This window comes from Monodon monoceros, unplaced genomic scaffold (genome assembly GCF_005190385.1).
Source record: "Monodon monoceros isolate NGI ecotype Baffin Bay Population unplaced genomic scaffold, NGI_Narwhal_1 Super_Scaffold_12, whole genome shotgun sequence".
Classification (NCBI taxonomy): domain Eukaryota; kingdom Metazoa; phylum Chordata; class Mammalia; order Artiodactyla; family Monodontidae; genus Monodon; species Monodon monoceros.
In genome coordinates, this window is record NW_021703768.1 from 43,545,677 (window position 1) to 43,655,230 (window position 109,554).

Consider the following 109,554-nt stretch of genomic DNA (forward strand, 5'->3'; position numbering starts at 1 on the left):
TATATATATATATATATATATATATATATATATATATCTGTTCTTTTTCAGATTCTTTTCCCATATAGGTTATCACAGAATATTGAGTAGAGTTCCTTGTGCTATATAGTAGGTCCTTGTTGATTATCTATTTTATATATAATATAAAATATTATATATTATATCTGTTTTTGTGCCAATACCATACACTTTGATGACTGTAGTTTTGTAGTATAGTCTGAACTCAGGGAACCTGATTCCTCTAGCACTATTTTTCTTTCTCAGGATTGCTTTGGCTATTCGGGGTCTTTTGTATTTCCATACAAATTAAAAAATTTTTTGTTCTAGTTCTGTGAAAAATGCCATTGGTAATTTGATAGGGATTACATTGAATCTGTAGATTGCCTTGGGTAGTATAGTCATTTTGACAATATTGATTCTTCCAATCCAAGAACATGCTATATCTTTCCATCTGTTTGTGTTATCTTCCATTTCTTTCATCAGTGTAGTATAGTTTTCAGAGTACAGGCCTTTTGCCTCCTTAGGTAAGTTTATTCCTAGGTATTTTATACTTTTTGATGTGATGGTGAATGGGATTGTTTCCTTAATTTCTCTTTCTGATCTTTCTTTTTTAGTGTATAGCAATGGAAGAGATTTCTGTGCATTAATTTTGTATCCTGCAACTTTACTAAATTCATTTATGAGCTTTAGTAGTTTTCTGTTTGCATCTTTAGGATTTTCTATGTGTAGTACCATGTCATCTGCAAACAGTGACAGTTTTACTTCTTTCCTTCCAATTTGTATTCCTTTTATTTATTTTTCTTCTCTGATCACCATGGCTAGGACTTCCAAAACTATGTTGAATAGAAGTGGCAAGAGTGGGTATCCTTGTCTTGTTCCTGATCTTAGAGGAGATGCTTTCAGTTTTTCACCATTGAGTATGATGTTAGTTGTGGGTTTGTTGTATATGGCCTTTATTATGTTGAGGTAAGTTCCCACTAAGCCCACTTTCTGGAAAGTTTTTATCATAAATGGGTGTTGAATTTTGTCAAAAGCTTTTTCTGCATCTATTGAGATGATCATATAGTTTTTATTCTTCAATTTGTTGATGTGCTGTATCACACTGATTGATTTGTGTATATTGAAAAACCTTTGCATCCCTGGGATAATTCCCACTTGATCAGGGTGTATGATCCTTTTAATGTGCTGTTGGATTCTGTTTGCTAGTATTTTGTTGAGGATTTTTGCATCTATATTCATCAGTGATATTGGCCTGTAATTTTCTTTTTTGTGATATCTTTGTCTGGCTTTGGTATCAGGTTGATGGTGGCCTCATAGAATGAATTTGGGAGTTTTCCTTCCACTGCAATTTTTTGGAAGACTTTCAGAAACATAGGTGTTTCTTCTCTAAGCGTTTCATAGCGTTCACCTGTGAAGCCATCTGGTCATGGACTTTGTTGGAAGTTTTAAAATCAGTTTTAATTTCAGTATTTGTGATTTGTCTGTTCATATTTTCTATTTCTTCCTGGTTCAGTCTTGGAAGATTGTACCTTTCTAAGAATTTGTCCATTTCTTCTTTTATTTTTATAAATTTCTTTTTTTATTTTTGGCTGTGTTGGGTCTTCATTGCTGTGCACGGGCTTTCTCTAGTTGTGGTGAGCAGGGGCTACTCTTCATTGCGGTGTGCAGGCTTCTCATTGTCATGGCTTCTCTTGTTGCAGAGCACAGGCTCTGGGCATGAGGGCTTCAGTAGTTGTGGCATGTGGACTCAGTAGTTGTGGCTCGCGGGCTCTAGAGCGCAGGCTCAGTAGTTGTGGGGCACAGGTTTAGTTGCTCGGCAGCATGTGGGATCTTCCCAGGCCAGGGCTCGAACCCATGTCCCCTGCATTGACAGGCAGATTCGTAACCACTGTGCCACCAGGGAAGCCCTGTCCATTTCTTTTAGGTTGTCCATTTTATTGGCATATAGTCGCTTGTAGTAGTCTCTTATGATCCTTTGTATTTCTGCAGTGACTGTTGTAACTTCTCCTTTTTCATTCCTAATTTTATTGATTTGAGCTCTCTCCCTTTATTTTCTCGATGAGTCTGGCTAGAGGTTTATCAACTTTGTTTATTTTTTCAAAGAACCAGCTTTTAGTTTCATTGATCTTTGCTATTGTTTTCTTCATTTCTACTTCATTTATTTCTGCTCTGATCTTTCTGATTTCTTTCATTCTACTAACTTTGGGTTTTGTTCATTCTTCTTTCTCTAGTTGCTTGAGGTGTAGGGTTAGGTTGTTTATTTCAGATTTTTCCTGTTTCCTGAGGTAAGATTGTATTGCTATAAACTTCCCTCTTAGAACTGCTTTTGCCACATCCCATAGGTTTTGGGTCCTTGTGTTTTCGTTTTCATTTGTCTCTAGGTAATTTTTTTGGGATTTCCTCTTTGATTTCTACAGTGATCCATTGGTTGTTTTTTTTTTTTTTTTAACATCTTTATTGGGGTATAATTGCTTTACAATGGTGTGTTGGTTTCTGCTTTACAACAAAGTGAATCAGCCATACATATACACATGTTCCCATAACTCCTCCCTCTTGCGTCTCCCTCCCTCCTACCTTCCCCATCCCACCCCTCCAGGCAGTCACAAAGCACCGAGCTGATATCCCTGTGCTATGCGGCTGCTTCCCACTAGCTATCTACCTCACGTTTGGTAGTGTATATATGTCCATGCCTCTCTCTCATTCTGTCACAGCTCACCCTTCCCCCTCCCCATATCCTCAAGTCCATTCTCCAGTAGGTCTGTGTCTTTATTCCTGTCTTTCCCCTAGGTTCTTCATGACATTTTTTTTTCTTAAATTCCATATATATGTGTTAGCATACAGTATTTGTTTTTCTCTTTCAGACTTACTTCACTCTGTATGACAGACTCTAGGTCTATCCACCTCATTACAAATAGCTCAATTTCGTTTCTTTTTATGGCTGAGTAATATTCTGTTGTATATATGTGCCACATCTTCTTTATCCATTCATCCGATGATGGGCACTTAGGTTGTTTTCATCTCCGGGCTATTGTAAATAGAGCTGAAATGAACATTTTGGTACATGACTCTTTTTGAATTTTGGTTTTCTCAGGGTATATGCCCAGTAGTGGGATTGCTGGGTCATATGGTAGTTCTATTTGTAGTTTTTTAAGGAACCTCCATACTGTTCTCCATAGTGGCTGTACCAATTCACATTCCCACCAGCAGTGCAAGAGTGTTCCCTTTTCTCCACATCCTCTCCAGCATTTATTGTTTCTAGATTTTTTTGAGGATGGCTGTTCTGACCAGTGTGAGATGATATCTCATTGTAGTTTTGATTTGCATTTCTCTAATGATTAATGATGTTGAGCATTCTTTCATGTGTTTGTTAGCAGTCTGTATATCTTCTTTGGAGAAATGTCTATTTAGGTCTTCTGCCCAATTTTGGATTGGGTTGTTTGTTTTTTTGTTATTGAGCTGCATGGGCTGCTTGTAAATTTTGGAAATTAATCCTTTGTCAGTTGCTTCATTTGCAAATATTTTCTCCCATTCTGAGGGTTGTCTTTTGGTCTTCTTTATGGTTTCCTTTGCTGTGCAAAAGCTTTGAAGTTTCATTAGGTCCCATTTGTTTATTTTTGTTTTTATTTCCATTTCTCTAGGAGGTGGGTCAAAAAGGATCTTGCTGTGATTTATGTCAGAGAGTGTCCTGCCCATGTTTTCGTCTAAGAGTTTGATAGTTTCTGGCCTTACATTTAGGTCTTTAATCCATTTTGAGCTTATTTTTGTGTATGGTGTTAGGGAGTGATCTAATCTCATACTTTTACATATACCTGTCCAGTTTTCCCAGCACCACTTACTGAAGAGGCTGTCCTTTCTCCACTGTACATTCCTGCCTCCTTTATCAAAGATAAGGTGACCATATGTGCATGAGTTTATCTCTGGGCTTTCTGTCCTGTTCCATTGATCTATCTTTCTGTTTTTGTGCCAGTACCATACTGTCTTGATTACTGTAGCTTTGTAGTATAGTCTGAAGTCAGGGAGCCTGATTCATCCAGCTCCGTTTTTCGTTCTCAAGATTGCTTTGGCTATTCGGGGTCTTTTGTGTTTCCATACAAATTGTGAATTTTTTTTTCTAGTTCTGTGAAAAATGCCAGTCGTAGTTTGATAGGGATTGCACTGAATCTGTAGATTGCTTTGGGTAGTGGAGTCATTTTCACAATGTTGATTCCTCCAATCCAAGAACATATATATGTATATTTCTCCATCTATTTGTATCATCTTTAATTTCTTTCATCAGAGTCATTTTCACAATGTTGATTCTTCCAATCCAAGGACATATATATATGTATATTTCTCCATCTATTTGTATCATTTTTAATTTCTTTCATCAGTGTCTTATAATTTTCTGCATACAGGTCTTTTGTCTCCTTAGGTAGGTTTATTCCTAGATATTTTATTCTTTTTGTTGCAGTGGTAAATGGGAGTGTTTCCTTGATTTCACTTTCAGATTTTTCATCATTAGTGTATAGGAATGCCACAGACTTCTGTGCATTAATTTTGTACCCTGCTACTTTACCAGATTCATTGATTAGCTCTAGTTGTTTTCTGGTAGCATCTTTAGGATTCTCTATGTATAGTATCATGTCATCTGCAAACAGTGACAGCTTTACTTCTTCTTTTCCCATTTAGATTCCTTTTATTTCCTTTTCTTCTCTGATTGCTGTGGCTAAAACCTCCAAAACTATATTGAATAAAAGTGGTGAGAGTGGGCAACCTTGTCTTGTTCCTGATCTTAGTGGAAATGCTTTCAGTTTTTCACCATTGAGGATGATGTTAGCTGTGGGTTTGTCATATATGGCCTTTATTATGTTGAGGAAAGTTCCCTCTATGCCTGCTTTCTGCAGGGTTTTTATCATACATGGGTGTTGAATTTTGTCAGAAGCTTTCTCTGCATCTATTGGGATGATCATATGGTTTTTCTTCTTCAGTTTGTTAATATGGTTTATCACGTTGATAGATTTGCGTATGTTGAAGAATCCTTGCATTTCTGGAATAAACCCCACTTGATCATGGTGTATGATCCTTTTAATGTGCTGTTGGATTCTGTTTGCTAGTATTTTGTTGAGGATTTTTGCATCTATGTTCATCAGTGATATTGGCCTGTAGTTTTCTTTCTTTGTGACATCCTTGTCTGGTTTTGGGATCAAGGTGATGGTGGCCTCATAGAATGAATTTGGGAGTGTTCCTCCCTCTGCTATATTTTGGAAGAGTTTGAGAAGGAAAGGTGTTAGCTCTTCTCTAAATGTTTGATAGAATTCGCCTGTGCAGCCATCTGGTCCTGGGCTTTTGTTTGTTGGAAGATTTTTAATCACAGTTTCAATTTCAGTGCTTGTGATTGGTCTGTTCATATTTTCTATTTCTTCCTGATTCAGTCTTGGCAGGTTGTGCATTTCTAAGAATTTGTCTATTTCTTCCAGGTTGTCCATTTTATTGGCATAGAGTTTCTTATAGTAATCTCTCATGATCTTTTGTATTTCTGTGGTGTCAGTTGTTACTTCTCCTTTTTCATTTCTAATTCTATTGATTTGAGTCTTCTCCCTTTCTTTCTTGATGAGTCTGGCTAATGGTTTATCAATTTTGTTTATCTTCTCAAAGAACCAGCTTTTAGTTTTATTGATCTTTGCTATTGTTTCCTTCATTTCTTTTTCATTTATTTCTGATCTGATTGTTATGATTTCTTTCCTTCTGCTAACTTTGGGGTTTTTTTGTTCTTCTTTCTCTAATTGCTTTAGGTGCAAGGTTAGGTTGTTTATTCGAGATGTTTCCTGTTTCTTAAGGTGGGCTTGTATTGCTGTAAACTTCTCTCTTAGAACTGCTTTTGCTGCATCCCATAGGTTTTGGGTCGTCATGTCTCCATTGTCATTTGTTTCTAGGTATTTTTTGATTTCCTCTTTGATTTCTTCAGTGATCACTTCGTTATTAAGTAGTGTATTGTTTAGCCTCCATGTGTTTGTATTTTTTACAGATCTTTTCCTGTAATTGATATCTAGTCTCATGGCGTTGCGGTCGGAAAAGATACTTGATGCAATTTCAATTTTCTTAAATTTACCAAGGCTTGATTCGTCACCCAAGATATGATCTATCCTGGAGAATGTTCCATGAGCACTTGAGAAAAATGTGTATTCTGTTGTTTTTGGATGGAGTGTCCTATAAATATCAATTAAGTCCATCTTGTTTAATGTATCATTTAAAGCTTGTGTTTCCTTATTTATTTTCATTTTGGATGATGTGTCCATTTGTGAAAGTGGAATGTTAAAGTCCCCTACTATGAATGTGTTACTGTCGATTTCCCCTTTTATGGCTGTTAGTATTTGCCTTATGTATTGAGGTGCTCCTATGTTGGGTGCATAAATATTTACAATTGTTATATCTTCTTCTTGGATCGATCCCTTGATCATTATGTAGTGTCCTTCTTTGTCTCTTCTAATAGTCTTTATTTTAAAGTCTATTTTGTCTGATATGAGAATTGCTACTCCAGCTTTCTTTTGGTTTCCATTTGCATGGAATATCTTTTTCCATCCCCTTACTTTCAGTCTGTATGTGTCTCTAGGTCTGAAGTGGGTCTCTTGTAGACAGCATATATATGGGTCTTGTGTTTGTATCCATTCAGCCAATCTGTGTCTTTTGGTGGGAGCATTTAGTCCATTTACATTTAAGGTAATTATCGATATGTATGTTCCTATTCCCATTTTCTAAATTGTTTTGGGTTCGTTATTATAGGTCTTTTCCTTCTCTTGTGTTTCTTGCCTAGAGAAGTTCCTTTGGCATTTGTTGTAAAGCTTGTTTGGTGGTGCTGAACTCTCTCAGCTTTTGCTTGTCTGTAAAGGTTTTAATTTCTCCATCAAATCTGAATGAGATCCTTGCTGGGTAGAGTAATCTTGGTTGCAGGTTTTTCTCCTTCATCATTTTCAGTATGTCCTGCCACTCCCTTCTGGCTTGCAGAGTTTCTGCTGAGAGATCAGCTGTTAACCTTATGGGGATTCTCTTGTGTGTAATTTGTTGTTTTTCCCTTGCTGCTTTTAATATGCTTTCTTTGTATTTAATTTTTGACAGTTTGGTTAATATGTGTCTTGGTGTATTTCTCGTTGGATTTATCCTGTATGGGACTCTCTGTGCTTCCTGGACCTGATTAACTATTTCCTTTCCCATATTAGGGAAGTTTTCAACTATAATCTCTTTAAATATTTTCTCAGTCCCTTTCTTTTTCTCTTCTTCTTCTGGAACCCCTATAATTCGAATGTTGGTGCGTTTAATGTTGTCCCAGAGGTCTCTGAGACTGTCCTCAGTTCTTTTCATTCTTTTTTCTTTATTCTGCTCTGCAGTAGTTATTTCCACTATTTTATCTCCCAGGTCACTTATCCATTCTTCTGCCTCAGTTATTCTGCTATTGATCCCTTCTAGAGTATTTTTCATTTCATTCATTGTGTTGTTCATCATTGTTTGTTTCATTTTTAGTTCTTCTAGGTCCTTGTTAAATGTTTCTTGCATTTTGTCTATTCTATTTCCAAGATATTGGATCATCTTTACTGTCATTATTCTGAATTCTTTTTCAGGTAGACTGCCTATTTCCTCTTCATCTGTTAGGTCTGGTGGGTTTTTATCTTGCTCCTTTGTGTTTTTCTGTCTTCTCATTTTGCTTATCTTACTGTGTTTGGGGTCTCCTTTTTGCAGGCTGCAGGTTCGTAGTTCCCGTTGTTTTTGATGTCTGTCCCCAGTGGCTAAGGTTGGTTCAGTGGGTTGTGTAGGCTTCCTGGTGGAGGGGACTAGTGCCTGTGTTCTGGTGGATGAGGCTGGATCTTGTCTTTCTGGTGGGCAGGTCCACGTCTGGTGGTGTGTTTTGAGGTGTCTGTGGACTTATGATTTTAGGCAGCCTCTCTGTTAATGGGTGCGATTGTGTTCCTCTTTTGCTAGTTGTTTGGCATAGGTTGTCCAGCACTGTAGCTTGCTGGTCGTTGAGTGAAGCTGGGTGCTGGTGTTGAGATGGAGATCTCTGGGAGATTTTCACCATTTGATATTATGTGGAGCTGGGAGGTCTCTTGTGGACCAGTGTCCTGAAGTTGGCTCTCCCACCTCAGAGGCACAGCACTGACTCCTGGCTGCAGCACCAAGAGCCTTTCATCCACATGGCTCAGAATAAAAGGGAGAAAAAGTAGAGAGAAAGAATTAGTAGAAGTAGGAAGAAAGAAAGGAGGGAAGGAAGGAAGAAAGAAATAAAGAAGGAAAGGAGGGAGAGAGGAAGGAAGGAAGGAAGGAAAGAGGGAAGGAAGGAAAAAGAGAGAAAGAAAGAAGATACAGTAAAATAAAATAAAGTAAAATATAATAAATTTATTAAATTAAAAAATAATTATTAAGAAAACAAAAAACAACAAAAAAAGGACAGATAGAACCTTAGGACAAATGGTGGAAGCAAAGCTATACAGACATAATCTCACACAGAAGCATACACATACACCCTCACAAAAAGAGGAAAAGGGGAAAGAATAATAAATCTTGCTCTCAAAGTCCACCTCCTCAATTTGGGGTGATTCGTTGTCTATTCAGGTATTCCACAGATGCAGGGTACATCAAGTTGATTGTGGAGCTTTAATCCGCTGCTCCTGAGGCTGCTGGGAGAGATTTCCCTTTCTCTTCTTTGTTCTCACAGCTCCCAGGGGCTCAGCTTTGGATTTGGCCCCGCCTCTGCGTGTAGGTCGCTGGAGGGTGTTTGTTTTTTGCTCAGACAGGACAGGGTTAAAGGAGCCGCTGATTCGGGGGCTCTGGCTCACTCAGGCCGGGGGGAGGGAGGGGCGCGGAGTGCGGGGCAAACCTGTGGCGGCAGAGGCCGGCTTGACGTTGTACCAGCTTGAGGCCCGCCGTGCGTTCTCCCGGGGAAGTTGTCCCTGGATCCCGGGACCCTGGCAGTGGCGGGCTGCACAGGTTCCCCGGAAGAGGGGTGTGGATAGTTGACCTGTGCTCGCACATAGCCCCTTGGTGGCGGCAGAAGCAGCCTTAGACTCTCCCGCCCGTCTCTGGGGTCTGCGCTTTTATCCGCGGCTTGCGCCCGTTTCTGGGGTCCGTGCTTTTTGCCGCGGCTCGCGCCTGTCTCTGGAGCTCCTTTAAGCAGCGTTCCTAATCATCTCTCCTCGCGCACCAGGAAACAAAGAGGGAAGAAAAAGTCTCTTGCCTCTTCGGCAGCTCCAGACTTTTCCTGGTCTCCCTCCCAGCTAGCCGTGGTGCACTAACCCCTTCAGGCTGTGTTCACGCCGCCAACCCCAGTCCTCGCCCTGCACTCCGACCAAAGCCCGAACCTCAGCTCGCAGCCCCGCCCGCTCCGGCGGGTGAGCAGACAAGCCTCTCGGGCTGGTGAGTGCCGGTCGGCACCGATCCTCTGTGCGGGAATCTCCCCACTTTGCCCTCCGCACCTCTGTTGCTGTGCTCTCCTCCGCGGCTCTGAAGCTCCCCCCTCCGCCACCCGCAGTCTCCGCCCGTGAAGGGGCTTCCTAGTGTGTGGAAACCTTTCCTCCTTCACAGCTTCCTCCCACTGGTGCAGGTCCCATCCCTATCCTTTTGTCTCTGTTGTTTCTTTTGCCCTACCCAGGTACCTGGGGAGTTTCTTGCCTTTTGGGAGGTCTGAGGTCTTCTGCCAGCATTCAGTAGGTGATCTGTAGGAGTTGCTCCACGTGTAGATGTATTTCTGGTGTATCTGTGGGGAGGAAGGTGATCTCCACATCTTACTCTTCCGCCGTCTTCCCCTCCGTCCCCCCATTGGTTGTTTAGTAACATATTGTTTAGCCTCCACGTGTTTGTGTTTTTTACAGGTTTTTTCTTGTAGTTGATTTTTAATCTTATAGCATTGTGGTCAGAAAATATGCTTGATATGATTTCAATTTTCTTAAATTTACTGAGGCTTGATTTGTGACCCAAGATGTGATCTATCCTGCAGAATGTTCCATGTGCACTTGAGAAGAAAGTGTATTCTGCTTTCGGATGGAATGTCCTATAAATATCAGTAATGTCTATCTTGTCTATTGTGTCATTTAAAGCTTGTGTTTCCTTATTATTGATTTTCTGTCTGGATGATCTGTCCATTGGTGTAAGTGGGCTGTTAAAATCCCCCACTATTATTGTGTTACTGTTGATTTCTCCTTTTATGATTCTTAGCATTTGCCTTATATGTTGAGGAGCTCCTATGTTGGGTGCATATATATTTGCAATTGTTATATTTTCTACTTGGATTGATCCCTTGATCATTATGTAGTGTCCTTCTTTGTCTCTTGTAACAGTCTTTATTTTAAAGTCTATTTTGTCTGATATGAATATTGCTACTCCAGCTTTCTTCTGATTTCCATTTGTATGGAATATCTTTTTCCACCCCCTCACTTTCAGTCTGTATGCATCCCTAGATCTGAAGTGGGTCTCTTGTAGACAGCATATATACGGGTCTTGTTTTTGTATGCATTCAACCAGTCTATGTCTTTTGGTTGCAGCATTTAATCTGTTTACATTTAAGATAATTATTGATATGTATGTTCATATTGCCATTTTGTTAATTATTTTGGATTTGTTTTTGTAGGTCTTTTTTCTTCCTCTTTTGTTCTCTTCTCCTGTGATTTGGTGGCTATCGTTAGCATTGTGTTGGATTGATTTTTCTTTTTTGTGTATGTACATATTGTAGATTTTTGGTTTGTGGTTACCATGAGGTTTTGATATAGCAGTCTATATGTATACAAGATTGTTCTAAAGTTTCTGGTCTCTTAATTTCAAAGGGATTTCCAATATCCTGCATTTGTCCTCTCCTCATTATTGTTGGCTTTGATATTGTACTTGTGTGTGGATGATTTCCTACCTTAACTGTATGTTTGCCTTTACTGGTGAGCTTTCCCATTTGTAATTTTCTTGTTTCTACTTGTGGCCTTTTCTGCCTAGAGGAGTTCCTTTAGCATTTGTTGTAAAGCTGGTTTGGTGGTGCTGAATTCTTTTACATTTTGCTTGTATGTAAAGTTTTCGATTTCTCTGTCAAGTCTGAATGAGAGCCTTGGTAGGTAGAGTATTCTTGGTTGTAGGGTTTTCCCTTTCATCACTTTAAATATGTTGTGCCACTCCCTTCTGGCCTGTAGAGTTTCTGCTGAAAAATCAGCTGATAACCTTATGGGGGTTTCCTTGTATGTTATTTGTTGCTTTTTCCTTGTTGCTTTTAATATTTATCTTTGTCTTTAATTTTTGTCAGTTTGATTAATATGTGTCTAGACGTGTTTCTCCTTGGGTTTATCCTGTATGGGACTCTCTGTGTTTCCTGGACTTGAGTGATTCCTTTCCCATGTTAGGGAAGTTTTCTGCTATTATCTCTTCAAATATTTTTTTCGTCTCTTTCTCTCTCTCTTCTCCTTCTGGCACCCCTATAATGTGAATGTTGATGCATTTAATAGTGCCCCGGAGGTCTCTGAGATTGTCCTCATTTCTATTCATTCTTTTCTCTTTTCTCTGTTCCATGGCAATGATTTCCACCAGTCTGTCTTCCAGCTCACTTATTCATTCTTCTGCCTCATTAATTCTGTTACTGATACCTTCTAGTGTATTTTTCATTTCAGTTATTTTATTATTCATCCCTCTTTGTTCTTTAAATCTTGTAGCTTTTTCTTAAACATTTCTTGTATCTTCATGATCTGTGCCTCCATTCTTTTTCTGAGATCTTGGATCATCTTTACTATCATTACTCTGAATTTTCTTTCTGGTAGATTGCCTATCACCCCTTCATTTATTTGTTCTCCTGGGGTTTTACCTTGTTTCTTCATCTGGATCATATTTCTCTGCTGTCTCATTTTGTCTATCTTTCTGTGTTTGTGGTCTCTATTCTGCAGGCTGCAGGATCATAGTTCCTCTTGCTTCTGGTGTCTGCCCCCCTGGTGGGTGAAGTTGGTCCTGGAGCTTGTTCAGCTTCTTGGTGGGAGGGACTGGTGCCCATCCACTGGTGGATGGAGCTGGGTCTTGTCCCTCTGGTGTGTTTGGAGGTGTCTGTGCGCTCAGGATGACTTTAGGCAGCCTGTCTTTTGATGGGCGTGGCTGTGTTCCCACCCTGTTGGTTGTTTGGCCTGAAGTGTCCCTGCACTGGAGCCTGCGGGCTGTTGGGTGGGGCCAGGTCTCTGTTCCAAAGTGGCGACCTCTGGTAGAGCTCACGTCAATGACTATTCCCTGGGGCCTCCTCCACCACTGTCCTTGTTCCCACAGTGAACCACAGCTGACCCCCACCTCCCCAGGAGACCCTCCAAGATCCGTGGGTAGGTCTGGCCCAGGCTTCTATGGAGTCATTGCTTTGCTCTGGGTCCCAGTGCAAAGAAGAACTTGTGTGTCCTCCAAGAGCGGAGCCTCTGTTTCCCCCAGTCCTGCACTCAAGCCCCATTGGCCTTCAAAACCAAATGCTCTGGGGGCTCCTCCTTCTGATGCCAGGCCTTCAGGCTGGGGAGTCGGATGTGGGGCTCAGAACTCTCACTCCCATGAGAGAACCTCTGCAATGTAATTATTTTCCAGTTTGTGGCTTGCCCATCTGGTGGGTATGAGATTCGATTATATTGCAAAAGCTCCTCTCCTTCCATCTCATCATGACTTCTTCTTTGTCTTTGGATGTAGAATATCTTTTTTGGTAGGTTCCAGTCTTTTTGTCGATGGTTGTTCAGCAGTTAGTGGTGATTTTGGTGTTTTTGTGAGAGGAGGGCAAATGTTAACTGTTTTGATTTTTAGACATTATACTAATATACTACTGCTAAGGCTGCCTAGGAGGTTCCAGGTCTGGGTTCTTGTCCTTGCTCCTCTCTTTACCTTGAACTTTTATTCAAATTTAACTCCCTTCTATTTTATTTCATTAATATATGTTTTAAAAAATTGGGGGGAGATCTGGGTTGGAAATTTTCTCTTTCTGATTAGTTGTGTGTGACCTTGGGCAGGCTGCTCACTCTCTTCTGGTATTCTTTTTTCTCATCTTTTTCTTCTTTTCCTTCATGCTTCATCTAGTTTCAGTTGCTCACAGGGGACTGCATGCAGAGGCCTTGCACTAGCCCTTCAGACCAGAGTTCCTAGTGCCAAAAGGCTGCCCTGACACTGCAGCTCGGGAACCATGTTCTAGGTTTTTTATTCTTTTTGATGTAATTCTAAATGAAATTGTGTTCTTAATTTCTCTTTCTGATAGTGTTATTACTGCATAGAAACACATCTGATTTTTTGTATATTGATTTTGCATCCTGCAACGTTACAGAATTTGTTGATTAGTTCTAACAGTTTTTCTGTGTGTGGAGTCTTTAGGGCTTTCTCCATATAATATCATGTCATCTACAAATAGTGACAGTTTTACTTCTTTTCCAACTTGGATGCCTTTTTTTTCTTTTTCTTGCCTAATTGCTCTGGCTAATACTTCCAATATTATGTTGAATAAAAGCTTCAAGAGTGGGCATCCTTGTCTTTTCCCTGATCTTGTAGAAAAAGTTTCAGCTTTCCACTGTTGGATATAATGTTAGCAGTGGACTTGCGATGTATGGCATTTATTATGTTGCGGTACCTTCCCTCTATACCTACTTTGTTGAGAGTTTTTAATCATAAATGGATGTTGAATTTTGTCAAATGCTTTTTCTGCATCTATTGAAATAATCATATGATTTTTTTATCCTTCATTTCATTAATGTGGTGTATCACATTGATTTATGTATGTTGAACTATCCTTGCATCCTGGAATGAATCCAACTTGATCATGGTGTATAATCCTTTTTAAGTGTTATTGGATTTGGTTTGCTAATATTTTGTTGAGGATTTTTGCATCTATGTTTATCAGGGATATTGGCCTGTAATATTATTTTCTTGTGTCCTTGTCTTATTTTGATATCAGGCCTTGTAAAATGAGTTTGGAAATATTCCCTTCTCTTCTATTTTTTTGGAAGAGTTTCAGAAGAATTGGTATTAATTCTTCTTTGAATGTTTAATAAAATTCACCAGTGCAGGGCTTCCCTGGTGGTGCAGTGGTTAAGAGTCCGCCTGCCGATGCAGGGGACATGGGTTTGTGCCCTGGTCCAGGAAGATCCCACATGCCGCGGAGCGGCTGGGCTGGTGAGCCATGGCCGCTGAGCCTGCGCGTCCGGAGCCTGTGCTCCACAACGGGAGAGGCCACAACAGTGAGAGGCCCATGTACGGCAAAAAAAAAATAAAATAAAATAATTCACCAGTGCAGCCATCTTGTCCTGGGCTTTTGTTTGTTGGGTGACTTTTGTTTACTGAGTCAATAACCTTAATAGTATTCAGTTCAGATTCTCTGTTTCTTCATGATTTAGTCTCGGTAGGTTGTGTGTTTCCAGAAATTTATCAGTTTCTTGAAGGTTGTCCAATTTGTTGGTGTTGTGCTTATTGCTGTTATTGTTACAGATGAGGTAAATAACGGTCACAGAAATTATGCCAGTTTTGTCTTCCCTCAAAGGCCACGCTTTTTCTAATGGGTAACCTTGCATTGTTTGTTCATTTCTCTGTGGGTCTATCTGTGTAATTGGGAAGAGTTGAACTTGGATGGGGTATAAACCTGGCTTTACTGAGAACCTGCAGAGGGTCTGGGGCAGAAGTCCCACATTTTCCTACCCCCTATCAGTGCCATTGTGCTCGATGCTCTTCACAGACAGAACCTCAGATGAGGCCTGAAGTCACAGGGCAGTGTCCTGGGGAGTTTAGGTAGTTGGCACTGGAATATAGGAAGGAGGGATAAAGGCTTCCTTTATTGATTGGGCAGTGGTATTGACTACAATTGTCTTGAAAGCAGAAATGAGGTATTTCTCAGCTCTTTGCCATTAGCAGTTGCCTGGAGACACCCCTGTGACATTCCCTGTCTAGTCATACCCTGGAAGTCCTCCCTTGCTGTTGGACCCACCCTCCCCAGCTCATAGGTACAGCCAGAGACATGGCATGAACATGGGGCCCTGAAACCAACAAATTGGCCTCCCCAGGACAGAAATCTACCAGTCCTAAAGAGGGAGGATGGAACCTGGTGTCTTACGACAAGCACCTAGGACCTCAGGCTTCCCTAAGTGTCTGCAGGATGTCTCTCTTTGGAGACAGTGTCAAAAGTAGGGTAGCTTTTCCTTTGCCTCCCTGGCTCATTTATCCAGATATAGCTCCTTTCTCTCTTTCCTGACCGGCTATGTGGCATCTTAAATGTCTTGTGAGCTGCTTTTGCCTTCCTGTTTTCCTCCTAGTCTAAGCCCCCTTCAGTTTTCACCAGCATCAGAGAAACTCTCCTTAACAGTTTCTCATTCCAGGCTTTACCCTCTCTTGTCCATTCCTCACTCAAGTGCTAGAATAATCTTCTCAGTCATCCCACTTGCCCAGTTGGAGAACCTGGACAACTTGCAACCTCATATGATGACAGGAAACCTGGCTCCCAGCTGGGTACATGGTCACCAAGCAGGGTGGGGTTCACCCCCAGGGTTGAGCATGTGCACTGAATGTCTCCTTTGGCTCTGTGCACTGGGCACCTCGCTGGCCTCATCTGAGCATCAGCCCTGTCACCAAGCTCCTGTCTGTCCCACTCACTTTATTTCTTACTATTCCCTCTGTGCTATGGGAGGCCCTGGGGAGGTCTCTGACATCATGGAGTCATGACATTTCATTTTTCATGGGATCAGGAGAGAATCTGACACCTGCTGGACTGTTTGCACAAGCCCTCCTTGTTTGGAAATGGGAATGGCTTGCTTTCCATGATTCTATTGGAGAAGAGAGAAACCTGCTCCATGCTGCCTCAAATTCAGTAAAAATGTGGTGATTGGATGTTTCTATTGAACTTTCCTTAATTTAGGTCAGATTTTTTTTAATTAATTATTTTATTTACTTTTGTCTATGTTGGGTCTTCGTTGCTGGGCGCAGGCTTTCTCTGGTTGTGGAGAGCGGGGGCTACTCTTCGTTGCAGTGAGCGGGCTTCTCATTGCAGTGGCTTCTCTTGTTGCAGAGCACGGGCTCTAGGCACATGGGCTTCAGTAGTTGTGGCTCGCGGGCTCTAGAGCACAGGCTCAGTAGTTGTGGCACATGGGCTTAGTTGTTCCACGGCATGTGGGAATCTTCCTGGACCATGGCTCGAACCCATGTCCCCTGCATTGGCAGGTGGATTCTTAACCACTGCGCCACCAGGGAAGCCCCGAGGTCAGAGATTTTTGATTAGATGTCATCTTGGGCATTTCTATTTCTGTCTTGGGATTCCCTCCCCCTAGTACTTGACTGCGGGTTGTAGATCAACCTGACTGTGGCCAGGCTGAGAAAAATGGAGATGTGACAACTGGGATCCTTGATTACTTTTGGCCAAGGGCTGGAAGCAGGGCAGGTAATATCTGGATGTTGCTCAGAGAGGTTAACAAAAATTCTTTTGCCCAATTCTGCAATTTAAATCATACATCACGAAAAGAATTATAGTTCAATCTGACCCCAAAAACCAAGGCAACATTAATATGAGAACAGTTTGCACATACTACTCCCTCTCCTTTTCACCAGTTCATGCCCATTACTTGTTCAAAATTCCACAGAAAATTATTTTCTTCCAGGAAGGCATGCCTGATGAATACAGCTTTTTGCCTGAATAGAAAATGAGTGTTTCCCTTAAAATCGTTTCCTAGAAAAGGAAGAATCCCCCAGTAGTAAATTTCTTATAAGATTTCTCATTTTACAGGTTCTCTCTCAATTACTTTGAAAATAAGTTATGTTTAGGAAAAACCCATTCATCAAAATTCACACTAGTTTGGAAAGCATGTGGAGATCACCAGGAGAATTTCCATAAAAGGAACCAAAGGCAAACCCCAAAGATTTAGCAATAAGTAACTCCTGCAGTAAGATCTCAATTTTTAATGTGTTAGATTTCATTGTAAACATATTTTTAAAAGACTCCTTTAAAAAACAAAATGATAAGAGGTTACATTAGAGGTGATACATAGGCATTTCTAAGATAATTGGGGGAAACTGTGTTAATATTACACAAGTGGTACTTAGGGCTTGGAATGCTGTTTCCATTGGCAGCTTCATCATGCTGTGTCTCAAACAACTAGATGGGCTGAGCTCTGGAAAAATATGCTGATGATTCAAAAAGGGGAGCTTGTGATGACAAGGAAAGGTCTTGCTGTCCAAGAGCATACAAAGATTTGGATAGAATTATTTCGTAAGGTATGAGTGAAAAAAATCAATAGTCTATATTCCTATATTCTATATAGTCTGACTTAAAATATGGACTGTAGTTAGACATCTGACTATTTAATCAACATCTCTGAAATTTAAACATTCAAGGTGTCCACATTTTTTTCTTTAGGATCTTCTCATTAGAAATTGGGGTATTACTTTACATTTGGGGCTGTCTCATCGTTTAGCCAGGAGATAACTCAGAGCCTGGTGCATGGCTTGGATTTATTTGACTTTTCTGATGTGTTCTTTTTTTTTTTTTTTTTTATGGTACGCGGGCCTCTCACTGTTGTGGCCTCTCCCGTTGTGGAGCACAGGCTCCGGACGCGCAGGCTCAGTGGCCATGGCTCACAAGCCTAGCCGCTCTGTGGCATGTGGGATCTCCCCGGACCGGGACACGAACCCGTGTCCGCTGCATCGGCAGGCGGGCTCTCAACCACTGCGCCACCAGGGAAGCCCTGATGTGTTCTTTTTTAAGGATAAGCCTGATCCTAAGCCTGTTTATTTCATCTTTCTTTCCAGACAGTGACTTCTGAGGGCAGGGCTGTCCTCTTTTTCTATTAGAACCCTCCTGATCGAGTTTTTTCCTCTTGAGGTGTTGGAAAGTTCACTCATTCATCTTCTCATTTTCCTTGTCTGCAGGATGATAAGATTGAATAAGCTAGTTTGTAAGGATCCATACTGGCTTTAATTCTTTTCTTGAAATTAAAAAAAAAAAATTATTTATTTTTGGCTGCGTTGGGTCTTCGTTGCTGCACACAGGCTTTCTCTAGCTGCTGTGAGCAGGAGGGCTACTCTTCGTTGCGGTGCACGCGCTTCTCACTGCAGTGGCTTCTCTTGTTGTGGAGCACGGGCTCTAGGCATGTGGGATTAAGTAGTTGCATCACACGGGCCCAGTAGTTGTGGCTTGTGGGCTCTAGAGCACAGGCTCAGTAGTTGCGGCACACGGGATAAGTTGCTCTGCGGCATGTGGGATCTTCCCGAACCAGGGCTCAAACCCGTGTCCCCTGCACTGGCAGGAGGATTCTTAACCACTGCGCCACCAGGGAAGTCCTTGAATTTTTGTTTTTTGACTCACCAAGTATATGTGTTGCTTTAAAAAAGCTTTTGCCCTTGCTGGGGGTGGAAGTGTGCTGGGGATGGGAATCAGGAGATGCTTTCATGTTGGAGGTGAAGAGAGGGCGATTCCTAACTTGCCATGGCACTATGCAACTCTGGGTAAAATGAAATCTGAGACACATGCTAAAAATTAAAAAAAGAAAAGTTTCAATAACAAATTAAAAAGTCTGTTCTGTCTCTTCATCCATCCAGCTCTTTCTATAAACAAGATTTATGAAGCACCTGTAAATACCAAACACTGTGCTAGGTGCCAGGGACTCAGAGATGAATAAGACAGGGACCCTGCCTCCAGGGGGTTCAGCTCCTAAGTCAGAGAGAGACAAACACTGGCCATTAGCCTGGTCTCAGGACACAGAAGGCCCTTAACTCTGCAGGGAAGGAAAGAGGAGGAGAATGGAAGGTCTCACCCAGGAGGATCTGTTTGAGGCTATTACTGGTGAGTAGGTAAGAATTTTCCAGCTGAGCTACAGACTGGGGGCAGGAGAACATTTTAGGAGAGGAAATCATATGCATGGGCTGGGAGGTAAGAAGAAACACAGTATATTCCGGAAACGAGGGAGTGTGTACCTGGAGAGGGGGCTATATGAGAGTGGAAAGAGAGGCCCAGCAGGACCAGGAAAGAAGATGGAGCCTGAAAAGCAAATGTTGGCAGTTTGGTCAGAGTAGCAGGACCTCAGCAGGCCCTTCATGCTGCCAATGCTGCCCCCTAGTGGAGCAGCAGGAGATGGGCAGGAGCCGCTGGGAACCATGTTAAAGGGAAGGCCCCAGAGGTGGACAGGCTGGAAGTGGGTCCCTGCGGTCGGCAGCAGACCCGGGAAGTCTGTGGCAGAACCACCTGGGACAGGTGATCTGAGCACTCAGGAAAGATGCCCTGCCCCCAGATCCTTTCATCACCGGCTGCAGTCGCCAGATCCCACCGTTAGAGGTTCCCCCCCATCCCTGCCCCCAAATAATGAGACTGTAGGAGTTGTGTCAACATGCATTCTGCTCAGGAAAGTGTGACATCTTTACCTCTCTTTTAGGTGTTCCTATAAATGCATGTGCTGTGGGGAGGGAAGGCAGGCTTCAGAGCTAACTCAGATGAGGGCATAAGGGGAGAGATCCTGATTAAGGAACTGTACTCTGGGCTCAAGGCCCAGTTAGGATGCTTTGAAGTGGTCCGTCAGGGAGGGGGTGACCGTGAGGTGCTGGGGTAGGGAGGAAAGGACGAGGAGGGGGACAGAAACTCAGAAGGAAGTTAGCAAGGTCTGGGAAACAGAAGTGCATTCCTGTATGAGCTGGCCTTCCAGCATGCCCACCATCCAGGGTTTTGCTAAGAGTGGTTGGGTACAGTTGGTATACATGGCAGAGAATATAGGCTTTGCAGTCAGGCTGGAGTTGGAGCCCCTTCTCCTCTCTGTCAACCATAAGACCCTGAGTGAGTTGTTCAACTTTTCTGAGCCTACGAGTCTAAATGGTTCTGGTATCTACCTCTTAAGAGTTTTTCAAGGATTTAATGACCCCAAGTGAACATTCCATAGATGGTGTGCATTTGTTAACCTGTATACACCCTGCACCAGCATGGCCCCCAGTAGGTGATCAGGAATGTCTTGGGCAAGGGCCCCTCGCCGCAGCAACATGAGCAGCCAACAATTTCTAGTCACAGTTCTAAACGTGGAACTTAGATGTTCTCAGAGGTCCTTTCCTGGGCTCTGATGCCTGCTGGTAACTCAGGTGTTTCTAAGTCTAGATTGAACATTGGGCAAAATCCACACTGACTTTGACCTATAGTGAAGAGTGGCTGCCTTTTCATTCCTTTTTTGGGGGGGTTTCTTTCATTTTAATTATTTGGTTGCACCAGGTCTTAGTTGCGGCAAGCGGGCTCCTTAGTTGCAGCACGTGGGCCCCTTTGTTGTGGCAGGCGGGATCCTTAGTTGCGGGTCCCAGGCTCCTTAGTTGCAGCACTTGGGCTCCTTAGTTGTGGCACACAAACTCTTAGTTGCGGCATGCATGTGGGATCTGCTTCCCTGACCAGGGAGCGTGGAGTCTTATCCACTGAGCCACCAGAGGAGTCCCTGCCTTTTCATTCTTTAAATGTTCCTGCAGAGTTCTTTCTGTGGTCAGAATCTCAGTGCCTTAGAGTACCTTTTTACTTAAATATTCACTTTCAGGCCATTCATTTAAAACCATGATCCCCTTTCTGGAAGCGTACAGAACCAATTCCAGAGAAGTTGATATTAATTCATTTAAAAGCTATCACTAGTCAACAGGCTTTTTCTGACTTCAGCCAAAACTGTAGGGAAAACAATTTCCTATAAGGACAGGATCCAGGTGTGTACTTATGAGTTTTATCTTTAACCGTTAAGATTCTTCTAGCAGAGAGAGTGGCACCGACATACATACACTACCAAATGTAAAATAGCTAGTGGGAAGCAGCCGCATAGCACAGGGAGATCAGCTCGGTGCTTTGTGACCACCTAGAGGGGTGGGATAGGGAGGGTGGGAGGGAGACGCAAGGGGGAGGGGATATGGGGATATCTGTATACGTATAGCTGATTTCACTTTGTTATGAAGCAGAAACTAACACAACAATGTAAAGCAATTATACTCCAATAAAGATGCTAAAAAAAAAAAAAGATTCTTCTAGCAAAGGAAGCCTGGACTGAGTCAAGGGGTGGGATCTCATTCAGTGTTTGAAGCAGTGCTCTGGGGAATAAATCACTTTTGACCGCTTGGTTAATCTGGCCACTCTATCAAAAGGACCATCCACAGCCCTAGCTGATGAGGTAGCCAGAGTGAGAAATGCTTGATCTGAGTTGTCTTTTTCCCCTTTTATTTTTGTGTGTGAGGATTCCCACTATGTATCTCACCACATTATCCTGGAAGGATTCTAATTTCAACAAATGCATAAATGTATAAATAAAAACCATTTAATGTTTTTTAAAAAATGTTCAAGAATGAGAAAAGACAATTCTAGTTATACTTTTCTGACATGTAAAATGACAAAACCAGAGTCACAAGGGATAAATGTAAAAGAACTGGGTTTTGAATGTCCAGAGATTTCTAAAACTAAGCTATGCCTTCCCATGTTTGAAACCTTTAGCAATTGCGAAAAAATAACTATAATCTAAAAAATTTTGAACTTTGAATTTAAAGGTAGGTTTTTCTCCCTCAGAGTAGATAGAACTGTTTTAAGCTGTTGAGGAACCAAGTAGCCTTTCGAAGGTCTTTCTAGGTTGGCCAGCAGCCAACCTAAAGGAGCAGCAATGGGGGCATGGGCTGTTGACCTGGGGTCACTCACTACCTGCTTCCCTCTGCTTCTCCACACTTCCTTCTCTTTCCACCTCAGGTCTCTTTTTCTCCTTCTCTTCTCTATTAAGTAACCAGAGCATGTTTAACTAGACTTAAACATCTATGTGAGAGCACAGTTTGTTGTCCTCTTGTTTATATTTTGAAAGCATGGAAGGAATGTTTTATATTAATTTAAAAAGAAAAAAGTTTAAACCAGAAGTTAAAATTGTTTCTCTGTCTCTGGGCTAGGGAAACTGAATGCCGAGGGAACTCTGTAATCTTTTTGCAGTAGGATGGATTGGATCCATAATATAAATTAGCGTAAGACAAGAGGTACCACAAAGAAGTCAGGCTGAGCCTGTAAGAGCCACAGCCAAAGATTTTAAACAAACACATAGCCCAAAGCCAAGACGCTATTTCTACAAACTTTAGTATATATGTGAAGGGATGAAGTTAACTTGTGTGTTTGTGGATTTTTCATTTACTGCATATTTAAGATAAAATCACAATGTGAAGACACAAATCTAGTAGTTCAGATTTCCTTCCAGGTGGAACTGTTACTTTCCTACACTACCACTCAGCAACCTCAGGGGGCAGCAGTGGGATGCTATGGATCAATCCGCTTCGTGCCTCACTGTGACAAGACTCTAGTAGAGTGTGGGCACAGACAGGCCACAGGATGGCACAGCACCTCTGTACTTGGTTGGTCCCCTGGCAACCCAGTTAAAAAATATCCATTGGGAGGTAAGATGCTGGGATTCCAGAAATCATCTTAGTAAATCCAGAAAAATGGTAAATGAATTTGCCACCTCCAAGTCTGTATTTATTAAGGCCGAGATAGGGTATTGATTTTCTTCTAAACCCTATCCATTATGCTAAATGAGCATTTAAAAAGCCACAGAACCCTCAAAAAGCACCTAGTTTACACAAAGGCCCAACACCAGTAATGATAAATACTGTTACCTTAAACATTATGTTTAATGACATCTGGTAGTGACCACACCCAGGAAAAAACTGAGTTAAGAATTTATTAAATTTACTTAAAGGATGCGAGCTGATATATAAGAGAACATTTAGAGTTATGTCAACATAAAAACAATAGCTGTGGTTACAAGTTGCACATGCAATTCACTGTGCAAAAGTGAAAATACATACAATAGTCTTTCTAGACAAGCCTTCTATATGAAGTTAGATTAGGTCGGGGTAGAAGAGCAAGTGAACTTAAAAGGATTGCACTTACAATTAAATGGGACATAGGGTATAAATAGGAGACATACCTAATGCTACTCACTGTACTGTAGTACTAGCAAATTGCACACTTATTTTTAGAGTATACTATTCAATATATATATATACTAAGACTAAAGAATTTTCAAATATCCACCTTTAAACTATCCCTTTATTTCTGACACATCACATTTTGATATTCATGTAACAGCATCTGAAGCATGTAGTTATCATTCTCAAAGCTTATGTTTAAGGGATAAAAGGTCTGTAACATCTATCACCATTGGCCTTAAATTCATTTTCATCATGATCTATCAACTTTAAAGAACTGTGTAATGAAGTTTAACCCGTTTTAAGGAACTGACTACAAAAAGCCTTATTAAAAAATTTAGAAATAGGTAACAAAAGAGCTCATCCAGAGCTGCCTTTTTATTTTTAATGCAATGTATATTAGAATATCGTGGGGATACACATACAAGTAGTATATACAATGAAAAAAAATAGATTAACCCAAAAGATATTACATTTAGCTTTGGAAAGTTTTGTTTTGACATACATCTAAATTCTGTTTATAAATAGCCTGAAAAGGAATGGCTACCAAGGACCAGTTTATAGAATTAGGCTGTAAGTTTGCTAGTTTAAAATTTCTTAAACCTAAATATCTTGCCATTTTATGGCTTCATATTCTTTTAATTTACAAAAGTGCAAAGAAATTTTTAAAGTAATCTTACCTGGGCAATAGAATCTAACACGACCTCCAACAGAAAGCTATCCCAATATTTTTAAACAATTGAACTTTAAGTTTTATGTAGCTTATTATTTTGACATTTTACCCATTTCAACAAAAAAACTACTGGAACAGAAATGTATGGTATAGAAATTTGTTCCTAACACCAAAGAGAGGAGGAGGTTGGTGTGGAATATAACGGAATAGACTAGGAAGAGTTCTCCTACTTAATTTATAGTTGGTCAGTACATGCCAGTTAACAGAAATATTTTAGGGAATTCTACTATATAGTTATTCTACTTCTAAATTTATGTCATGATTTTAACTAAACTACGTGAGTAGAAAAAAGACATCTTTTAAATTTGATTTCTATTTATAGTGCTATTTTAGATGTTCCACTTTAAATGTGACTTTTCATAAATATATGTTTTAAAAGTATATTTCAACTTCATTAACCCTAAACTTCACAATAAACTAGGGTCTTGGATGACTTTGTGTGTAAAAAAAAAAAAATCTCTTATCAAAGAAAAAGGTTGAAATTAAACAAACAACTAGGCACAGAACAGATGTGAACACAAAACATGTGAATGATTCTGCTTTTTCCCTTGCTTCTGCTCACATGTTGGGTATGTTCCCTAGTGCTGAATGATCCATGTTAAAAAAGAATTAAACTTTTAGATTTTAGTGGGTTTGAAGTCTGATAGTTTTCCAACAGTTATTTAGCCTCATGCCTTTATGAAGGATGAGGGTAGGATACCAAAGACACCAGTAACAATCAAATTACAATAACAACACATGTAACATGTGCTTATTATTTTTTTAATCTTACAAGAGGGCAACTGCATCAAATTTTTGGATACTATATATTTAATGAGTAGTTTATCCACTATCTTAAACATAGTCTAATTTTCACATAAATTAACTGGATTTGTTTCTGGGCCTACCTAAAATATAATTTACATATATCAAGACAGATTATTCTAAGACATGCCTTATGAAAGTAATTTTGTACTTAAGTTTCATGACTGCTTTTCTTTTTTGGGGCAAAGATGAATATTACATAAATATATTTATTTCCTGAATGAATTTTTACACAGTAACTATATCCATTTAATATGCCTAAAGTGCTTTTGTGGCTGGGGGGCATTCACTCACTGCACCATGTTCTATACAAGTTTCAACATACAGATTTGCTTATATGATGTCCTTTCTTAAATAACTATTTGTTCTGATTCCCAGAGATCATGAGTTCACATTTTATAACTGCCCACCTCCCATGTACAATCTCCACACTAAAATGTTCTCCACAACACTGCTATTTGTTAGGAGGAAGGTTAGAGCTAAACATGGTTATAACAACATGACTACTTATTTTGAGGAAATGAAAAATGTAATAGATATAAATTTGTTGACATTTAGCAAGATAAATCTTGTCCTGATTTGGACCAGCCTTTGATGACCAACTTAAACGGTGGTAATGCTTATTACCTTGTAGTGTGTAGTGTGTGTGAGTTTGGGGTCTCTCTGTTCCAACTTGACCTGTCTGTGCCTAATTTTCCTCATCTACTACTAATTCTGACATTCTACCAATCTCATGTTGGTTTTGCCTAAAGTAGAACAGGATATATCAGAATAAAGCATCTGCTCTGTCTCGCAAAGACCATATATGAGAAAGAACTCTGAAAAGTATCAGGCAAGAATACAAGGGATAAAGCATAACAGCAAGTCTAATGTGAACAATATTGAGAGAGTAATGAGTCGAATTACATCTCAACTGTAAATGTGTACTAATTTTTCTCAGCCTTTTATTCTTCAATAACCTCTACAAACTATTTTAAGTTGGCTTGGTTTCTGTAAATTAAGTATGACAGAAAAACAACACAAACTTACTTGACAGCAGTAGTCAACCACATGACAATTTCTTCTTACTTACTCAGCTCCTAGTTTTTAGCCCCTGCCTCCTTGTCAAACGTGGTGGGTAGGGAATAACATAAATGCGAAAGTGAGTTTAGTGCTAAACTCTGGAAGCCCAACTCACTTTTCCCCTGAAGAACAGAACATGTGGGAAGAGGTTTAAAATATTCCTAAATCATCATGTAGAACTAAGTTCCACCTACCTCAGAACTGGCAGACATTAAAATACTATCTCTTCATTAAGTGCCTCTACAATAAGGATATTTGCTAACTGTGATATTTCCTAAGATCAATATGTACATTTTTGGGGTGGTGCTTTGTTTGTTTTGGTGAGTATTGCCCAAGCCTTCTAACTTATTAGTCTGCTTCAAACACCTACTAGAAAGAAAGGAAAAACTCAGTCTTGGCCTACTTAAAAAACAAAGCATATTAAATCAAAACACATTTTAAGGTGAAGACATACTGTATAAAGTGCTTCATCAACCAAATTCTCTGACGTCTTAACAAGAAGGGTCAATAATGTTTATATACATGTATAGAAAAGTGTTAACAATTTAAGCCTTTATAAATGACAAAGGATTTTTTAAATGTTTAAGATAGTTCGTCACATTCATTCCTAGCTCTTATCTGGACCCTCTGCTGAGTTTGTGCAATGGATCTTCGGAGGTTGTCAATAGTGATAGAAAGCAAATGTTTGAAAATTTACTTAACTGTCTAATATTAAAAAATTAATATTTTTAGTTTGCCAAGTTAAAACTCCAGAATTCCTTTTCTCCAGTAACTGGCAGCATCATTACCAATGGATGAGAACTAATATTTTACATGTTGGTATGATTATAAATGAGCCCAATTTTTTTCTTTTTTTTTTTGTCAGACAACATAGGCTGGGCTCATATTAGTTGTACCATCTGGACTCTTTTTAAATTATGTTGTCACTTGAAGTAGAGGGTCTAGATCTTGCTCTCCTAATTTTTATGCTAATTCTCCCCAAGATTTGATATTTGATGACTATTCTCGTTAAAATCAGTATAGCTGTGCTAAGTTTACCACTGCTTTTAATTTAAATACCCTCTGTTTTCTAGATAGCAAAACAAAAAGTTTCACTTTATAAATTTCAGACAAGCTTTGTTTTTCTTCAGTGCAAACATCCTGAAACAGCACAAAGTCATTCAGCTATTTGGAGGATGAAGTCAGTTTATGTAGTGCTTTAAGTCAAATCCCAGATATTCTGGAATGGAAACAGCCCACATGGGAGGACAGTACCTTCTTGTCCTTAAGGGCAAATGAGCATCTTCAGTGAGTGAAGAGCTGAAATCACAGATAAAATACTTTTAGCTTTACTTTACAGGTACTTCCAAAGTTGTAACAGGAGTTAGTCCGTCACTGAGGCATGTAGCCACCTCGTCTTACAGTCTGTGGTAAGTAACTTTTAGGCACTCCTTCATCAATTGTAGCCTCCATCCCAACTGTTTCAAATCTCTCTACTTGTCCCTCGGTGCCTGGACCAAAAGCATCTGCTGCAGGAACTTCCTGAAACATTTTCATCTGCCCAGATCCATAGGGCTGTGAAATATGATCTGAAATCTGTTGCTGTTTAAGTCTAACAAAAGCTCCTTCATTGACTGATGAAACTTGCTTTGACCTTTCAAAATGCGAAATATCTGGACTGGTTTTATGTTGACTGCAGTTCTGTTTGAAATACTGTTGCCTGGGCAAAATGCTGTCACTGCCATCTACATTATCTACCAGCTGTAGATCTTCTGGCCGTTCTTCAGAATCTAACAAGGGCTGGGTGGACTCGGATCTTGAGAACACTTGGACCGATGGCACCTGGTGTCTGTAGCCACTATGTACCACAGTGGAATACTGGACAGTACTCGACGTGTTCTGTGCAGATTCGTTTTCATCACTGCTAGAAATGCTTGGCCTAGAAGATGACATGCATGAAGACCCTCCAATACCACTGCTGTGTCCTTCAGTATTAATTTTTTCCTTCTTGAATAGGTCCAATGATTTTAGATCTTCTGGGAAAGGCTTTTTGTCATTTGCTTCTATTTCCACAACACTTACATCAGTGAAATTGCCATCTGGATACATTTGATCTTTTGAATTAAAATGCTAAGAAAGAGAGAAAATGAATTATTACCTATGGTGCATGTTCATTTAGAAACTCTGAAATAATTACATATGACATATTAGTTAAAGCCACAGAGTAATGAATCTCTGAAACTGCTCAGTAACTTTTAATGGTGCAGAGATAATCTATATCACTAATTAAATTACGTGAATCATGGATATTGTGAAATGATTCTAAAAAGTATGAATTAGACTGTATTTCCTCAGAATTCTAAGTCAATATTGTTGGTGTTACATTTTGATAAACTTAAAGGTCTAGAAATAAAATTTCATATTTCATGCCTAGTCGTCTGGGCAGCCTAGGATTAATTGGATAGAAAAATGAGGAAAACATTAAATCAAACTCAAATGACTGAAGTTTCATAGGATATACATTTCAATCTGCTAATCTAAAATTAAAGGACTGTCAGAAGATAATAAGTACAAATCATTCCCCCTTTAGGGAAGTTCAAGGAATTTACTGTAGGTTTCCAGAAGCCATTTAATCATGTTAAAATGATAGATTTAAATTTTTATTTTAATATATAATCTAAAATGCTTGCCTTACAACAGAATTATCACACAGCAGCATTAAAACATAGGTTTTCAACTTACAAGTTCAATCAAATATTTTTAATGTATACTAAATAGAATTGGGAATATAAGGACAAATATGCTATGGTGATAATAAATTCCTAGAATACATAAGTATTATTTTAAATTTTGACTAAAATTCTCATTTATGTACTATTTTCATCTACTTTTCGATTCAGTCTGATTATCTTTTGCTTGAACTCTACAATATATCCTAATATGCTTGTGTATTACAAGTAAGTCAGAAATATTTTCTCTTACCCTTGGAGGTGTGTGAGGTGACCACTGGGCAATATGACTCTTTGAAGGATCTGGAACATTAGGCCAGATGTGTTTTTTAATTCTGGAGAGAAAAGAAATATCGCATATGTAGAACCACATGTTAATAAACAATGAATAGTCCCTATTTCTAAACATTATCATCCAAGAATCTTAAGAATCAAACCAATTAAATAAACAAAAAATACCTACTGCATCCCAAAGCTAACAAAAACGTTATTTTTCTTGTAACCAATAGAAAAAGAAATACTGTTGAAAATGCATGAGGATCTTTATCCTTAAAGAAAAAGTGTTTGTTTATAAGACTAAAGCTGATAATCAGTGTTCAATTTTTTAAAATCTCTGAAATTAAATTCTGCAATAAAAACCACGTAAAGAGCTTCCCTGGTGGTGCAGCGGTTATGAATCTGCCTGCCACTGCAGGGGACACGGGTTCGAGCCCTGGTCTGAGAAGATCCCACATGCTGTGGAGCAACTAAATCGGTGTGCCACAACTACAGAGCCTGTGCTCTAGAGCCCACGAGCCACAACTACTGAGCCCGCGTGCCACAACGACTGAAGTCTGTGCGCCTAGAGCCCATGCTCCACAATAAGAGAAGCCACCACAATGAGAAGTCCATGCATTGCAACGAAGAGTAGCCCCTGCTCGCAACTAGAGAAAGCCTGTGCGCAGCAACAAAGACCCAACGCAGCCAAAAATAAATAAAATAAATAAATTAAAACAAACAACAACACTTAAAAACTTTAGCCAGGGTCACAAAAAATTGTGGTATACCTTCTCTCCCCAAAACAAAACCCCAAAAATGTTCAATTTTCACATTGGTACAAGATAAAATAAATTTCATTTTTCACAAGGAAGAAAAGGCTAACAATGAATTCAGGATATCCCCCATCATAAAAAATCTATTTAAATATGTTTACCTTAATACAGTCCCTAGCCCAACATTAGAGGTCCATAGTGTACATAGGTACACAGGAAATGAGTCATCTTGAGAGTAAGTTCAAATAAAGATGAGTAATAAGATCCTAACAGACTGTCCTGCAGGAACAACTATGAAATCTGGACATAATATAAAAAGCAATAACATTAACAACCTAAATGAACTGACCAACCAAAAAAAAAAAATGGATGAATCCCTTGTAAGAGACCAATTACCAAAACAGATTGAAAAAGAAAACTTCAATAGCCCCTATACTTGTAAGAAATTCAATTTTTAATTAAAAACCTCCCCACAAAGAAAACAGCAGGCCCAGATGGCTTCATTTGTGAATTCTATCAAACATTTAAAGAGGAAATAATACCAACCCTACACACTCTCCCAGAAAATAGAGGTAATACGTCCTGAGGCCATTCATTTTATGAGATAATTAGTATTACCCTGAATCCAAAACTACACAATGACACCACAAAAAGGACAAACCAATATCACTCATGAACATAAAAATGCAAAAATTAACACACCAAATCTAGCAAAATCCAAGGAATGCAAGGTATAACACCTGAAAATCAATGAATAAAATTCATATTTATGAAAGGAGAAAAATCATAAGCTCATCTCAACAGATGCAGAAAAAGCATTTGACAAAATTCAATATCCATTCATGACAAAAACTCTTAGCAAAACATAAATATAAGAACTTCCTCAACTTATAGCTAATATAACATGCAAAGGTGTAGACTGAACGTTTTTTCGCCTAAGATTGGGAATAATGGAAAGATGTTGGCTCTTACCACTTCTATTCAACATAGTACTGAAGGTCTTAGCCAGTACAATGATGAAAAGAACTAAAAGTATAAAGACTGGAATCTTTACTTGCAGGCAGCATGACTGTGCATGTTGAAAATCCAAAAAGTGACTAAATAAATTTATGAAGATCTCAGTATACAAGACCACTATATTTACAAGATCAATTGCACTTTTCCATATACTAGCAATGAACAATTAGAAAGTAAAAAATTTGAAATTCTATTTATAATAGCACACAGAAAAAAAACCACTTAGGAAGGAATAAATTTAACACAAGATGTGCAAGGCCTGAACTACAAAACATTGCAAAAGGAACCAAGATAAGTATAGAGATATACCACGTTCACGTACTGAAAGATTTATTTGACTCATGAACATGTGAACTCATGTTCAGATTGCATTTTACCCTAAACTGATGGACAGATTCAATAAAATTCCAATAAAAATTCTAACAGATTTTTAAAGGAAATTTATAAGCTGATATTAAAATTTATATGAAAAGGCAAAGAACCTAGCAGAAATAATTTTGAAAAAAAATATTGGAGGAATTCTACCACCTGGTCTCAAAACTTACTATAGAGCTATAATAAATCAAGACCACGTGTTATCAGGATGAAAAGACATATAGAACAATGAAACAGGATTGAGAGTCCACAAATAGATCCAGACTTATATGGATAATTGATTTTGGCAAAGGTTCAAGATAATTCAATAGGAAAAGATAGCCTTTTCAATAAATGATGCTGGGAATGACTAGATATCTATGGAAAAAAACTTTGACCCTGACTTCACAACATGCACAAAAATTTATTCTAAATAGATCACAGCACAGAGCTAAAATGATTAAACTTCTAGAGGAAAATATAGGAGAACATATTTGTGACACTGGGTTAGGCAAAGATTTCTTAAACAGGACATAAAAAGCAAGAACCATTAAAAAAAAAAACCCCTGATAAAATGGACTTGATCAAAATTAAACTTTTGCTTTTCTAAAGTCACAGTTAAGAGAATAAAAAGGCAAGCCACAGTTCAGAATTTGCAAAACATATATTTGACAAAAAGTTTGTAACCAGATATATAAAGAACTCTTAAACCTCAATATTAACAAATCACCCAATTTAAAAATGGGCAAAAGATTTCAAAAGACACACCACAAAAGAAGATGTATAGGTAGCACATGAAAAGATCTATTACTAGTTATCATGGAAACAGAAGTTACAACCACAATGAGATAGCACTACAAACCCATGAGAAAGAATAGCTAAAATTAAAAACCTTGTCAGTACCAAGAATTGAGGATGATATGGAACAAATGGAACGCTCACATTGCTCTTGGGAATACAAGATGGTACAAACACTTTGGAAAACAGTTTGACAGCTTCTTATAAAGTTAAATATGCACTTACCATATGACCCAGCAATCTCACTACTAAGTATTTACTCAAGATAAGTGATAATATATCGTCACACAAAGATCTGTATGTGAATGTTCGTAACAACACATACATATTTTAGCTATTCATAATAGCCAAAAATCAAAGAAACAACCTAAACTTTCATAATAGGTATACGGGTAAACAAATTTGGTATCTCTATACTATAGAATACTATTCAGCAATAAAAAGAAAAATATTAACATATGCAACATGGATGAATCTCAAAAATATGTCAAGTGAAAGACATCAAACACAAAAAATTACATGTTGTTTGATTCCATATATGTGAAATCCCAGAAAAGGTAAAACTGCAACCAGAGAAAGTAGATCAGTGATTGCTGCGGCCAGGGGCTGAGGGAGAGGACAGAGTACAAAACAGAATGAAGAAACTTTTTAGAGTGATGGAAATGTTCTCTATCTTGAGTGTGGTGGTAGTTATACATCTATATACAGTTACAAAAATTCATTAAACTGTACACTTAAGATGGATGAATTTCATTGCATGTAAATTATAGATCAATAAAGGTGGGGGAAAAGGCAAAAATATGAATACGGGTACTTACAGGTCTCGCTTATTAAAGCAGAATAATACTCCCAAAAGGGTTGTCAATAGGAATGCTAAGCAAACAGGTACAACAATAGCTTCAATTTCTCCTTGAGCTAAAGAAAAAGAAAGGGGAAAGAAAGAAAATAACTGTTGACACATATGCTAAAGAGAAATAATGCAACTTCCCAACCAGATTACTGTTGAAAAGATGAAATGCCATCCTAATATTTTTTTACAACCTTTTCAAACTTAAAGGTGTTTCTCTCCCCCCTCCCTTCCCCCTTGGTAAATCATATCCTAGCTACTTACACCTTACACAGTAACCTGACCACACAGTATGCATAAAATATATGTTGGCTGGGGGAATAAATTGATTAGTTCAGTTTATTGTATAGATAATCTATCTACCTAGTAAGAGCTTTCAAACCTATTTATTACATTTATGGTCTGCACTCAGCAGAATCTTAGCAAAAGCTCATCTCTGAGTTCTAGAACTAATGGGTAGAATTGGAAAAGTTTTTTCTTTTTAAAAATTAATTAATTTTTGGCTGCGATGGGTCTTTGTTGTTGCGTGCTGGCTTTCTCTAGTTGCTGCAAGCAGGGGCTGCTCTTTGTTGCGGTGCGCAGGCTTCTCATTGTGGTGCCTTCTCCTGTTGCAGAGCACGGGCTCTAGGCATGCGGGCTTCAGTAGTTGTGGTACGTGGGCTCTAGAGCGCAGGCTCAGTAGTTGTGGCGCACGGGCTTTGTTGCTCCGCGGCATGTGGGATCTTCCTGGACCAGGGATCGAACCTGTGTCCCCTGCATTGGCAGGTGGATTCTTAACCACTGCACCACCAGGGAAGTCCCTGGAAAAGCTTTAAACAATCTCAATAATTGCACTATAAATGTAATCTTCTATAAGGAATAAAAATGTAAAATTCAGGCAAAATTTTTAATAGTTATTTACTATTTTCAAAAAGATGATAAATCTGACATAGGGCTAAGAATTTTAGGAGAATCTTAACAGGCACAAGGAGTGGCAGAAGTAGGAATAATATCAACTAAAACGCAGCAAGCCTGAGATTCCTAAATACCACATGAATCCCTATCTGCAATGAAAACTACAATGAGGTGTCACCTCACGCCGGTCAGAACGGCCATTATCAAAAATGTAGAAACAGTAAATGCTGAACAGGGTGTGGTGAAAAGGGAACCCTCCTGAACTGTTGGTGGGAATGTAAATTGATACAACAATACGGAAAACAGTATGGGGGTTCCTTAAAAAACTAAAAATATAACTACCATATGACCCAGCAATCCCACTACTGGACATATACCCTGAGAAAACTGTAATTCAAAAAGAGACATGTACCACAATGTTCACTGCAGCACTATTTACAATAGCCAGGACGTGGAAGCAACCTAAATGTCCACTGACAGATGAATGGATAAAGATGTGGCACATATATACAATGGAATATTACTCAGCCATAAAAAGAAATGAAACTGAGTTATTTGTAGTGAGGTGGATGGACCTAGAGTCTGTCATACAGAGTGAAATAAGTCAGAAAGAGAAAAACAAATACTGTATGCCAATGCATATATATGGAATCTTAAAAAAAAAAAAAGGTACTGATAAACCTAGTTGCACGGCAGGAATAAAGAGGTAGACATAGAAAATGGATTTGAGGACATGGGGTGGGAGGGCGAAGCTGGGGTGAAGTGAGAGTAGCATCGACATATATACACTACTGAACGTAAAACAGTTGGCTGGTGGTAAGCAGCCGCATAGCACAGGGAGATCAGCTCAGTGCTCTGCAATGACCTAGAGGGGTGGGATAGGGAGGAGGGGAGGGAGGCTCAAGAGGGAGGGGATATGGGGACAAGTATATGCATGTGGCTGATTTGTTTTGTTGTGCAACAGAAACTAACACAGTATTGTGAAGCAATTATACTGCAATAAAGATGTATAAAAAAATAAAAGAGGACTTATTAATCAAATGAATCACTAATTGGGACAATTTATATTAGAGATTTTTTTAATGATTTACCTATGGTTGTTTCTGGTTAACTCCTCCAGCCCCCTGTAACTAGTCTTTTACAGGAAAAAGTAGTGTGAAAGTAGTACTACAGTAATACAGTATTCACTTAGTCTTATCTTTCCACCACACGTATCCCTTTGTAAGTAACTTTACCTCCTACAAAGCATGACAGGAACCAAGAAATCAGATAAAGTCTCAGGAATAAACTATAGGTTGGAAAATATTAATTCCTGAATGCTAAGGTTCTCATACATATGCCAAATCAAATTCAGGAAGATCCTCTCATTTATTGGTGCTGAACTTCTGCTTACTATGTTTTCATGCCTTGGGCCTTTGCTCATGCTGAACTAAGATGCCTTCTTCTTCCTATCTGTCCACATCTTAACTTCAAGGCTCAAGTATTGTCTTCCCCACAAAATCTTCGAAGGTAAAACTCCCCACTTCAGATATCTTTAAATTCCTGCTCTATTTACTATCTACATGGCTCAAATGTCTCTCTGTTTGTTTTGGTTACTTGTACCGTATTTCTTCAACTAAGCTATATGGTCCTTGGGAGCAAATTCCATGCCATGTGAAGTAGCCATAATGAATCCATACAACAATAGACAGGCCAGAGGAAAAAGCAGATGATGAAGTAATAAGTATGATTTCGTTTTTGGAAAAAAATGTATGCACAGAAAAGACTACGATATATAAATATGTTGAGATTATTTTGGATGAGGGATCAGGAGTGATTTTTCTTCCTCTTTGTATTTTACTGTATAGTCTAAATTCCTTATAATGAACACTATTTTTATAATCAGGATAATATTTTTAAAGTTTATTATTACTATTTTTTAAAGATCATGACACAAAGTTTTATTTCAAATATTACAGGTACCCCCCCCCACTTTTGGAAAGTTCACATTATGCCACTTCACTTTCAGGAAAGACCTACGTTAGTACACTAACAAGCTTTTTTCATAAATTACGTTAATGTCTGTTTTTGCTAACAGAAATAAATTTATGAAAAAAGCTTGTAGGTGTACTAACATAGATCTTTCGTGAAAGTGAAGTGGCATAACGTGAACTTTCCAAAAGTGGGGAATACTCTTTGCTCTACACCACTTTGGCTTATGAAAGGTTTCACAGGAATGCTCTACTTTTGGATGGTGGGGGAAACCTGTATTTGTTACATATATATTCTACAAACATGTCACCACAAATCTTATCCCATAGCCTATATTTATTATCGGCCATCACAGCAAAGCTCAGGATCTTTTAATATCCATCTTATGTAGTCACTTATCTACTTATTTGCTCTCTCAGCAATCATTCAACCAATGAGGAATATGGTTGAATGATTTATTTATTTATACAATAAACAGCTTATTATTTATCACTCACTGTCTTGGTGCTTGGGTGTGTGTGTTACAAATACAATTACAATAAAATAAGGTAATTTCTATAATGATTCAAAATGTAGTAGATACAGGAAAGAATGCAGTTTAAGTCTGCTTTAGGGAGGCTACAGGAATAGCCAAAACAAGAAAAGGTATAGGGCCACATACTGGGAAAAGACAAAAGGGTGGGGAAAATGACGAGAAGTTTAGGGTCAAAGAAAGAGATTATGAAAGCACATGCACAAGCAGTAATTAGAAGGCATGATCTACTGGACCTGATACTTGGTTTATGTAAATGAAAAAGATATGAAGAAACTTACTACAATTGCACCTAAATTTCTGGCTTTGGCAAAGAGTTGTGGCATGGAACAAAGAAGGAAAAATGTATTTGAGAAGGGAAGAGAGGATGGCTGAAGTCACAGGCAGGGAATTTGAATAGGCAAATCAGAAAACAGTGCCAAGAACAGAGCTCTGGAGAATATAGAGCATTTAAAAGAGATCAAGAAGAAAATACCAGACAGGGAGGAGACTCAGGAGAGTGCTGTTAGAAAAACAAATGAAGGGAAGAGACAGTTTCAAGGATGAACAGGCCAACAGGGTCAAATGCTGGGAAGCGTAGGAAAAAAAAGATGACTAAAAAGCATGCATTGGATAGGACAAGTAAGGGGTCTTCTGTGAGTGACACTAGAGAGGTTTCAGTGGAGTGGTGGGTTGGAAGCCTGGTTTGAGCAGGTTAAAGACTGAGCTGGAGGTATGGAAATGAGACTGCAAGGGTGGACTAGTCTTTACAGCAACCTGCCCGTAAGAGGAAGAACAAGTGAAGAAAGAGACCACATCCAAGTTTTGCCAGTGAAAAAGTAAACTCATTTAGAAAGATACACAATTCTTTTGGGATTTACAGACTACAAGTGAAATCAGTCAGAGACAATTAAAGAAACAACAAAAAAGTAAGGAAAAAATTTTCTGTAAAGAAATAACCAAAACCAGATAAACAACAATACAAAAATCATAATTTATGAACACTTCATTTATATGAATCCAAAGATGCACTTTAAACAAAATTTTAGCATATAAACTAAGCCCATTTTTAGTCTGATTAAATTTTAAAAAGAAAAAAGAAAAAAGAAGAAAGATCAAACATCATTATTTCTTACCAAACTTTGGTGTAGTAAAAGTGAATTCTGGACCATCCTTTCCACCTTCGTCTGTATATGCTGCCATTCGTACCATATACAAAGTGTCACTAGTCAAAGAGGACAGCGTATATTCTGTGTGGGAAGAATCCACATTCACAGCTGGAAGAAATCAATAAGTGTGCTTTATTCAACTACTCTTGCTTGGTTTGGCCTATATTTGACATTGTGAGTGTCTTAAAACATATTTTACTAGAAAACAATGTTTCTTTAATAGGACCATGAAAGCAACCATAAAGCATATTCTCAGGTATCTCTTTTCTGAGGATAATATGCTATACTAAGATGTATAACACAAGAAGGTGAGACAAATTAGTATTTAAAAGCTTAAGAAAAAACACCTGATTCTTAATAGCTGATATAGTTTTATTACCAGTTTCATTTCCAATGATGGTTCTATAAAATATAGTATAATTTCTGATAAATCCATTCTGAACATCAACAGGAAGTTGGTCCCACTCTAAGACAGCTTCATTTTTCCCCACTTTTTTTGTCCGGACAGTAGGTCCTTTGGAAGGTGCTGAAACAGAATAGGGTATTTACCAACTGAAAATCATAAGAATTTAGTAAATCATTAAGGCTTCATAAAATTTCATTATCATGAAATTATTTGAACATAATAAGACATATCCTTATTTAAAAGGGATAAAATGTCTTTGTTAGTTAAAAAACAACATTTTTCAAAGAAAATAGGTCTGGACTTACGAGCTTGTTTAAGGTATGCCTTTATAGACTCGGGGAGTCCTGGTCCATCAGCATACACTGGAGTGACTGTTATCAAATAACATTTGCTCTCTGCTAGGTTTCCTAAAGTAAGAATAGTGGATTAAGCATTTTTTTCCCTATAGTGAAAAAAACCTAATTAATTCCATTACTTACTTTTACATTATAATTTCATGACCACTGAACTTTCTTTTATTTTCATTCATTTTTAAAAATTGAAATATAGTTGATGTACAACATATTTCAGGTATACTAAATAATGATTTGACGTTTGCATACATTATGAAATTATTACCACTGAACTTTCCTTTTTTTAAAACTGCAACTTTTAAAGTAAGCATTGCCCTTTGTTTACTGGATTCAAGCTTAACAGAATAAAACTGAAAATAAAAGGTTACTTTTATTGCCAATACAGTGAATAAAAATATTTATACTGTCAATAAATGTAATGATTGCATTTATATTCAGGATTTATAAAACACTGATCTCAAATTATCCTGGGTCTTCCTTAGAGTCTGGCAATTTTTGTACATTTTACCTACTTCTCTGAGAACTGCCTAAGTGCAAGATGTCACTATCAGAGCTAGGGAAAGTGCTAATGGCTGTGGTTTGTCACGTGACTGGGAAAAAAAAGAATTAGTGTTATTTCTCCCAGAAAGTAACATAATTTTAAAAGAAAAAATTATCTTAAATGTTTCCTTTATTTATAATCTCTCCAGATTAACAAAGCAATCTATCTATCCCTTCAGCACGCAACAGCAAAAAGTTTCTTTTTGTTATACTGAAGTTTATACTTTCAATAAGAATTACATTTCCTTAACTATTATGCATGAAGTGACATACGCTTTTTTGATTTCTTAAAGAGAGTAATTTTCTTGATGATTCAATATTATCAAGAAGACAATATTTTTATATTCTGCTGCAATACAGTGATGTTTTATCAGGCCTACTGAGCTATGTGGGGATACCTGTAAAACCTGAAGGTCTCCAGAGCCTATGCTATGCTATAGTACAAGTTCCTATTGTCCAGTTATTATCAATCTATCTCCTCTCTAGCTCCACCTTGCTTTTATTTGGATAAGGTTGATAAACTAGACAACCAGGATTAGTAAAACTATATATTAAATAATAGGTTAATGAGGGCCAAACAGCCTATGTTATGAATAAAGCTCATTAAGTTTATGGCTATATATAAAGATATAAGGTATATCTTTGTTAACATGTTTTCTCTGATTAATCATATTATTTGAAGCTGTATTCTAATGGTTTTCCTTCTTTACACACATACAAACTGAATGCTTTGTTTTCTCTTTAAAGTTGTTGTATCACTTGATAAGTAGTATCTTACAATGAGAGCAACCCATTTTGGAGCTCTATAATACATTACTTTCTGTCCTTCATTAGTACCTGCAGTTTAAAAGACAAGGAAATCTAAGTTCTAGTTCTGCTTCGCTTCTTCAACAGCTATAAGAAGTTAAGCCATCTAGATGCTCAGGGAAAATATTTTCTCATTAAAGGATGAGGGAATTTAATAAGGTACAGAGATACTATTAGCAACAGAGGTTGAATTATCTTGTATTTATCTTACTTTAGTTTTGTGAACATTCCTTTGATGATCAAAACAACAGTGGAATATTACAAGAAGATAGTATTAACCCCACTTAGTCCATAAACAGACGCTGCAGTTTAGAGAGGTTAAGTGTGACTTGCTGAGAGTCACAAATCTAGTACACAAGACGTAACTAGAAACTATGATAAACTGGGTATCTTTTCAATGGACCACAAAGCAGAAAAGAATATGTAAAAGAAAAATCTGTCTGAAGAGCTAGAAAAAGGACAGCAACTTAAATGTTTGTAGCCAGGTATACCTCTTAAATAGGTGCGATGTACAGTACCATCTTCTTGTTGCCAGTCTGGGATACAGGGCGATTTATCTGATAACACACACCACTCAAGTATATATCTGTTTACAGATTCATTTGGAGCAGTCCATTCTACCCAAAGCACATTGTCTTTGGGAAATGCTTTAAGATCCATTATGGGGTGAGTAGCTTTAAAACAAAGTTTGAATACTGATATGATAAATGAACATTTAAAAATTTGATATTCCAATATTTTACATTCTTTTCCATAACCATGTGATCTTGCTATCACGTTTTTGTAGCATATAATATTAACATGTATTTACATGAATAAAAGCACTTTATTATAATTTACATGTAAAGTAAATAGTCGATTTATTTTGGAACTTAAATTCTTCCTTTCCCAAAGTTCTTCAGGTGTTTTGTGTACGTTAGTTGTAATGTTTTTTTTCTTTGAAAGCTACAGATAAAGCTATAGAAAAACAATATATTTAAGTCATATACATATAAAGTTCCTAAAACATTAAAAATATATTTTAAAAAAGATAATCAGAAAATGCTTAAATGAATTAAGTAGCTTACTGCAAAGTTTAAGTGAGCCACAAAATGATCGACCAGGTTTGGCTGCTGACTGACTTCTAAAAAATATGATCACTGTTGATACTGAAGAGACAGTCTTAGAATACTTACAATTTTTTACAGGAGCCCTGTCAATACCTAACTACCCTTTCCCATTCATAAGTCAGGCTCTATCTAAGGGACACAAACCTTGAAAACCCCAGGCAGGGATAGTTAAAACAGATGCATCTGATTTGCCAACCAGATTTCTTGCTGTCAGAGTTGCTATGTAGCGATCATTTGTGAGGTTTACTGTCAGTTTTGTGTCGTTAACTGTGTAATTTTGTAAACGTGATTTCCATCTTGTGAGAGTCACTTCATAATCCAAGATTTTTCCATGGGCTTCAAAAGGAGGCAATGTCTGTAATAAAATATTTTAAAAATGTGTTTCATAAATCTTGAATAAAGTTAATCAGTTTTTCTTCATGTTCACAAATTCTGCTATTATGTCAAATCTCTAAATATTTAATTGGAAGGGACTGGCAACCTTACTTTGAACTCACTACTGAAGTAAAACTACTATACACTGAATGAAGACTGACTTCAAAAAGCATGACGGGGGTTCCCTGGTGGTGCAGTGGTTGGGAGTCCGCCTGCCGATGCAGGGGACGCGGGTTCGTGCCCCAGTCCGGGAGGATCCCACGTGCCGCAGAGCGGCTGGGCCCCTGAGCCATGGCTGCGGAGCCTGTGCTCCTCAACGGGAGAGGCCACAACAGTGAGAGGCCCGCATAATGCAAAAAAAAAAAAAAAAAAGCATGACGTCAACTATGACGGAAAGCACCATTCTGTTAGCCTTTTGTTCTCTACACAATTCTGCACTGTGGCTATGTTGGCCTAAATTATTTAATGTCTTGAGTATTTTTCTTTCTACCTTACTTTAGTATGATCCACTCATGAACATTTATGGAGTGCACAACAACTTTATTTCCTATTACCAGCATACACTTTGATTACCCAAAACATTGATTAATTATTTTCTATGAGGCACTGAGAAAAGTTTGGTAAAATCAAGGCCGCTAGGACTTCCCTGGTGGTGCAGTGGTTAAGAATCCGCCTGCCAATGCAGGGGACACGGTTCGAGCCCTTGTCCGGGAAAGATCCCACATGTTGCGGAGCAACTAAGCCCATGCGCTACAACTACTGAGCCCGCGTGCCACAACTACTGAAGCCCGCACACCTGGAGCCTGTGTCCTGCAACAATAGAAGCCACCGCAATGAAAAGCCCACGCACCACAACAAAGAGTAGCCCCCGCTCACCACAACTAGAGAAAAGCCTGTGCACAGCAACGAAGACCCAACGCAACGAAAAATAAATAAATCAATTTATAAAAAAACAACAACAAGGCCCCTCTTCTCACATAACTTTCACGGAACTACGCTGAAATATATATGAGGTATCACCTATAGTTTAGGAACCTGACTTTTTGATAGTATATATAAAGCTTTGTGTTTCTATTTATTATAGTTATCAAATAGATATCAAAAATTAAGCTCCACTCATAACACCATATAAAATATATTTATATGAAATAGAAGAATATAAATAGGCAATTTTTTTTTACCTTCCATATGAGTTGTACAGATCTACAGCCATGAGTATGAGATGGCTCTATCTTATACCAGAAGCTTGGTGCCTTGGATGGTCCTAAAGAAATGACATAAACTTTTTATTATAACAGTAAAATAAAATCCTAGAAATTATTCTCTTACTTTGTTCTTAATATTCTTGCCCTCCAATCATATGGTGTCTCTAACTCTTTCTTTATACCAGCCTTTTCCCATCCCAGCATGATATGCCTGGGTCTTCCTTTAGTCAGGGTGATAGCTTGATGATTTAGAGTACATTGAAACTCTTTTGTAATCTTAAAATTTCAAAGGTACAAATATATCCTAAGCAATAACCAAAGATGTATCACTATTTCTTATTGCTAAAAATCAAACTGAAAAATCATATTTAAATACATGCTTAAAACCCCTAAATGCATACATTTAAGAATAGAAGACAAATTAAAATAAATGGAGTTAAATGTAGTATAAGTTTACTACCTTATGTTGGGATGAGTCAATGTAATGGGATATTATAAAAATGAATTCACAGGATTGTTGTAATAATCACCAACCATGTGAAAAAGCACTTTACAAAACATCAAATGCTGATAATTAGGTTTTAAAAATTCAAAATTTTTATAACTATAATTGCAAAATATGGTATTCAACAGAATAAAAAAGGATCTGAATAAAATCTAAGCCGTGATGTGCTGATCATGAAGAGGTAACTACAGGTGACAAAACAGAGAAAAGAGGAAAGGCAGACCAGGAAGGCTGGGGAAAAAGCTGCTGGTACAGGGAGTTCAAATAGATATATACATGAGTACAGTGCAGAGCCCCAAAAGAATAAAGAACATGAAGTTGTAAAGGAAATTTTATGGGCTGGAAATGGTTCCTAACATAAAGAGGACCTAGGAGCTTCTTTCACTAATTTGAAGAAAAGCATAATCCAATGGTTCATAACTTTTTGGACACCAGATATCTCTTTGATTTGACAAGGTTATGTACCATCGCTCCAGAAAATTCACACAAGTACTAACCACAATATTTTGTCAACATTTTGAAGTAGTTCAAGAACTCCCCCAAACTGACCCAAGTACTTTTAAAGGCCCCAAGAATATCAGCTTAAGAATTCCTGACTGCGGCTTCCCTGGTGGCGCAGTGGTTGAGAATCTGCCTGCTAATGCAGGGGACACGGGTTTGAGCCCTGGTCTGGGAAGATGCCACATGCCGCGGAGCAGCTGGGCCCGTGAGCCACAATTACTGAGCCTGCGAGTCCGGAGCCTGTGTTCCGCAACAAAAGAGGCCGCGACACTGAGAGGCCCGCGGACCGCAATGAAGAGTGGCCCCCGCTTGCCACAACTAGAGAAAGCCCTCGCGCAGAAAAGAAGACCCAACACAGCCCAAAATAAATAAATAAATTAATTAATTTAAAAAAAAAAGAAAAGAATTCCTGACCAAGACAAAGGGATCTGATCGAGGATTCCCAAACCAGCAATAGTAGGATTACTTTCTTTCCTGGCATTTATCAAAATGAGAGAAAATTCTTGGTGGAGAAGGGGTACTTTACTTTTCTGCCTTTGACATTCTCAATTCATGTAACTCTCATGAAACCTCTGGAAGAGCTCCATGGAAGTGAAGGGATACAGGTGGTAGGGAAGGTTTTAAAGCCATGGCTGCTGCCACTGACACCTAAAGAGGGTGACCATGATAGGAAAGTGTTCCCAAAAAACAAAACTATGCCATAGGATTATTTCTTGATGGCCACAGAAGAAATTATTAACATTAGCTGCTTTGGGGAAGGAATTTTATTTTACATTGTGTATCTTTTTATGCCTTTTGGATTCTACAGTATACACACTGTATTATCATGAGAAAAAAAGGGAAAATGAAAATAAATCAACCAACCAAAATGCCAGGATGCTTTTCCAGAGGCTTATTAAGTACTGATAAAAAAGAAAAAATGAATAAAAACAATAGTACAAATATCTTTTTGATAGTGAGGGTCTAAAACACATTTTGCTAGATGGTGATTTTAATGATTCAGGATATGATTCTCTAGTTAGAGATATTTCTGGACTACTCTCCTTTAATAAAATGTTCTGGATTTACAAACCGTTAATGGTTTTCTCGTGGTATCTAAGACACTATTCCATAATTTTCTTTAATTAGGTATCAAAAAGATTTGTACTATCAATAATGCATATTAGATTTTATACTTGATATCCTTTAAGAAGTGTAAAATATCAGTTTGAATAAAATGATCACAAAATAAGAAGCAATGAGATCTGTATTATTAAAACCAGATATAATTTATAGTCAGAATTCCAATGCTTTTTTCTTCATATACTTATTTACTTACTATCTTCATATGTGATCCCACTCGCTTCTTCACTCCAGTCACTCCAAAATCCTTTACCATCTTCCTTCATACAACGAATCCTAAACACATACTCTGTAAAAGGTTTAAGGTCCTGGACAGTGAATGAAGATCGGGTAGATGCTGTATCTTCAGGAGGAATCTGAAAACAAAGCAAATTGACCAAAAAAAAGCCCCAAAGGTATTTATTATAGGTCTTCTAAACTGCCTAAGATTTTAAAAGCTAATTAATGAAATAAGACTAATAACTAATGAAAGAAGACTAATTTGACTCAAGCTCTGGAGAGAAATAAATGCAAGTGAATAAGCAGTCAAAATCAGTCAAGTTAATAGGTTTGGGAAATACAGAAACATCTATTACTAATCCTTTTATCCTTTCTTTTCTTTCTTTCTTTCTTCTATGCTCTTATAACACTCAGGGTCTCAGCAGGAAAAAGATGGAAATTCCAATTAGAATTTAATTCAAGGAGGGTTTACTATAGGAAGTATGGGCAGAGTGTAGGGAAACCTTAGATAGGATAGGCAGTACTCTGGGGCTTCTAGGTGCTACCACCTTTAGACCCAAAGGGATGAGGGGCGGTACCAGAACCTGGAAGAACAGGGTCACAAAGGGTTAACTTGAGAGGAGCAGTGACCTCAGGTTGAGACAGGAAAGCTCCAGGGAGGAAGCAGGGAAAATAAATATGCTGATCTCACTTCTCTCTCTCCTCTCTCTTGCCAGGACCCCTCCTCCCATTAGCTAGGAACTCACTAGGAAACTAGAGAGAACCAACAGATAAAATCCATACAGGTCAGCATCTCAAGACAAAGAGTAGGGTGGCGAAGGGTACAGTGTAGATCTAGATAGGCAAAAGGAAGATATCCAGCCCAATTAAGAAAAACAAAAGCTATCTTTGTAGATAAACTTGGTTTTCAGGAAATAAAGACAGATAAGTAACAGGTTCTTTCTACCACTCTGCTCTGAGATTTCAACACTGAATACCAAATAGATGTCGAGTCTTTTTTGTACCAATGAATTAAGATTCTATGATATTAGAAAATATTTTGAAGAACTTCTGGTATGTATCCTCTCTGTACAATCCTCATGTACAACATGAAACATTAATCCATTTTGGTTTGTTGCTTTTTCTGATTGTATTCTGAGCCCTTTAGATAAGTGGAACGGAGGACAGCAGTAGGAAGGTCATGGGCTCAATTCCCTTCTAAGCTCATTATTGCAACCAGAGAAACAAAGCAAAAGCATTTTGTTAGTGATAAATGGAGTTACAACAAAGAATAGTATGGGGAGCTCAATGCTATGATGATAGCCTTTTGAAAAGTTCCAAGTACTTCTTTTGCTGATAGCATCATCTTTGGGTACACTGTCCTTTTCCTTTTCAGTCTTACAATCCCTTCCTCATGGGCTGGCAAACTTTCTATAAAGGGCTAGATTATAAACATTTTAGGCTGTGGGCCAGATGGTCTCTGTTGCAACTACTCAACTCTTTCTATGTAGCACAAAAACTGTCAGAGACAATATGTAAACAAATGTGTGTGGCTGTGTTCCAAGAAAACTTTATTTACAAAAACAGATGACAGGCTGAATTTGGCCTGCAGATGTCATTTGCTAACTCCTGCTCTACCTTATCCGCATAATCTCTTCATTTTTACTCCTCTACTTAATCTACTTCCTGTTATTTGTGGTCCTTCCACCTCTTGTCAAAAATGCTATTCCCTATCATCCTGCATCACTTCCATATTTCACTTAAAAGCTACTGTATTGAGCAAAATTGTATTTTCTATCTGGATGTCTTCCTGTTGGTCCTTGCTTGAGATACAGATCTAGAAGAGGTGTCAAGCAAAATACTTCACATAACCAGAAACTTAAGACATTCAGAAAATGATTGGGATTTTTAGGTTAGTGGGTTGCAAGAAAGACTACTTGAATAAACAGTAACTTTCAATTTACCTGGTTCCAAGTTGAGGCATCTCTGGTCCTATATTGAATGTTATATTTCAGTCTTATAAAACTCTTAATACTTGAGTTGATCCATGTCAATTTTAAAATACTAGACAGTTCCTCTGAGTTGCTGACTGATAAATTATGTGGTGGATTGGGCTTCACTGAAGAATTAAAATAGATCCAATAGATTATAACTTCTTATACAAAGTCAAATATACTCTTTAGATTTTATTTCACAGTATTCTTTTATTCTCACCAAATGAAATAATTTCTCTAAAAGCAATGCTATGCCATACTATTATAATGGAAAGGAAAGGCTCCTAAAGAAACTCTAGTTTTTTTCCTTGTCAGTTTATTACGTGTGTTAATCTTTTCAGGTTCAGGTATTAAAAGACAGTTAAGTATTTATGATATATGAAATTTAAAAAAAGAATAAAAATAGAACATGTATATTATGATTACAATGCTATAAAATGTTTGATATTTGGACAAATACCAGAAGATAACAGTCAAAGTGAAAACAGCTGTGAGTGTGGTTGGATTATGGATATTTTTCTTTTTCCAAATTATTTTTAATGCTGTTGATAAAGTGAATTTGTATAAGTCACTAAGATAATAAAATAAATGCTTGTTTCTACATTAATTAAACTTAAAACTAATTTATAAACCACTGTATATTCTAATAAATTCTCAAATTTAGGTTTATAACTACCTTTATCTACAGGATCAAAATTGATATGATCTGAGGTAACCGTCCCAAGAGCATTCTCTGCTTCTACCCAGACTTCAATGTTGACAAAATACACAGGAGAATAATCAACAGTACATGAGGTGCGGGTGTCACGTTTTGCTTTACAATCATCAAACTTCTCTGTGGCCCTAAATACAAAAATGGTAGAATCAGTCATTAAAAATAGATTTGAAAAAATGAGAGCGAAAAAGGTTACTTGAAAAGAGTTTGATGAGACCCAGATTATTATAGCTTAGAATAAAAAAGTTAATTCCAATAAGTTTAGAATAAACTGTTGAACACTAAAATCAAAATTTGTTAAAAGTTCACCTGTTTTTCTTTAAAACTGAGTTTGATCTATATCTTAAAACACAAAATTATTTTCAAAATTTTACTCCAAGAATATCACATTTAGAACGTTATGCTCTATCCCCATTGACCTTGTCTAAAAATTATTCATTTCCTGTGATATTAGTACTGTTTCTTTCCTCTCCTGAAACAAAATCTTTATTGTACCAGCAATGTCTTTCTTTAAGCACAGTATGCTTTTTCAAAGCACAGTATGCTAGGAGGTGATAGGGTAGGGATAAGAATTTCTATCACCCCAGAAAATTCCTTCAATCCCTTTCCAGTCAAACCCTGGCAACCACTTTCTGATTTCTATCACCATAGAAAATTTCAAGTGATGTGACTATATTTATTCACATATGTTTAAATTATGTATCAATTAAGAATATTTATATATATACTTGCTATTTTTTAAAACAGAAGGATAAATCGAAACTAAACCAAAACAGGCAACTTCTAGAGCAGTGGTCCCCAACCTTTTTGGCACCAGGGACCAGTTTCGTGGAAGACAATTTTTCCACAAACCGGGGGTGGTGGGGTGGTGGTTTCAGGATGACTCAAGCACATTACATTTATTGTGCACTTTATTTCTATTATTATTACAATAATATATAATGAAATAATTATACAACTGGAGCCCTGAGCTTGTTTTCACTTGCCACTCACTGATAGGGTTTTGATGTGAGTCTGCAAGCAGTTGATTTATTATGGTCTCTGTGCAAACCTCTCTGCTGATGATAATCTGTGTTTGCAGCCGCTCCCCAGCGCTAGCATCACTGCCTCAGCTCCACCTCAGATCATCAGGCGTTAGATTCTCATAAGGAGCTCTCAACCTAGATCCCTCACATGTGCAGTTCACAGTAGGATTTGCGCTCCTATGAGAATCTAATTCTGCTGCTCATCTGACAGGAGGCAGAGCTCAGGCGGTAATGCGAGGGGAGGGGAGCAGCTGTAAATACACACGAAGCTTCGCTCGCTTGCCTGCGGCTCACCTCCTGCTGTGCAGCCCGGCTCCTAACAGGCCACAGACCCAGTCCGTGGCCTGGGGGTTGGGGACCCCTGCTCTAGAGGGAGGGAGGAAATAAGGTAAAGGACACAGGGAACAGAGACCTCTGTGAACATATCTTGCCTTAGAAATTTGTGTGGGTTAATTTATTATTTTACACAATGAAGAAAATTCTTAAAAACGGAAAGCAAAATGAAACATATGAATTCTTGTATCGAGTTGGTGGTGTGACACACAGAAAGGAACTATTTCAAGTAACTCTAAAAGAGTAACTTAATTATGTCCTTAGTGAGAGAAAAACAACCTTAAAATTCTTTTTTAGTAATCACATTGTTGGTGCTAATACTGGAATTGTTACTCTGTAGCTGTTTTGTTTACTGTGGAATAAAGCAAATGAATAATTATGTTGGTGTTGCTGGGAATTAAGGTTTTCAGCATAGAAGAAAGGTGATATAGATGTTAGATAGATGAATTAAGTAAAAACCTATAGTCTGGATTTTAAATTGGAAATACCAGTATGAGTTCATGATGTATTTTATCTTAAAAACATTCTTAGCTCTTTCCACTGAAAAACCCTAGAAACAACCCAGTAGCAATGAGATTCCCAACACCCAGACTGTAGTCTCTAAATAGTACTTCACACTAACTGGAACCATGACTACTTAGGAAATGGTTGATATTAAGATGAACCTGGAACATCATGTCACTTCAGAAATCAGGAAGCTATCAAAGACTAATGAACCTGTGTCAAAAGGATAAGCCAATGTGAAAAGTTCCCACTAACCAAAGATGGGGCGATTTAAGTTTAAGAAGAATAATAACTGTAATGGATTAAAACACATCAAATATGTTTAAATATGAATCCATAATGAGGAGAAAAACCCCTTACATCTACCTTTGGAGGATGGTAGGGAACCAACTTATAAAACTGGTTAATAAAGGGAAAATATTAACACCATTTTGCTTCTCTTATATGGACTGTACGTCAGGGTAACCGATAGTTGCTGGAGAAAAGCTTTCTTTAAGTATTTTGGATGAAAAAAAAAAAGAAGAAAAGGATAAAATATCATTATTTTGTACCTCATATATAAATAATGATCACTGATGAATGCTCAAACCTTTAAGTGAAAAACTAATGTGAAACAACATGGTTAAATTCCAAAACCATTCTGCTGAGTCATTAATCCTTTCACAAAAAGAGCACATACTTTATGATTCCATTTATATGACATTCTGGAACAGGCAAAAGTCTATAGGGAAGAAATGAGACAAGTAGTCGCCTTGTGGAATGTGGTGAAATAGGGTGGTGGCTGGGATTGACCGGGAAGGGGCATGAGGGTGTAACAGTACAGTAGTGTTCTATATCTTGACAGGGGTTTAAGTTACACAGATGTATATGCACTAGTCAAAACTCACTGAATAATACACTTAAGATATGTAAGTATATCTTGAGAGAAAAATAAATTTTCTTCTTTTCTTTTTTGGCCACACCATGCAGCCTGCAGGATCTTAGTTCCCCGACCAGGGATCGAACCTGCGCCCCCTGCAGTGGAAGCAGGAGTCTAACCACTGGACTGCCAGCGAAGTCCCAAGAGATACTGATACATAAATTTTACCTAAAAACAAAAACGTTCCTGTTTTTGTAAACATCTAGTTAATTAATCTAATTAATGGTGTAAATGCTGAAGTGATTAAGGGTGAAGTATATAAACGTCTGTAACTCACTTTGAAATGCATTAAAAAAAGAGATTGGTAGATGGAGACAAAGATGCACAGATAAACAGGTATGTGATAAAGCAAATATAGTAAAATGTTAATTGTAGAATCTAGGTAATGAGTATGTATAAACGTTCACTGTAAAATTCTTTCAACTTTTCTTTATGTTTGAAAAAAAACTAATGGGGAATTTTAAAATACCCGAAACCATTGCTCAAGCTTAGCATAAGAAAATCAATCAAACATTATGTGGTTGTTCCTAATGGAAGTACACATACTGCTATGAATTATTTTTGAAAAGAAAAAGAAAATCTGATTAAGATTCTAGATCTAATGGCAAGTTTTAGGAAATAAAGGGACAGAGGAATGTATTAAATAATGTGTAACCATTATTTTAATAACTGAATTGCAAAGAGAAAGAAGAGAGAGAGAGGTGGAAACTACGGTTAAGAGAGACAAAACATATGAATTGGCAATATATGGTGATTATTTACATCTTGAACAAATGTAAAAATACATACATATATCTATGAGACAACCGGGAAAATCTGAACACTGATTAAAAATGTGACAGTATGAAAGTATTTTCAATTTCATTTAGGTATGTCGTCATGTTTTTTTAAAAAGTGTCCTTATCTTTTAGATAGATGTACTAAAATATTTACGGATATGACAATATGATGTCTAGATTTTCTTTAAAACAATCTGGGGTGGGGTATATATAAAATAAGACTGGTCATGAGCGGATCATTATTGAAGGTGGATGATGAGCACATGAGGATTTCTTACACAATTCTTTCTACTTTCACGTTTCAGATATTCTAAAATAAAAAGTTAAATAAAATGTTTAAAACTTTGCATTTAGTATTACTACTTGACAAAATAAAAATTCTAGCACCAAAGGCTAACTTAATAAATTCAATGCATAACAAATTTAAAATAACTTGCCATTCAGATTTTAAAGTGTAGTTTGTTTCCAGGTGCGTTTCCCTTCCAGGATCCCACTGACACATCATTTTCTTTCCTTCGTTCACAATGCAACTCAAATTTTTAGGTTTTTCTGGAGGCACTAAAAGGGAGAAATTAGAAATTTTCAAAAAGCTTTATATTCACAAATAACATGCAATTTATATACTACTCTAGACATTTAAAACAACCTAAATTAGATAGAATAAAACAAACCCAAGAAAAAAGGACATAATGAAAGACTGGTGACTAAAAAATTAATTTCTTTTCTATTTAAATTCAAATCTTTTAGATAGTAACATAATTTTCTATCATAATTATCATTAATAGGTATGTTTCAAATTAATTTTCTACACAAAATCAACTTTCATTTATAGCTGGACATTATCAACTGACTTCTCCATTAAATGTATTTTAAAATAATATTTGAATGTTAGGAAGAGGCAATTAAATAGAAGCAAAAATGATTCATTTATATTTCTCTCCCTATTGCCTTCCCAAACTCTGCTGGAGGAAAAGCAAGTGCCAAAATTATACTTTTAGGTGATCCACAAATTTGGTAATCCATTCTTGGATCATACTAAGTTTACTTATTTGCCTCAACACGGAAGAAGGACTCTCTCCAGTATTTATTCACCTTCTTCAGGTAGTTGCTTTACACTGCATTTTCTCAGCAACTAAGGGAAATTGAAACTTACTATGAATACAGTCACAGATTTCAATTCAACATTTTTTGGGGGTGTCTAATGTCAAAATAATTTTCCAGAAAACTGACAGATACTTGGCTTTCAGGAAAAATATAAAACTTGTGTTACTCTTTAGGCTTTTTGTATATTTGTAATGCAAATGCAGTTCTACTTCTAAGCTCATTAAAAATAAATGTCCAAAACTCACTGAGCTGACAGTTTCTGCATTTCATAAAGACCAATAGACAACAGACATTAAAGTTGTAATTCAACAGTCATGACAAAGTCTGAAATAAGAAAAAAGTAAAACACTTACGGCCTGAAATTATTCTGATTCCATAAACATTCTGATCAATTTGTCCAAATGTACGAATGTTGCAAGTGAGTTGAATATTTAATAAAGATATATCTGTAAATGTGACACTAGATGCTGTTCTGTTTATGACAGTATATTGTTCAAAAGGAACAATAACATGGTTTGTTTTCCAGAAAATGTAATTAGCATTCACATGAAAATAATCCATACATTTTTCCTTTAGCACACAAACTGCTGTGAAATTAGAACCAAGTTGTACAACTGAAGATTCAGGGTGGATATGACCACATGGATCTAGAAGTTCTCCTGAAAAGGAACAATAACAGAAAATATAAAAATGGACTGAACTTTTCTGGTACAAAATGATATTCTGTATCAATGCAGTTCCTCAATCTTCATTAAAATATCTCTAAAGACACAAAAAAAGAAGAAACACTGTGAAGTTTAATATGATCAGAACTTAATGTCTAAATTTGTAAAGAAATATACAAATTATATGGCAGATGGAGCTGGATTTAAAAAAAAAAACCTATGCAAGCTTTTTATAATATTTTAACTTTGTTTAGGAAACAGTTTGCCTGCAGCATGATTCATATTTGCTCTGCCCCCAATCCTGCTTCTCGATTCAGACCCAGTGTCTAAATTAGACTCTCCAGAAGACAGGCAGTGGTCTCTGCTCTTCGCCAGTCCTGAATTCCTTTGCAGGTGTGAATGGGGGCATGGAAAGATAGTCTACATTGTTCATGTATCAAAATCAGACAAAAAGGAAAGAGCAGGGGAGCAGTAAAAAACAGAAAGACTAGAATAAGATGGCCAAATACATTGGTTTTCACAATAAGTATATGGGATAAAATCTCATATTAAAAAACAAAAAATCAAATTGTATAAAAAAATAAAATACAACCATATGCTTCACCTATCACCCACCTATCACCCACTCCATGTTGATGACATCTAAACCCCTGTCTCTGGCTCTAACTTCCTAAGTTTTCAATGGCTTATAAGAGATCCACCTGAGATATTCTGTAAGTACTTTAAAATGAAGCTAGTCTAAAGCTATATGCATCATAGTCCCTTCCAAATTTATTCTTTCTTATTCTTATTTCTCTACCTCTGCTAACAACACCACTCCCATCCAGCCATCTAGGCCGGATAACCTTGTAGTCCCCTCTCTCTAATTAGCCTCCTCCCCTGAGTCTTCTGTATTCTTAGTATGTATATCAACCTCTTCTCATCAACCCTATTTTGGCTGCTGGTGCTTAGGCCGTCATATTATACCACAGTCTGATCTCCTTCTAGTTTATCTTACATACAGCTGCCAGAGTTACTGTTCAAAAATGAATATGCCATTTCCCTATTTTAAATTATTTAATGGCTATCTAGTACGATCAAAATAAAATTCTCAAATATTTGGCATGATTCTATTCTCTTTCTCTATTCTCACTGTCTAGAAACTTAAGGCAGCTTTCTCTGGTGAATGCCATTTACCAATGGGATTTGAAGTTCTATCTGAGCTTCAATTTCTTCACTTGGAAAATGAAGTTAATAATGGCTATCTTTTTTTTAAAATTTATTTTTATTTATCTATTTTTAACATCTTTATTGGAGTATAATTGCTTTACAATGGTGTGTTAGTTTCTGCTTTATAACAAAGTGAATCAGTTATACATACACATATGTTCTCGCATCTCTTCCCTCTTGCGTCTCCCTCCCCCCCACCCTCCCTAATAATGGCTATCTTGAAAAGATTTTTGAGATTAGAAATTAGTTATGTAAAGAACCTACTACAATGCCTGGTATTCAACAGGCCTCCAATAAATGGTAGCCTATCATCATTACTACTACTCTCCAGAGACAAGTAATCTAGTCACATTGATGGGGTCTGGAAGGGTCTCTTAGAGGTGACTGGTTCTAGCAGTTAAGGTAGAAGACATACAGAATCAGAGAATTACGAAACTGAGAAAAACCTTGGAGATCATTTACTTCAACCCTTTATTTTATAAAGATCACTGAGATACTTTTACCGAGTCAACCTCAAGTATTAGGCAGATTCTTTCAATTCCCAACTTGGTCCCAAGTTAGACTGCACAAAGGATAAAACTACTTTAAAAAGCTAAACAATTATCTTCTTATTCCATATCTCTCATAAAACCCATAAGGCCCAGAGTCAGAATGTTTATTTCTTTGTTTCAAAACCTATGATGTGGCCTATTTACATGACCTTGCCATTATTTATACATGTCTATGGCAAGTCCCAGTGCACAAACTACTCTAAATTTCTATCTGTGGCACACTAATAAGTTACCTTGTGATACTGAGCCAGTCCTTAAAACTCCCTTGACCTTACTTTATTCCTTGGTAAAATCATTCCTGTTTTAATTTCTCTATAATATTTAGAGGGAACAGTACCTATGAAATATACTTCAGAGTACTAAAGAACGTTAAGACATAACCAGAGACTAAATAACAATTTTTAATCACACAGAATAAGAGAAATACTAGAAATGGACAAATGTTCCAGTTTTCAAAGTGAAACACAGGCTCACTAAAACCACCCCATAGCAAACTAAACTCATTTTTATAGGACTACTAGGTTACTTGAGATCAAATTTTAAAAAGAGTATTTTAATTTAAATAAAGATATTTAATAAAGTTAGTTGGGATATTCCTGTAGACAAGATGAAGAACTGTGGATTAGAATATACTATAACAGATATTAGGGGCTTTCCTGGTGGCGCAGTAGTTAAGAATCCACCTGCCACTGCAAGGGACACAGGTTCGAGCCCTAGTCTGGGAAGATCCCACATGTCGTGGAGCAACTAAGCCCGTGTGCCACAACTACTGAGCCTGCGCTCTAGAGCCCATGTGCCACAACTACTGAAGCCCGTGCACCTTAGAGCCCGTGCTCCACAACAAGAGAAGCTTACTACAATGAGAAGCCCATGCACCGCAATGAAGAGCAGCCCCCACTCGCTGCAACTAGAGAAAGCCCGCGCGCAGCAATGAAGACCCAATGAGGTCAAAAATAAAATAAATAAATTTATAAAAAAAACAAAAACAAAACAGGTATTAGAATGAACATTATGAAACTGCTAATATTTAGCTATTCTTGATCTACAAAACAGAAATTTCATAGCTTCAAACTAATAGATTTTTAATTGGTTAATTACTCATACATAAAAACATCACTGACTAAAAATGTCAATGAGAGGGAGACTTAAGTAGCAAGCTGAAGTGCCTGCCCTCAGTCCTTGGGGCAGACTGTATTTTCCAACGAAGGTCATACCTATATATGTATCCCATTGAACATGCTCAGCTTACAAAGTGACTGATACTCCTTCTACAAAGAAATGGGGTCTGTATTCCCCTCCTGTCCTCAGATCTGTAAGGGTGCTTATGCCTGCTCCAGCCAACAGAGTGTGCTAAGTGACTTCCAAGGCTAGATCATCAAAAAAATACAACTTCTGACTAGCTCTCTTTTTCTCCTGGGACATTTGCCCTTGGAACCCAGCCACATGCAAGGAAGCCAAGGGCACGCGGAGACCACGTGTGGTGTTCTGGCCAAGCGCCCCAGCAAAGCCCTCAGTCTACAGCCAGCATCAATATCAGACATATAAGTAAATGAGCCTTCAGATGATTCCAGCCCCCAATCTTTGAATATTTTAGCTGAGGCCCCAGATATCAGAGCAAAGAAGAATCAGTCTGACTGTGCCTGTCTGTATTCCTGACCCACATAAACCATGAGAAATAATAAGTAATGTCATTTTAAGGCATGAAGTTTTAGAGTAATCTGTGTGGCAGTAATAGATAATGTAGTCCTGTTATTTTCAACATTTTTATCAACAACTTGGGGAAAAACAGAGAGAGAGACAGAGAGAGAGACACACACACATATTTATCAAATCAGCAAGGGACAAGACTATAATGGATTGCCAACAATTTGGATGATAACATTAGGATTCAAAATTATGTTGAAAGATTAGACTGATAGGCTAATGGATTTTGCAAGAGAGAAAATTATCTCCTAATTAGGTTGATAAGAAATAAATATATCAGGGAGAAATGGCTTAAAAGGTAAGTCATGTGAAAATGATCTGAGAGGGCTTCCCTGATGGTGCAGTGGTTAAGAATCCACCTGCCAACGCAGGGGACACGGGTTCGAGCCCTGGTCCGGGAAGATCCCACATGCTGTGGAGCAACTAAACCCGTGCACCACAACTACTGAGCCTGTGCTCTAGAGCCTGCGAGCCACAACTACTGAGCCTGTGTGCCACAGCTACTGAAGCCTGTGTGCCTAGAGCCCGTGCTCCGCAACAAGAGAAGCCCACGCACCGCAACGAAGAGTAGCCCCCGCTTGCTGCAACTAGAGAAAGCCCACGTGCAGCGACAAACACCCAATGCAGCCAAAAATAAATCAAGTTAAAAAAAAAAGATGTGAGAATTTTCACTGACTGGTAGGTAGCTTAACATGAAACTATGGGCAAAAAACTATGTTGCTTTAATAAAAATGATGTTCAGATCAAAGTAAGTAATAAAATCACTATATTCAGACCATGTCTAATTCTGATACATTTATTTTTTTCTTAAGTGCATTTTATTCAATAATAATAATAAAATAATAAATAATAAATATATAAAATAATAATATATTATTACTATCCTTTTTATAATTCTTACTGTGGGCCACGCACTGCTCAAAAGCCTTCTGTGTATTAACTCATTTAATTCTCACAATAACCCTAGGAGTTAGGGACCGTTATTATCCCCATCTTACAGATCAGGAAACTGAGACATAGATTAAGTGAATGGCTAAAGTTTCATAGTTGGTAAGTAGGAGAGGTGGGATGGTATTATATTTTAAATGTGATATGGGAAACTAAGAGAAGAGTCAGGAGGGTAATCAGCACATATAGATTGGAAGCCAAGTCCTATAAAAGAATAATTAGGTAAATTTAGTTTGGGGAAGAGAGGGGTTAACAGACACAGGAAAGCAGTCCTTCAATGCTTGAAGAGTTGAACATGGGAAAGGAAAGTGGGCCTACTATAGAAGGATTTCTAGGATTAATGAGAAAAAGTTACAAGGAAGAAAATTTGGGTTCAAGACTAAGGAAAGACTTAAATAAGGAAAAATTTCAACATAAGGTTTGTATCATTTCAACTGTTTAAAAAGAGGCTGCATTCTTGAACTTGAAGAGGGTTTGACTTAGAGCAGTGCTTCTCAAACTATCTGTGGTGAAGGATCAGTTTAGGTTTTCTTCTCCCAATCTTTCACAAACTTATACTTTTGTTTTATATTAATGTTCAATGGGACAAGTCCACTGATCACATGCTTGGATGTCATGGCTATGTCAAATTGTTAAAAGAGTTTCTAAACATTTATTCTTAATTTCTGTACTCATCTCATTGTGGACCAAAAACAACCAGTTCTCAGAGAGGCTGTGGTCTAGTATGAGCAGTATTGCTCTAGGTGACCTCTTTTTTCTGTTATCACAATCACACTGCTGCTCAGTGACACCTTTGGAGTGAAGGTTAAGGAGTGACGTGCTAAAAGTTAACAAATTTCCTACTTCTTTATTTATAAAAACAAACAAAATAAACCCTTTTTTCCTTCTCTACGTTAAAGTTACTGTTAGTATAGCTAAACAGGATTTAAGATTACTGAGTAATTGAGTGTTTCAACTCAAATTATAATTTATCAAGAGTATTTTTTACTTCTTAAATTCATTTTTAAGACAACATCATTCTCTCAATAAAGATCCTAGAAAGAATAAATATATAAGCATAATTAATTATTCAACATGAGCTTAGTTATGTAATTATACAAAAATACACAAACCTAATTTGTGGGGTTGGGAGGTAGGATATTTCATGAACCTTACCTACAGATTCAGTGGTGAGGAAAATAAACAAGGCTTGCACTATCCAAGTTTGCAATGTCAACATCTTGCATAGATATTTCTGTAAAAGACACATGTAATATTATTTTAAATATTTTTACTCTTACTACACATAATAAATTCAGACACAATTTCTAAAGCTCTTTTGTTTCCACTGTATAGCTGTTTTCTAAAAGGTGGTAAAATTCTTATGAGAACGCAGAAAACAAGTTGAAGTCTTCAGAATATTTTTCTTTATTCCCACTAAAGTTATGGCTACATAAAATATTACTGGGAAACAATTTATACTTTAAGGTTAATTAAAAGAGCAATTCTGTTTCCGTATTATGAAGTCTTGCACTATTAGTAAATACTCTGTGAGACTGAGAGCTTCAGAGAGACAAAATTCTACATGGCAAAACCCAGCATTAGCAACTTCAAAAGATAATCGACAAAATGGGGGAAAGAGTTTTTTGTAATTCATAGCCTGACCAAAAATATCTCCTGACATATGAAGAATGCCTACAAATCACTAAAAAAATTCCAACACCTCATCTTGCCTTTTTAGAAGAAAACAGGCAAGATGAGCTGAACAGGCAGTTTATAGAGAAGGAAATACAAGTAACTCAAACATATGAAATGATACTTTCAACCTCACTCATAGTGAGATACAAATTAAAACAACCCAGATAGGAATGCAAGATGATACACTTTGGAAAACAATGTGGCAGTTCTTTACCAAGTTAAAAGTACATGATAAGCCTCAGCATTGACACTGACAATTATACGAAGTTCAAAAACAGGCTAACTTAATCTATGGGGATAGGTCAGAACAGTGGTTCTCTTTTGGAGGGAAGGTGGTGGGAGGACAGAAGGGAGCATTCTGGGATACTGAACATGAGCCGTACACTTATGATTTGTGAACTTTATTGTATATAAGTCATAGCAAGTAAAAATAATAAAACAAACAAAACTACTGCAATATCATTCTCACCTTGAATACTGGCAAAAATATAAAAACTAAAAAGTTACCAACAGTGTTATGAGAATATGACATAAAGCCATTCTCATACACTGCCAGTTATAAACTGCCATAACCTTCCCATCAAATTGTACACCTAAAACTATGAATTTTATTGTTTGTAAATGAGACCTCAATTAAAAACAAAAACCCTACCCAGACAAGGTGTATGGCCAATTTTGCACTATCAGTCAAAATTAAAGTACATGTACGTTTGAATCTAATGATTCTACTTCTAGTATGTTATCCTATGAATATGAGCAAAACAACACATGTACAAGGTTATTCACTACATCATTCTTTTTTTTTTTTTTCTTTTGCGGTATGTGGGCCACTGTTGTGGCCTCTCCCGTTGCGGACCACAGGCTCCAGACGCGCAGGCTCAGCGGCCATGGCTCACGGGCCCAGCCGCTCCGTGGCATGTGGGATCTTCCCGGACCGGGGCACGAACCCGTGTCCCCTGCATCGGCAGGCGGACTCTCAACCACTGCGCCACCAGGGAAGCCCTACAGCATTCTTTTTAATAGTAAAAGGCTGAAGCAACCTAAATGTTCATGAATAAGGGACTAGGTAAATTATGGCATATCCAAACACAGTATACATGTAGTCATTAAAAAATGTACAGATATAGAATCATATCTAAAATACATTGCTACGGTACACAACAGTGTATTTGTTATTTATGGGCAAAAACACAACAAAAAAGGCAAAACATATACTCATTTCCTTATATGTGCATAAAACATCTCTAGAAGGATAAAAATTCAAATACTGGCTGCCACTGGCTGTTTGAGACACTAGAGTGGGAGGGAGATTCTACAGTGTGCTCTTTATACCTTTTCCAATGTTGTACCCTGTGGCTTCAGTACTTAGAAAATAGAAAATAAATATAATTTAAATAAAAACTACTTAATGCGCATCTCTCCAAGATAAAACTACTAACTTCTTGATGAGGGCTTCATAGTACTACACTTGAAACATAGTATTATTTTACAAAATATAAATACTTTTATACTCCCTAACCAGGTAACAGTCACTCTATAACAAAATAATTTGATAATGAATTGCTTAGACTGTCTCAGGTAAAGCTATAAAAGAACTAAGTTGCAGGATGCATTTTCCTCCACCTACTTTATTCCTTACTTCCCAACTTTAAATAGTCCCAGAGTCGAAAAATCTACCACATCATTCAACTGTTCATCAAAACAACAGAACAGAGAAATATCTGAGCATGTTGGTAGAGTGGTATGTGGTCATGTCATCCTGACCACCTACCTTACCAAGTACCTTGTTCACACTGAAGAGAGGTTTCTTTATAGTTCTGAAAACTGGCAATCTTTCTATTTATGTACTATAGTCTTATAACAAAACTCTGAAACAAGAAGTCCCATGAAAGTATTTATGATTACTTCAAAGCAATTAGATTTAGGTGAGCAGTGCCACGAAACACAAGTAAAAGGAAAACAGGCAAAGGTAGGTTTCGCATTTTAACAGTTAGAAAGTAATGTTTCCTAATTTTTAAAGGATTGTCATTGAAATGTGATAAAGCAACATCTATTAAGGAACTTGATATCATAGTCCAAACCTAAGAGATGGAGACACAATAGTACTGATACTATCTAAAATATTATATGCAATATAGTCCAATTCATTTGGGGGCTTATCTTGTTTTAAAATTGATTGAATTGATAGTACTCTGCTTATTTTTCCCCTTTCATTCTGTTGACAGCAGATAATCAATTTAAAATTCTATTATTAGTACTATCCTTTCTCCTCATCTCTTGCAGAATATTCTATGCATATATTATAAGCACATATTGTATATATTGATTTTCCTTGAAATTTGCATGTTATTTTGGAAGGTTCTATGAAGCCAAAACATGACCACTAACCAGACACAGGAAAGGATTTTTTCAAGAACTGAGCAGTTGTTCTACAGCAGCAATTCCTCAACTATGGTGGTTTCAATATGGTAATGTGTTGAAAGGAGGCATAAGATGCATCATAAATAATTCACTACTATTAATGTTAAAGTAACAAAGTTTATGGATGATTTAGCTAAAAAATTAGAACAAATCCAAAGCTATCCTTTATATAGCTGTTCATTCTTACTTTAATTTCCATGGATGTTTTAAGTGGGAGAAAAAGTAGTGGAGTTTAATTGATAAATATTTAATAGTTTAACCCTTTATAAATTATTTTTATTCCTATGGATTGTGATTTTTGAGATTTTTTCCCTTTTAATTTGATAAAAAATTAGGATAGAATGAAAAAGAATAATAAATTTAGATTTACATTGCATGTGAGGAAGACTGTCAGTATAAACTTTATTACTATAGAAACAGTACTACTATAACTATAGAATAGTAGATGAATTACGACTGCCAAATAGAAGGCAAAGTAATATTTGTTGAATAAATAAGCTGAGCAGGGATCAGGATGGGGAAATTTCAATATGGTACCTTTTACATCATGTCATACACAGTAGTGTTATTATGGATAAATTCGCAAAAAGTCAGTCATGCCTACATTAACTGATTATCAAATTAATTATTTAAAAAGTTATCCAACTCTGTTCTATTCCATTAGTACTAATCATGAATTCATAATAACTAATACTTGTATACTATTTCACATTACACAAACTGCTTTCATGTAAATTATTTCACTTGATTCTCCTAATATCCTAGAGAAGCAGGTGGATAGGGTAGGGATCATTATTTTATTATTTTTTTAAAGGTTTTTTTTTTTTTTTTTTACAGTAGTTTTAAGTTTACAACAAAATTGAAAGGAAGGTAAGGAGATTTCCCACAGACCCTCTGTCCCCACACACGTATAGCCTCTTGCATTATTAACATCACTTCTCACCAGAATGGTACATTTCACCAAGGATGAACCTACATTGACACACTATAGTCACCTAGAATCTCTAGCTTACTTTAGGGTTCATTCTTGGAATTGTACATTCTTGGGTTTGGAAAGGCAGGGATTAATTACTGGAACTTTACAAAAGAAAAAACAAAAATTCAGACAGGGTAAGGTACTCACCCAAATCACAAAATTAGTAAGTGAAAGAGCAGGGATTTGAAACTAGAGCAGGGATTTGAAACTAAGTCTTCTGCTTCTAAATATCATACTCTTACTCTTTTCATTGGGTCTCATTGTAGAGAGGAGAGTCTTGTTTAGAAAGACGGTTTTGACAATATTTTTTATATGCGTACTTAAATTCCTGCCACCTACTGGTCTTTCAGGTTTTGAGAAAGCATCTCATTTTAGATATCTTCTGAGTTTCAATATAAAGCACTCCCATAAACACTTGTATAAGAGTATTCAAGTATCCTAGTGTAGTTTTGCTATGTGCTTGGAAACATTATTGGCTCCCCCATGCTTAATCCAAACCTCCTTGATATCCATGTATGTCACAGACATGTGAAAGGAACATTTTGTTGAATCTGACAAAAGCAGTTAAAGCAAATCTTACACAAAATCATACCTTTTGTCTTCCACTAGCAGTAAGTTAAGGCTACTGACTCCTCAACTGCCAAATTATTATATGCACACAGACATAAAAATTCACTTTAAAATCTGCTCAGTATTAGGTTAAATTCTAGCATAAGGAGAGGTCGTTCCTCTTTGAAATGTAACAAGATAACTTCAAACTCAGATAAGGAATTGAATCCCCCACTATTGTTTCACACACGTTAAACCTTTGATATAATTTAATAACATATAAGAAATTTAATCTATAACAAGGATATTTTTAAATGCAAAGAAAATACATAATTATTTTAAAACTTTCAAATCAACAGGAATTGACAATATGTCACATGAAAATCCCCTATAATCCCATCAAGATAACTGTGAACAATTTGGTGTATAATCTTACAAAAGTTTCTATGTGTATAACTTTATATTGTATAAATATATACTTTATCAGTCTACAAAAATGGGATCACAAAAATGTTCTGTAACTTTTTTTCCCTTAACACTACATATTGGACATCTTTCTAAGTCAGTACATAAAGATTAATTCCTTGTAGTCTTTGCTCAAATTCACCTTCTCATACAAGTCTTTTCTGACTAGCCTATATTGCATATCTTCCCTTTCCTGTTTTTTCTCACTAGCACTTAACCTTCTAAAATAGGCTGGCAAACATTTCTTGTAAAGGGCCAGATAATAAATATTTTAGGCTTTGTGGGCCTTCAGGTCTCTGTGGCAACTAACTAGTAAACTCTGTTTTTGGAGTGCAAAAGCAGTCAGTGACAGTATGTAAACAAACTGGCATGGCTGAGTTCCAATAAAACTTTATTTATAAAAAGGGAATGCATGCTGGATTTAGTCTGCAGACCATTGTTTGCCAATCCCTGTTCTAAAATACTATTTAATTAACTTATTTTGCTTAGAGTCTGTTATGGGTTGAGTTGTGTCCCCGCAAAAGATATGTTGAAGTCCTAACCCCCAGTACCTCAAAATGTGACCCTGTTTGGAAATAAAGCTGTTACAGATGTAATTAGATGTTAAGATGTCATACTGGGGGGCTTCCCTGGTGGCACAGTGGTTAAGAATCCGCCTATCAATGCAGGGGATACGGGTTTCAGCCCTGGTCTGGGAAGATCCCACATGCCGTGGAGCAACTAAGGCTGTGTGCCACAACTGCTGAGCCTGTGCTCCACAACTACTGAGCCCACGAGCCACAACTACTGAAGCCCGCGTGTAGAGCCCGTGCTCCACAACAAGAGAAGCCACCCCAATGAGAAGCCCGTGCACCACAACGAAGAGTATCCCTGCTCACAACAACTAGAGAAAGCCCGCGCACAGCAACAAAGACCCAATGCAGCCAAAAATAAATAAATAAATAAATTTATTTTTAAAAAAAAGAAAAAGATGTCATACTGGAGTAGGGTGGGGCCCTACTACTATATGACTGGTGTCTGCTATGAGACAGAAATACACAGGAAGAATGCCATGTGACAACAGAGGCAGAGATTAGAATGATGCAGCTGTAAGCCAAGGTATGTCAAGGACTATCAGCTACTACCAGAAGTTATGAAGAGGCAAAGGATTCTATCCAGAGTCTCAGAAGGACTTTTGGTCTCCAGAACCTTAAAAGAATAAATTTGTTTTAAGTTTGTGGTACTCTGTTATAGTAGCCCTAGGAAACTTAATACACTGTTGGTGTCCCCAAAATAGAATGTGAGCAGATGAAGTAGGAAATTTTGTATGTTTTGCTCCTTGCTATATTTCTAGTATCTAAAATCATACCTAGCACAGTTTAATTTGGGTCTTTTTCATATCTTCCATAACTCTACTTTTTGAACATATAGAACACAGTTACGGCAACTGCTTTAGTGTCTTTGATAATTATAATGTGTCAGCTTTTGGTTAGTTTTGATTAACTGAATTTTCTCTAATACATATATTTTCATGCTTCTTTGCATACCTGGTAATTTTTGATTAAATGTCAGACACTGTGAATTTTACCTTGTTGCGTGTTGGATACTTCTGTATTCCTATTAAAGATTCTTGAACACAGAATCCCGTCCTGTTCCAGGACAAAGTTAACTTACTTGAAAACAATCTGATCCTCTCAGGTCTTGCTTTTAAAGATAAGTTGGGTGGGATTGGAGCAGTGCTTATTCTGGGACTAATTATTCCCTACTACTGACACAAGACCCTTCTGTGTACTCTACCCAATGTCTCATGAATCAAGATGGTTTCCAATCTGGCTGGTGAGGACAGGCACAATTCCTAACTAACCCTGTGGAATCATTAAGCACTGTTACCTCTAATCCTTTCATGAGCTTCTTTCTCAGCAGTTTCTTTTTTGTTGTTGTTTTTTTGTTTGCTTTGTTTTGGCTGTGCCTCATGGCATGTGGGATCTTAGTTCCCTGAACAGGGATCGAACCCACACCTGATGCAATGGAATTGTGGAGTCTCAATCACTAGACTGCCAGGGAAGTCCCGGTAGTTTCTTTATATGCATGCACTCAGCTAAATAACTGAAGGGGACTCTGAAGCTTTCAAGAATTCTCTTGTTTCAAGAGTTTCAAGATTCTCCAGTATTCTCTCCAGTATTCTCCAGTACTCTTCAAAGAGTATCCACTGAGCTTAGCCTAGATTTCCCCAGCCTCTGACATGGTTTGGAAACTCTCTCAAGGTAGTACGCTAGTTCAATCATAGGATCTACCTCATTTGTTTCCCATCTCACAAGATCATTGCCTTTCATCATCCAGTGTCCAGTGTCTTGATTATTACTGTTCTATGTATTTTTTCTGTTTTATGGTTGTTTCAGACATGAGGGTAAACCTTATCCTTGTTTCCCCGTTTCGGCCAGAAGTTGCAGAGTTATTTGGATACCAAATCAAACAAGGATTACACAAGAAAACTATTGTCAAACTATTATGAATTGGTGTGAAAAAACCTAAATAAAGCATTTGCAAATTTGTTCTAGCAATGTATTTAAAAGAAAAGAAAAAGCCATAAATACTAACAAGTATTTTGCCTAAAAATACAAGTATGGTTCAACATGAGAGAAGATACCAATATTATCCACTATATTTTCTAATAGATTAAAGACAAAAATAACACAATCATTCCACTAGATGCTTGAAAAGCATCTGATAATATTCAACAACTGTTCAGCTACAATTTTTACATAACAACAAAGTATTAGAAAACTAGACTGAAAGAGACCATCTTTATACTCATGAAGTAGATAAGAGGATGGACTCTGTAATCAGACTGCCTGTATTCAATCCTAGCTCCTCTATTTTTTGTAAAACATCTTAGGCAAGTTAGTTAATATCCCTAATTTTCATTTTCCTTATCTGTAAAATAAGGATAACCCCACGATCTACTTTCGTAGGACTTCTGTCAAGATTAAATAAGTCAGAGGGGGGCTTCCCTGGCGGCGCAGTGGTTGAGAGTCCGCCTGCCGATGCAGGGGACAGGGGTTCGAGCCCCGGTCAGGGAAGATCCCACATGCCGCGGAGTGGCTGGGCCCGTGAGCCATGGCCACTGAGCCTGCACATCTGGAGCCTGTGCTCTGCAACGGGAGAGGCCACAACAGTGAGAAGCCTGCGCACCGCAAAAAAAAAAAAAAAAAACAAAACGTCAGGGGAGGGGAGAGGGTAAGCTGGGACGAAGCGAGAGAGTGGCATGGACATATATACACTACCAAATGTAAAACAGATAGCTAGTGGGAAGCAGCCACATAGCATAGGGAGATCAGCTCGGTGCTTTGTGACCACCTAGAGGGGTGGGATAGGGAGGGTGGGAGGGAGACACAAGAGGGAGGAGATATGGGGATATATGTATATGTATAGCTGATTCACTTTGTTATAAAGCAGAAACTAACACACCATTGTAAAGCAATTATACTCCAACAAAGATGTTAAAAAAAAAAAAAGATTAAATAAGTCAGTATACACCTAGTGCAGTGTAGTATACATCTGCTGCATACTACATACTCAGTAAATGCTAACAGCTGTTATCAGTGCAGCTCTTGGTGTTGCTGCCACAGTACTTTATCAGAAACCTATAGTAAACATCATATTTAAAGATAAAAATTAGAGGCATTCCTATTAAGGTCAGGATTCAAACAAGATGCTTGATGTCATCACTTATTCAACATTGTTCTAGAAGGCTTAAACAAAAATATAATAAACAAAAAACAAGATACAAAAATGGAAAAAGAAAAACTTGTAGATGATATGAAAACAAAAAGAATCAAATAACAAACTATTAGAACCACTGAGAGTTTAACATAACAGCTGAACAAAAGATCACCAAAAAACCCCTCTCTCAGCAATAACCAGTTAGAAAATGTAATAGAAAAAAATCCTATTGACAACAGCATCAAAAACTAAACTATATCTAGGAAAAACAATTAAATCAGAACAATGCAAATAGTTTATGGAGAAAACTATAAAACTTTACTAAAAAGTTCATTAGTAAGACTTAAATATCATGGAACAAATATATATATAGAGAGAGAGAGAGAGGGAGAGAGAGGGAGAGATATCAGTTCTTCACAAATTTATATATCAATGCAATACAATTTTAATCTAAATTGCAAAGTGGTTTACTTTACAAACCAATTTAAAATTTCACATAAAATATTAGAAAATGGCCAAAAGCCAATTTTCAAAAAGAAAAAACAGAATACTTGATGTACCATCTATTAAGATATACTATCAAGTTATAGTAATTAAAACATGGCATTGGCATAGGAATAGGAAATTAAATCAAGTACAAAACAAAAAGTACAGAAACAGACCCAAGTATATATAAGAATTTAATATCTTATGGAAAAAAAAGCTACTGGTATCACTGGGGAAATAAAGGACTATTTAATAAATAGTATTGCGACAACTGTCTCCACAAGCAAAAAAATAAAGAGCCCTACTTCATCACAGATACATACACTCCAGACTGATTAAGGACATAAATGTAAAAGTAAAATTGTAGGACTACTAGAAGAAAATACAGAGTATGCTTATGACCTTATAGTTAGAGCAGGTCTTTTACAAATTATCTTTGACTGTTTGAGATTTATGAAAAGGTTTAAAGAGTACTTGGATGACCATCCATGTTCTCACCATAGCTTAAGAAATAAAACATTACAAATAAAGTTTCAGCCAAATAAACAGTTCTTGCCCTTAAGAAGTTCAGTTTAGAGAGATGGAATATGTACAGGGTGCTACAGGAGTAAAAAGAATACCCAATTCAGACAGGGTCCAGGAGAGCCCATCATGAAATAAGAGTAAAGGTTTTCTGGACAGATAGAGTAGCATACACGTGAACTATACACCATCTTTGACTCTATAACTGTAGATTACCAATGGCAAAATCTCAGAGCATGCCAGTCTACAAACCAGAGCTGTGCTGTCTGAAACACTCTGTGTTAGGGGGAGTGCGTAGGGGAACACATACAACAGAACATCCAAACAAAAACAGATTGTGCAGAAGACCAGTATGAAATGCATTATTCAGAAGTAATGATAAAACTAATCTACCTTAGAGCAAAGGGTGAAACTGATTAATTTGGATCAAGAGCAAATGAAAATTTGGAGGCTGAATATTCAAATTTTAACAGGGCAACAGATTTATTGTGCTGAAAGGAATGAAGCTCTTGCTATGGATATGTATACATTCAGCTTTAAAACAATAATCTATACTATAGCCACGTTTCAAGAGATGTAGCTTTCTTACTCATGTCAATTGGCTAACACTTCTCATTAAATCTCACTAAGATATACTAGATAGAATAAAAAAGAGATTGTAGCCATTGTGACAATATCACAAGCATTTCTGAAGCATTTCACATTGTTGACCACCTCTGCTTTCTGAATTTCTCATATCTCTTGGTTTCTATGTAACCATATCATGTGGTTATATTCTTTCCTTTATTTACTTTACTGTCTCCTTCACTGAATTCTCTGCTAGGTTTTATCTTCTGGCTATGAATGTACCCAAAAGTATTTGGCGTCTACTCTTCTTTTAAAATACCAACTTCTTCAAAAATGTATGACTTCAACTACTACCTTCACACAAAATAATTTCAAATATTCTGACTGAGATCCTTCTTCTAATTTCAGTTATGTATCATCTTGGATATTCTGCCTCTGACTCAAATAAGTTTAACAGGTCTAAAAACAACGTACACATATACATACACATACTCATGCCCACATAAATACATAAATGCATGCACTTAAAAAAAAAATCAGAGTGCTTTTTTTCCCCCCATCTAAAAACACTCACCCTTCTTGAATTTCCTCCACGATGGGGTCCATCATTGTCTCTTGCCTATCCATTACATTCTAGCTTTTCTCAGTTACAAATCTTATTCAGTCTTCCTTCATGATCCTTCCCACTTGTTTTTTCTTTTCTACCCTCCACCATGACCAACCTAATTTAGGCACTGCTCACCTCAATACTTATAACTGCTTCTAGTCTCTTTTTTCCCTCCAAATCATTCTGAACATTATTATTGATGGACGAAATCTCTCTAAGCATACTTTAAACTTGTCACTCTTTTCCTCAAAAGCTTTTTAAAAAGGGTGAATAATAATGCCAAATATTTCAGCTATTTAAGAACCTAAAAATTTGGTTTCAGTGTGCCTGCCCAATCTATCTTCTTCAATATTTAAGTCTATTCTAAAAAAAACCAAAACCCTCTACTCAGATTTTGCCCTCAAGCTCTAGAGAAAACAGTGAGCAATCTGGTTTCTACTCAGATCATGCTGAAATTATTTTTGTAGTTTCCCAAATGCAAAGCAAATATTTAAGCTCTTCATTTTACCTGACTTCACCATGCCATACACAATTTGGTCTTACCTTTTATCATGCCCTACCAGCTACCCCTACAGACTTTAAGCTCAAGTCACAGCAAACTACTAGACTTTCTCTAACACACTTTACTATTTCAGAGTTTGGGCTTCTACAAATGCTATTCCTTGGCTCTAGAATGTCTTTCTCCAAACTGTTCTGCACTGTTTATATCTCAGATGAAACATCATCTCTTCTGTGGAATTCCCCCCAACTCCCACAAACATCTTTGCTCCCAATGCACTTGTATACAGTTCCCTAACAGGATTCATAACACTGTATTGTAATTTTTGTTTATATGTCTTGATATCCTGAGAATCTAACATACTCTGAAGCACATAGTGGACAATTAAGAGAGGGTTTTAAAAGACCTTCTGGAATGGCCATATTATTCTAGTTAACTGTCACTCAAGTATACTGTATGAAGAGGTAGTATATCTACCATCTTTAGGAGCTCAGATTCTGAAGCCAGGCTGTCTAGGTATAAATTCTGGATCTACCACTTAATAGCCGTGTGGCACTGGGAGAGTTAATTAAGCTCTCTATGCCTGGGTTTCCTTCTTTATAAAAGGAGAATAGTAAGATCTACTTCATAAGGTTATGAAGATTAAATGAATTAATATAAGCAGAGTGTTCAAAACAGTGACTGACAGAAAATAAGCATTATACATATATTGACTATTATAATTACTATACCTTGATTATTTCTGACCCTTTCCACATATACCTCTATTGAAATGGGCTCCTTTCATTTTTCGCTTTATCCAAATCTTACCCAGGTTTCAAGGCTGACCTCTGTTAAATCCTTTCATCCTTTCAACTCTTAAATGGTTACTCCCTAATTTAAATACCTATAGCATCTTCTGTATCACTCTGCATATAATGAAAACTGCCTTGCATCCTTGTCATTTTTCACAAAATGTCTACCCAATTTCTGTAAACTCTTTGAAGGTCCTAAGGACGACTCATGCATCTTTGTCCGTTCCTACAGCAAGTACTAAGTGCTTAGTGTTTGTTATGTAAAATAATAAAGCTCAGTAGAAACTTCAACTCTGATCAAAATGTCTCTGCAATCAAAGAAATGGAGAAGACTGTGAGAACATTCCATGCTTCTCTAAGAGCCAAGCTGCAAATGTATTAGCGCCAGGGAATTCTGACTCCCATTAAAATAAGCTGTTCTGAAATAGCTTCTGGGAGAAAAAAACCCTCCCTACAGAAGAGTTTTGGGGAGTTCTTAAGTTCCCAAACCAAATTGTAGCAGTGGATCCTCTATGAGAAATGTGTTAACATGACACAGTGACTGATTGAGAGCACAGGATTTGCAATTACGTAGATCTAGGTTTCACAGGGACCCTGAGCTTCAGTTTCCTTCTCTATAAAGTGGGTATTGTAACACCTACTTCACAGGTATATGATAATCGACATCCACCCTAACGTTTAACTGAAATGCAAATTCCCTTGAAAAAATTTTAAATAAACTGAAAACACGGCAATTCATAAATAACTGAACACATTTTTCATTACCTAAGAAAATGTATTAAATTAGCTGTGTATTTATAATATTCTAAATTACCTATGAGAAAATTAAACAAGTGTTGTCAATAATATGGAATTGGGATGAAAGAAAAGTTGTACTACAAAATTTATCCTCCCATTCTGACACTTTCTCCATCCTGTAAATTTTTTCTTCCACTTGTGATTAAAAACAAGTGTTCAAAATTGTCCCCAAAGAGAAATATTTGGAAAGCACTATTTAACTTAATAGCAAGTTGGTTCTAACATTGTAGTATTCCAGCTTACAGTTAAAAAATACTTCCAAATAGGAATTAACATGAATTTAAGAAATTATGATAATGGCGAATAGCTCATACGATGATCTGAGTAATTTCAAATTAAGAGTTGTTCCAACTTGAAGCTGGCAGTCACACAGTCTAAAGGGTTTGTTTACAGCACTGACTAAACCAAACACTCCAATCTTTTAGAATATTCATCCTGGCATTCTAACAAATAATTATTTTAAAGCAGTATAATCGCTGAAGTGCCCAATACTACACAAATTAAACCGAAATGGGTTTCCTTCTGAAGAAAAAAAGAAAAGAACAAAAGTGGCAGGTCTTATTTTTAAGCTGTGATATTTTTTTCAGTTTGAAAAAATACTGAAAAACAGAACCTTGCTACTTGGAATCATCTTTAAACTTGGGGGAGCGGGTGAGAGAATTTAAAAAGACAGAATTCGGCGCCTTTACGATACAGTGGTATGCGGGGTTCATTAGGGCCAGGCCATGTAAGCGATCAAAAGAAGAAAAGAGACATTAGCTTGGAAATTATATAAGTATGGTGTAACTTTCAGCAACGTTGAAACGTTACCATTTAAGTATGAAAAGATGGCTTTGGGGAAAGAAAATTCACCTCCGAGTTGAAAATGAAGGGTCAAGTGCGGGACTAGTGCAATTTAAGGGGAGATGGAAAGAGAACTGGGGAAAAAGTGGGGATTTGATAACCAAAAAGGGGTATGGTTCAGAAGGGCGTGTGTGTGTGTGTGTGGTGTTGGAAGTGAGGCTTGTACTTAAATCTACGTGATAAAGTTGTGGAGATCAAATGCGGAGGTGTGGGAACAGGGAGAGGAAGAAATGTGGGGATTTCCAGGCTGGGATAACAAGAAGTTTGGGGCGCGCGCTGTCGGGGCGCCCCTCTCCCGGAGAAGGGTGGCCCCCTCGAGTGCCAGGTCCCCTGGCCGCCCCGACGCAGCCCTCCCCCTCCCGTACACAGCCCTTCAACTCGACCACGGCCCCTCCTCACCTAAAGGCCGCGGTGACTCGCTTCTCCGCGTGTCCACAGTGCACGTCCCCCTCGGCGCCAGGCTGGGCCGGGCCCTTCGGCCGGCAGCCGCGGGCCCCAGCTCAGCTGCGTCCGTGCGTTCCCAACGGGGCTCCACGGGCCTGTAGGCTCCTCGCCCTGGCCTCGGGTCACTCCCGGCTCCTTCCCGCAGACGCGGCACGCGGCCCTCCTCCCGCGGCGGGGCGACGCGCCCCCTGACCCCGCCCGCGGCGCTCCGTAACGCCCCGCCCCCGGACTTGGGATCTGTAAGCTGATTGGCGCCTGCGAGACCCGACGCGCGCCGGCATTGGCTCAGCGGCTGCCCGAAGGCGACGGGGAGGCCCTCCGAGCGGCTGCGATTCCCGTAACGCGGTTGCCGGCGTCCCGGATTCGGGTCGCTGCGTCCGCGTCGTCTCTCCCAGATGAGATCGAAGGATTCTCCCCACCTCCCCTCTGCTGGCGGAAGGAGCAGAATGTTCCATTTTTCCGTGGAATAACGGGGTCGTAAACTGAAGTCCGGGTGCTGCCCGCGCCTGCCGTCCTCCCTTCTTGCCGTGGCCTCTTCGGCCTCCCTTCGAGGCCTTCCCCAGGGTACTCAGAGCCGCGAGGGACAGCCGGGAGTCCTTGGGGACCGGTGAGGCGTGGGAGCTCCTGAGGGAAAGTGAAGGGCTCGGTGGCCATGACTCTACACGAGATTACCGCAGATTGTGGCGGCTTCGGTCCAAGTTTTATGTAAACGAACCTTGCCACGATATATATTTTTAAGTTAGTAAATGAGTTTGGGTGTGATTGATCAATGAACCCCAGAGTTGGTGACATGCCAAGAAACCAGTTTTTCTTGCGGTTTGTACCTCCCAATCTGTGACAAAAATACGGAGTAAAAAGCAATTTCGTTAAAACCCCTTCTTCCCCGCTCGTGGTCCGGAAAATGAACCTTCAGGCTCACTTTGATTCAGTTTTTTTCCGAAGCAAGATGAGAAGCTTAGAAGATAAGCGTGTGTGTGTGTGTGTGTGTGTGTGTGTAGAAACACGCCCAAGGCCAGAACCTTTTGTGGAAGAATGGCGGACTATATAGAAGGGCAATAATGGTTTAATGGACCTGAACAAATTATACCCGTAAGTTAACAATTATAAGGTTCTTCATTATATTGGGGACAGATAGAGTAAAGCACAGACCAAATTATCTCTTAGTTGATCAGATAATTTTTAAAAGGCACAGAAAAGTGGGCCTGCTGCGTGCCTAGTGCTAAGGGAGTCCCAGGCAAGCTTGGGTTTGGCGCTGCAGGAGAGACAAAGCTCCACTGTGTTCCACTCTTGCTGCTCCCTGTCATCCTGTTATCTAACCTGTAGAGAGTGACTGGATTGTATTGTAGCTCTGCCATTTATGGAGGTGTTTAAAACAAACTTATAAAATGTTAAATTGGGGCTTCCCTTGTGGCGCAGTGGTTGAGAGTCCGCCTGCCGATGCAGGGGACACGGGTTCGTGCCCCGGTCCGGGAAGATCCCACATGCCGCGGAGCGGCTGGGCCCGTGAGCCATGGCCGCTGAGCCTGCGCGTCCGGAGCCTGTGCGCCACAACGGGAGAGGCCGCAACAGTGAGAGGCCCGCGTACCGCAAAAAAAAAAAAAGTTAAATTGGGGAGGAGATAAATTAGGAGTTTGGGATTAACATATACACACTACTACCTGTATATACAATAGATAACCAACAAAGACCTACTGTATAGCACAGGGAACTATACTCAGTATTTTGTAATAACCTATAAATGAAAATACCTGAAATACATATAGCTGAATCACTTTGCTGTACACCTGAAACACAACATTGTAAATCAACTATACTTTGAAAAATAAAAATAAAAAAAGTTATTAAATTAAAAGTTTATTTAGATCTATTGGACATTTATTTAGGGCCAATGTGTAGAGGTTAAATGTACCTTCTGTTTCCAAATTGCCTGGGTTTGAATCCTGGTACTGCTACTTTCCATGTCTATGATCTTGGGCAGGTCTTCTCAGATTTTTCATCAACCAAATGAGAATAATGGTACCAACCTAAAAGGATTGCTTCGAGGGTTAAATGAATTAAAATACATGAAGTGTTTGGCACTTCATAGTAGGTGCTCAATAAATGTCAGCTGTTACCATTATTGAATGTGCTTTCTTGACCTTTTCGTATTGTAGTGTATATTGAAAATGATGATTCTTCTCTGGCATAGGGAGAAGATAGAGGGGAACAATATCTCACAGCACACTAGCCTGCCTTGTGCACTGGTCAGGAAAGCAAAGGACTGAGTTAGTTCTTTCGTGGATATCTTTGCATTGGCTAACACTAACCCATAAGAAACTCACATTTTGTGGAGAATGGTTAAAGTCCTAGGTTCAAACAAAGAAACAAGGGCTTTGCTGGTGGTGCAGTGGTTAAGAATCTGCCTGCCAGTGCAGGGGACATGAGTTCAAGCCCTGGTCCGGGAAGATCCCACATGCCGTGGAACAACAAAGTCCGTGCGCCACAACTACTGAGCCTGTGCTCTAGAGCCTACAAGCCACAACTACTGAGCATACCTGCCACAACTACTGAAGCCTGCGCACCTAGAGCCTGTGCTCTGCAACAAGAGAAGCCACCCAGTGAGAAGTCCGCGCACCACAATGAAGAGTAGCCCCTGCTCGCTGCAACTAGAGAAAGGCTGCGCGCAGCAACGAAGACCCAACGCAGCCAAAAATAAATAAATAAATTTATAAAAAAACCAATGAATCAATATTGGAGAAAGATTTTTCAGGACAGCAAGAGCCCATCTCTCCTTGGCTGGAATTAGATGACTCTCCAGATACCTCTGTAGGGTACTGGTCCTGAAACAACCACTTTCAGGATAAGGATTTGTCATTAGCATGCCCTATCAAAATGCAAAGATAAGTGGGGAAAAGTGACATATCAATTGAGAACTTTCCATTTGTGCTTTGGGACTTATTTGGGATTTTAGATGTGTCAGCAGCAGAGGGGGAACCTGTACAGTGAGAGGGCAAAAAGAGGACACTGAGGTTACTCAAGTGTAAATGAACAAAGCTAGGGGAAAATGCTATAGAACAAAGGTGATAAATGTCGAAGACAAACTCTGCCTGCCTTGCTATTTGCATAAATCTGACCCTGACCAGGATGGCCATTGACTTCCTTGCCTGTGCCCAGTTGTGTTTCTGAAACTCTGTCAGCCTTGAATTATCCTCCTGTCCTGCATTAACCTAATGATTTCAGCATCCATGATAACAACTCAGCACGCTGACCTCACAATTTCTCATCCTTCTCTTTTTCAGTCATCTTCAACTTCACTCATATCAGGAACCCACAGATGTAGCCACACCTTGAAGCCAGTCATCAGATGAAATTACTCCATCTGCAAAATTTTCGCTTGTGAGTTTCCCTCTCTACCCACAGCCACCTACCCTCTACCTCTCTTACTTACTCCCACTGAGTCTGTAGTTTGTCCTCAGTGTGACCTCCAATCTTTGTTCTCCTAGTTTATCAGTTTTTTCCCACCTTCTTTTATCTTCCTGAACTCTGAGAACCCTTTTATCAACCATTTTAGCTGCACTCTCACTAGTGTCTTTAATTCCCTTGACCTTCAGCCCTGTTTACCTTCTCAATGTTATTTCCTAACTATTTCCCTTTTTCTTGAACTAGCAACTCTGTCCCAACATCTATTCTTAGTGCAGAACCTTGTTTCATTATTCCCTGGAAAAACCAAGACAATCATTTGTGAATATCTTCTTTTCCTCTAAGAGGAAGAACAATCTTATTCTTTTAAAAGATTTCCTCCTAAGTTCTTGGTCCTGCCTTTACCAGGTTCAGTCCCCTAGTTTTATATTTTTCATTATTAGCATAAAATACCTTAGAAAATTTAAAGAATTAAATATTAACTCAAAGAGTTGGGGACAGCTTTTCTGTATGTGTTAAAATCTTTGTAACCTAATAACATCTAATTCACTGAACAGAATTAAAAGTAATTAATTCAATATAGTTTCAAAAAAATGAAGCAGCTTAAGGCACATCATAAACCACTTAATAAGTTTGGGGGCTTCCCTGGTGGCGCAGTGGTTGGGAGTCCGCCTGCCGATGCAGGGGACACGGGTTCGTGCCCCGGTCCGGGAAGATCCCACATGCCGCAGAGCGGCTGGGCCCGTGAGCTGTGGCCACTGAGCCTGCGCGTCCGGAGCCTGTGGTCCGCAACGGGAGAGGCCACAACAGTGAGAGGCCCGTGTACCACAAAAAAAAAAAAGTTTGGAATGAAATATGAACTTAAATCAAGTTGTAACCAAATTTCCAAGCTAGAAAACAGGAAAAATTCATTTCATAGCAACAAAACTTAGCAACATTATGACTCCGTTTCGAAAATACTACTGAATACAGAACTACAGTAATCAAAAACATTGTGGTATTGGCACAAAAACAGACATGGATAACTGGAACAGAATAGCCCAGAAATAAATCCACACACCTATGGTCAATTAATCTTCCACAAAGGAAGCAAAAATATACAATGGAGTAAAGTTTCTGCTAACTTCTCAATTTTAAAATGATAGTCATAAAACTATGATATTATAAGTCGGAATAATGGTCACCAATAACTATAAGTGGCCTTCCAATAACTAGAAGGGAGGAGGAGGGGCTTTTTGAGATTCTGGTCATGTTCTGGTTCTTGATCTAGATGCAAGTTATGTGGCTGTGTTCAGCTTGTGAAAAATTTTCAAGTTGTACTCTTTTAGTATACTCATTTTTCTGAATATATATTATTCTTCAGTAATATTTTTATTTAAGTCTTTAAGCCATTTTGAGTTTATTTTTGTGTATGGTGTGAGGCTGTGTTCTGACTTCATTGCTTTACATGCGGCTGTCCAACTTTCCCAACACCACTTGTGGAAAAGACTGTCTTTACTCCAAAGCAGGGAATCCAGTCAAGCTGTACTTAGAATCCTGACCCACAGAAACTGAGATAAATGTGTGTTGTTTTAAGATGCTAAGTTATGCAGCACAGAAGACTAATACAGCAGGCAAAAGTTCAAAGCTATCCACGTAAATGTTCATAATGAATGTTATTTTTACATATTCAAATCAAGCAGTTCTTAAGTCAATAAGAAGATCTGTATCTGGTGAAGGAAATTACATCAAACAGGAGGCTGCTGTGGTGTCCTGAAGACCCAGGAATTAAGGGGATCTCAACCATTCCAATTTATTCAGTTTATTTTTTTTCCATAAACATTTATTGAGTATCAGCTATGTGCCAGACACTGAGATTTGGATCTAAACAAGACTCATGTGTTGTTCTTCCCTCAAAGTCTAATGAGAGAAAGAGAGAGAGAAATAAACCAGCAATTATAGTAAAGTCATAGAGCATTCTATGTAAGAGCATTCTGGGAGTGCTCCTGCATGAATACTTCAGAAACTGGGGATTGTCTCTGTGCTTATCTCTACCTCCAATCTTACATCCTCGGACCTTGTGGTGGATTAAAGATGGCCACAGGGCTTCCCTGGTGGCGCAGTGGTTGAGAGTCCGCCTGCCGATGCAGGGGACACGGGTTCGTGCCCCCGTCCGGGAAGATCCCACATGCCGTGGAGTGGCTGGGCCTGTGAGCCATGGCCGCTGAGCCTGCGCATCCGGAGCCTGTGGTCCGCAACGGGAGAGGCCACAACAGTGAGAGGCCCGCGTACCGAAAAAATAAATAAATAAATAAAGATGGCCACAAATTCTTTAATACTCCTCTGTGGAAGATGAGGTCTATTTCCCCTACTCTTTAACTTGGGTAGGCTTGAGTGCTGCACTGATTATTAAATAGAGTACAGAAAAAGTGACACTATGCCAGTTGAGGGGGCTAGCCCTTAAGAGGAGCTTTTGCCTTGGTCTCTAGAAGTCCTGAGCTATCGTGTAAGAAGTCCTACTACCTTGATAGACCATGTGAGAGGGCTGAGGTGACATGGAGAGGGACAGTGGCCCAGCTGTCCCGGCACCAGGCGTGTAAATAAAGCCATCTTAAAACTTCCAGACTGTATCAGCTGCCAGGTGAATACTACTGTGATGCCAATCAGGGCTACAGAGAGCAGAAGAATTTCCTTGCTGAGCCCTGCTCAAATTCCTGACCCACGAAATTGTGAGATACAGTAAAATGTTTGTTGTTTTAAGTCACTGAGTTTTGTTAAGGAGCAATAAATAACCAGAATGAAACCCTCAAATCCGTCATGCACAATGCTGAAAATCTGACTATCTTATTCTTTGAAGGTCTGTCAATGCCTTCCTATCACCTTAGCCCATTTTGTATGTCATAAAAATCCTCCTTCACCTGACCTCTACTCACTTCTCCAGCCTTATCTCTAATATAACCTCTAACTCCTGGCTGTCACATTACCGATTTGCTAATGGTTCCTGGGCCAGCCTCCAGTATACTGTTTCCTGCTTCCATGCCAAAGAAAGAGCTTATGCTGTTCCCTTGGCCTATCATCGCCTTCTTCATTTTCTTCATTTAACTTGATCACCTTTCCTCAGTGTCTTAGGGGTTATGTCCTCCTTCCAGAAGTCTTTTCTGACTTCTCGCTGCTCTAGGCCCTGAGAAACTCACAGCAAAAGAATGCAAAAGAGGGACTTTCCTGGCGGTGCAGTGGTTAAGAATCCACCTGCCAATGCACGGGACACGAGTTCGAGCCCTGGCCTGGGAAGATCCCACATGCCACGGAGCAACTAAGCCCGTGCACCACAACTACTGAGCCTGCACTCTAGAGCCCATGAGCCACAGCTACTGAGCCTGCGTGCTGCAACTACTGAAGCCCACGTGCCTAGAGCCCATGCTCCGCAACAGGAGAAGCCACCGCAATGAAAAGCCCGCGAACCTCAACGCAGAGTAGCCCCCTCTCGCTGCAAGTAGAGAAAGCCCATATGCAGCAACGAAGACCCAATGCAGCCAAAAATTAATAAATTAATTAATTTAAAAAAATGAATGCAAATGATTCCAGGTGATCTCCTCTACTTCCTTTTTTCCAGAGTGAGCTAACTTCTGGGTCATTAGGAGAGGGCTTCTGTCCTCTGTCTTGACATGCCCTGTCTGTTGAGATGAACAATAGCCTTATGTGGCTCTTAGGTGTCATCACTGCCACATTAGGCACCTATGGAGATGTCTTTGGCCCACCTGGACTTGATATACATTCCATTCTACTTCCCACTTTCACGACTCATTGTCTTGACTATGTAGCCTCTTGCTCTTCTCTTTGCCTATGCCTCTCTGGGGCTGCTAGAGATTCAGAGGAGCTGCCTCAGGCTTTCCTTACCTATGGCACTCTATGTGGCCATCTTTAACTTACTACTGTCACGATATTGTGGGCTAAGAAACATCTGCTAGGCTGCTGCCTCCCAGGATTTCACATGGTAACAGATCCCCAACATCATCATGAGCCTTCATCATCTTTCCCCACCTTAGATCTAACCTCAAGGTAAGGGGCATGGTGGAGGACCTTTTCTTACAGCTTCAGTACCTCAAGTTCTCTTGCTTACCCTCATTTGTCCCCTTTTGTGCTCCTCAACTTGGAAAGTCTCTATCTAGTCTGCAGGTGGGGGTGGGTGGGAGGTTGATGTTAGCAGAAGGGACAATTAAAACTGGTCAGCAAACACTCTTCCCAAATCTCTGTCGTATACCTGGACCAAGGCTTCTGAACTTGGAAGAGTTTGACACCTTTATTCTCTGCTAATGATGTGCTAATTTTTCTAAAGCAATAGGCGAAAGTTAGTAAGTAGGGGAATGCAGAGAGAAAAAGCATAATTTGGAGTGAATACTAAAATATCTTGATATACCATAATAAAGTTTTTGCGCTTCCAAATCTATGCTCCCTCTTCTCAGATTGGCCAAGACAGTCATAGGTAAGAAACCCCAAATTGGAATGAAGAGTGTCTACTTCTTTAGTCGGATTTCTGCCATGTGGGTAGTGAGAAGGGAGAGATCAACTAGATGAAAACTTGCTTTCAAGTACCTGGGGCCAGAGCTTAGAACTGGATATTTTCCCAGGGGTTGATTGACTTGGGGGCTGAGCCTCATAGGTCATGTAGAAAATTTCCCAGTGACATTCAAGGTAGCCCACACTCTCTATTGTGGTAAATAAAGGGAAAAACTAAAAAAGCTACCTGGCACTGAACTTCTTTTGGTGGCTAGCTCAGTTCTGCGTTGTGTAGCTGTGGGAGGGAAGGTCACCGCTACATGTCTCTCCCGCTTTGGCTATTTCTTCATGCCTTCCTTTCTCCTACACCCTCTTACCTCTTAACATCATTATTGTGGATGTTTTTCCATATACAGCCTTTTTCTGCATGCATGAACGCAGAACAAGAAATGAAGCAATGAGCAATAGCTCCCGTGTGTTTACCTGTAATGGTAGGAGGTGGGAAGGAAGCTGAGTATGTCTTTAAACCTCTCTAGCGTCTAGCTGCAGATGGGCTAAAGAACCCAACCTCAAATGCAGAAAACTATTCAAAACCATTTAGTCTGTGATTTTGATTAAAAAAAAAAAAAGATAAAATGTTTTTTCTAGGTAGGAATACATTGTGCTGCTTTCTCTAACTGCTCAGAGACAAATTTTTGATGCCTGAATAACAAGGGTAGTCATAACAGCAACCATTTTCTTGAGTGTAGCTTTGTGACAGGAACTCACTGTATTAGGTATTTTATATCCCAATTAATCCTTGCAATGTGGAAAGTGTTGTCATTCCCATTTTATATATGGGGAAGCAAAAGCTCTGAGGGTTTAAACAACTGGCTGAGGTCACACAGCTAGAAATCTGTTCATGGGGACTGAAACCTAAGTCTTTATTGCTGAAAGTGATATTCTTTAATGATGCTACATTGTCACCTCACCACATGTCTCACAAATGCCTCTAATGATTTTCATTATTTTGTGCTTATCAAAATGTAATGAAAGAGGCTTTGGAGAAAATTCTTTTCTACCCACAAAGCTTTGTCATGTTGTTCCCTCTAAATCAGGGCTGTCATGGTGGTAATTTCTATGAGTAAGGATTACTATGTGTGAAAAATCTGGGACTTGAATCCTGAGACTATGCTCTTAAACACTCTGAAAACAGCTATTTATAAATTATAGTGTATAAAGTTATTTTTATAATTTAAAATATGTACAGTCAGTCTCAATTTCTGTATCAGCTAGGGCTCCTTATGCTAAGTGACAGAATAACCCAATACTACTTCTGAGAAGTCCAGAGGCTCCAGGAAAACTTTGATCCAATAACTCAAATGATGCCACTAAGGATGTGTCTTCTCTCTGTCTCTCTGTTTCCACAGTATGGCTGGAGCCTTGGGCTCTACTCAGTGGTCACCTGGGTCATTACCATGTTTCCATTCCGTGGTGACAAAATACCTGCAGAAGTTTGAAACTTAACATTACCACACCATTTTAATAGGGGAAAAGTGGAAGCTTGCCTTTCCCCAAAGCTCTAGCAAACATTTCTTCATGTCTCATTGGCTCTAATTAGGTTACATGTCCACACACAAACCATGGCAAAGGGAATGAGCTAAGCTGATTAGCTTCAGTCCATTGGGTCCCACCTCTGTGGTTCACACCAGACACATGTCTGAGAATGAGAGGGTGGTTCCCTAAAGCAAATACAGGGAATTATTTCATGGAGGGAGAATGCTGGGCAGGAAATGGCAGGTGTCCATGGCACCCATGCTCCTATGGTCTAGAAGTATTCATATTTTCTAAGAATATTTTTTACTTGCATATACTTTTTGTTTTGTTTCTTCATCTACCATTATGGCGTAAGCAATTTCCCATGTTGTTAAAAGCTCATTTTACTAACTACACTCATCATGCTTTTATTAGCCCAGTGAAATCTTCAAATAGAGTCCATCGATATAGATATTGACAGTAGACGTAGCTGGAGGGTATGGTAACTTCAAATTAGCCAGGGTATTGTCTCAGAAGGAGGCAGCTGCCTGACTGCTCCCAACTACTCTTGCTTCTTCTACAGCTAAGCCTCAAGCCCCTCTCTGCATGGCTTTTGGGGTTTGGTTTGTGAGGGGAGAGGGTGAGAAGAGTGCAGGCTCAACCAGTATTTGGCCTACTTTACCCTATCACCACCATCCCCCAACAGAAAAACTGTAGACACCAACACATACTCCTTCATGACCTGAGAAACTTTATAGCTTGGGTAAAAAGACCAAACAGTGGGAAGAAATTAATTAGAATTATGGCACATTATGGGTGGAAGGAGCTGCCATTGTATGACTTTGAAAACCTTCATCGTGGTCCTGGCATCAATCTCTGAAGATATACAATATCGCCTCTGTGTGAGGTGTTTTTCATTTTTGGTTGGAATTTTCACTGGTAAGAGGGCCAATTTCGCTAGGATTTGGCCAGAATATTTTAGATCTTGAGTTTGTGGGTCCAAACTCATTTGTGCTTTCTCTAAATAGAATAGTTAGGTTGAATCTGTGGATTAACAGTCAACATTGTGCCAAGCAAAATATTTTCTTCTTTGAGGCAAGTAATGAGTTCCAATATTCTTCCTGAGCCTTTCACACATAAGGAAACAGGTCACATCATTAAAACTGCCTGGGGGGAAATTATATGATAGCATTTATAAAGCTAACATTCTAGGAGAGGGAACCATACAAATACAGAAAATTATTAATTGCTATTTTGTGCCCTTAGATGACTTGACGTTTTGTGTGTTAGTCTCTAAGTGAAGTTCACAGTGATCACATTATGTGTGAGGGTGCAAGGCACTGGCCAAGGGGTAGGTAGCTGTTGGCTCTGATTTCTGTTCTGCTGGGCCTTGATGGAAGCAACCAGTTAGGTGAATAGAGGCAGGCAAACACCTTTTACATGATGTGAAATTGGTAATGATTTGGTGTTTATGATTATGGGTCTGAGAAGAGTCACTGGAGAGGAGACAGAAGACCAGATAACTCTACCACTTCTCAGCTCTAGTAACTTTAGGCGGGTTACTTGTCTCACCTGAACCTCCATTTCCTCATCTGTAAAATGGAAATATAATCTTTTTCAACAAGTTATTAGGGGAACTTCCCTGGTGGTCCAGTGGCTAAGAATCCATGCTCCCAATGCAGGGTGCCCGGGTCAGGGAACTAGATCCCACATGCCGCAACTAAGAGTTTGCATGCTGCAACTAAAAGATCCCGCACACAGCAACGAAGATACTGCGTGCCGCAACTAAGACCCGGCGCAGCCAAATAAATAAATAAATATTAAAAATGAAAACAAAAACAAGTTATTATGACCATTATGAAGAACAGTATAGAGGTTCCTTAAAAAACAAAAAATAGAACTACCATATGATCCAGCAATCCCACTCCTGGGCATATATCCTGAGAAAACCATAGTTCAAAAAGATACAGGCACCCCAGTGTTCATTGCAGCTCTATTTACAATAGCCAGGTCATGGAAGCAACCTAAGTGTCCATCGACAGATGAATGGATAAAGAAGATGTGGTACATATATACAATGGAATTTTACTCAGCCATAAAAAAAATGAAATAATGCCATTTGCAGCAACATGGATGGATCTAGAGATTATCATACTAAGTGAAGTAAGTCAGACAGAGAAAGACAAATATCATATATCACTTATATGTGGAATCTAATAAAAAATGATACAAATGGACTTATTTACAAAACAGAAACCGACTCACAGATCTCGAAATCAAACTTTTGGTTACCAAAGGGGAAACGTGGGGGAAGTGATAAATTAGGAGATTGGGATTAACATATACACACTACTGTATGTAAAATACATAACTAATAAGGACCCACTGTATAGCACAGGGAACTCAATATTCTGTAATAACCTATATGGGAAAAGAATCTGAAAGAGAATGGAGGTATATATATATATATATATCTGATTCATTTTGTTGTACACCTGAAACTAGCACAACATTGTAAGTCAACTATACTCCAATAAAAATTATTTAAAGAAACCCAAGTTGGGGCTTCCCTGGTGGCGCAGTGGTTGAGAGTCCGCCTGCAGATGCAGGGGGCACGGGTTTGTGCCCCGGTCCGGGAAGATCCCACATGCCGCGGAGCGGCTGGGCCCGTGAGCCATGGCCACTGAGCCTGCGCGTCCAGAGCCTGTGCTCTGCAACGGGAGAGGCCACAACAGTGAGAGGCCCGCATACCGAAAAAACAAACAAACAAACAAAACCCCCAAGTTATTATGAAATCTAAATAGTATATGTAAAGTTGATTTATGTGGAAAAATACTTTATAAATGTTAAGGTATGTTATTATTGTCATTATGATTATTATTACTATTAAGTTTTATCATGCAAAGACTTACAGATTGACGAGTAAACTGTCATAGCTTAGTAGAGATCTGTGGCTTGGGGTCTCAAAATAACAACAAAAACATAAATGTTGGTACTAGTCTCCATTTTACAAAAACAAACATAAATATCTACCCCTATTTTACACACAGACAGACAGACACACATACAGCAGTTTGTTTAATTGGTGCCCTTGGTAATGATGGGGTAGATTTTTTTGACCTTTTTAGTTCTTGCTCCCCACTTGTCAAGTAGTCAAGGCAGGATTCCTTCCAGATTCCAGAATCATAACTTCTGAGAATTGGTAGATACACCAGAAATTTGACTGTACATCCAACCTTCATATTTTACAGATGAGAAAATTGGGACCTGCTCTGCCTCTAATTGTCCCTGTTTCAAATAAATAATTAATGGCAGAATTGGGATGACAAAGCATAGTCCCAGGCTCTTACCACTGTCACAAGTAAGTGTGACATAGGACCAAACGACGTGGAGCAGCCTGGGTCTGACATTAAATCCTCAAGTGATCCCATTACATCGAGATACAGTCTTTTGTCTGTAAATAACTGAGGTTTTTGAGTAACTGACTGAGCCTGATGGAGGTCAGAGAGGGATTGTTCTGATATCATAAATTGTATTATCTGTAAGGATATTGTTTAGAAAACATTACCATGGTATAATTCCTGTTAATTGCTTAGGATGAGAAATTATACCCACCATTTTATTAATCATGCATTATGTGCCAGGTATTCACCTTAAGATAACTTAATCTTTCTACCAGTCTGGAGAGTTGGTATTAGTCTCCCATTTTACAGATGAAATCAAAGCTCAGAGAGGCTAGGGAACTTACTCAAGGGCACAGAGCTGGTAAATGTCAGAGCTAGAATTGTAAGCCAGGTCTGTAAGGCACTGAAGCCCAGACTCTTTCCACCACTTAGTGTGTATGGATAACTCAGAGACAAAGACTGATTGTCTCATTGATGGCCACATCTTTAGTTGCTAGCCAATTTGAAAACAAAACTTCTGCACAAGGATTAGTTGTCCTAACCCAGAGTTGCTAGCTTAACACAATTCACACTGTTAAGATTCTCTACTTCAAACAAGTGCTCGGAATCTTCCTTGTTACAGTGAATTCACAGTGTTGTGACCCCAGCTCTCCAAATCTTTCCAAACATGTCAGGTTCCTTCCTTGAATGTGAAGGGAAGGAAAAGAATCACTGTACATAGTCAAATATGGAAACTTTGGTTTGAATCAATGTAAGAGGTAGAGATTTGGGCAAACACTCAAGTTAAATAGGATTTGGTTACTGCTCAGGGTTAAGGCATAACAATAAATACTTTTCGGATAACTAACTGAAAGACAGATGTGTCCCCTCTTTTTCTTGGGAACCGTACGCATACTTGAACATCCAGCAAAGGATCCTGGAGAGGAAGGTGAGAAGATTTTTACTATTCTACAATTGGGCTAAAATAATCTTACATGTAGAAATACACATTATGCTTTCCTTTGGAAAACCTCATTCTACGCACAGGGCATATGGACTGTGAAGAGGGTGGGCAGATGACTAAGTTGGGGTCAGAACATCTCTGAGTCCTGGCTCTGTAACTTCCTGACTATGCAGCCTTTGGCAAGGCACATAATCACTCCAAATTTCACTTTCCTAATGGGCAACGTGGGACTAACAAAGGCTGCCCCTGGGTACTGCACAGGGATGGTACGAGAACCAAATGACAGAAAGACCATAAAGCACTAGGGAGTTGTAGGGAGTTACTATTAGCTGCAGAACTTCCTTGCTTTGTGTGTGACTTGCTGTGATAGGCTGGTGGGTGGGGAGATGGTGGTGGGAAGTGTGGTGCTGAGGAGGATACTGGTAGTGTTTGCATTTAAACCACAGCTGCCAGCAGAAAGCCAGGGCCAAGCCTGATAGCCTAGCTGCACTTGAGACTTGTTTTCTCTCTTCACGCTCATTCACTGCCTTGCCCGTGAACAGGGAAATATTAGGCCCTTCACCTCCTACAGCCAAAGGGAGGAGGGAAGCCAGCACTGAGCAACAGAGAGGTTGGGCTCCTAACAGTAACTGCTACCTACTGAGTGCTTACTGTGTGTCAGGCATGATGCCAAGTATTTGACCTATATGATCTTATTTATTTCTCATGTCAGAAAATGAGATAGGTATGATTATTATCCCCATTTTACAAATGAGGAAACTGAGAGTCAGAGAAGATAAATAACTTGCCCAAGATTATAAGTAGACAGCGGTCTTCACCAAGAGTCAAACCCAGGTAGTCTGATTCTAAAACCCACATCCTCAAACACTAAGCTATACTGTCTCAGAAGCCCGAGTGGTCTCTGTCTCATGTGCCTCACACCCTTAGCTCCCTGGCGTCAAACACAGCACCACTGGTGGGATCCTGTTTCTGAAGAAAGCAAATGCAGAGAAGGGGGTTGGGTGCTAATGATGATCTAGAAACTCCATTTCCTACTCACCACATAGACCTGCCTCAGTGCGGTAATGGCCTGTCCTGTGAGGGTGACCAAGCATTTATCTGGTAACCTGTGTCTTTTTGCTCTTGGAGATTCCAGCTAATAAATGTCATAAAGTTGTCTAACTCTAGTTTTAGGCCACAGCAGGATTAGAGTTGTAATTAAGGCAGGGTTTGGTGTGGTGGTCATAGCCAAGGAACATCTGTGAGCTGGGGATGGGGAACAGTGGCAGCAACTGGTAGCACACCAACTCCCATCTCCATGGACCAAGGGAATCACCATCTATAGGAAATATTTCCTGAGCATTGCTGGGATGCCACCCACTAAGCCAGGTGCCGGGTATCTACACACAATAAGGTACTTAGACATAAGAGAAAGCAGTAGAAGGTAGTATACGGTGAAAACAGATCAGTAGCTCAGAAGGTAAGTGACTTCGAAAGAGGAGCAGACAATTTGGAGTAGAGCAGTCAGGATGACCTTTATGAAGGAGGGAGTGAATTGGACTTTGAAGGAGGGATGGAATTTGACTATGTGAAAAGGAGTGGGGATTGAAGGGAGAAATGTGAGAAAGGATAGCATTGTAGGAGAAGGTATAGTGCCAAGGTAGGTTCAAGAAAAGTGGGAATGAGCGCTAGTGTGTAAGGATGCTTTCAGCTGGTTGAAACAGAAATGGCTTCCACACACATAGTCCAGAGGTTGGATGAGCTTCTGGATGGCTTGATCCAGCAGCTAAACAGTGCCAGGTTTGCATGTCTCTGCTTTACAGTTCCTAGAGTCACCTCCAACAGTCAGGCAATATATTCCCTGCTCACATCCAACAAAAGAGAGATTGATTTATCTTTTCCAGAAATCTCCAACTAACCTCTCTTTGTATTTCATTGGCTCAAACTGGCTCTAGGCCTGTTTGCAAACCCGTCATTGAAGGAAATGGAATATTATGATTGCCTTACACCAGTGGATCTCAGACTTTAGTCTGCATTGGAATCACCTGGAGGGCTCGTACAAACACATATTGCCACCTTGTTCTACCTAAGAGTTTCTGATTCAGTAGGTCTCGGGTTGGAATTTACATTTCTAACAAGTTACCATGTGATGCTAGTACTGCTGGTCTGGGACCTCACTTCGAGGACCACTATCTTAGAATAATCATTTGGGGGTGGAATGGAGGTTGGGGCCTCAATCACAATGTCTCCTATGGATAAGGCCACCAAATGTCCTGGTTTGCCTGGCACAGCTCCTCTTTATGCCTGTTAAGCCAGTGTAATTATGTCCCCTTTACTCTCAAAAGTGCCCTGGTCACTTTCACATATAAATTACATGATTACCTGACTATCAGGTGCTTTAGTTGAAGACAGAGATCCTTCTCTACAAGTGAGCACGGGCTAGGATTCATCAATAAAATACGTCTTCCAGTTGGGAGATCCCTTCTTTGTCCTGTGTCCAAGGATCTAAAAGAGAGAAGAAATGGCCATCAGTATCAACCATATTTTACACTGTTGGATCCTGACTGATGTGTGTTAGGAGCATTGCTCTCAATTTATATGGAAAGTGTTCTCTACTCATTGTAAATACAGTTTTTGATATCCTTTTTGCTTAACGTTCTTAACAGTATAATTCATTTTACTGAACAGTAAGGCATCAATTGCAAATAACTCATTTTATGTCTTACGGTCATCGACTTACAATTTTTATGAAACATATTTTATATCAAGCTAAAATATCATATTTTAAAAACTTTGACCATAATGCAGCTCACAGTAAAAGAGAATTCAGAATTAATAAACAGTGTTGGTTGCCAAGTATTTCTGCTTCATCCAGAACTAAACGTTTTTGTTGAAAATTTACTACATCTGGCATAGTAGGAGGCCATGTAATTTCTGGAAGAAAAGCAGTGAAAGAATATTCCTGTTTCTCTTTCTTAACCTAGTAGCTTTTTCTTAGCTTTTCCTACCTAAGGGTTGCCCAAGGCTAGATTTGAAATGATCTTGCATATTAGATACCTCCAACCTTATTCATATAATCTGGTTTAACCTCTTGAGTTTCTTAAGAAACTGATAACAAGCAGTGTTGGGGATGCAGATTAAGTGTTTACTTCAACCACTTCCAACCCCACACAAAATCACAGACTCAAGCAAAATCCAGATGATAGTCACAGACATCTCATTGCTCTTGGCAAAACCAAGAATTGTGAAATTTTACTTAATCCAAAATTGTTTGAATTTTGTTGTTCTAAGCCTTTTGCTAGTTTCTTCTTATGCCAAAATAGCCACATATGGTTTCAGTCCTTTGAGAGAAGGACAATTTGGGCTGAACCTAGTAGAATAGCAACGTTTTAAAAGTTTAAATATGGTAGAATTTTTGAGTTGGAGAGAGCCTAGTAGTCTTCTGCTCTAAACTGCTGTTCATTGTAGTAATCTCCCCTCCAACAGCAGTGAGAAAAGGTTCTTTAAACTGAGTTACTGCTGCCAGTGATAGGAAGGCCACAGCCTCAAAGGGTGAGCAATTGGTTTCACTGTTGAACAGTTTTCACCAGAAACATTTCTTACAGTGAGTTACGACGTGTCTCCCAAAATGTTTACTTTAGAGGACTATAGACTATGCTATGGACTAAATTGTATCTTCCCCAAGTTTGCATGTTCAACCCCTAACCCCCAATGTGACTGTACTTGGAGATAGAGATTTTAGGAAGTAATTAAGATTAAATGAGATGATAAGGGTAGCATCCTAATCTGATAGGATTGGTGGTATCATCAGAAGAGAAGGAGAAAAAGATCTTTCTCTCTCTCCATTGCATGCACCAAGGAAAGGCCATGTGGGGACTCAGTGAGAAGACAGCCATCTGCAAGCCAGGAAGAGAGCTCTCACCTGAAGCTGAATAGAGCGGCACCTTGATCTTGAACTTCTAGCCTCCACAACTGTGAGAAATAAATTTCTGCATTTAAGCCACTCAGTCTACAGTATTTTGTTATAGCAATCTGAGCTGACGAAGACAGACTGTATGGACTGCCTTTTCAATACCAGAGGTCTCAGCTATCATGCCCATCCTAACACAGTCTTTAAAATGAAAATTCACAGTGACTTCCATTTTCTTTATCTGATTGCAGTCCAGACTGCCCCTTTTGAGATCACTCCAGCTTGGATCTGTCTCATCAAAATAATGTTGTCTAGAACTGAAAATATAATATTCTAAATTCATTCTGACCAATGCAGAATACATTAAAACATTATTTTCTATAAGTTAGATTCCATGTCTTCTTGTGGGCCATACAATATAACATTGGTTTGGGGTTTTCAGGAACACATTATATACAGGTTAAATTTGTGGTCACCTAAAATCTGCATATTTTAAATAATGAGCTTCTTTCTGGGCCCTGTAATCCAGTAGCCTCTTGGATTACCAAGTATTAGACCATATGAAAAAAAAGGTAGAAGTTTAAAGAAAACTGATACAGTTGACCCTTGAACAACATAGGATTAAACACATACACTTTTCCCCCCCAATAAATAGCACTACATGATCTGCAGTTGATTGAATCTGCAGATGTGGAACCCTGGATGTGGAAGGCTAACTGTAAAGTTAAACTCAGACATACAAGTGCATGGTGGGTCGGCATCCCTAACCCCCTCATTTTTCAAGGGTCAAATGTATTTCACCATATAGCTGTGAACTCCAAGAGCCAGGTGGTTTACATAATATATATCAGTTATATACTATGTTGGAAGAGGTTAAATGCTATGGAAAACAAGAAAAAGTACAGCAGAGTAGGAGGTTTGGGGATTACATTCCTCTGGTCAGAGCACAGCAAGAAGCACTAGATCTCATTAACATGATGGTCACTTTTTCTGTTTCTGTTGCCTCAAACTCAGCTGTGAGTAAATTGATTAATTTGGAAATTTATTACGTATTTCACATATTTAATATCTCTAATGCAGGGTTGTTGTAGACTATGCTAATTAATTCAGCTTAGGAAATAGTCACTGAGTTATTCATTTAGAATAACACATTGTGATTTTATTTATTAGTGGTATATCTGATTTTGAAAGTGCCTTCATTTAATCAATTGATTCATCACCCACCATTCAGTCAACAAATATTTGTGGACTGCTTGTTAGGCAGAAGGTTGAATTATAGGTACATGTATTAAAGTTATAGTTACAGAATTACAAACTCTAGAATTCCTGGGTGTTTGTAATGGTGGATAGGTGCCTAGAAATATGAAGTTAAAAATGGCAGTATATATATACATATATATATTTGGCTACATTGGGTCTTCGTTGCTCTGCACAGGCTTTCTCTAGTTGCGACGAGCAGGAGCTACTCTTTGTTGCGGTGCACGGGCTTCTCGTTGTGGTGGCTTCTCTTGTTGTGGAGCATGGGCTCTAGGCGCACAGGCTTCAGTAGTTGCAGCACATGGGCTCTGTAGGTGCAGCACATGGGCCCTAGAGTGCACGGTCTTCAGTAGTTGCGGTGTGCAGGCTCTAGAGCACAGGCTCAGTAGTTGTGGCGCATGGGCATAGTTGCTCCACGGCATGTGGGATCTTCCCAGACCAGGCATTGAATCTCCCCTGCAGGCAGATTCTTAACCACTGAGAAAATGGCAGTATATTCTAATCCGAAGAATATAGCTGAGGTATAAGCATTTTTCTGTTTTTGCTTTTACCAATAGGTAAGAACATGTCAGTTGGTCTCACAATACCTCCCTGGTAGATAGATTAGCATGTTTTCCTCATTGTATGTGTGGGAAAACTTGAAACTACAGGAAGATACGTGTCTTACCCTTAGTCACTCAGGGAGTGTTAATATTGCAGTGGAAACCATAGATTTCAGGGTCATCGTCTAGCAACATCTGATCTTCAGCCGATTAGTATAAGAGTTCATGCAGCTTTGGCTCCAAGTCTCTGGGAGCCAGGGAGCCTTCACTGTAACATCACCCAGATCTCCCCTGTTTCTGGAGTTCACATCTTCGGTGTCAAAAGGCCTCAGGTATCAGAAGTTCTCAGGGTGCTCCAGGCTGTCTGTCATTGCCAATGGGGTTCAGCCCTCCCTCTGGTCCAGGTATCAGTAGGTGAAAGTGGGGGCAGGAGAAAAGGCCAAAGAAGGAACCAATCATATTTATTCCAGCTCTTTTATCTTACTGCTGCTCCCAGCTTGTTACTTATCCTTCTCCTAATCAATTACAGAAAAAAAAGGAAAATGATAATCACAAAAGAATCTAGATAAGTGACCCTGACCACTTAGCTTCTGGGAATGTCATGTTGTTGGGCTACACACGCAGACCTGCAAGCCTTGTAGTTGCCCAGCCCTGAGACAGAAGAAAGAGGCCGGAGACAGTGACAGAGACAGCAGTGATTTATTGAACAGATCTTACATGTCCGCAGCAAAAGGTCCTGCTGTCTGCTGTCCACTGTGTACGACAGACAGCAGCAGGACATGGCAACAACCTTCACTACTCGAGGAGAAGGAGGCTACCATTTATAGGGGAAATTGACCTCAGGTTGACTCATCAGTTACCAGGGAAACAAGCAGTTGGGCCACATCCTTCCCCGCCCCTCAGGTTAATGATCATCATGATGGCAGACGTTTCCCTTTAATAAACTAACAGGTAGAGCCATTCTGGCCCAAGGATTAGAACAGTCACTAGCTAAGGCAGGGGGCAAGCACGTTCACGTGAGGAGGGTGTAGGTGAAGCAGGGACTGGTTGAGCAGGGGATGTACAAACAGCAAGAGAACTTCTTGAGTGGCCTGACCATACACACGTTCACCCCTTACCTTTTGCACATTGTTATCTGGTGATTTTCAACCTGGATACAAAATGGGCAGAAGGCATATTACCCTATTGAGATGTATTAAAAATACCTAGGGGAAGGGTGTTAAAGTGTGCATCTCTGCCTCTGACCCTCCCAAGAGGATCTCATACTCGCAAAGGTTCTCAACCCTGGCTGCACATTAAAATTACCTGGGGAATTAAAAACAAAATTCCCAGGCCTGGGACCCACCTCCAGGTGTTCTGAGTTCCTTGGTCTGAGGTACAATCCTAACCAGTATTTTTTGAAAGCTCCAATGGGCTTTTTATGTGCAGCCAGAATCACTGCTCTGGTAATCCCCTGTGGCTGACAGGAGAGTGTCCTATCCTCAGTGTCCTACTTCCAGGTGGGTGAGTGTTGATGACAAAAGCTTGAGAACCATCAGTCCAGTGATTCTTTTTTTAATAAATTTATTTATTTTACTTATTTATTTTTGGCTGTGTTGGGTCTTTGTTGCTGCACGCAGGTTTTCTCTAGTTGGGGAGAGTGGGGCTACTCTTCGTTGTGGTGAGCGGACTTCTCATTGCTGTGGCTTCTCTCATTGTGGAGCACGGGCTCTAGGTGTGCGGGCTTCAATAGTTGCGGCACGTGGGCTCAGTAGTTGTGGCGCATGGGCTTAGCTGCTCCGTGGCATGTGGGATCTTCCCAGACCAGGGATCGAACCCGTGTCCCCTGCATTGGCAGGCGGATTCTCAATGACTGCGCCACCAGGGAAGCCCCAGTCCAGTGATTCTTAGACTATGGTTCACACACCAGCAGCACTGGGATCACCTGGGAACTTATTGGAAATGCGCATTTTTGGGCCTAACTCCAAACCTACTAAATTGGAAACCCTCTGGGTGAGGTCCAGAAATCTATGTTTTAAAAAACACTCCAGGTGATTCTGTTGCATAGTAAAATTTGAGATCCACTGTCCTAACCTAATCTATGGTATTCTGAATTTGTAATTTGAATATTATTGAGTTAGGTACCTGTCCTTTCTGATAGAGAGAAGATTCTAGTTATAAATGTGAATATAGATAAGGCTTTGTTTGGATAAAGAACTTAAAGTGTGGCTATAGAAATCTTAGACACTAACTCTGAAGGACTCTGGGGTAAGGACAGAGGAGGTACATGTTTTTTATTTTGAGATATTGGCTCTTTCCCAAGAAATTACACTGCGTAGGCAGACATCTCCTCCCCTTGAGCTAAATCTCTTTTTGTATTGACTATGAGTTTATATTTTAACCTACACAAGGTAGGCCCTTTCCTGTAATCAAACAATATTTTCAAAGACAATGAAGATCAGCAAACAAAGCCCTGCACTAGACAAAAGGACTGAAAATACTCAAAGCTACCCTCAGCCAAGACGTGTCCCTGGGAATCCACTGGGTCCCTGACTACAACAATAATATTGATTTGGTAATGCTAGAGAGCTGTGGTCATCACAGTTGGGGCTGAAGAGTGATATTTTCTGATCCCTTTTGTCCCTCAGTGATCCCATTAGCTCTGAGAGAACCTTTAGATATGAATCTTTGGAGGTGAGAAGATGTGTGTTTTCATGCATGCTTCATATTATCATGTTTCCAGCTTTCGATCATATCAGTGAGGACTTGAGCAATGCCCTAAAGCAGGAAAACTGTGCTGTCATTAGAAAAGCCTTCCAGCTGACAAACTTTCATGCAGGGTCAGACTTCTTTCTCATGGAGGAATTTATTATATTTTCAAAGGCCTCAGATCATGTTGGATTAGACTGAAACAGGTCTAAGGGTTAGGCTGCTTTAGAGCTCACCTGCTTCAAATAGCTCTTAAATTCCTGAAGAATAGATCACGCTTACTGGGACTGAAGACACATTTAAAGTCAGAATGTAATGATTCACTCTGAGATTTCATATCAAGCCACAGGAACTAAAAATGCAAGTATATTTCCCAATGGGGAACATGGCCTGTAATCTTAATCCATTTAACTTCCTCAAATTACTGTATTACTCAAAACAGCCTATTTCTTCATTAAGCATAGATGAATTTCCTCTGTGGTAACTGTCACAATCTGACCCAATGGTATAGCCAGGCTCCCCCGGCCACCTGTGTGTTCTCCTTCAAGGAAGGACATTGAGCAAGCAGAATTGGTCTAGCTAAGACCATGTGCCTGGAATCAGATTACCCAAATTCAAATCTACCAACGTGGCTTGTTAGGGGTGGAAAGTGTACTTCCTACAGTACAGTTTCCCCACGTGTAAAATGGGGAAATAACAGTACCAACCTGCTAGTATTAGCAATAGCACAGTGTCTGGTACACAGGGAGTGCTCAGTAAATATTACCTCTTATTTGAGTGGTTTACAGCATAATGGTTAAGAGCAGGATTTGAAGGCCAAACTGTTTGGTTCAAATCCTAGATCTGCCCCTTACTAGCTGGATGACCTTGGATATGCTTCTATTTCCTTATTTATAAAATAGGAATAGAAGTAATGTTATTTCACAGGTTGCTGGAAGGATCAAATGAATTAATAAATGTAAAAGGTTTACAACAGTAATTGGCATATAGCAAACCTGGATTCAGTATTAGTCCTGTGATACAGGAATCATGACATAGAATTCTTTTCAGGATATAGTAGGGATGGGTCAAGATCAGGTAGAATCAGACTAATATTTCTCTCAACTTCCTTACCTAAGACTGGCTTATTTATCAGAGATAGATGAAAGGGAGCCCAGAGGAAACTGGGACAACCTGCCAACACATTTGCTCCTCACATTTGTGGGGCATCAGACAGAGTGTTAATGAGGCCCGCCTACCATATTTTAAATGCTTAAAAGTTATAGATCAAGTCAATTATACCTCAGTAATAAATAAATAAATGAGTTCTGGGGATGTAGTGTATAGCATGGTGACTATAGTTAACAATACTGTATTATATTTTTGGAAGTTGTTAAGAGAGTCGATAGTAAAGTTCTTATCACAAGAAAAAAAATTGTAAGTATATGAGGTGATGGATATTAACTAAACTTATTGCGTTAATCATTTCACAATATATACATATATCAAATCATTAGGTTGTACACCTTAAATTATACGATGTTATGTGTCAATTATATCACAATAAAAATGGAAAGAAGTTATAGATCAAGCTAAAAAGCTGTTAAATAAAACATTTTAAAAATCCTCCTATCTTGACAAATATTTCTTCATAACCACCTGGAAGTTCAGGTTGGAATGTAGACTTCTCAGAGTTCCATGCCAGAAGTCGGATGTCAAGATCAAGCCAGGGTCCAGCCCCTGGCCCTGAGCTTCTTCCTGAAGCCAGTCTCAATGTTCAAGGTGTACCCCCACCCCCCTGGCCTCCACTCCATACACAACTCAGTGGTAGAAGTGTGGTACCTGGCACTCTCTAGAGAAGTCCCAGGTGGATATTCTCTAAAGAGCCTGGGCTCTTTGGGCAGAAAATTCCAGAGGCTTGGGTACTAGGAACTCATTCTAGAGGGGGATGTTGTACACTAAATGTTTGTGTCCCCCCAGAATTTATATACTGAAGTCCTGACTCCCGGTATGGCTGTATTTGGAGATAAGGCCTCTGAGGAAGTAATCAAGGTTAAATGTGGTCATAAGGGTGGGGCCCTGATCCAATAGGATTAGTGTTCTTATGAGAAGGTACACCAGTGAGCTTGCTTTCTCCCCCTCTCTCTTTGTGTGCACAAACTGAGGAAATGCCACGTGGAGAAGGTGGCCATACAAGCCAGAAAGAGTCCTCACCAGAAATCATCCTTGCTGGCTGACTGATCTCAGACTTCTAGCCCCTATAATGTGAGAAAATAAATTTCTATTATTTAAGCCCCCAGTCTGTGGTATTTTGTTATGACAGTTGGAGCTGACTAATACAGGGAGTGTGAGGCAGGCTCCTGTTGGCACACCCCTTGGCCCTGAAGAGTCCTTGATCTGTGTGGAAGAAAGGCAAACCAGAGAAGAGCCCTCTAAAGAGTCTCCCTAAAGAGCAGGCCTCAGGGCAGGAACCTCTTTGAGCCCTAAGCATGGTCCTCCCCAAAGGTACTCAGGGAGAAGTGGAGAAACTATGACTTTCATTTGTACTTGGTCTAGGGAGAGAGACTCAGCATGGGAATTTAGGCCAAGAACTAAATGGACCTTGACAATTATGGTCATGGACTCTTCAGCTAGAAATTACCTTAGGAGTCATTTGGTCTTAGTTTTACAGTTGGAGAAATTGAAATCTACAGACTTTCCACAGTTTGCATAGAACCTTGCAGACACTTTGACTCTAAAATCTTAGGCATATATTCTTTTAATTATTAGCTTAAGTTTCCCAATTTTTGGATTAACTTTCAGAGGCCCACTGAATTTGCTAGAAGAACTTTGGAGAATGCTTTAAGAATTCTTGCTTCGTTGTGGACCAGAGCTGCTCATGTCTGCTTGACCCAGAGTTAATGAGACGAAAGCATTTGGTTAAAAAAACATACATAGCCTCCATGTAATTATTTGCATTTTTCTCTATACTAATTACCTTCAGGAAAAGTGCTTAATAATGTTTTTAGGGCAAGACTTTGGATATTTACAGACTGTTATTCACCCCATTAAGACAAACATATGACTAACAGCAAATATGGTCCTATGAGGTTCAAAGGAAATGTCTGTTTACATTAAAAGTCTATTGAGGTCACATGAAGGAAGCACTTTTGAAACTGGGCAGAGGTGGCCAAGCTGTAGCTTAGTAATGGAGCTCATATTCTCTCACATTCCTGAGGGCCTGGGGAGGTTGAGAGGGGGCCAGTTGGGACTTCAGAAGATTGAGGTCTAAAGAAATAGGGTCAGCATCCAGCACCCGTGGAGTTCAATGCAGCTGCTGTCCTTTCTTTGACGATAGGTAACCTGTTCCACCAATGACAATGAGAGCCTTTCCAGGCAGGGAGAAAAGTCTAATTATAATAATAATCTTCATTTATCTAGGGTATTTTCATTTCCAAATGACTCCTACACATTTGAAGGCATTTGAGCTGACTGGTCCTATACTTTTATTATTCCTTTTTGGGAAATGACAATATGAAGATTCAGAGAGACTAATAAAATGATTGGCCCATAGTCATGCAGCTGAGAAATTTAGAGCTGAGTTCATGTCTTCTGGCATCAACCTTGGTAGGGTGCTGTAAAAATAAAACAGCCAGAGAGTATGGACATTTCTTATCCAGACCTTGGCTGTGCTTATCAAAGGAAATTGTTTTAAGAAGGTAAGCTGATGTATTTTGTTTCCTCCTACTAATGCTATAAATTTGTGAGCATGCTTTGCTCACAGCTTGGGCAGTCCAGGTGGTTCCCAGGCCTCTCTCTTCTGTCTCCAGGAGGACAGAGTTGTGGCCCTTTTCTCTCTGAAGCTCTGCTTTTGACAAAAATGATCAATGGCTTCTGCTACTGCTCTTAGGTTTGAGTGGATAAGATTGGGGGATATCTCAGGATATGCAGTTTATCTCCTGAAAGGAGTAAAAGTCATTCACAATGTTCCAAATAATTCTGTTAAAACATAATCTAATGTTCACTGGCTTTTCCCTGATTACAAGAGAAAAAAAAAATCTTACAGATTTCTTTGTAGAAAATTTAGAAGGCACAGAAGAGTATTAAGAGGAAATCAAGTTCACCTGTAATTCTACCTCTGAGATAGCCACTGTGAACACCTTGATGTGTTTGCTCAAGTCTTTCTGTTCTGTATTAAAATACTTAGATCACTCTATATACATATTATGTTATATCTTGCTTTTTTTCATATGGTAGTATATATTATTGTATTTCCTCATGTCATTAAATATATTTTAAAATGTGTGTTTTTTTTAGTAAATGCTTTCCTGTTGTTGAACACTTAGGTTTGTATCTATATTTTTCAGTTTTATAAATAATTCTATAATAAATATTCTTCATGTGATTCTCTATTTTTATCTCTAACATCCTCAGAGTTGAATCTTGGACATTACATTATTGGATCAAAGGCTACAAATCCTTTTAAGATCCTTGATACTTAGATCAAATTGTTTTTCAAAGAGGCATTTCCAATTTATTCCAACACCAGCAGCACAGAAGAATGTTTGTTTCACCACTTCCTCTCAACACTAACTCTTGCCTCATAGCTTAGCACTGGGATCAGGCTCCTGAATCAAACTGTCTAAAATTGAATCTCGACTCGACCACATCCTAGCTCCGTGGACTGGGAAGAGTTGCTTAGCTGCTCTGTGTCTTGGTTTCTCTTTATTAAGTGGGCATAGCAATACTGCCTACTTTGTAGATTAATTATGAAGTTTAAATGATGTATTACAAGTAAATACTCAGAAGAGTGCCTAACACACAGTAAATACTCAATAAATGCTTGTCTATTATCATTAATAAAATTCTCTTCCAATTTGATATGTGAAAAACTATCTTGTTGCATTAAATTTCATTCTTTGATTACTAGTGATGATAAACTTGTTTTATGCTTATTGGTCAATGTGTGTGTTTGTGAGTTACTATTCATGTCCATTGACTACTCTCAATTGGGGTTGAAGTTTTCTTGTTATAGATTTGTTGGAGACTTTTCCATAGTAAGGAGATTTACCTCGTGCATGTCACTTATACAGCAAATATTTTTCACAGTTTGTGATTGGCTTTTAATCTTTGTTTATGATTTTTTTTTTGTTATATAAATGCTTAAATTTCTATGTGGTCAAATTTGATGTTGTCTTTGACATCTTTTTCTATTGCTTTTATACTTAGAAATCCAACCCTTTGCCTATATTAGTTTGTAATGCATAATTTATCATTTATAAATTGAATTTTTTATATTCTAAGGTCTGTTTTGAGTTTCACTAAAAGGTTCCATTTTTGCATCAATAAAACAGTGTTTTAATTATTCTAGCTTCATAATATGTTTTAATACCTGATAGCTTTCGTCTTTCAAAAATTTCTTAGAAATTCTTATTCTTTCAGTTTATGATTATTTTAATATCATGTTGTAAAGTTCCCATGCATGAAAAATCTTTTAAATTACACCCAGATTTAACTTATAAATTAAACCTGTTTTAGGAACATGGATTATTTCTTCATTTATAACAATTTTATTTTTAAAGTTTCACAGGTCTACAGTTTTTGTGGTTGTTTTCATGTAGGCCTATACATTTCTTGCTAGGATTATTTCTACAGTTTTAAACATATTTTTGTATTATACGTGGGCTGGTTTTTCCCACTATACTACCTAACTTATTGCTGGTATGGGACATTTACAGATTTCTGGGTGTTTTGTATTTGACCACTCTGAGGAACTTTCTTAGGAATTCCAAAGACTTACGGTTGAGTCAGTTGGATTTTCTTAGTACATAATCAGACCATCTGGAAATAACATTAATCTTTTTGAAATCATTGTATCTTTTTCTGTTTCATGGATATTGTCAATTGCTGAAAATGTGTCAAAAATGCCATGTCTAAAGCAAACTTTTCTTCCCTGTTCTCTCCACGCCTATGGCAAATTTGCTGAGAATGAGTTGGGGGTGGGGGAGAGGAGCAGGGATGGTGCTTGTCTGCTAATCTGAGAATAGGCAGAGAATACCTTGGGGCTCCAGGTAGCACAATTTCCGTAGCCTGAGGGCCGGCTCCTGATCTACTGTTGTCAGCGATCTGCCACCTTCCTTGTTTCCTTTCCTTCTGCCTGAAGGTGAGGTGAGGATATGGCAGTAGCTGCACCCTCTGCACCCAGGAGAGAAGTTGCTGACATGCTTCTTGCTCTACTAGGAGCCTGTTCGTCTTTGGCCAGAGATCGGACCTTGGATCAGCTGTAAGAGCCCTTAGTGCACCTGCCCTGATGCAATTCCTCCCTTCTCTCCATCTTCCCTGCTCCCACCTTCCTCTGGGCCACCAACTCTCAAACTGACTCCTGAAATAACTTTCTAAATGGTTCCCCTCCAATCCATTCTCCTCTCAGGGTCATATTTTTAAAACTCAAAATCAGAATGCACTCCCTTGTTAAAAACCTTTCAGTCCCCATAGGACTTAGAATGAAATACAAACTCCTTAACATGGTCCCGTGTGATTAATCCCTTTCCATCTCCAATAGCATCTAGTACCACCTCTCTTTTCCTTGTTCTCTGGGTTCCTAGCAGTCTGCCTTCTTTCTAACTCTAGAACACACCAAAGGCATTTTCACCTCAGGTCCTTTGGACTTGCTACACCTTCCCCCTGGAACATTATTTTTCTCCAGCCCTTGGCATATGTTCACCTTCTTATGATTCAGGCCTCATATCCAATACCCAGGTCCCCACCCTTCCTGCTCTCAGAGCAACTTGTTTGTGTTCTTCAAGGCACTTATCACAATCTGTAATGATCTTGTTTATTTGTTCACTAACTTATCATGTGTTTGCCACCTGGACTGTAAACTTTATGGTGGCAGGAAATTTCGTTCTGATTACGTCTGAATCCCTGGAATTCAGAACCATGGCGTAGAAGGCACTTGAAAAACACTGCTTTAGCTTGAGTTATTCCTAGAAAATGGTGTCTGCTACCAGGGCTTGTGTGCATTTGGGGAAGTAATCTCATGTAAGGTTGGGGGTTGGGGGACTTCCCTGATGGGGCAGTGGTTAAGAATCTGCCTGCCAATGCAGGGGACACGGGTTCGAGCCCTGGTCCAGGAAGATCTCACATGCCGCGGAGCAACTAAGCCCCTGTGCCACAACTACTGAAGCCCACGTGCTTATAGCCTGTGTTCTGCAACAAGAGAAGCCACCGCAATGAGAAGCCCACGCACCACAACAAAGAGTAGCCCCCACTCACCGCAACTAGAGAAAGCCCGCGCATAGCAACGAAGACCCCACGCAGCCAAAAATAAATAAATAAATAAAATATTAAATTACTTAAAAAAAAACTTATAAAAGAAAAAAGATTGGGGGCTGGGGAAGTGGTCACTCAAAGATGGGGGATCGTGGTGACACGCACCTTCTGTGCGGCCTTCTAGAATGTGTCTCAGAACTGTCCATTCAAGGGACAGAGGAAGGGGGTATCTACCTACCAGATTCTGTTGCATCTCTGGTCAAGGGCTCTCATTTCCATGGGTGCATGCAGGACCAGCTATAAAATTCATGAGGCCCAGTACAAAATGAATTTATAGATCCTTGTTCAAAAAGTAGTAAAAAATTCAAGACAATGATAGCAGAGCCTTAAACCAAGCCTGGGGCCCTTCTGAGCACAGAGCCTGTGACACTGTACAAGTCTCATGGCCAAGCCCTCAGGTCCTAGGTGTACACCTGGGCGCTAAGCAGGTTCTGGGAAGGCATCCTCCTGGATGTCAGAGTATCAGAGAAGCCCCAGGGCAGAAGAGCTAGAGGGATGAGGGGCAGCTGAAGGAAGGTGTTGGCAGGTTACACCTGCAAGAAGCAGGTTTCCCAGAAGTGGCTGGAGGAAAGGGTGGGCTGAGAGGATGTCAGGCCGGGCCACTAGAGGTATCAGATACCCAAAAGAATAAATGAGTTTTGTGTTACTATTGCTCATTGAAATATACCTAAAATTCCAGAAAACCTAAATGATAAGTTTGAGAGTAATCATTCTTGTATTTTTGATGTTACTGAATACATCACTTTTGCTTCACCATTAAGTATGATCTTGGTATTGGTTTAAGTGAGATTATATTTATTATGTGAGAAAACACCCTATTCCTGGTATTCTGTACAATTAATTATTAAAGTATTAAATAATAAAATAGTTTTGTTTTCTTCTGTTCTGGTTATCTACTGCTATGTCACAAAGGACCCCAAACTTTAGTGGCTGAAAACAACCACCTTTTTTATAGTTTATGACTGAGTGGGTCAGAAATTTGGGCAGGGCTAGGTGTTTCTTCTCCTCCACATAGTGTCAACTTAGTCACTGAACATTCAGCTGTGGGGTAGGCTGGTCTGGAGGGCTCAGGATGGCTTTGCTTACATGTCTGCTATCTCAGCAGGGTTGGCTAGAAGGCTGAGCTCAGGGACGGTCAACCAGGGCTCCTACATGTGTCCTCTCCAACATGGTGGTCTTAGGGTAGTCAGATTTCTTACTACCCTTCTCAGGGCTTCTAGAGGGTCCAAAGGGACCTGGGTGGCAGCCGCAAGGCTTCTTGTGTCTTAGCCTCAGAAACCACAGAATGTCACTTTTGCTACATTCTACTTGTCAAGAACGTCCCTAAGGCCAGCCAGGATTCAAAAGAAGGGGAATAAACTGATCTTCTCAGTTGGAGGAGTGGTAAAGAATTCCTGGCCATCTTTAATTTACCACACTCCTGTTAAAGTTTCTTGTAAATCACATGGTAGGACAACTGATCCCTTTGGTATGGAACCAGTGGTATCTTCAATTAGGGTTGCCATATAAAACACAAATATCAAATGAGACATATTTATCCTAAAATCTATTTGTTGTTTATCTAGGCATCTTTTTCTTTCCCTCCTAAATCTGGCCACTCTATTTTCATTACTCTGAAGTATGCTGCATATGTACTAAAGTATACGGTAGATATGCCAGTGTGCCCTCAGCCAAGGGAGATGAGCTGAAGATCAAAGTGAGAGTGGACCTGTAACATAAAGCAAAGCCAAGGAGCAAACTTCATGGGAGAAAGGGCTGGTTTACTTTTCTGATCAACTGAGAATTAGCTAGAAGCCTTTTTGTTCTTAGACCTAGTTTCTGCAAATTATCTAAAGTGTAGGAAAGACAATATGCAACAGTAGTAAAAGGTCTAGGCTCTGGAGTTAAACATATCTGGACTCAAATGCCAGCTCTCCCCTGAGTAGCAGTGATCTTGGGAAGAAAGTTGACTCTCCTGAATGTCATTGCCTTATTTATAAAAGAAGGGTAATAGTACCTTACAGGGCTGTTGTCAGGGTTAAGTGAGTGCCTGTAAAGTCCCTAGCATGAAATGAGTGCTCACCAAAATTACTTGTTACTATCATTATTTTAAATCTTAATAAGTAGAATAGGCTGAACATAATTGTTTTTTAATTATTGAAATTTGGATGAAAGCCTACTCTTGCAAGACATATAGTTACAGTTTTTAAAAAAAATTCCTGGTATTTTCATGTAGCTGGGCACATAGAAAGAGCTCAGCAAATATTTGCTTATCAGCCTCATTCATTTGTACACACATTATAAAAGAAAGAGAGGTTAAATGGTTCCAGCTAGTTCACTTTGAGGTAAAGGAGAGACTGCCCACTCTTTAGAAAACTCCCTCTAAAGTATGATTATCTGATTGTGAGACATTTGGGGTGATTTGCTTGAAGTGATGTCATTCCTCAATAGTCATGTTGCTTATGTGCTAGTGACTAGCCTGCAAACCCCAACACCTACTCAGCCTCAAAAACCCTAACTAAGGGCTTCCCTGGTGGCGCAGTGGTTGAGAGTCCACCTGCCGATGCAGGGGACACGGGTTCGTGCCCCTGTCCGGGAAGATCCCACATACTGTGGAGCGGCTGGGCCCGTAAGCCATGGCCACTAAGCTTGCGCATCCGGAGCCTGTGCTCCGCAACGGGAGAGGCCACAACAGTGAGAGGCCCGCATACCGCAAAAAAAAAAAAAAAAACCCTAACTAAAATGACTACTTTTTATCACTTGCAAAAAGATAAAAGATTTAATCTTTTGATTTTACCCTTCTGTGCTCTATTCACCCACAAAATGAAACCAGCTATAGTATTATCAACCATTGAGCCCACTTTGAATATCAACTGGCCAGTGGGGACAGCTCAGCCCATTATTCCTCAAGGACTAAAAAAGTGTGCACACTCGGGAATTCCCCGGCAGTCCAGTGGTTAGGACTTGGCTCTTTCACTGGGGGGGCCCCGGTTGGATCCCTGGTAGGGGAACTAAGATCCCATAAGCCGTCTGGCATGGCCAAAAAAAAAAAAGTGTGCACACTAACCAAGCAAATGTGTTATAAAATATTGGTACTGTGGGTTACATCTAAGTTTATTTACTTTAAGCATTGACACAATTTCCTAAGGCAGCCTAGAGAGCAGCTCTGTCCAATAGAGCTTTCTGAGATGATGAGAATGTTCTAGGTCTGCTGTCAGGTATGGTAGCCAGTAGGCACATGTGGCTATTGAGTACTTGAAATGTGAGGAACTGTATTTTAAATTTCATTTAATTTTAATTAATTTACATTTACATTTAAATCGCCACATGTGGCTGGTGGCTCCTGTATTGCACAATGCAGCTATCGACAATGACATTTGGTCATTCTACCAATTTTTTTAAATTGTATTTTTTAAAATATATTTATTTATTTATTTAATAATAATAAATAATAACCGTGCCGGGTCTTAGTTGTGGCATGCAGGCTCTTAGCTGCGGCATGCATGCGGATCTAGTTCCTTGGCCAGGGACTGAACCCGGGCCCCCTGCATAGGGAGCGCCGAGTCTTACCCACTGGACCACCAGGGAAGTCCCTCTACCAATGTTAATAAAATTCACCAAAAGTTCATTTCTGTTCAGTCTGTGAGCCTCACGAATTCAGAAAGTTAGTCCAAGCTTGCTTAAGTCTAAGGCAATATATTCTAGATCCAGGACAAGAAGTTCCATTTCCCTATCTCGTACCCAAGGTGAAACAGCTAATTGATCGTGGCATTTTTTTCCCTTCTGAGCATAGAAGCTTTATAATCTTTCCCACAGCTAGGCTCTATAAAGCCACTACTCATTGAGAGGAGTTAATAAGCGGATACTTACTGAGGGCTAACAATGTGTTGAGCATTTTATAAAGCCTCACGTCATAATTAAGTCCTAGTCATTCCAGCCACACAGATCTGCATCTTCTTTGTGTTGGAAACCGACAAGATATTCTTCCAAATGTGATTGGATATCAACCAATCTGGGCTCTGAGACAGCCCAGTCATTCAAAGGACAAAGGAGCTCATTTCCCTCCTCACCATATTTGACAAAACTTTAAATATTGATCTTCCAATTTTCATTCCACTACATTAATTGCATGTATATAATGGAGGCTGGACATGGGGGAAGAAAAGCAAAAGAACATTTACTAAGTGTCTGTGTCAGCACTGTGGAGGATGCTACAGATATTTGATGTCATTTAGCAGCTAGAAGAACCACACTGACAGAATATAAAAAGCATCTTTAATTTTCCTTCTCTGCTGTACCTCCCAAGAAGTGAATAATTTTTGGCAGAGGATATTTAATTCAGTTTGCTTATTAATTCATTCACTTACTCCTTCAGTGATATTAATTATCTATTAAGCATAAAAGCCAGTGCTGGGAGAGGCATATAGACAAGGTCCTGGTTTCAAGGTGTTCAGCTTCTTGGAGGATAAACTTAGAATAAAGAGCCAGGGCAATACAGAGAAGAGAGTGTTTGAAGAGACAAGAAAGGCTACAAAGAGAGGTGACCTTTGAACTGGGTGTTGATGGATGAAAAGGGTTCATCAGGCAGGAAAGGAGAATCCAGACTGCAGTAAAATCGTTTATAGTAGCATGGAGGCTTAACAAAATCATGTGACGTATTTGAGAAATTGCAAGAGGTTTACTATTACTAAAAGTTCTGCTCTGGGACTGATGTGTTGCCATTTACTATGGTATGTTGTAAATTACTTTGCAATTTCACGATGAACTCAAAGTAATCATTTGGTATGTAAGTGAGGTTGTGCTTGTGAAGATGTTGTCATGTGAAATATCAACATGTTACAATATTGAAGTCAAGTCAGAGGGAAAGTGATCTGCTGCTAACTAGCTATCTGATGTCAGGCAAGTAAACTTGGTTACTTTAGGTTTTAGTTGCTTCATCTATAAAATTGAGAAGTTGATGTAGAATTTAGTCTTCATTTTTTTCTACTATTCCAAGAAACAATAATTATCCTAAGGAATCATTCTCAGAATAAAGGAAAAAAGATCGATAGGTATTTATTGAATCTGCCTCCATAAGCTTGTAAGCAAACAAAGGAAAAGAGGTAAGTATATCTCCAGTATAAATTTGTACAAAATGATTAAAACCTGCTAAGATGGTATTAAGATGGAAGTTTAAGCATAATTATGAGTCTAAGCTGTACTGTTTGAGGAAGAATTGCCAGACTTGCACAAAGCAATCAGAAAAAAAAAGGTACCGCTCTATCAATATCGTGTTCTTAAAAAACAGAAGTTATTATTCCTGAAACTCTGATAAGAAAGGTTCCAGTAGGCAGGTCAGCTGAGGTTCGGCCAGGAAGGCTATTTACTTAATATTGTTGCTGCCTGGATTGAAGGGAAAGAGACACTCTTAGTTTCAAACTCAGCCTAGGCTATAACACATGGAAAAAGGATTTGTGTGTTTTCTAGCAAGAAGCAGATGTTATCAGTAATAAAAATAATAACTCTACATAGCTGCTGCTATTGTAAAATTCATGTATGAGAACTGATGTCACATTCATGTGTGATAAATGCCATTTGTTCTTTACATAAAGAAAGATAGTAATGTATTTTCAAATGATCAGATAGTTTAAAAACTATTTGATTTGTTAAAACTAAATTAGGAGGTGAATTCTCTAAGACCAACTGGTGGCGGATCTGAGGCTCCCACACTTACAGATTTCATTTCATTCCAACAAATATTCATGAAGTATGTACCAGGCACTGTGCTAGGGGTAGGTATACATTGAGGGATGAAACAGACACAGACTTGGTCCTCATAGAGCTTAGAGTCTAATGGAGGAAACACATGTACAAATAAATACAATAATAAATATCTCACTAAAGCCTTAAAGGAAAACAGCAGCATGCTATGAGAGAGAAAAATGAGGAGAATGTAATTTAGGTTGAGGACCAGGGAAGTAGATCCTGGCTGCTCTTTTCATTGCTTGTTAAACAGACCCCATTCAGCTGTCTATTAGGGATTTCTCAGAGTAAAATAATTCTGTAAGCATCCAAGTGATTTAAGTATTAATTCAGGATTTTGTGGCCATAAGAGTTTTAAAATCTCCGTCCTTGACACACTAGTCAAAAACTATTTTCACTCATAGCATCTTGACCCATATTAAAAATAGCAACATAATCCATGTCATCCCCTTCAGATCTAGATAAAATTTCATAAAACCTCCCTCATTCCATGCTCTGTAGAAGTCAAAGTCCATTCCAATACTTCTATAAATTCCTTAAGATTTTATGATCTCATGGTCATGGCTGGCCCTGAACCCCTGCTTTTGTAGATGGGTTTAGATTATGGAACATATTACTTTCCTGTAAATGCGGTTTCTGTTCCATGCCATGTTAACCCAGATGTGAAACTCAGCCTCCTTTATGAGCACCACAGAGCCCTCACTCTCATAGGCCATTCATATGTATAGTAGACTTTTTTTTAAAGATTTGAAAGGGGATGAGATGAAGAACCTTGTGTTAGTCAGGACAAGTCCGCTTAACCACTATAACAAACCAGTCCCAACTGCAATAAGTTAACAAGAGCAAAAGAGGAAAAGGATGATTCCTTACTCATGTCACAGTCCAAAGGAGATTGGAAGGGGTCTGATCCATCCAGTCCTTCACAGGCTGAGGTTCTACTCATCTAGTGGCTCCAGCATCTTCTGGGGTCCTTGGGGTTCTCCACCTGATCCTCTGTAGCCAGCCTGCAGGAGAGGGCAGGGTGTGGAGGATAAGGTGGGAGTTATATTTGCCAGGCCTGGAGGAGGCCCACATCCCTTCCGCCCACATTCCTTGACTAGAACTAGTGCTATAGCTACACCTAACTGCTAGGGGGCTGGGAAACGTAGTCTAGTTTTGAACCAAGGAAAAAAAGAAAATGTGTTTGTAGAACACTGAATCTGTCTTGGTCAGAGGATTTACACCACAGCAACACAAACAACTTCAAATTTAATGTTACATCTCCTAACTTTTAGATTCCTTGCCTTCTCACTACTAGGGATTTTTAATGCAATGCTCAGGCTCATGCCAACTCGTTCTTCTCTCTCACTTTATTCCTTCTATCCTTTTCTTTCTTTCAATAACCCAACATTCCTGTTAATTTTTTCTGAAAAGGATTTTTAACTCCCTCATTGTCGTCTCGCACAAGTTCCTGAGGCTCTCAGCGTCCATCTAAATGTCTTATCAGAGAACAGACCGTTCTTCAGTAGACAATTCTTCACAGGACTTGAATTTGAGGCCCTCTAAAATACTGTATGACATGTGTCTGTGCTTCTCAAAATGGCATAAATGTATTCTTGGGAATATGAGGCTTTATGCGTGGAAATACATAAAGCCTCAAGATAAAAATAATCTGTTCTTGGCTCAGAACAATTCCCCCAGGGGCCATGTCTGCGCTCTCCCTTTCCTTTTGAAGAATTGTTCCCTTGCACCCCACTGCTCTAACATGCGGTCTGAATCTTCTGGACGTGACTGATGTGTGTGTTTGTGTGTGTACACCCACGCAGGTTGCATTCTTTCTTCCCTCTTTTATGGTAAAACTGAAATACGTGTCCCCCAAATCCTGCCATATCCTCAACTTGCAGAGAAAAGCAGAAGCAAGAGGCACAGGGGAAAACTGTATTGGTGGTGTCAAGCCTTTGAATTATTCTTTCCCTTATCTTTTCTGGTTATATGAGCCAATAGATGCCCTTCCCTCTCTAAGCTGGTTCAAATATGGTCTGTCGCTTACAACGAAAAGAATTCCGATTTATATAATGAACATGGCAATTTTCCCCAAAAGTCATCTTTTACTATCAAATTCGTGCAACTCCCCAACATTATTTTTATTTTAAACTACTACTTGGAGGAAGATTCACTATTCACAGTTTGGGGAAAGATCAAATTACCTCCTCCACAGAGAAGGAACTTTTGCCTGGGGACCTGTGAAATAATGAGCTTTTTATGCACTTTATTTTTGGATGTAATTTGGGGTGTGGGGTAATAGCAGCAGAGATGTGCAATAGAGTAGCAACACCAGAAAAGTCTGCCGAGCCATCTGGCATCAGGAGAATTTGCCCAGCTTGCTTCCTGGAGGGTGTGATAAAATTGGTAAATAATTTATAACACAAGGACTTCTAGAGAGGCTTATAGGAAAACTCAGTGCTGTCTCAAACTACTAGAGTAAGCTGTAAGTCCTCAGCTTCCTCCCCCACTACAAAAAAGTGCTAGTTTTGAATGGAAAGGAAACACTTGTAGCTCCATTTCCTCTCAGGCACAAGCAGCTCTAAAAAAAGAAGCAACATGAACAGAATGCATCATTTGCAAAGTGATGAGGAAGCAAAGCAATAGTGGTAACAGAAATAGTTTGAGGCTAGGGCAAGCAAAAAGAATTGTAAATTAGAAAATGGGATGGAAGCATCAGTGGGATGCTAGTGGGATGGAAGCATCAGATACCTCACCGCACTACC

General features: G+C 38.9%; 1 protein-coding gene across 2 annotated transcripts; it reads right to left on the reverse strand.

Moving 5' to 3' along the window:
- Nucleotides 1-22,599: 22,599 nt before the first annotated feature.
- IL6ST (interleukin 6 signal transducer) lies at nucleotides 22,600-87,829 on the reverse strand. Of its 2 annotated transcripts, none has more exons than XM_029216378.1 (16): nucleotides 71,639-71,859; nucleotides 57,489-57,567; nucleotides 51,610-51,915; nucleotides 50,590-50,710; nucleotides 46,554-46,720; nucleotides 45,848-46,002; nucleotides 43,882-44,041; nucleotides 41,534-41,616; nucleotides 40,122-40,332; nucleotides 39,360-39,542; nucleotides 37,474-37,575; nucleotides 37,142-37,288; nucleotides 36,730-36,870; nucleotides 32,189-32,285; nucleotides 28,424-28,505; nucleotides 22,600-27,571 (listed from the first exon to the last, which is right to left on the reverse strand). In XM_029216378.1, the coding sequence occupies exons 2-16, from the start codon at nucleotides 57,550-57,552 to the stop codon at nucleotides 26,834-26,836; spliced, it is 2,757 nt and encodes a 918-aa protein (XP_029072211.1). In that variant the 5' UTR covers nucleotides 57,553-57,567; nucleotides 71,639-71,859; the 3' UTR covers nucleotides 22,600-26,833. The 2 variants fall into 2 exon arrangements, with proteins under 2 accessions (XP_029072211.1, XP_029072212.1); XM_029216379.1 differs by lacking the exon at nucleotides 71,639-71,859 and adding an exon at nucleotides 87,782-87,829 and having other exon boundaries at nucleotides 26,731-27,571.
- Nucleotides 87,830-109,554: the final 21,725 nt, after the last annotated feature.

What these genes read in the sequence shown, in the direction of transcription:
- IL6ST (XM_029216378.1), bottom strand. Translation starts at nt 57,552, where the DNA reads ATGTTGACATTGCAAACTTGGATAGTGCAAGCCTTGTTTATTTTCCTC. An exon ending in AATCAGAATAATTTCAGGCC is followed by an intron (nt 50,711 to 51,609) that starts GTAAGTGTTTTA and finishes TCTCCCTTTTAG; the next exon opens with TGCCTCCAGAAAAACCTAAA. An exon ending in GGCATACCTTAAACAAGCTC is followed by an intron (nt 37,289 to 37,473) that starts GTAAGTCCAGAC and finishes ATTCTGTTTCAG; the next exon opens with CACCTTCCAAAGGACCTACT.